Raw genomic sequence first — 144,179 nt, 5'->3', positions numbered from 1 at the left:
TTATTTATACCACTTACGCAAGACCTTGTACTGAAAGGACTTAAGGCAGCACTTGAGAACTAAACTTCAGAGAAGGGAAAGGTAGAATTTCACTGTCACAAGTCAGCAGCAAAAGCAGTCCCCTGCAGCCACAGGGAGCCATCATGGCTGCCTCTCTGGACAGATCTTGATCCGAAGCCGGAGCCTGCAGTTCTGGCTGTGGCTGGCTTAGCAAATGATCTTCATCCCTGCCTTCTACTGCCATCTCCAGGGGACTGGTTGATTTTCACCCAGCTGCTGGCTTCCAGCTGCTAGGAGAAAGTCACAACTCTGAATTAAAACAAGCTTCATCAATGATAACTCATTCTAACCCCTTCTCTTCCAGGTCTCTCAGAGAGGTATTGCAGACCCCACAATTTCCTGTCAGGTAGAGACCAGAAGACCATTTTCTACTGTCTCCTCATGTACAGCAAATAATTTCTGAATGTATAACCTCATAAGAAAACTCCTAAGTTATGAACTGCCATTGCAAAACTAGGGAATTTGTGAGAGATTCATGTAGAAAATTGGAAATTTCATCTCTTAAAAGATTGACAAACCTTCCCTTAAGAAAACATTTACAGTTATAGTTGTGTTTCCCTCCCACATAAAGGAAAATAAATGTTTTATTTAGAGCAATCTTATATGAGAATAAAAAGACACCTGAAACAATCTAAAATGAATTTGCCTATTTGATGAATTTTCTTCAGTTTTATACCATTGTGTTTCTAAAAGAATCATCATTAAGTTTTGGTTATTTTTTTAACACAGCAAGTTATTCTTGCTTAATAATAGAAAAACACAGTTTGGTAAAATCTAAATTCAATTGGTTAGAAAAACCTTTCCTATAACCTATAAAGTACTCTCTCAAAATATGTCAAATAATGATCAGGAGAAAAGAATGGGATAGTCACTAGAGCAGGATTTCCTAGCCTCAGCACTATTGCTAGTTTAAGTTGGATAACTCTATCTTGGAGAGGTAGGGAGAGAGGGCTTTTTCATGCATTATGGGATGTTTAGTAGAATCCTTGGCCTCTCGGAGGTTGCGGTGAGTCGAGATCGCACCATTGCACTCCAGCCTGGGTAACAAGAACGAAACTCCATCTCAAAAAAAAAAAAAAAAGAATCCTTGGCCTCTACCCATTAAATGCCAGCAGCACTCGCCCACCTCCAGTCACCAACAACATAAATGTCCCCAGGATCAAGGAGTTGAGAGCCACTGCACTAGAGTGAGACACAAAGCCATTCACAGATAAGATGGAGTCCATAAATTAGAATGTGAGACAGAGTACACAAACCTTTCCCCTAATCTAAACCCCAAGGATTTGACTTTCTCATTTGAAAGTGTCAAATTTGTCAAAACTGTATTTGGGAGCAAATCCTTTTTATTACATAATAACAGTTCAAAATCTAGCCAAGAGACACCTAACAAAGGAAGTCTATGTTTTAATAATTAATATATTCTTTCACCAAAAACAAACTGACCCTTGGATTTTGGCTTCTAACAAATACTACCCAAGATGACAAAAGAGCTATGTTGACCTCAGTGAACAAGCTTAGCCATTCTTGAAAAGAAATAATTAGAAATTTTAAATGCAATAACTCATTATAAAGTATCTGTGGTAGGCAGAATCCTGCCTCTCCCCACCGGCTAAAATGTCTGCATCCTAATCTCCAGAACCTGAAAGGCAAAAGGGACTTTACAGATGTACAGGTAGTGCTCGACTTACAACCACGGTCGGGACCGCGGAAGGGTCGTAACATGATTTGGTCGTAAGTTGAGTAGGCTATATGTACAGTTGAAATGGTGCATGCAGAGATAGTAGTGCTGCCAGAAGCTGGTCCGCACTGTCATACGCCCAGCTGGGCAACGTTTGCGCTGCCAGACGCGGAGCAGTCGTGGCTAGCGACTGTGGTCGTGAAGTCGAATGGTCATAAGTTGCATAGGTCGTAAGTCGATCAATACCTGTAATTAAATTAGGGAGATGGTGAGATTAGCCTGGATTATCTAGGTGGGCTCAGTGTAAGCACAAGGGCCCTTATAAGGGAAAGAGGGAGGCGGGACAGTCAGTAAGAGAAGATACAATGACAGACACAGAGGCTAGAGTGATGCGATTGCTGGCTTTGAAGACGGAGGAAGGGGTCATGAGCCAAGGAATGCAGGTGGCCTTGAGAAACTGGAAAAGACAAGGAACAGAGTCTCTCCTGGAGCCTCCAGGAAGAGAATTCAGCCCTGATGAAAACTTAAATTTAGCCCAATGAGACTCTGACCACCAGAACTGTAAGATACTAAATTTGTATATTTAAGCCATTAAATACATGGTACTTTGTTATAGCAGCAATAGAAAACTAGTACAGTGGCTGTCTATGAGCACAGCACCATCATGGGGAAAATCCAACAGAATTATTCTGTTTTGTGAAGCCAGGAAAGAGAAGCCATTGTTTAATTTTTATAACCATAGTTGGTATTTTAAACCATAGAGATTTCATACAATACAATGATGCACCATTTCACCCTAATAATAGCTAAAAAGTATATAGCTCTTAGCCGTCAGACACTAAATAGAGTTTTAAATACATTAATTCATTTAATCATCATAACAACAATATGATTAAAATACTTTCATTATCCTCATTTTGCTAATGAGGAAACAATTTTGAGCTCACACATGCCTAAGAATTGACAGCACTATGCTTCAAACCCAGGCAATCTGGCTCCACAATTCAAATAAATGCCACCCAGAGAGATCTATGAAATTCAGGTATTGAATGTTAAAAAGCAAAACCCTGGACTTCTACACCCAAAGAAGATATTTGGCCATACGTACTGTGGCATCTGTGTTTCCAAGTATGAGGACATCTGCTGTTTTTCCCACCCAACATGCTTGCCACCTCATTTTGATGGTAGCATCTTAAGTTTCCCTTGGGCAACCCTTTTCCACATTGCGTATAGTCTCCATGGGACTGTCAGTCAAGATGTCCCACCCTTCACCTGGCCAATGTAATACTAGCCACCTCCACATCTAGAAACGGAATCTTGGATTCTCCCTACTTCCTGCTACCTGATCCCCGGAGGGTCCCTGGTTCCTGTATTTTGTAAGGCCTACTTGTTCAGCTTTTTCTCTGATTTCCTGGGCAATCCCATATCCTTCCAATAAAGCCCTTTTTCATATAAATGTATAAAGTCTATTACTTTCTTCACAAATAAAAAACCTAAAGTTGGCATTCAAGAAACTTGTTTACTAGAACCCAAACTGGACATTGCCTTTCCCATCACATGAAAAGAGGCTGGAACACTGATTTTATAGGGCTAGAAGAGGCAGAACACAGGAAAATGATGAGATAATAGAGCTTGTAGTGAAGGAGGGTGAAGACTGCAGGGCAATGCAAATAAGATGAAGCTGCAGTTCAATAATCAGTCAGGAGCAATTTGGAAAGTAGATGATTTTTCCTTAATAATTACTGTTGCATAGACTATGTACTCAGAGTAAACTATGAGCAATAATTCAACAATCTCAGCATCCACTAGTATGAACACAAACAATAAGGGATGCGTTGAACCTAGATAACGCAAGCAGTGAAGTGAGGCTTCTCTGGAATACTGAATGCTTTTATTGTCCTCATGCGCTGCTGTAGGTAGCTATCTCCATCCATTGGATACTGTTATTGACTATTGTAGCCAAGATGCTGGTGACAGAGTTGACAAAGATTACTTCTAACAGAATATGCCCTTAATAGGGCTCGTTTCTCTTATAAGTATGTATAAAAGTAGGACATGAATAAAACTTATTTTTGATTCCCTAAGCTTCTGCAAGGCTATGCATTGTCCCAATCAAAAAATGTTAGATTGAGACGCATTATCCCTCTGCAGTATCTATTACATGTATAGCTAAAAAGTCACAGCCTCCAATCTCTCCATGTTAAGATTAAAAACTCTGAGATGATCAGCAGCTTCACTGACCTGATTTTAACAGGTCTTAAAGTCACTTTCAGTTGTCAAAACTTTTTTAATTACAAAAAGCTACATTTTTCCAATAAATGAAATGTCAAATGCTTTGAGATTGCCTGAGGCAGACTTTTTAAAGTGCTGTGGGTATTTTTTTTTAACTTTCCATTTGTGACTGATTCAGGCACATTAAAGTCCTTATGTCTATTGTCATCACCTCCTCATCTTTTTCAACAATTTTGTCCTAGATTCAACCTATAGAAGACAGTTTTAATGTCACTGTTTAAGAATGTCACTAAGAAGTCACTCTACTTTTCTGAGATAGCTAACTCCAAGCTGGGTAGATCTTATGAAAAATTTTCCAGTTTAGTCTTTTGACTAAATACGATACATTTCTAAAGACATTAAGAGAACAAGAGAAAATTAAGAATGTATTCAGATTTCAGTGTATTTTGTTTTATTACAAAACTATGTTACAGTTGACCTGGGCTCATAAGTCACCAAGACAGACTTGTAATCACAGCACACCCACTAATTAACCCTACCTCTGGGACAGATTGCAAAAAATGTCCCCAGCCCTTCACCTTTCTCTGTTACAGCTTCTTTCATCAAAAGATGGAGTTTATTTCCCCACTCTTAGAATAATAGCCATTCTTGTGATTTGCTTTGGCCACTAGAATGCTTCTGTGATGTTGTGTGAGTTCTAAGTCTAGGCTCTGCAGCTTCCGCACTCATTGCTCTTGGGACCCAGCACCGCTATGTGAATAGACCTGGGCTTGCCTGCTGGAGGTTAAAAAGCCATGTGCCAAGATGATTTAGCTGTCCCAACCATCCCAGCCAAGGCCCCAAATAGAAGCAAGCCCGGTCAGGATCAGCTGAGCCTAGTTCAACTATAAGGACTGCCATTAGAATTATTAGCTAAATCAATAGCTATTTTAAGACACTAAGTTTTGGGGTGTTTGTTACACAGCAAAAGGTAACTGATATAGTAGCACTTAAGTGGAACAGCTAAGTTCTCTGGGCTCTGTAAAATGAGGGGATTGAGGTAGCACTATAATTCTCTCATTGTAAAAACAATCTCAATAATATATGTATAATATGGTTCGGCTCTGTGTCTCCACCCAAATCTCATCTTGAATTGTAATCCCTACAGGTTGAAGAAGGGGCCTATAATCCCCACGTGTCCAGGAAGGGAGGTGATTCAATAATGGGGACAGTTTTCCCCATTCTGTTGTCATGATACTGAGTTCTCGCGAGATCTGATGGTTTTACAAGTGTTCGAAGGTTCCTCCTTTGCTCTTCTCTCTCTCTTTCCACCTTGTGAAGAAGGTGCTTGTTTCCCCTTTGCCTTGCTTGTAAGTTTCCTGAGGCTTCCCCAGCCACGCAAAACTGTGAGTCAATTAAACCTCTTCCTTTTATAAATTACCCAGTCTTGGGCAGTTCTTTATAGTAGTGTGAAAATGAACTAATACAATGTACTACGCTGTTTACTCCTTACCACTCAAGTTGCAGAAAGCTAAAATGGAATCCACATGATTATCTGCAAGGATTCAAGGTGTATAGTGTAATATATAAAAATGCTTGTAGGCTGGGCACGGTGGCTCACGTCTGTAATCCCAGCACTTTGGGAGGCCGAGGCGGGTGGATCACGAGGTCAAGAGATCAAGACCATCCTGGTCAACATGGTGAAACCCCGTCTCTACTAAAAAAATACAAAAAATTAGCTGGGCATGGTGGTGCGTGCCTGTAATCCCAGCTACTCAGGAGGCTGAGGCAGGAGAATTGCCTGAACCCAGGAGGCGGAGGTTGCGGTGAGCCGAGATCATGCCATTGCACTCCAGCCTGGGTAACAAGAGCGAAACTCCGTCTCAAAAAAAAAAAAAAATGCTTGTAAACATTAAAGCATTACACAAAGTTAAGCAGTAATCGTAATTATACACAAATTGGGAGTACAAAGTTAGTCTAAGTAAAATAAATGAAGACCAGGGCAAGACAATGGAGGGGTGCTCCATCTCCTAGGCAGGCTGAGAAATGGTGAGGAAAGAATTAATAGTTACTGAGAACAGGCAACATTCCCAGTTATTTATGTACTACACATTAGCTCATTTCACCTTTAAAATGATCCAGAAGAGTAGTTGTTATTATCAATCCCTCTTACAGGTAAGGCAACTAAGGTTTGGAGATGGTAAATAATTTGCCTAAGTTCAAACAAAATGAGATATAATAAACAGAGTATGCGCACAGGTCTTTAGATTTTAAAGCCTAGGATGTTTCTTCCCTATCACTACCTTAGTTGTTGACAAGCCACCCAGCAGAGTCAAACTGAAATTAGTTATCATTAAGCATTTTTTTTACTCTTTATTTCTCATATTTTTGTCTTATGACAGAAAGATATGCCTTTGTGAAACATGGGCATTAAGGTATTATCCATGCATACAAGATACTATTGTCTCAAAACTGCTACTGTTAAAAATTGGGACATATTTTCCAATATACTTTCTCTATACTGGGTTTTCTTAATTAAGTGAAAAAAACATTTTAATTACTGTTTTTTAAATCATGTCCATTATATATGAACAGGTGTTTATTATAAAAAGTCAAACAATCTATTTCAAGACCAGCCCAGTCAACAGAGAGAGATCTTGTCTCTACAAAAAGTAAAAACAAATTAGTAGGGTATGGTGACAGGCACCTGCAGTCCCAGCTACTGGGAAGGCTGCAGCAAGATGATAGCTTGAGCCAAAGAGTTAGAGGCTGTACTCCAGCCTAGGTGACAGAGCAAGACCGTATTTCAGACAAAAATAAATAAATAAATAATAAGCAAGCAAAAAATTTGTAAGACTTTTTTTAAAAGTATCAATTTGGTGTGTACCCTTCCAAACATATTACAAAAAATATTATATTGTATTATAATATATTATATCTTATTTACATACAGGCTTTTTTGTTTTACATAAATGGGATAAGTCTAGCTATATTTGTTGCAAATTTCTTTCACTTAGCAATATGTCTTGGAGATCTTTCTACATTAGGACATATAGATCTGCCACATTTTTTCAAATATGCAAAAGTTGCATGTACCATATTTAACCCTTTTCTTATCCATGTGCATTTAGATAGTTTCCAATACGTTGCTGCAACAACATAATTATGAACATCCTTTCTTTTACATTCATGCAACAAATGTAATTGCAAATATAGCATTGTAAACATGAAAGAGTTTCTATTTATGGATGAAAACACAGTTCTAATTTGCAAAAATGCTGCCACATTTACCGTCTAGGAGAGCAATTCGAAACAGGCTATAAATGCCCATTTCCACCACACTAGTGAATACTGGATATTATATATTTTAAAAATTTGTCCTAAATTGATTAGAGGAAAAATAGACTTTTATTGCATAATTTACATTTTCCTGATTTGCATTCGTTTGTATGTTTATTGGACATTTGATTTGCTTCTTCAATATATTCTTTATGTATTTCCTGTGTTAAATTTTAATTGTTTTTCTTTTGCTTTGGAAACCAGATATTTTATGTATATATAAAATGGACATATAAATATATATAATATGGATATTGATACTTCAATATATATATAAAATATTCTCTCACTTTGTCACTTATCTTTATGGTATGTAGAAAAATGTTAAATTTGCATGTATTCAGATGTCAATTTTTTATGGCTTCCATGTTTTTAAAAATGTTTTGCCCCACTCTGAGATTGTGTGTGAGAGAGTGTGTGTGTGTGTGTGTGTGTGTGTGTGTGTGTGTGTGTGTACTTCTAGTACTTCCTAAGGTTTTTTAACATTTAGGTATTTAATTCAACTGAAATTTATTTTTGTGTTTGATGTACAGAATGGGGCTGACTTTTAACCCAATGGATTGCCAGTTTTTACAACATCGTCTTCTATCACCCACCATGTTCTATGCCAATGTATTTTTTTAATTGATACATCATATTTTACATACTTCTTGGGGAGGGTACATGTAAGTACTTGTTACATGCATAGAATGTGTAATGACCAAGTCAGGATAGCTGAGGTATCCATCACCTTGAGTATTTATCATATCTATATGTTAGAAACATTTCAAGTCCTCTTTTCTAGCCACCTTGAAATATACAACACATCATTGCTAGCTATAAGCACCCTTCTCAACCACAGAATGCTAGAACTTTTATCTACTATCTAACTGTACGTTTGTACCTATTGATCAGCCTCTCCTCATCCTCCCCATCAACCACATACCCTGCTTTAATGCCAAAGTGTTTTTATTATTTTAGCTTTTGTATTAGTCCATTCTCACATTGCTATATGGAAATACCCAAGACTGAGTAATTTATAAAGAAAAGAGGTTTATTTGACTCACAGTTTCACATGGCTGGGGAGGCCTCAGGAAATTTACAATCATGGTGGAAAGCTGTTCACAGAGCAGCAGAAGATAGAATGAGTGCCAGCAAGGGAAATGCCAGATGCTATTAAAACCACAAGATCTCATGAGAACTCATTCACTATCACAGGAACAGCATGGTGGAAACTACTCCCATGATTCAATTACCTCCCCTGGGTCCCTCTCACCATATGTGAAGATTATGGGGATTACAATTCAAGATGAGATTTGAATGGGAACACAGTCAAACCATAACAGCTGTATAGCATGATTGTTGTCTGGTACAGCAAGTCTCCATCATTATCTCTATTTTTCAAAAATGCATTTGTTATTCTTATATGTTATCTTTTTTAATATATACTTTAAGCTCTGGGTACATGTGCAGATCTTGCAGGATTGTTAGATAGGTATATACATGCCATGGTGGTTTGCTGCCTCCATCCCCCTGTCACCTATATTAGGTATTTCTCCTAATGTTATCCTTCCCCAACCCCCTGGCCCCTGTTATTGCTCCCTTAGCCCCCCCACTCCCCAACAGACCCCAGTGTGTGATGTTCCCCTCCCTGTGGCCATGTGTTCTCATTGTTCAACACCCACTTATGAGTGAGAACATGTGGTGTTTGGTTTTCTGTTCTTGTTTCAGTTTGCTGAGAATGATGGTTTTCAGATTCATCCATGTCCCTGCAAAGGACATGAACTCATCCTTTTTTATGGCTGCATAGTATTCCATGGTGTATATGTGCCACATTTTCCTTATCTAGTCTACCATTGATGGGCATTTGGGTTGGTTCCAAGTGTTTGCTATTTTGAACAGTGCTGCAATAAACATACATGTGCATGTGTCTTTATAATAGAATGATTTATAATCCTTTGGGTATATAACCAGTAATAGGATTTCTGAGTCACATTGTATTTATATTTCTAGATCCTTGAGGAATTGCCACACTGTCTTCCACAATGGTTGCACTAATATATACTCCAACAGTGTAAAAGTATCCCTATTTCTCTACATTCCCCCAGCATCTGTTGTCTCCAGATTTTTTAATGATCGCCATTCTAATTGGCATGAGATGGTATCTCAACGTGGTTTTGATTTACATTTCTCCTTTGAAAACCAGCACTAGACAAGGGTGCCCTCTCTCACCATTCGTATTCAACATAGTATTAGAAATTCTAGCCAGATCAATCAGGTAAGGAAAAGAAATAAACGGTATTCAGTTAGGAAAAGAAGAAGTCAAATTGTCTCTATTTGCAGAAGATGTGATTGTGTATTTAGAAGACTCCATCTCTCAGCCCAAAATCTCCTTAATATAATAAGCAACTTCAGCAAAGTCTCAGGATACAAAATCAATGTGCAAAAATCACAAGCATTACTATACACTAATAACAGACAAACAGAGAGCCAAATCATGATTGAACCCCCATTCACAATTGCTACAAAGAGAATAAAATACCTAGGAATACAACTAACAAAAGATGTGAAGGACCTCTTTAAGAGAACTACAAACCACTGCTCAAGGAAATAAGAGAGGACACAAACACAAGGAAAAACATTCCACGCTCATGGTTAGGAAGAATCAGTATCATGAAAATGGCCATACTGCCTAAAGTAATTTATAGATTCAATGCTATCCCCATCAAGCTACCATTGATCTTCACAGAACTGGAAAAAACCACCTTAAACTTCATATGGAACCAAAAAAAGAGCCTGCATAGCCAAGACAATCCTAAGCAAAAAGAACAAAGCTGGAGGCATCATGCTACCTGACTTCGAACTATAAGTCTACAGTAATCAAAACAGCATGGTACCAGTACCAAAACAGAGGTATAGACCAATGGAACAGAACAGAGACCTCGGAAGTAATGCCATACACCTACAACCACCTGATCTTTGACAAACCTGACAAAAACAAGCAATGGGGAAAGAATTCCCTGTTTAATAAATGGTGTTGGGAATGAAAGCTGGCTAACCATGTGCAGAAAGCTGAAACTTCACCCATTCCTTACACCTTATACAAAAAATAATTCCAGATGGATTTACAGATTTAAACATAAAACTTAACACCATAAAAGCCCTAGAAGAAAACATAAGCAATACCATTCAGGACATAGGCATAGGCAAGAACTTCATGACTAAAACACCAAAAGCAATGGCAACAAAAGCCAAAATAGACAAATGGGATCTAATTAAACTTCAGAGCTTCTGCACAGAAAAAAAAAATCATTAGCTTGAACCAGCAACCCACAGAATGGGAAAAATTTTTTGCAAGCTACCCATCTGACAAAGGGCTAATATCCAGAATCTACAAAAAGCTAGAACAAATGTGCAAGAAAAAAATAAATAACCCCATCAAAAAGTGGGCAAATGCTATGAACAGGCACTTTTCATTAGAAGACATTTATGCAGCTAACAAACATGAAAAAATACTCATCATCACTGGTTATTAGAGAAATGAATATTATCCTTATGTAAATTTTACATTATTAAATTTGAAATCACTTTATCAAGATTCTAATTGGCATTGCATTAAATTTATAAATTAACTCTGGGGGAAAATGATAGCTTTATGTGACAGGCAGACTAACGTTCCCCTCCCTAAATAATCCATGTCCTAAAGCCTGAAACCTGTGAATATTTCATGTTGCAGGGCAAAGGGGAATTAAAGTTGCTTGTGAAATTAAGGTTGCTAATCAGTTGACTTTAACATAGAGAGATTATTCTGAATTATCTGGGTATGCCCAATGTAATCATAAGGGTCCTTAAAAATGGAAGCGAGAAGTGGAAGAATAGAGTCAGAGGGAGATGATGACTATGGAAAAAGGGTCAAGAGATGCAATGTTGCTGACCTTGAAGATGGAGGAAGAAGACTATAAACCAAGGAATGCAGTGGCTTATAAAAGCTGGAGAAAGCAAAGAAATCAATTCTCTCTTAGGGCTTCCAGGAAGGAATGCAGCCCTGCTGACACTTTGATTTCAGCCAGGTGAACGTCTAGCTGTCAGAGATGTAAGATAATAAATTTGTGATTTTATTTTATTTTATTTATTTTTCTCATTTTATTTTATTTAAGTGCTGGGGTACATGTGCCCCAGCACACATGGTTTATTACATAGGTAAATGTGTGCCATGGCAGTTTGCTGCACCTACCAACCCATCACTTAGGTATTAAGCCCAGCACTCATCAACTATTTGTCCTGGTGCTCTCCCTCCCCGACATCCTGACTAGGCCTACTGTGTGTTGTTTCTGTGTCCATGTGTTCTCATTGGTCAGCTCCCAGTCTTAAGTGAGAACAAGTGGTGTTTATTTTTCTGTTTCTCCATTAGTTTACTGAAGATAATGGCTTCCAGCTCCATCCATGTTCCTGCAAAAGACATGATCTCATTCCTTTTTATGGCTGTATAGTATTCCCTGGTTTGTATGTACCACATTTTCTTTATCCAGACTATCTTTGGTGGGCATTTGGGTTAATTCCATGTCTTTGCTACTGTGAATAGTGCTGCAGTGAACATACACATGCATGTCTCTTTACAATAGAATGATTTCTATTCCTTTGAGCATACACCCAGTAATGGGATTGCTGGGTCAAATGGTATTTCTGGTTCTAGGTCTTTGAGGAATCCCCACACTGTCTTCCACAGTGTTGAACTAATTTAAATTTTTTACAGCAGCAATAGAAAACTAATACACTCTACAATAACAAAATTTCTGTAACAATTGGAATATATAGTTACAAGCAGCAGAAATAGACTATGGCTAGCTTAAATATAAGAAGAATTTATTCCAATAATATTAGAGACTGCATAAATAACAAAATCTTTGGAGATTAGAACCTTGAAGTGAAGCAAGAACCAAGGAAGGCGAGACAGGAAGAAACATAATCAGAGTTTTTACATCAGTCAGTGTTCAATTGAAAAGTCAGAAACCACTTTAGATATTCAAATAAAGGGAATTTACTATAGGGAATGGATTAAACAGATGTTGGAAGTCCTGAAAGAGCAAAATGAAAAGTGCGGCCAAATAAAAAGTGAGCAGAAGAAATAACTATGGATAGAAGTTATTCAGGGGTGAGTATGATACTACTGCTACTGAGCTGGAGCCCATGAGCCTGCACTCACCATTGAGCTTTTGAAGACAGCGCTATTGCCACTACTACTGTTGAAACTGAACCATTTCTACTAAGCAGGAAATCAGGATCCTATACTTCACAAATCATGCTAGAACCCAGAGCTTTCTAGTTACCTTCAATTAATTTATCTGATGGTGCTGTTGCCAGAGACTTCCTCCAAAAGTGTGGGGAAAGATTTCTCCCTTGCCTTAAGGTCTTTCATCATTACTTTCCATTAGCAGAATCTAGCAGAAAGCCAGTTACTGGGAGTTCAGGGGATGTAGTTTGCAGGATTTTAGCACCAGTAATTCACAAGTGAGACCAAGATTTGAATACAGAGACGAGAGATACCAGACATCATTTGGCACAGAAAGAGTATGTTTAGCATGTTAGTTTTCTACTGCTATATAAGAAATTATCACAAATGTAGCAGCTTATAGCAACCTACATTTATTATCTCATAGTTTCCTTGACTCAGTAGACTGAGCATGGCATAACTGGGTCCTCTGCTCAGGGTAGAGACAGAACACAACTGGGTGTTCTGCTGAATATCTTGATTAAGATGCCAGTCAGAGCTGCTATCTCATTGGGTCTCCAGATCCTTGACCAAATTCACATGATTGTTGGCAGAATTAAGTGCCTTGTGATTGAGGTCCATACTTTACTTCTGACTGTTGGCCAGGGGCTATTATCACCTCCTAGAAGTTGCCCACCATTTCTTACCATATGGCCCTCTCAAGATACAGCAGCTCACTTCCTCAAGGCAGCAGGAGGATCTCTTTATATAACGTCACATAATCAAGGGAATGACTATTCCATCACATTCACCATATTCTATTGGCTAGGAACAAGTCACAGCTTCCACACACACTCGAAAGGAAGGGATTCTCTAAGGGTGTGTTCACCATAGTTAGCATATATATGCTGATATCAGCACCACACAACACTGGTTCTGGACTCCTATGACTGCCATAGGTATGTATAATTTCTAAATTTCCCTGTATCTTGACCTCACTCCTTCAATATTCAAGGAGTATAGCATTCATTGGCTGAACTCTTGTCATGTGCTCGCTCATTCTCTTCCTAGATGGCAAAGAAAGCGTAGAATTTCCCTCCTGTATTTTCTTTTTTATTTATTTTATTTTTATTATTATTTTTTTTTTTGAGACGGAGTTTCGCTCTTGTTACCCAGGCTGGAGTGCAATGGCGCGATCTCGGCTCACCGCAACCTCCGCCTCCTGGGCTCAGGCAATTCTCCTGCCTCAGCTTCCTAAGTAGCTGGGATTACAGGCACGCACCACCATGCCCAGCTAACTTTTTGTATTTTTAGTAGAGACGGGGTTTCACCTTGTTGACCAGGATGGTCTCAATCTCTCAACCTCGGGATCCACCCGCCTTGGCCTCCCAAAGTGCTGGGATTACAGGCTTGAGCCACCGCGCCCGGCCCTTTCTTTTTTATAAATTTATTTTTTATTTATGATTGACATACAATTATTGTACATATTTATAGAGCACAACATGATGCTTTGATACATGTATGCATTGTGTAATGATCAAATCCGGATAATTAGCATATTTATCACCTTAAACATTTATTATTTTTGTGATGAGAACATCAAAAACTTCTCTTCTAGCTATTTTTGACAGATACAATACATTATGGTTTACTCTTGTCATCGCACTTATTGAAGAGACCATCAGAACTTATTCTAACTATTGAACTGTAGCTTTGTACCCACTGACAAACCTCTCATCATTTTCCTCTTTCCCCTACACTCCTCATCCTCTGATAATAACTGTTCAGCTCTCTACCTCTATGAGAACAACTTTCTGGAATCCACATAAGAGTGAGATTACATGGTATTTGTCTTTCTGTGCCAGGCTTATTTCACTTAACATGATGTCCTCCAGGTTCATCAATGTTGCCATAAACGACAGGGTTTCATTCCTTTTTAAGACTAAATAGTTGTATATATGTACCACATTTTTTCTAATCCATTCATCTGTTAATGGACACTTAGGTTGATTCCATATCTTGGCTAGTGTGACTGGTGCTGCAATGGACACAGGTGTGCAGACATCTCTTGGACATACTGATTTCATTTCCTTTGGTGATACACCCAGGAGTGGGATTGCTGGATCATATGGTAGTTCCTTTTTTGTTGTTTTATTTTATTTTTATTTTTAATACTAATTATAGTTTTTCATGGGGCATAGCGTGATGTTTTGATACACGTATACATTGTGTAATGATCAGATCAGAGTATTTAGCATATCCGTCACCTCAAACACTTGCCACTTTTTCTGTGGTGAGGACATTCAAAATCCTCTTTTCTAGCTATTTTGAAATATACAATGTAATATTGTTAACTATAGTCACCCTCCTTCTTTTTTCATAGTGCTTGCACCAATGTTACACAAAAAAGATCCCTCTCAGATAGAATGTTTTCTTAGACGTTCACTTGTTATACCTCCCCATTTATACAGGTATTCCTCCAGAACGTAATGTAAGGTGTTGTGGTTTCTTTCCACACAAGACTTGCAGGTTTTTGTTAGATTTCTATTATTAGTCAAGAATCTCAATTGCAAGTGACATGAACCAAAACAAACGACCTAAAAGAAAAAAATAAAATATATTGGCTCAGATATTGAGAATAATAGAGATGCAGCTAATTTAGAAACCCCAGAAAAATCCTTTCCTCTCTCTCTCTCTCTCTCTCTCTCTCTCTCTCTCTCTCTCTCTCTCTCCCTCCTTTCCACCTCACTCTTATGATCTCATGGTTTATTTTTATTTATTCCTATTTTATTTTTTGAGACAGAGTCTCACTCTGTCCCCCAGGTTGGAGTGCAGTGACACTATCTCAGCTCACTGCAACCTCTGCCTCCCGGTGCAAGCGATTCTCCTGCCTCAGCCACACAAGTAGCTGCGATTACAGGTGCATGCCACCACGCCTGGCTAATTTTTATATTTTTAGGACAGACGAGGTTTTTGCCATGTTGGGCAGGCTGGTCTCAAACTCCTGGCCTCAAAGTGACAAACCTACCTCGGTCTCCCAAAGCACTGAGATTACAGGTGTGAGCCACTGCGCCCAGCCTCATAGTTTATCCTTTATCTGCAATCCCACCAATAGCAAAAGACCTTTGTTTATAAGATAGGGAAACGTGTGACTTATCTGCACAAAGACAGCGTGTATTAAATTCACAGCCCAAATATCTGAATGCATAAACATTTAACTTTCAACTCTGATGTTTAAGTATTTCATTGGAAATCAGAAAACTCATACATTAATCATGAGACAATTTTTACCATTTAATCACCATAGAAATCCTTAAAATAATGTGCTTTATATATGTTACTTAAAATAATTAAACTTTCAAAGAACCTTAAAAAGCGTAACTTTCTTCCTTTTTCTTTAACTATACTTAATTTAACTATTAATTAAGCCCACAAGGTAGTCAGCAGTATAAAACTTAATTTTGCTAATTCAAGGTAACTCAGCCATTTCTAGCTTGAAACTTAAACTCTTTTGAGTGACTTAATATTCCTCACCCCTTCTTCTCCCCAGGAATGAGCTAGTTTCCTTCTGGGTGGATTACTACAGATCAGACTTCAGTATGGAAAGGCTTAGATTCAAGTCTTGCCTTTTACCAGAATTTATTGAAATTTAACTTGCTTCTCTGGTCTTTGTCATTGAGTTCTGGCATTTATTTCCTTTGGTGATATATCCAGTAGCGGAATTGCTGGATCATATGGTAGTTCTTTTGTTGTTGTTTTACTTTATTTTTAATACTAATTGTAGATTTTCATGGGGTATATAGTGTGATGTTTTGATAGAAACAAAGTCTATTTTGTTGCTGAAGTTCTTAATCCCATCATGGCCTGTGGCCACCAGGACACAATTATTCTTCTCCATCCTGACCCCAGGCACCCTTTGGTCCACTGGTGCTATCTTAGACTCTAAGAGGTTTAGGAACAGTCAGCTACTTTCCCCACACCAGGCTAATGTGCATGAAGCCCTGTGAGGCTGATATCAGGTAGATCTGCTTGGGGACCTCTCTTGGTCTCAGTGTCATCTGTTCTGGTGCCTTGCTAAATGAGAGGTTTCTCTTAGAGCCTTTCAGTCTCCTGGCTACAGTTGAAATGTGCGGTGCAAGTCCCCATACTCTAAGGTACACACATTGATCTCAAATGTTCTCATTTTCCTCTCCAAATCTCAACTTTTCCTTTCTCTAATAGAATCATCACCTGGTATAGGGCAGGAATTATTTTACATCACTGTACATTCTTACTCACTGTGTTGTTTATGGCTAAACTCTATGTTCTATCGCTTAAGAATTTGTAAAGGGTGTGAACTATAAAAAAAGCTCTTTGAAAATTTTATACTTCTGTAAAAATATAAGGTGGCATTTTATTTTATTTTTTTTTTCAAATATCATTCTCTTTTAAAGAAATTGCTTAATTTATAGAACTGATTTTTTTATTGTACTTTAGGTTCTGGGGTACATGTGCAGATCTTGCAGGATTGTTGCATAGGTACATATATGGCAAGGTGTTTTCTGCCTCCATACCCCCATCACCTATATCTGGCATTTCTCCCCATGTTATTCCTCTCCAACCTCCCCACCCACTGCTGTTCCTCCCCTAGCCCCCAACTACTGACCACAGTGTGTGATGCTCCCCTCCCTGTGTCCATGTGTTCTCATTGTTCATCACCGGCCTGTGAGTGAGAACATATGGTATTTGATTTTCTGTTCTTGTGTCAGTTTGCTGAAAATGATGGTTTCCAGATTCATCCATGTCCCTACAAAGGACTCGAACTCATCATTTTTTGTGGCTGCATAGTATTCCGTGGTGTGTATGTGCCACATTTTCCTTGTCCAGTCTATTGACTAATGTCCTCATAATGGATAATGCCTGCTTAGTTCAAACTTAATATTTCTTTAAACTTGGCTGAGTGGGTGGGAGGAGGAAAAATAGGCAGTCCACAACTAATGATCTTAAAATTTGAATTCACAAAGCTGTTTGGACATGGTGCTATTTAACAAAATACCTTCTCTCTCTAGGGCATGGTTCCCTTTTGCAGAAATTTGCATTAGTTATAATAGCAATACTTTCCTCTAGGCATCAAAACTAGTTTTTGGCTTTATTTTTCTTATTCATTGTGTCATATGCAATTAATTTTAAGACAACTATCTCAAAACACATTGACCACACAATTAACATATTCAGGTTAGCCCAATCAATGATATAGAATTAAAATGACAAAGAAAATGTGTAACATTTAACTTGAAATCAGAAATAAGGTGCCCAAGAAGTATCAGAGAATTCTACAAATCAAAGGACATTTTCATAATCTTTTCTCATTCTTGATTATGCATTAGGCCATTCTTATGGCAGTTGAACCACAGTGCTTTATAGCTTGTGCTTTCGTCTTCTACTTTAAATAATTTTAGCCTGATATAATCTGATTTTTAAAAATTAGATGCAGCTACAAAAGGATTTAAAAAAAATGTTACCAGGTAGAGAGTATACGTAAGGAAAAAGGGCTTGTTGCATCTACCCATTTTACTTTGATGATGGCATCCTGTAATAATAATAATAGTAATATCATTTATCACTTATTGTAGGCAAGGCACTGTGCTAGACCTTGTACTTACATTATCTGATTTAATTATCACAACAACTCCATAGGTAGACAGTCTCATTAGCTCCATTTTATAAATGAGAAAACTAAAGCCCAGAGGATTTAAGTGACTTGCTCATGATTATCACACAGATGGAAAACTGGGATAATGAAAGCACATAACTCTTAAGGTTGGTGGACCATGAAATAAAATATTAGAATATTATAGAAGCTAAATAAATATTAGCCATCAGGATGAAAAAGAAAAAGAAGAGAGCTGATCTGCACTGAGAGAAAGTCCAGTCAATGCACAGAGAAAATGGAAGATAAAATTCAAGGAGAGAAAAAGAAATATTGGCCATCACACCTCTGGTTCTAAATATTCCTGAGACTCAATTACATCCTGGAACTATGTGAGTCAATAAATGCACCTTTCTGATTAAGCTTTTCTTTGAGTAGGTTTCTGAAGTTTGCAACCAAATCCAAACTCTGTCTTCCCTTTCCTGCTTTCCTACCTGAGTGTAGACTCAATTCCATCTACCATAAAAATAGCTCACTCAGGCTGGGTGTCATGGCTCACATCTGTAATCCCAGCACTTTGGGAGGCCGAGGCGGGCAGATCACTTAATGTCAGGAGTTCAAGACCAGCCTGGCCAAAATGGCGAAACCTCATCTCTACTAAAAATACAAAAACTAGCCAGGCGTAGTGATGTGTGCCTGTAATCCCAGCTACTGGGGAGGCTGAGGGAGGGGAATCATTTGGACCTGGAAGACAGAGGTTGCAGTGAGCTGAGATTACGCCACTATACTCCAGCCTGGGCAACAGAGCGAGTCCCCATATTAAAAAGACAAAGAGAAAAAAAAAAGAAATGGGTCATTCATTTAGGATTCAAATAAAAGAATCTCATTAAACGGGTAAGAAACAAATATGTCTTTAAATCCCTAAGTTTATTTTTTGTATTGACTTGGTAATTATAGGCAAGAAACATAGTCTTTGTAGAGAATCCATCATTGTAAGAAGCTATTTGCCTAAGCCCAAACTGGGCAAAACAGAAGTCCAAGCTTGAGTTTTCCTAAAAGCAGACCCTATGACAAGGATTTTGATATAAGTCATTTACGTGGAAGGTGGTCCCAGGAAGCAAATGTGAGGAACTGGGAAAAGTGAGAAAAGAAAGAGAAAAAAATCTACAAAATATGTGTTCATAATAAAGTTGTCATTGTAGGCAAATAGGGCTCAGTCGTGCTGAAAATTATCGAGATATGTATGGAATGCCCCTCAATGTTGCCCCAGTGGAGGCTGAGGAAGCTGAGGAATTTATCCAGCAACTCCTCTCTTTCCTTGCTTCAGAATTATCTCCAGGGCCATAAACTACTCTGCAGAAGTTGTGCCTACGTGAAGCTGAGCAAGCTTTTGCAGTACCAGAGAAAGCCCTTGGCACAAGAGTAGAGATACTCAGATACTTTGCAGTGGGAAGTTGCTGGCTTGCTGGGAGTGTCCGTAGCTTCAAGTGACCCAGGCAAGGCAAGACAATGTGGAACAGAATATGAATGGCATCTATGATTTTAGATACCCTCTCTTCCCTAACGGCTCTTGGAACTGTTTCAGTGTCTCCCAGGAAGGCTCTTTTATCACTTCCAAATTTAATTTCTCCACATTCACTTATCCTTCTCAATAACTCAGGAGGGCCATAGTTAACCCTCACCCCCATGATTTTCTCCAGGTAGACATCACACCTGAATTAGTAGAAAAGAGTTTTTCTTTACATTTATAGGTCTTCTGGAGGAAATTTGAATTTATGGCTTGAAAACTTAGATTTCTATTTCCAGCCATGGTGGAGTAACTGGGGCTTAACATATTCTCCCACCATAAATAACTACAAAACAGCTCAAAGTATATGAGACAATTTTTGGACATTGGACAACAGGCAGTACAGGACCATAAGGACATAAGAAAAACAAACAAATGAGAGGAGTTATACAATTACTCCAGTTTTCTGCTTAGAGGCAATTTCCAAACCTTGAATTCCAAGCAGAGCAAGGAGGTATTGATGAATTGAAGAGATGGACATGAGTGTTCAAGAAGACTTAGATGGCTGGAATTTAGAGGATAAAGTACCAGGGAGGAGGGAGATGTGCAGAGAAATAGATCCAAAAATAAACGTAGAGATTCCCTTGAGTCAGTTGCTGAATACTAAGCACGTGCATAGAGTGAACATGTTTGATGTTGGGCAAAAGATAAATTGGAGCTGTAATCTGAACAATTTCCAGAGACCACACAGGACTGTGCGTTGGTTGAGTTCTGACTGATCAGAGAAGAAAATGTATGCTGAACATCCAAGTCTTTAGTGAAAAGCTCAGAGTATCATTCTTTACAAGAGAAGCTAAACTAGCCCTAGAGTAAAGGCTAATCTAAATACATCCTTAAAAAGCTAGGAGAGAACCAAAAGAGAGCACGCATAGCCAAGTCCATTCTAAGCAAAAAGAACAAAGCTGGAGGCATCACACTACCTGACTTCAAACTATACTACAAGACTACAGTAAAAAAAACAGCATGGTACTATTACCAAAACAGAGATATATAACAATGGAACAGAACAGAGTCCTGAAAGGCAACACCACACAGCTACAACCATCTGATCTCTGACAAACCTCACAAAAACAAGCAATGCGGAAAGGATTCCCTGTTTAATAAATGGTGTTGGGAAAACTGACTAGCCATGTGCAGAAAGCAAAAACTGGACCCCTTCATGACACCTTACACTAAATTAACTCCAGATGTATTAAAGACTTAAACATAAGACCTTACACCATAAAAACCCTAGAAGAAAATCTAGGCAAAACCATTCAGGACATAGGCATAGGCAAGGACTTCATGACCAAAACACCAAAAGCATTGGCAACAAAAGCCAAAATAGGCAAATGGGACCTAATCAAACTCCACAGTTTCTGCACAGCAAAAGAAATAGTCATTAGAGTGAATCAGCAATCAACAGAATGGGAAAAAATTTTTGCAATCTATTCATCTGACAAAGGGCTGATATCCAGAATCTACAAAGAACTAAAACAGATTTACAAGAAAAAAAACAAATAAGCCCATTCAAAAGTGGGCAAAGGATAGGAACAGACACTTTACAAAGGAAAACATACATGAGGCCAACAAACATATGAAAAAATGCTCATCATCACTGGTCATCAGAGAAATGCAAATCAAAACTACATTGAGATACCATCTCACGACAGTTAGAATGGTGATCATTAAAAAATCTGGAGACAACAGATGCTGGAGAGGATGTGGAGAAATAGGAACACTTTTACACTGTTGGTGGGAGTGTAAATTAGTTCAACCACTGTGTAAGACAGTGTGGTGATTACTCAAGGACCTAGAAATAGAAATTCCATTTGACCCAGCAATCCCATTACTGGGTATATATCCAAAGGATTATAGATTGTTCTATTTTAAGAACACATGCACAAGAATGTTCATTGCAGCACTGTTTACAATAGCAAAGACCTCGAACCAACCCAAATGCCCATCGATGATAGACTGGACAGGGAAAATGTGGCACATATACACCATGAAATATTATGCAGTCATAAAAACAATGAGTTCGTGTCCTTTGTAGGGACATGGATGAACCTGGAAACCATCATTCTCAGCAAACTGACACAAGAACAGAAAATCAAACACCACATGTTCTCACTCATATGTGGGTGTTCAACAATGAGAACACAAGGACACAGGGAGGGGAGCATCACACACTGGGGTCTGTTGGGGGGGAAATAGGGGTGGGACAGTGGGGGGTGGGGAGTTGGGGAGAGATAGCATGGGGAGAAATGCCAGATATAGGTGATGGGGGAAAGGCAGAAAATCACGCTGCCATGTGTGTACCTATGCAACAATCTTGCATGTTCTTAACATGTACCCCAAAACCTAAAATGCAATTTAAAAAAAGGTATTTAACGTTAATATAATACTATTATTGAAAAAAATGTAAAATTTCTCAACAAACAACATACAATTATAATTTGCATATTGATGAGTGTTAGGGAATGTGATAAATCTTGGGAGAATACTATCTTTGCCCTTGAGATCAGTGCTATATGTTATATTATAGGTATTTTGTACTCTGTAGAAAATGTACAGTTTTACTTCACTTCAATTGTTGACTTAATTTGTAAGGTATAATTATCCTAATTGGATGGGGATATTAAGAGGCTGAAAAAAATAATGGAGAGCAAGAGTTTTCTTTTTTAAATGTCATTGGCAATTTCCTACCCTTTCCTGAAATTGCTCTGAATACCAGAAGAGAGGTGCTTCCCCTTTCATTTCTAACAGTAGATCATTAACAATTAAAATTGTGTTCCAGGTTTTGGTAAATATGGGCCTTGCCCTTCCAGTTTCTGGTTTGACAAGCACCATTGGGATGCAACAAAACAAAACAGAACCTTAACTAGGATAATGTGGTGTCATGTGAAAATACATACAGAAAAGGTCACCTTGGAGGAAGTTATTAAAGGTAACCATTATTACAAACATATTGTGTAAGAAATGCTTAGCTAAAGTAACAAGTTTAAAATATCGTAAGCAAAAAAACAAATATGCATATGTAAAACATGTCCTTGTTACATTACACGATTGACTTAAGTTAAGCCTCTGTGAGGACTAATGAACATAGTTTAGATGACATTATGAATCCATATTTTGAATCTGTTGAATGAGATTGAAGCACCATGCTCAGATTTCAGTTGACACCCAGAAAGTTTCCTTTCCTCATCTTTCATAATCCAAAGCAACTACTCATAATTGTATTAGTCCCTCTTAAGTTGCATTCCTGATCAGGCTTTCACATAGTTTCATTATTTTTATGGGCATTTCTCTAACTCAGCCCAAACTACAGACCTATTGGTTTGCTGATCACTGAATTTAATTCAGTGTGTGCTCCTACTTGAAAAACTGTGTGTAAGATTGTTCAGAAAATATTTTGCATGGACATGAACAGCCACTAATATACTCATTTATAATTTTTGCCAATAATCTATTAAGAAATATGAGTCAATTGCAGGTCTAATTTAATTGCCTTCTCCTTACCCCTTCACTGACAGATATGAATAACAATTCTGTGATCTCAATATGGACCACTGATTATTCATACTTACAGACCCATAGCCTCAGCACTATTGTGAGACTTGGGGTCTGTCCTAATAGCCACCTAACAGATCAATCAATAATTTAAAAAAAATTTAGATACAGGCTCCTTCTTTGTTGTCCAGCCTGGCCTTGAACTCCTGAGTTCAACGGCTCCTCCCATCTCAGCCTCCAAATTAGGTGGGGCTACAGGCATGAGCCACTGCCCCCAGCTAATCAATGATGGGATTTTTTTTGGGGGGGGGCTTAAAACAGCATAAATGTATTCTCTTAAAGGTCAAACAGTCAACGATTTAAAGTGATGTAATGTAAGACTGCATTCTACTTCTTTTCCCTTGCCTTGTATCTTGACTATTTGCAAAGCTCTTTTAGATAACTCAGAATCATACCCTCCTCTCACTTTAACTCCCATTGTAGGATGAAAAGATCAGTATGGTTTTTTTACTGACATGAACTGGCAGTAATATCAATCGGTTATCTAATTATCATCAGAAATACGTAAATACTTCTTTTTTAAAAAATGTATATATTATTGCATTTAGGTTCTGGGGTACATGTGACAAATATGCAGGATTGTTGCATAGGTACATATATGGCAATGTGGTTTGCACCTCCATCTTCATTGTGTTGATGCTCTTTACCATTTGGTACATTTTTGGAGTGGCTTGGACTGGTTGTTCCTTTCTATGTTTAGCGCTTCTTTCAGGAGCTCTTGTGAGGCAGGCCTGGTGGTGACAAAATCTCTCAGCAATTGCTTTTTTATAAAGGATTTTATTTCTCCTTCGCTTATGAAGCTTAGTTTTGCTGCATATGAAATTCTAGGTTGAAAGTTCTTTTCTTTAAGGATGTTGAATATTGGCCCCCACTCTCTTCTGGCTTGTAGGGTTTCTGCTGAGAGATCTGCTGTGAGTCTGATGGGTTTCTCTTTGTGGGTAACCCCACCTATCTCTCTGGCTGCCCTTAGCATTTTTTCCTTCATTTCAACCCTGGTGAATCTGATGATTATGTACCTTGGGGTTGCTCTTCTTGAGGACTATCTTTGTGGCATTCTCTGAATTTTCTGGACTTGAATGTTGGCCTGCCTTGCTAGGTTGGGGAAGTTCTCCTGGATAATTTCCTGATGAGTGTTTTCCAGCTTCAATTCATTCTCTGTCACATTCAGGTACACCTATCAAATGTAGACTAGGTCTTTTCACATAATCCCATATTTCTTGGAGGCTTTGTTCATTTCTTTTTACTCTTTTTTCTCTAATCTTGTCTTCTTGTTTTATTTCATTGAGTTGATCTTCAATCTCTGATATCCTTTCTTCTGCTTGGTTGATTAGGCTATTGAAACTTGTATATGCTTCGCAAAGTTCTTGTTTTGTGTTTTTCAGCTCCATCCAGTCATTTATATTCGTCTCTGAAGTATTTATTCTCGTTAGCATTTCATCAAACCATTTTTCAAGGTTCTTAGTTTCTTTGCATTGGGTTAGAACATGTTCTTTTAGCTCAGAGAAGTTTGTTATTACCCACTTTTTGAAGCCTGCTTCTGTCAATTCATCAAATTCATTCTCCATCCAGTTTTGTTCCTTTACTGGTGAAAAGTTGTGATCCCTTGAAGGAGGAGAGTCATTCTGGTTTTTGGTGATTTCATCCTTTCTGTGCTGGTTTCTTCCCATCTTTGTGGATTTATCTGCCTGTGGTCTTTGTAGTTGGTGACGTTCAGATGGGGTCTCTGAGTGGATGCCCTTTTTGTTGATGTTGAAGGTATTTTTTTTTTTTAGTTTTCCTTCCAACAGTCAGGCCCCTCTGCTGTAGGACTGCTAGAGGTCCACTCCAGACCCTGCTTGCCTAGGGATCACCTGTGGCAGCCTCTCCAGTTTTCTAGCTGGAAACTACACTCCAGAGCTGTTCCTATTCAGCCATCTTGGATCCCCACCTGTGTTTAACAATTTTATCTACTTGGTTGTTCAGTGCCTCTTGCCATGGTATATGTTCTTCAATGGATCTCAAACTCTAATACAAATATCTTCAATCTCTGTACCCATCCCCATAGGTCTATCCACATTTGTACCCCAAATTTCATTGCCTCAAAATATTTTAAAATATTTGAATTTTTTCCTTTTTACATTACTGGTCAGCTGGCTAGGCCATTCTCCACTGCCCATGACTCCATATATACTCTCATATTATGCCTCTTTTCCCCTACATAAAGAGCGGGACAGGTGTACTCTCCTGCTGGCCATGTGAAGAAGGCTCTTGCTTCTCCTTCCCCTTCCACCATGATTACAAGTTTCCCAGGGCCTCCTAGGCCATCTTTCCTGTACAACCTATAGAGTCATGAGCCAATTAAACCTCCTGTCTTTATAAATTACCCAGTCTCAGTTAGTTATTTGTAGCAATGTGAAAACAGACTAATACAAGGACTCACATATGGCCATAGGCATGACCTGAGGAAGAGGTGCTGGTACAACCTTGACGGCTGATATTGGGTCTGAGTTACCTGCTAATGCAGCTTACTCATGCTCTTTTGATACTGGTTATGCTTGATTCTGGATGTGCCATTTCCATCTTATGGTGGATTGCTTCTGGGCCCACCCAACGCTATGACTTTGTGGATCTGACAGAGCACAGTTCATGAGAGTCCATTCTTGACACACAGTTACTTGATGTCCCATGGTCAACCATTCCATCTCTACCAATGCCTAGTAGCCTACTCCAAAAGGACAGAGGCCTATTGCAATTTTCCTACTGGGATGTGGCATAAATTCCATACTATATCTTTTTCCACCACCAACACCTCCAATGCCACAGGGTCTACTGGATCAGTAGGGCTGATTGCACTATAGCCTCGATTTGCTACTTAGCCCTTTCAGGCTCTAGATTCACTTAAAGTTGTGTCACCCAGTGCATGCCTAAAATGCTATCCCTAGGGGTGAAAGGTATTGTCTCCAGAACCCAAAGAGATCACCAGATGTTATGATTCCTTCTTTGTGGGAGGGATATAAGATGCAACGATTAGTTTCCTTCACAGAGGATGTCCCAGTGTGCCCAAGCACTGGACCCTTTAAATTGTTTCTAAAGTATAAGATTCTAGCTAGCCACCTCTTCCTCACCTTTCTCAATCAACATAATGTCATCAATATAATGGATCAATGTAATATTCTATGGCACTGCCCAGATCTCTTTGGTCTATGTTATGAGAGAGGACAGGCAAGTTAAGAAAACCTTGTGGCAAAACTGTGACTGCATGTTTTGTCCATTCCAGAAAAATGAGAACTATTTCTTATCCTTTTTCTTGGATGTGATAGAAAATAATCCATGTGCCAAATCAATAATTGAATATCATTTACCTGAAGCTACATTAATCTGTTCTAACATGGATACCATGTTCAGTCTGGCAGCCATTGATGGGTTTATCTCTTGGAATAATCCATGATCATGCTGAGGATCCAATCAGTTTATGCAGAGGCCAGAGTAGCAAATAAAATAATTCATGAGATATTTTTAGATTCTTAAGGGCAGCACTAATTCTTGCAACCCCTGGGATGCAATATTGTTTTTGAGTTACTACCTTGGCTGCTTGGGGGTTGGGGTAAGTGATAGAGAGAGAGATATGTTTCATCCACTTGGCCTTCCCTACTATGATAGTTGTTGGTCCTATGTAGGTCAAGTACCCAATGTGGGGGTTAAATTACTTGCCAAATATATCCAACTCAATTATACAAAGACTAGGAAAATAACCACCAGGTGAGTCCATAAAATCAGTAAGCTAGACTTTGGCCCCCATATGCCGCCCCTCTAACAGGGGGCCATGATGATGCTTTGTATGTCTAGACCTCAATGTCAACTAAGATCCTCCATCCAATAGTTCTCAAATTGTCTGTACATTTCCATTTACCCAATTTAACAGTCATCTGAGTTAATAAGAGTCTGTCCCTTTGGGAAAGGATTGGGGGAATTGTCATATTCCACACTTGTCATAGTGTTTCAGTGTCCTTCCTCCTGGGGACCTGGAGGCCTGGTTCCCTGATCATCTCTTTAGTCAATGTGTTTTGGTCCTAAAATCTGGCTCAGACCCAGGAAATGGGCAATGGGTCAGGACTTTCTATTTAATCGACATTATAAGCCTTCTACGAGTACATTTTTGCATCATTTTGATTAAGCAGCATCCTGATTGTATGCCCATTGGTTTTGCCCTTAGGGAGCTGTTGTTTTTAACCCTCTTCACAATTCTCTGCTAGTTAAGGCCCTTCAGTAGTCAGTTCAATCTTTCTGGTCATAATGATAATTGCATCCCCATGGCTTCTGGTGATCAAAGTCACTGCCACCTGGTCTCTATTGCTTTTGCATCCGATCATCCCTATTGCGATCAACCAAGTTTTGTGACAGACTCCCTGTTTTAACCCAGGATGGCATGCAGAGAAAGCCACCACTAAATGTGTTAATGATGCGGATGGATGACCATCTCATCAGCACATTTCTGATGGCCTTGGTAATTAGTGTGTCCTCTGGGCTTTTCCATGGGCATAATCCACTGGTGGACCTTTTGGCCTTGCATAATAGGTACATTCCTGTCTGCCCATTTATGTCAGACTCCTCATTCCTTGCTCTACGTTTGTTGTAGCAATTTAGACACTTCAATTTTGCTCTGTTTAGGCTGCCACTTTCTCTGGAGCCACCCAGCAGTGACTTTACCCCACACCCGAGGTCCTTGCCAGCATGTCCCAAGAAAATGCCATCAAGTCAATAAACCCTCCCTATCCAGTCATAGTTTTCAGCCCCATTGATCAGTTACCCTCAAAATCCAGCCGATTGGTTGGTACTTCCCCAGCTCTTGTCAGTGCATGCTTGACAGGTCTTGCTGCTCCTTTGGGGTAAATTCCCTTTCCTTCCTTATCAGACCCAGCACTTTCCCAGTAGAGACATAACATAATCCCAGTTATTGGCATGTCAACCAGGAGATACAGTGGAGACAGATCCTGAGAGCAGCCTCTACAGCCTTATGGGGAAGAAGATAGTGCCAGTGTATCTTTCTACGCTGGAGGGTAAGAGGGAGCATGCTAGCTTGTAATAGGGAAAGGTGGGCCCCTATGAAGTTTCTTAGGGTTTAAAGACACTGGGGAGCCAAAATCATCAAAAGCATCCTTCCACATGTCCCCATCACATGTACAAGAGTTCAAGTTTGCCCCAAACAGTGCTCCAAATTTTGTATAATAAACTCCCTCAGCTGAACTCTTAATCATTTTCGAAGGTCAATGAATATAACTATTAATTATTGAGTTTTGTCCTCGGCTTTTTCTGCTGTCCCAGTGCTGGAGATAAGGGCCTTTTTGCAAACTACCAAAGAGGACTTCTGGCCTTCAGACCTGTTTCTCAATTGTTTATTAACTTCTCTCAGTATTTTATTTCTCTTTATAGGGTGTTATTGAATCTTAATAGCAACCAGGCAATTCCATTATTCTTATATGTATTACAACACACCTCCACCCCTACCTCTCTCCACCATGGAATTTTCAAATCCTTGCATCAGCCAGAGCATTCCCCCCCATCAGAATTTTTTTCTCAAATTACTATCAGTGGAAGTTTTAGCAATTAGACTGCAAGATTAGGCCAGAGACCATCATACTACCCAGCATGGGTTCCTCATTGCCAATGAGGTGGTGAGTGACTCAGTCACCATTCCCCCATCTTTTCTCCTGATTTGTCAGACGACTTCCATTATCAACTGCATCCGTTCAGGTCCTCTGGGAAGTAAATGGTAAGATGGAATGAGGAGTACAAAAAGTTTGTTGAGGGGTTTAACACTGAAAAAATTAACAAGTAGAAAGCAGGATAAACAGAAAGCCTTGAGATGGTGATGCAAATCTGACATCTATGAAAAAAAAATGAGAGGAAATAGAAACAGGCAGAGAAAGCCTCAGACAGCAATGCCGATCTGACAAAGACTCAGCCAAACCAGTGGGGAACTCTGAACAAAGATTGCCTGTTAATGAAGACCTATGTTCAGCAGAAATGGCCACATCATTATGGCCACATTACGCTTGCCTGGGAAGAGTAGGGCCTCACAATTACGTACTGAGGCAGATTCTGAAGACACTGTGGTTGGGGGCTGTCAGCTAACTGCACTCTGCAGCTGATGAACAAGTTTTTTTTTCTTTAAAGAGGATGCAAATGGCACACCTTGTTTGCCACAGCAGGCATAAACAACAGCTGTCCATCTGATTTTCATCAGTAATACGAATCCCTTCCACACTAAACAAGTCACAGAGACTTTTATTCTCATAGTTTATTTTTAAAGAAAACTCCTTCATTTACAACCTCCACTGAGAAAAAAGCAGATAATAAGCATAATCACTACAATTTATTAATCATCTGCTATTTTTAGAGACTAAACAAGGAGGGTGGCATAAGTTATCTTTAATTTTTACACTATTCATTGTCCAAGGATAACCTTAATCTTCAAGGATAGGCCATCCCACACCATTGGCAACACTGAGTAGTACAAAAGCTGCCACCGTCTATGACTTAGGTTCAGATTTCATTTTTGTCTCCTTTCTCTTACCACTTTGTTTTTTGAACTTCAAAGTTGTGTGTGACTTTGGCTGACACATGTTCTTGGCTGTATCTCTGGGTGTCTACTCCTTTTGACTCCTTTTTAGATTTGCTGCTCCTTTTCACTTGGTTTTCTTTCTAGGTTTCCCATCCCCAGATATGGTGACCTAGGCTCTAGTGCCTGACCCACACCCTAGGACCCACAGGTTTCTACTCCTAGTCATGCGTGTAAAAGTTACCCAAGTCCATCTTATGTCTACCCAGGGGTTATCTCTACTTAGTCTCCCATTAGTTGGAGAGTAAGAAAAAATAATCAGGCAAGGCAGATATTATTATCTTCATTTTACAGATGAAGAAATTGAGTACCAGGGAAATTAGGGAATTGTTCAAAAGCTAGTATATTGCATAGTTAGATATCCTAGCTATTGTTAAGATACATTATTTAGAACTTCTGAAATAAGGGGGCAAATTGCATTATATGTTGTTTCAATGTCACCCTGGGGTATTGACAGGATTACCCAAGCATTATTTAATTATCAAGGGAGATATACCTGGGGCAACTTTGCCACTTACTGTTAATTAAGGGTTCAGACTCTGCAGGTATATGTTAATTTTTATGTCTAGTAGAAAATATAACCCCAAAGGTACAGTTTCATTGTTGTTTGGATATTAACAAGTTTTGTCTCGAACTTACTAAATTTATTTCAAAGTGGCTTTCCCCATCATTATAAACATGTCAGTAGTCAAAATGCTCTTTGAATCTAAGAGCATTTTGGTTAACTTACCATCTTAGGGAGAGAGATCCAAGATGGCTGATCACTAGCAGCTCGGGACTGTAGCTCCCAGTGAAAGTGCAAAGAACGAGAGGATGCCACACCTTCACATGAATTCTTGTTACTCACGCACCAGGAGATTCCCAGCGGAGGAGCCCCACGGGTCGCCAGCGCGACTCTTGTGACCGGCCAGGTGGTTTTGCCGGCGCCCTCGGAGCGTCGGTTCTTGGTGCAGAGTCAGAAAAGCACCATCAATCTTAACGCTGCTGATTTAGTCAGCGCAGTGGGTTGCTCAGATTTTGGCGCTGAGAATCAATAAGCTGGACGTCCACTCAGAAACCCAATTACAAAGACGGTAATTATAAAGACCACAAATGGATAAATCTACAACGAAGGGAAGAAAACAGCCAAAAAAAGGCTGAGAATACCAAAGATCAGAACGCCTCTCCCTCAGCAGGGGATCACGGTTCCTCATCAGCAACGGAACAAGGCTTGATGGAGAACGAGTGTGTTCCAATTACAGAAGCAGGCTTCAAAATGTGGATAATAAGAAACTTCTGTGAATTAAAAGAACTTGTTCTAACCCAATCCAAAGAAACTAAGCACTTTGAAAAAAGGTTTGACGAAATGTTAACAAGAATACACAATTTAGAGAGGAATATAAGTGAATTGATGGAGCTGAAAAACACAATACGAGAACTACGTGAAGTATGCACAAGTTTTAACAGCCGAATTTATCAAGCAGAAGAAAGGATATCAGAGGTCGAAGACCAACTCAATGAAATAAAACAAGAAAACAAGATTAGAGAAAAAAGGATAAAAAGGAATGAGCAAAGTCTCCAAGAAATATGGGATTATGTGAAAAGACCTAATCTACGCTTGATAGGTGTACCTGAATGTGACGAAGAGAATGAATCCAAGCTGGAAAATACGCTTCAGGCTATTATTCAGGAAAATTTTCCCAACCTAGTAAGGCAGGATAATATTCAACTCCAGGTAATACAGAGAACACCACAAAGATATTCCTCAGGAAGAGCAACTCCAAGGCACATAATCGTCAGATTCACCAGGGTTGAAATGAAGGAGAAAATACTAAGGGCAGCCAGAGAGAAAGGTCAGGTTACCCACAAAGGGAAGCCTATCAGACTTACAGCAGATCTCTCAGCAGAAACCCTACAAGCCAGAAGAGAGTGGGGACCAATATTCAACATCCTTAAAGAAAAGAACTTTCAACCAAGAATTTCACATCCAGCCAAACTAAGCTTCATAAGTGAAGGAAAAATAAAGTTTTTTGTGAACAAGCAAGCACTCAGAGAATTCATCACCACCAGGCCTGCTTTACAAGAGCTTCTGAAAGAACCACTACACATAGAAAGGAACAAACAGTATCAGCCTTTCTAAAAAATACCAAAAAGTAAAGAGCATCAATATAATGAAGAATTTACATCAACTAATGGGCAAAATAGCCAGCTAATATTAAATGGCAGTATTAAACTCACATATATCATTATTAATTCTAAATTTAAATTAACTAAATCCCCCAATCCAAAGACAGACAGGCAATTTGAATAAAAAACTAAAACCCATCAGTATGCTGCATCCAGACCCATCTCACATTCAAGGATCCACAAAGACTCAAAACAAGGGATGGAGAAAGATTTACCAACCAAACAGAGAGCTAAAATAACTAAATAAAAAGCAGAAGTTACAAGTTTTGCCTCTGATAAAATAGTCGTTAAAGCAACAAAGATCAAAAGAAGCAAAGAAGGACATTATATAATGATAAAAGGATCAATGCAACAATAAGAAGAGCTAAAGATCCTAAATATATACGCACCCAATACAGGAATACCCAGACATACAAGAGTAATAAAGAGACTTATATTCCCACACAATAATAGTGGGAGACTTCAACATTAATATTAGACAGATCAATGAGACAGAAAATTAACAACGATATCCAAGACTTGAACTCAGATCTGGAACAAGTAAACGTAATTAACATTTATAGAACTCTCCACTTTAAATACACAAAATATACACTCTTATCAGTACCACATCATATCAATTTAGAAGTTTAAACGAAATGTTGGTTGGCTCTTTGTTTGTTATTCTCTTCCCTCGTTTTCTTTTATGTCTCCATTATTAAAGACAATTATAGGCATACCCATATTTAGACTGCATTCTAGCCCAGGCAATAAAGCAATACCCCCATCCTCTCACCCTCTTCCTCTTTCTCTTTCTTCCTCTTCTTTATTCTTTTTCTTATTATTCTTTTTTCTTAAAAAAAAAAACTTACCATCTTATTGATTCCCTCATTCACAAATTAAATAAAATCTCTGACATGTTTCCATTTTACATTTGTATGAGAGTCATCATTTTAACTTTTGAAAATCACTCTTTGGCATTGTAATGTTTGACTTCAAAGTCCTTCGTGTTTTCCTATACTAGGTTACCTTTCAAGATGGGCATGCCAATGTATATGGGAATAGGAAAAGAGCCCTGCTCCCTGAGATTAATTTTCTCTAGAATTGGTAGAGAAATCTTACACTGTATCTCTCCTTACATTAAGGCTATGTCTCCGTCTTGGACCATGTTTTGGAAAAGAGTTTTTCTCCTGCAGAGACTTCTGGTGAAAGAAACAGCTCAAGTAGAATGACCATGAAATCTGCCTAAAAAAATTATTCCAGAGGTTTTTGAAATATTGAAACAAAGCCTAAGTTCTTGAAACAGAGGCTAAAATTCTTGAATTTTAAAACAGTGGCTTGAATGTACTCTACATAATGTGAAAAATTGTTTTCATTGTAGGCAGGGTGACATACTGAGAGTTTATGCTGCTTTAACTCATGGTAATTATTGTTGCCTGGCAAGATGCTAAAGTCCCTTTTACTCCTACCTCATTGAAAGGCTAGATAAGGCTGAGGTGGGAGGATTGTTTGAGCTCAGGAATTTGAGAACAGCCTGGGCAACATGGCAAAACCCCATCTCTAAGAAAAAAATAACCACACACACACATAAACATGTAGTTCTACATTATATATATAGTTCTTTGGGTATATACATATAAGCATGATGGTACATGCCTATAGTCCCAGCTACTCAGGAGGCTGACATGAGAGAATCACTTGAGCCTGGGAGGTGGAGGTTGCACTAAGCTGAGATAGCACCACTGCACTCCAGCCTGGGCAATAGAGTAAGACTATATCCCAAAGAAAAAAAGAAAAGAAAAAAGAAAGAAAGATATGCTAGATAAGTGATATTTAAAAATACTCTAAAACATATTTGAGCTCAAAAGCAAATCTCCAGGGGTCAAAACGGTGAGAAGGAATTGAGGTCAGACAGCTTTTGGAGTATTGGACCTGGACATGCACTTCAGGGTGCATAGGTTTCTAACACAAGAATAGCACCGGAATCCAGGCTAAGGGAACAAGTCAAACCAGAAAACCGGACCTAGGTTCTCTAAATAAAGGTGGGCACTAGGAAGGGGTTTCCCTGTCCTTTGTCAAACAGAAGTAGAATGCCACACAAGTAGTGTACCCACCCTGAGCCACTGGCAAAAATAGAGCTACCTGCAAGAAATTGGAACCCTGAGTATGATTTCTGCCTGGGGGTGAGTACAAATTTGTAATACCTTGGACTGTGAGTATGGCAAAGAGAATGAACGGGCAGAGACACAGTCAAAAATTGCTTGTAGCAGACACTCTCAGTGTTCCATCCACGGCGCTTTGACCTTCATCATTTCAACATGTTCCCTTTAATTTCTGCTGGCCAGTACCTGCATCTCTGCATCTAAATGCCCTTCTCCCTCCAGCAGGACTACTCTACTTGATGCAGCAGATTAGGAGTGCTAGAGAATCAACTCTCTGAGGGAAGTCCTCAGCCAAAAACTCTTACTATAATTATTTTTACCCATTATAAATTATATCTCATTATTAATACCCCAGATCCTTCACCCCTTGGGTAGTAATATAATTCTGATGTGTGTATATTTTACACTTTTCCTCCATGGCGTTTTCCCAAGGGGTCAAGCTCCAGGTGCACACCATAATAGTTGGCTTACTAATGTATCTTATCTGCCTTGCCTTCTCTGCATAACTCCCCCTACCTCTACTCCCACATACAGATGATTTCTTTACCTCCAAAAGAACTATTTGTACTTGAATTCTTATCTCAGAATCCACTCCTGGAGCTGATCAAATTAAGGCACAATTCTTCCTAATGTTTGTAAAGATGCAAAGGTTTTTTTGGTTTTTGTCCCCGTTGTTTTTTTGTTTGTTTTTTAGTTTTGGGTTTTATTTGTTTGTTTGTTTTTGTTTTTGTTTTTGTTTTTGTTTTTGCTTTGTTTTTGCCTGGCTAAAGAAGAATAAGGGAAACGGGAGAGGATGGCTCCTCCTACACCTATTAGATTTCTTTTTGGTTCCCAGCAATGGATTTTCTATTAACAGTGTCTGCTAATACTCAGGGAAGAAAATCTCCTCATGTACTTTGTGATTTTTTTGCTGTGAACTCATCTTCAGTGGAAATTAACTTCCATGAGAGTCTCTGTGTGTCCCGGGTTGAGGAGGTGTTACAATTGGATGGCTTAACATTTGCCTTTGCTCTGGCCTTGCAAATTTCATAATTTCAAGATCAGTTTTAAGTAAGTTTCTCAGCAAAGGTTACTCACAGTCCAAGGTATTACAAACTTGTACCCACTCCCAGACAGACATCATACTCAGGGTTCCAATTACTTGGAGGTAGCTCTATTTTGCCAATGGCCCAGGGTGGGTACACTATGTATGTGCATTCTACTTCTACTGTTTGACAAAGGACAGGGAAACCCCTTCCTAGCACCCACTTTTATTTAGAGAAACTAGGTTGGGGTAGAGAGAGTGCATGCAGAGAATCAAGCCCCTTCTGAGGAACATATTTATAGGGTCCTTTTTCCCCTCTGAGTCTCCTCTCTGCTAGTCCTGGAAAAACTTTATATAGCTTTAGGCAGCTGTGATCCATCTGGTTTTTTTTTTTCCCAGATCTTTCTATGTCTACCTTGAAGCCGTCAGGGCCATGGGTTCACTACTCAGGCTCTTGCAGCCCCATAACCTTTACTTTCATAAATATAAGGTCTGCAAAGAGCTTCAAAAGCCTATTCTGTAGCACAAAAGTAAATGATTCTTTTATCTTTCTGTTCATTTTAATAAGGGAGGGATGTGGGGGTAAAAAGTAATTACCAATAATGAAAAACCCATTGGTTTATATTGCAAAATACTACTCTGCTATATCACATATATAGGAAATATGGTATTGCTTTGTTTTCTGTAAATTAGCTTAAATTCTGTTTTGAGTCTCCATTCCTACTGGGCAGATGATCTCAATCATTATTACACTAGCTCCTCTCTCATTGTAGTATCAGAATCCAAGTGTCTTGCAGAAAAAGGGGAAAGGGCCCTGTGTAGTAAGGAATTTGGCCTTGCTCAAAGAGTGGTCTGGCCTTTGTCCTGGCACTTGAAGGTAACCTCTAAAGCAGGCGTCCCCAAACTACGGCCGCGGGCCGCATATGGCCCCCTGAGGTCATTTATCCGGCCCCCCACCACACTTCAGGAAGGGGCACCTCTTTCATTGGTGGTCAGTGAGAGGAGCACAGTATGTGGCGGCCCTCCAGTGGTCTGAGGGACAGTGAACTGGCCCCCTGTGTAAAAAGTTTGGGGACACCTGCTCTAAAGCCTTGGAATTTCTGGAGTAATGTGACTGTCTTTGTTATCCATGGTCAGCCACTTGGATCACACCCAATAGTTCATGCTAAAGAGATGTCTTAAGGTGGGGCAAGCCACACTAGATAGTCTTTTGGTGGAGGCTGGACATATCAGAAAGGTGAATTTTGTGATAGAGGTGAGAGCTGGAGATTGAATTCAACCACAATTAAATCAAACCTACAAAACGAAGCTCCAATAAAACTCTGGATACAAAAGCTGGAGTGAGCTTCCTGGGTTGACAGTTTGCACAGAATATTGTTGGCAATCCTCTGCAGGTATTGTTACACATTTATCTCATGAGAGTAGTGCATCCTGAGAACAATGGGAGCTTCATGTTTGGAATCCTTAAGAATCCTTCCACACTCTGCCCTATGAATCTTTTTCTGATTTTAATGTATCCATAATAGCACTATTTATAATAGTCCCAAAGTGGAAACAATGTTCATCAAAAACAGAATAGATAAGTAAATTGTGGTTGATATGGTTTGAATGGCCCCTCCAAAACAATATTGAAATTTAATTGCTATTATATCATAGGTGGGACTTTTAAGAGGTGATTTAGCCATGAGGGTTCTGCCTTTGTAAACCAAAAACTATCTGAGACAAGTCTCGATGGAGAAGTTTATTTTGCCAAGGTACAGGGCATACCCATGATACAGCCTCAGGACATCCTGAGAACATGTGCCCAACATGGTGGAGTTACAGCTTGATTTTATATGTTTTAGGGGCATAGGAGTTACAGGCAGACATCAATCAATGAATGTATGGTGTACATTGGTTTGGTCTGGAAAGGTGAGATAACTTGAAGGGGAGGTGGGGTGGGTGAGGAGAGTTTCAGGTCATAAGTTGATTCCAAAACTTTCTGAATGGCAACTGCTTGAGTTCACCTAAAGGCCTGGAATCAATAAAAAGCAATGTCTGGGTTATGGTAAGGGGTTGTGAAGACCAAGGTTCTTATTACGTAGATGACGCCTCCAGGTGGCAGGCTTCAGAGAGAATAGATGGTAAATATTTCCTATTAGACTTAAAGAGGTGCCAGACTCTTATTTAATCTCTCCTAGGCCAGGAAAAAACTTGGAAAGGGAAGGGAAAATCTACAGAATCTAAATTGGAAATCTGCAGAATGTAGATTTCCCCCACAACAGACAGCTTTGCAGAACCATTTTCAAATACGTCAAAGAAATATATTTCAGGGTGAAATGCTTTGATATCTTTCAGATCCTGCTATCTGTCATGTGATGTATCTTATTGCTACAGTCTGTTTGGTCAGTCTTACGATCTCTGTTTTAATGTTGGTGCTGGTCATTTGTGCCTGAATTCCAAAGGGAGGAGGGTACAATGAGGCATGCCTGACCCTCACTTCCCATCATGGCCTGAATTAGATTTTCAGGTTTACTTTGGAATGCTCTTGGCCAAAGGGGTGGGGAGTGGTCAATTGTAGAGCTTAAATTTTTATTTTGGGTTTATACTTTTATGAATGGATTAATGCTGTTATCACGGAGTGGGTCAGTTATCATGAGAGTGAATTCGTTACAAAAGTAAGTTTGGGCCAGGTACGGTGGCTCACGCCTCTAATCTCAGCACTTTGGGAGGCTGAGGCAGGTGGATCATTAGGTCAGGAGTTCGAGACCAGCCTGACCAACATAGTGAAACCCCATCTCTACTAAAAATACAAAAAAAAAAAAAAAAAAAATTAGCTGGGCATGGTGGCATGTGCCTGTAATCCCAACTACTCAAGAGGCTGAAGTAGGAGAATCGCTTGAACCCAGGAGGCAGAGGTTGCAGTGAGACCAGACCATGCCATTGCATTCCAGCCTGCACTACAGCACTACAGAGCAAGACTCTGTCTCAAAGAAAAAAAAGTAAGTTTGGCCTGATTTCCTTTCTCTGTCTCACATGCTCACTTGCCCTTCTGCCATGATATGACACAACAAGAAGGCCCTTACTAGAAGCAGCCACTCGATCTTGGACTTCCAGCCTCCAGAACTGTGAGTCAAATACACTTCTTTTCTTTATAAATTATCCAGTCTGTGGTATTCTGTTATAGTAGCAGAAAAGGATTAAGAGAGTGATATGGTCATATAATGGGATATATATAACAATAAGAATTGTTCAAACTAAATGATATACAACAGCATGGGTGAATCTCACCAACATAATGTTGAATGAAAGAAATGAAATGAGATAATAAACTGTATGTTTCCATTGAAATAAAAGCAGGCAAAACTAATCTAAAATGTTTTAAGTAAGGACAGTGGTTATTTGAGGGGGTGGTGACTAAAAGAATACACAAGGGGACTTCAGGGATCCAGAAAATATTCTCTGTCTTGGTCTAGATATTACTTACATGTGTGTTTACTTGGTGAAAATTTGTAGAACTGCATGCTTATGATTTGTGCATTTTTAACATGTATGTTATATTTAAATAATAAATTTACATATACATGGTATACCTCTGCCCATTTACCTTCAATGAGCCCAGGGTGTAGAAAAAAATCCAGATGGAAAGGATCTCGTACATGACTTCTGCTTAGGGCGACCAACTTGTCCTCGCTTGCCTGGGACTTTCCTGGTTTCAGTACTGAAAGTCTCATGTGCTAGGAACTGCTCCCCCCTCAAGCCCCCCTACAAGTCCTGAGTAAACTAGGATAGTTAGTTACCCTGTTTCTGCCTAGAAATAAAATAGAAATCCTCCTCTGGGAAGGTGCACAAAAGGAACTACTAACTTTCTGGAATGAAGGAGGAAAAAACAAAAAGAACATACATTATGATCTCAATACATTATCCTGTCACAATATTTATAGTTTACTCATTATCACAATCAACAAAAGCTCTTTCTGTTTGGGAAATCAGACACACTATATCACTTTAAAAAGTCAGAATCTGTATTAACCTAAATGCTCAAGCCACACCGGCACACATGCACGCACACACACAATCATCTGAACCTAGATCCAGAGGGAGATACTCAGTTGGAAAGTTTACTTTCTAAAAGGTCAAATTATTCTCCCCGAAGTTCCTGTAGACAAGTGATTTTAGAGATAGAGGCCCCTTGAGATCTAAAGGAAATGCTATTATAATACAAATAAACCTTTTTGCAACCCAGCTGTGACATTTGATACCAGCAGGAACATGACTGAAAATACAAAGCGCCACTCTGGCTTTTCTCAGATGAAAAGGGAATTGTCAGAGACAAGTATAACTTGCAAAGACAAAAACCAAAACATGAGAATTTCCATTTACAGTTCAAAGGATGAAGACGCTAAGGGGAGTGGCAGTGATGGGCTCTAGAATAACTACCAAATACAAATAAAATATTGAGCTCAACCTTGGCCAAACATTTCCAAAATGGAAAGCCAGCGAGGAGAAGAAGATGACCAGTTTAAATTAACTTCCCAGTCAATAAGTCTCTTAAACAAAGTGTTGTGGCTTTAAAGTCTTCTATTACACAGTGATTAAATGTGCTCCTACTCTGATTAAAAACATTTTGTGTGGCCCATTTCTCCAATTCTAGTTCCATAGTGCTTAATGTTCCCTCCAAAATTGCTTTGGGGAAAGCAATCACATGTCAGGGAAATGAATTCTAAAGTGCTTCCCTACAGGGGCTGAGAGAAATTCACACCTTCAGTCCACAACTTGGAAAATGCAGGCTTTAGATTGCTTCTGGAAGTTCAAAAATAAATTCAAGAAATTTGATGCTGAGTGAGGTAATCTTTAAACAGTTCACATACACATTTAGTCCTTAGAACTATTATTGCCAATATTCTTCAGCAGAATGTATTTGTTATCCAAGCGAACAATTTTAATAGCATGTTTTGTAAGCATTAGCTTTTATAAAATATCCCCTCTTCAGAGATGGTACTTTAACCTCTTGCTTTTCCAACTTTTGGACACACTCTGTAAACAATGAATATGGATAACTTAGATATAGCCACAGACTAGACGGGTGCAACTGAATCGCTGCAATGCCATTAGCAACCCCCCTGTGCAACTTTCTGGATCTTTACTGTCTTGCCCTCTTCCCTCCAGTCCTCTCCCCAATATACATATTTGCTTCACTGGACAATCCTTCTGAACTCATGACCAATGATGTATGTTGAGAGCTTGCTCGGCCTTGGATCCTCTGAGGGAACAGATCCTTCAAAGCCTCTTTCATATATGGCTCTGTTATTCTTTCCTCCAAATGGATCTTCTAGCAAAAGCCATAGCTTAACACAATTCTGGTGAGCATTATTCACATATGTGATAGAGGGATGCCACTCAATTAGAGTTGTGTGATGTACAGACTCTGTCTCATCCTTCAGCCCTTATTTCTCTTTACCTGAAATAAGTACTGGTCACTTGTTCACATTCCCCCTAAAGCTGTGGTCTCCATGCTTTGTTTACTGTTTACCCTGTGAATAAAAAGTTTTTGATCACACTTTCCAACATGCATGTATACCTTTATTTATAAAATATATACATCTGCATATACATACACAGATATATACGTATACACATTAAAAACTTTTAAAAGTTTGAAATACAAACTAAATATGAAAACAACTTCTCCTAATTTTTCAGAGCATCAGATTTGATGAAAAGGCAAGACCCAAATATGCTGCTTACAAGAAATCCACTTTCAATTTAAAGGTGTAAATAGGTTAAAAATAAAAGCATGGGGAAATACATAACACACTAACACTAGTCAAAATATAGCTGGAGTGGCTATATTAACATGAAAGGAAGTTCCAGAGCAAAGAATATAAGGGATAAAGATGCTCATTCCATAATGATAAAGGGGTCAATTCATGAGAAGTACATAATAATACTAAATATTTATAAACTTAATAACAGAGCTTCAAAACAAATGAAACAAAAACTGATAGAATTGAAAGGTGGAATAGATAATTCCACATTTGCAACTGGAGATTGAAACACCTTCTCAATAATCAATTGAGAGTAAACAGAAAAAAACAAGTAAACAGGAGATCAGCAAGTATGTACGAAACTTGAATAATACTGTGAACTAAAGTGACCTAATTAACATTTATCAAACATTCTATGTACCAAGAGCAGAATACACATTCTTTTCAAATACACATGGAATATTTAGCAAGGTAGATCATATTCTGGGCTGCAAAGCAAGTCCCAATGAATTTAAAAGGATCCAAATTTTGCAATGTGTTCTATAACCACAATAAAAATAAATTTAAAACAATAATAGAAAGATCTCTGAAAAATCCTCAAGTAACACAACTCTAAATAACTTATGGATCAAAGAAGAAACCAAAGGAGAAATTAGAAAAAGACTTTAATTATATAAAAATGAAAATATGAACATTAAAATTTGTGTGCTGTACCTAAAGCAGTGCCTAGAAGAAAAGTTACAGCACTGAACACCTATTTGAGAAAAAAAAAAAAAAAAAAACCAAAGATCTCAAATCAATGATCTCAGCTTGGATGATAATGTAGGAAGTTAAATGGTTCTGTATATAAAGCCATTGGGCTACCTCTTCCTCTGAATTTCCTTTCTGGAGACATTTTGCTCAGAATCTTTTATTTTTTTATTTTTATTTATTTGTTTATTTTAAGATGGAGTCTCACTCTGTTGCCCAGGCTAGAGTGCAGTGGCGTGATCTTGGCTCACTGCAACCTCTACCACCCAGATTTGAATGATTCTCATGTTTTATTTGTTTATTTATTTTGAGACAGAGTCTCACTCTGTCGCCCAGTCTAGAGTGCAGTGGCGTGATCTCGGCTCACTGCAACCTCTGCCTCCCAGGTTCGAATGATTCTCATGCCTCAACCTGGCCTGGCTAATTTTTGCGTTTTTAGTAGAGACAGGGTTTTACCATGATGGTCAGGCTGGTCTCGAACTCCTGACCTCAAGTGATCCACCTGCCTTGGCCTCCCAAAGTGTTGGGATTACAGGTGTGAGCCACCATGCCTGCCCTGCTCAGAATCTTACTCATTACCTCTTTCTGTGACTAGTGATGACAAATGGGCCACATTCTTTCTTTTCCTCATGCCTCATTCAGTTAAGAAAAAGACCTCTACTCCTACTTGCACGCCTTAGACACTTGAGCAGAAATTAAGTTTGGGCTCAGGAGAAAGGACACATGGGAAAGGCCACTTAGGCCAATTTCCAGTCTTGGCAAAAACAGTGCTCAATGCCATTAGCGATTCAGTCTATGTTACCAGGGCCGGGATGTCCACTTGGAGTTTTGGAGGGCATCACTATATAATCACATCATGCTATCTCCTCCTTAGACTTGAAAAGACCTAATTCTCTTTGACTACTTTAGTTAAATATTCTAGAATTATTAAAAGGAAATTCATTAATTTCAATTTATTAATTCAATAAATATTTATTGAGTGTGAACCAAGTACTATTATGGGCACCAGGTATGCAGCAGTGAACAAAATAGGCAAAATTTTTTGTATTTCTACTGATGTAAGTAACTATAGCAATATGCATTTCTCAAAGTCTATTGGCTTTGTCCCAGAACTTCTTAGAATAGCCATTATTCCCATTCTTAAATAAAATTGATATTTAATTTATATTTTGACAGTACAAACTAATGAAGGTATCTTTACTGCTAGAAATGAAGGAATCTGGAGTGCATTTATCAGATGGAATGAACATCAAGAAAATGATATAATAAATAATATGAACATGCTGAGAAGAGAAAGAAAAATCTCTCTGTGATAATCATTAATTTTTTATTCTCTTTAAAGGTTTATTTTATAATGTAACAAGGAAGGAAACATCATGAGATATTTAGAATATATTACAAGCTCCAAATCTACATTAAATATTTCTAAAAGAAAATAAAAGAATTTCAGAAGTAACTTCAGCAATCCAACAACCATACTGAAAAATTATAATAGTGCATGGGTTTTCTTATCTTTATAGGTTTTAAAATCAGCAGGTAGCTGTTTTGTTAGACTTTCAAAATTAAGTTCTTCTTTATTTAGTTTTTGACATAACCCAGAAAGTCAGTTTTTTTCTAGTTATAAGATAATCTTTAGGCATCTATACCAATCACATCAAAACTAGCAAAAGTTTCACCACAATTTTTTTTTGTTTTGGTGAGGAGGAGGCTGTCTGGGTTTCCTTTTTACAGTGAGTCCTTTCATACTGCACTGTATGGCAATCTGAGGGTGCCAGTTTTCCATTTCACTGGCCCCATGCCTTCTGCAAGTTGCTGACTCACTTTATGGAATGGAATTAAGAACCTGTCCAAATCAATAGGCATTTGTGTGAGTATGCTAGTTCTTCCCCAACATCCATGTTCTCTTTCTTCCATGGAAATAGAAATTTTGGCTAGGCAGAGCATTAACAAAGGTCAGCAAGATCGTGGAAGATAACTCATGAGCACAGCAAGCAATGGCATTGCGATAAATGATAAGAAAGGTTCCAAATGTTGGGGGAGTGCATGCTGCATCTTAATACTTTTAACAACATCCTATAGAGGGATGGACCCTGATGAGAGTTAGACAGACAGCAACGAAAAATGGAAGGGAACATAGCCCTGTCAAGAGTATGTTCTTTGCCTGTGGCCTGCAATCTGAGAGTCCCATGCAATTGCAAAAGCCGTCCGCTTTCTGCAACTTCACCGTAAAGCAAATTAAAGAGGCTGCAGGAAAGGAAGACTTGGCAGGAAATAATATTGTGGCTCCTCACTCATCTTCCTCTTGACCAATAATTAAGAAACAGAGCAGAGGTAGAGATCATGTTAAGTATGTCAGCTTCTCTTACAAACCTATTAAGAAGAACCTAAGGAAACAGCTATTAAGTTCAATGAGAGGAAGATGAATCAGTACAGAGAACGGTGACAGCAAAATAATTTACCTGGAAGAGACCTTAGACTACGGTTATTTCTATATGCAATTGGCAAGCAGCAAATAGACCAGAATCCTATTAAGTAGTAGAGGGAATCCAAAAGCCAAAGAAACCAAAAGCCTGGTTTGCAAATGCCTACCACGATTAGAGCCCTCATATAGTGTTAGAACCCCTCTAACTGCTCAGTAGGAAACAGGCTGTGAAAGCTGAGCAATCCCCAAGAACCATCCACTGCAAATGTGGCCATAATAATCAATGGAAATGAACCTTCCAGAGATCAGAGACAAGGTCCATAAAGGACAATGAACAAGTAGTTCTCTTAAGAGAGCAGAGCTAAGGGCTGTCAGATGAGCTAACTAAGAAATTCAATTCAATGTTAGGACAAGGAGCTTTTGCATTTCCAAGCCAGTAGGACTTAATAATTACCTTGAAATAATGACTGCTGAGTGGTTCAACTTTTCCATTTCCAACATCAGTGTTTCTGTTTGTTACCTTGTTCCTAGTCCACTATTATGTTGTGGATGGGGCACATAACTTGTCTTACTTTTTATAAATTACAGGATCACAAGGAGACACATCTGAGCCTGATATAGAGGATGACACATCACAATTCAGAGATCCTGGACTTTGAGATGTATATAATAACAGGTTTGTATTTTGGAGTTTTCTTCATTGCTCAGTTTGTCCTATGTGTGGCTGGAAAGTCCAAGATCAAAGAGCTGGTATTTGGTGCCTGGTGAGGGCTTTTGTGCTACATCCTCACGTGGCAGAAGAGTCGAAGGGCAAAAAGAACAAATGTTCTCCACTCACATGACAGAAAAGATAGAAAAGCAAAAGTTAGCTAGTTCACTACAGCCCTTTCATAAAGTCGATAATCCCATTCATGAGGGCTCTGTCTTCACGATTTAATCACCTCCTAAAAACTCCACTTCTTAATACTGTCAATCGGGGTTTAAGTCCCAACATGAATTTTGAAGGGGACACAAATATTCAAACTATAGCAATGGCACAGGCAGAAGATTGGAGAGAATGGAGATCAAGAGGGAAGAGTTTGCAGTATTTTTCTCCCTCTTTTTCTGATTCTTGCAGCATCTCCTTCCATGGATTTAGCTTTTGCCAAACCAAACCTTCCCTGATGGTCCCAGCTACTACTGGACACTTCTGACCAGGCAGAACTAACCATCCTTCAGGTTCCCTTTAAATTGCCCTGGATTCTGGGATCTGGTAAAACCACCTCCTCCAAATAAATGTTTTCCATCCCTAGGTATGGCAGCATTTCTGCTTTTGCCAATCTCAGGGTAGTTTCATCACTGACTTCTCAGCTTCTCCATTATTTGTGGAATCAATTTTCTTTTTAAGTTTTCCTTTTTTGAAAGTATTAGAGTGGTTTCTGTGTGTATTGCTGTACCCTGTCTTAATATACAGACAATATAACCCTCTTAGAAACAAGAGAAATAATGATAATCAATAATGTTGACTTTTTTTTATCTGAAAATGCGTCTTTGGAAAATAATTTAAAAGAAACAAAATATTTGCATAAAGATGTCCATTTTAGCAAGACATACAATAGCAGAAAATTGGAAATCACCTAAATGTTCAATATTTTTTAAATGGCTTAAAAAATTGGTGTGCATACCACAATGGAACAATGTAGATATTATAATTATTAATTCAGTAAGCTTTTGCTAGATTATGCTGCAGTAACAGATGATTCCCAAATCTCAGTGATTTATCACAGATTTCTCACTCACATTACCTACCCTTTGCAGGTTAGCTATAGCTCTCTTTCATCCTAGGGCCCAGTTGGAAGGACCAGTCCCCATGTTGGTCTCTGGCAGTGGACAAAAAGTAAGGACAGAATAACAGCTTTTAAAGTTTATGTTCAGATGCAGAATATTTAATTTCTGGACAAATCACACTGGCCAAAGAAAGTCACATGACCAAGCCTGCTATCAATAGGACAGATGCTATTCCTTCAGGGAGGCCCCTCCCCCAGAAGAGGTTCTATAGAGATGGACCCAGAGGAGAAGAGAAGCAAATTTGTTGAAGAATAATAAAACCTACCACATGGTCGGGCGCGGTGGCTCAAGCCTGTAATCCCAGCACTCTGGGAGGCCGAGGCGGGTGGATCACGAGGTCAAGAGATCAAGACCATCCTGGTCAACATGGTGAAACCCCGTCTCTACTAAAAATACAAAAATGAGCTGGGCATGGTGGCGCATGCCTGTAATCCCAGCTACTCAGGAGGCCGAGGCAGGAGAATTGCCTGAACCCAGGAGGCAGAGGTTGCGGTGAGCCGAGGTTGCGCCATTGCACTCCAGCCTGGGTAACAAGAGCGAAACTCCATCTAAAAAAAAAAAAAAAACCACATTAATGAAGACAATAAAGAAACATGGAAAATGCTTGATATAAAGAAAATTAAAGTAAGAATCTATAAAAAGATTTTACATATACCATTGTGGTGAATTCTGGTAACTGCTTACCAAAATCCATTCTAACCTGCTTCCTAGGCATGTGAAGTTAGATGTAGTCATATGATTAAGTTCTAGTCAATGAGATATGAGTAGAAGTGTGATATGAAGTAGAAGTGAGATATGAGTAAAAGTGTGATATGAGTAGAAGTGATATGAGTGTGATACTCCCTGGCTGGGTGCCTCCTTTATACATGTTTTGTCATCTACTAGTTGATCTCTGTTTGTGGCAATCCAACCTCAATCTCATAGGTAACAAGGCTATAGAAGCTACAGAGGCACAAAGCAGGAGGACTCTGGGTCCCTAGATAACCATGCGGAGGAAAACATCTGTCAACCTACAATACCTGACCTAGACTGTTACGTTAGGGAGAAATAATTGTGTTCTTTAAGTCACTACATTTTGAGGATTTCTTTGATGTTCTATTAGCCTTCTCCAACTGATACAAGTATTATTGCATTTGTAAAAGTAAGTGGTCCTGTCACTTCCTTCAATTGAGATGTCATTTTCTCTATGAAGCCTTTCATGAGTCTCTCAGTCCAAATTAGGTATCTCTAGTAGGTGCTTCTTATACCTCCCCTTATTACACTTTATTGTAATTGTTTTTGTATCCATCCCTTTAAATGGAAAGCTATAATCACAGATCTTTGTCCACGGCTATGACCCCAGCTTCTAGCATAAGACATAGCATAACAAAGCCTCCTTATTTATTTGCTGACTAAATAAATGAGTAAAAAGGAAAATAATTATAGGCAATGTAATATTTTAAAATAATTATCCATTGACTTTTGACTATAAATTAATATGATTTATTTATAATTTTCTAACCAAATATGCCAAATTAAGTATTGTCAACTATTATTCCTCAGCCCATCTTTTGGACATTACACATATGAACCATAATATGAGTTTGAAACTAGTGGGATTTTTTTGGGGGGGGGATTTCATTTTGAGACAGGTTCTTGCTCTGTCACCCAGGCTAGAGTGCAGTGGCATGACCATGGCTCACTGCAGCCTCAACCTCCCAACCTCAAGCAATCCTTCCATCTCAGCCACCCAAATAGCTGGGACCACATGTAAGTGCCACGATGCCTGGCTAATTTTTTAAATTTTTTGTAGAGACAAGGTTTTGCTGTGTTGCCCAGGCTGGTTGTGAACTCCTGGGCCCAAGTGATCCAGTAAGTAGCAAAAGGAGACATTAAAAAATTCTTTACATAATTTCTCCTTGGCAAGATGAAAATAATAATAAACCATAATTTTGAATCTTTATTATTTATAACAACTGGACATATATTTACTCATTTTTTATTATAAATTTACATATGATCTCCTTCAGGATGACTGCAGACAACTAACTCTCTCTCACCCATAACTTTTCCCAAACCCCACTCTCCCAAACATTTCCTCCAGACCCATAGCTTCTAGAACACCAAAGTCATGAGCTATAGCTTCATTTGCTACATTCCATTATGCTTATTTGTTTATGTGACATTCTTTCTAATAGGCTGCAAACACCTTCAAGCCACGGACTTTGTCTTATTCATCTCAGTATCCTCAGAATGTGGCGCAATAAATGTATGTTGAACTGTGAATGAATCCCTAAGGCTATGAATAAATGACACTTACTGTTTCTGGTGTTTCTGGCAGAGAGCTCATTGCATTTGGGAAGGGAAGGGCTGAATTCCCACCTTGGCTGGACCAGTTACCTATTACCTCAGGCAATTCTCTTAACCTCAATTTTCATCTGTCACATGTCTCTTTGTACTATTACATGTTTAGTATGAAAAGGAAACTCTGTGGTTCAGAAAAACCTCAGGACCATCTGTAAAAAAAGCTGCTAAAACAAGCCATTTTTTATGTGTTTTGAGGGGTAGTCTATAGTCTCCCCAAAAGCAAAGAACACTCTCACCTACAATATTTTGTAAGCAGTATTGATTCATAAATCACTTACTTTTGGTGGTGAGGGGTTTAAATCCTGCCCCTGTCCACTCACTGTGTCACCTTAGGTTCTCCAGGTGTGTTTCCTTTTGTAGAATTACAATTAATTAACACATGCTTATTGAGCACTTATGTCTTGAGTACTTATTACACGTTGAGCCGTAAGCACTAGGAAAAAAATTGGATTCATTTTATTAAAACAGAATATAAATACTTTTGGTCACTTTGCCTTCTGTATTAGTTCATTTTCATGCTGCTGATAAAGAGATGCCCAAGACTGGGAAATTTATAAAAGAAAGAGGTTTATTGGACTTACAGTTCCACATGGCTGGGGAGGCCTCACGATCATGGTGGAAGGTGAAAGGCACGTCTCACATGGTGGCAGCAAGAGAGAGAATGAGAACCAAGTGAAATGGCTTCCCCTTATCAAACCATCAGATCTTGTGAGACCTATTCACTACCAGGAAAACAGCATGGGAGAAACTCCCCCCATGATTCACTTATCTCTCACTGGGTACCTGCCACCACACATGGGAATTATGGGAGTACAATTTGAGATGAGATTTGGGTGGGGACAGAGCCAAACCATACCACCTTCGCTATATTAAGTCATGATCTTAAGTATTCAAACCATTCATTTTTTACACTCATTCATTCATGATATATTCATTTAGAATCTTTTCTTTGCAAGTGACAGAAAACTTATTCCAAACAGGCTTATCCAAATGGAAAAGAGATCATGTAACTAAATAGTATGGAAGATAGGGCTAGTTTTAAGTACTGCATCATGCAGGAGTACAAATGATATCCTTCAAACCTAGTTGTTCTCTCTCTCTTTATCTCTCAGTTCACTACCTTTGGGTTGGTGCTGTTCTTTAGACAGAGTCTCCACTACAGTCATGATATAGAACTAATTAATAGTTTTATATTCCCTCTTTCAGTGTCTTGGTATAAGAGGGCTCAATTAAGTTGTTCCTTGTGCTTATAACAGAGATAATTAAGTAGGTTCCTTTATATCTTCTCGCAAACTCAGAAGGCATTCTGACACTAGTTATTTAAGGTACTGGCCAGTACAGGAACAAATACTAAATGAAGGTTAGATGGGAAGCAGAGTAGGGAGTAGAATATACAGAAAATATTAGATTATGAGAAACCCCTTTTCCATTGAGAATCACTAAATCACAAAGTAAAAATCAGTCAAGGGTTCTATGCAGAACATTAACATAATTTAAATAGGGTATTTTAGTACAAAAAGCAGATTTGTCTGAATGTGATCCTGAGAACTCATGTTGGGTTACAGGCAAAAAGCTAACTGGAACCAGGGATCTGCCATTTTACCAGAGAGAAGAGCTGTACCCAATTTCAGCTTCCCATAGGACTTCTTCCCCCATAGAAGAATTGTAATATCTAATTAACCCCAATGTCCCAGACAATTCCCATGAACAGTTGACACCCCAACTTCAGATTGCCTGGCATCAAGTAGCCTGAGTAGTCCATCACTGACAAGGCTCCTCTTATACTTGCACTATAAGAAGGGAAAGCAAAGGGGCAAGGCATCCTCTCAACAGAACCTAGTGTTACCCTTCAGGCCCAGCGAGGGCTCCCTCTTCCCGAGGTTCAGTTAGCTACTACCGGCCCAACCTACCAGCAGCAGAGATCAACACTGAGCCCACTGTAGGGCACTATTTCTCAAGGAGACCAGCCACTTTGGCAGATTACTTTGGCTCCCTTCTACATGGGGTGTGGGGTGTGCAGTTCATTCTTGCCAGAACTGACTCATACTCTGAATATGAGTTTGCCTTACCTATCCACAGCTTCCCCACGAGCACCACCATTCAGGAGTTTACAGATAGTCATCTAGTAACATGGTATCCCACAAAGTATTGCCTTAAACCAGTGGACCCATTTTACTGCAAAGGCGTTGCACATGACAATGAGAACTGCTGGTATCGTATACCTCATCACACAGAAGCAGACAGCCTCATGAAATGGTCCATTAAAAGCCCAGCTAACTTTTTAGCTTTCACCCCAACCTTGTGTAGTTGGGGTGACACTGAATGTCACTGGTCCCATGAATAGCCTCTATTCTTTTTACCTTGAGTGACCCCACGTGAGACCAGAAGAAAAACTGCCTGGCTGAGCCCACCCCAATTTGCTGACCCACCGCATAATGAGTAAATAACATGATTATTATTTTAAACTATTTATGTTTTGAAGTCGTTTGTTACAGGACAATGGATTATTGATACAACAGGTGAGGCCAAAAATATCTGAAATGGTATATAAGATGTGCCTGATATAGGCGAAAAGAATGCATACTAAGTACTATCACATTCCAAAGAGAGTTCCTAGGCACTTCTCTACAGGACTTACCAAGAGGTGGCAAAACCAGTTCTATGACCATCACTCAAATACTTCCTCCAGCCTAAATAAGAGAAGACTACAAGGGAGAGGTTTATTAGTTATCACCTTTGAGGGGGTGTTATAGATTTTCTCTCCCCTTGAAAAAGTGGAAGCCAAAGAGAAAAGTGAGAGTGAGGTGGCCTCTGAGAGCTGGTAAAGGATATCTTCAAGACGTATCACCCTCCAGATTCTTGGTTACTGAACTGAAGCTATCTGTAGGTCCAACCTGGAGAGAAAGTTTTAGGGAGAGCCTGCTGTGTATCCCTGGAGTTTGGAGGCCTATGTCAGTATAGACACTGACACTGCATCCTGTCAGAATTCTGAAGCCAGGAAACTTACTGGAGCAGCAATGACAAGGCAGCATGTCTGTTGTTCAGCATGGCAAGGACACGTGAACTTCTCATGGATCAGGTGAGTGTCTCAGAGGGCAAAATAGCCTGAGCCATTTGCTTGTGCCTGCCAAAGAGCTTGCCAGTTGGTGAAGTGATACTGGCAGTAAGTAACTATGGGTATTCCACAAGAGACAGGGGCTGAGGAGAAGTTTAAAAGGATTGAGTCCAGATTTAAGAAATGTGCAGTGAAGAGGGTCCTGAACAATCATGCTCACCCTGTGAGAGCCAGCATTCGGATGCCAGTCACATGAAAGACAGTAACAACCAAGAGAGGACTTACAGCATTGAAAACCAAGAGAGGACTTACTTATTGATAAGTAAGAGAGACAAAGGGCTGAGGAGAGAGAGACTAGATGGAGGAAAGAGCTTCATTTGTGTCCTGAGAGGTACTCCTGTATCTTCCCTGTGGGAGCCGAAGAACTCAAAGAAGAAATCAACAAAGAGCCAATTTTCAGCATTTGCCAGGTCCAGAGAGGACAAAGCTATCTTATGAAAGAATCAGTAAAGCAATGCCTTGCCACCTCCATTTCTATCCTCTTCACCCCTGGAGGTGATATAGCTACGGTTAGCAAGACAGGGTAGAAGTAGAAGCCCAGGGGGCAGAAAGGGAACAGTTATACCCCCTTCCTTGACTCCAAGCTCCTCATTGGTGGCAGGATCCAACTGGGAGAGAGGACGAGATATAACTTCAAATAAGGTCTGAGTTTTGATTATTTTATGGGGCTTCTGGTTGTCCCCTCAATGTCTTTTTCAAAGTCATTGAATGTTTAGCTAGATACAGTACTGCTTAGAGCACAGTTCGCAGTCTCCCTTTCAGGTAGATGCAGTAATGTGATTAAGTTCTAGCCAATGGGTTGTGAACATAAGTGATGGTAACAACTTCTGGGTCACGCCCTTAAAGGCTTTCGCCCCCTTGGTGACGGAAATGTGATGTGGTGCTGTCATTCTGGACCATGTAGACTAGGACAACGGTCTAGGAATGGTGGAGCAAGAAGACATAGGGAGACTAAACCATGGCTTACTCTGTGGAATAGAGCTTCCATATTAGTCCACTTTTGCCAGGTAATAAGCAAAAGTCTTAGTGCCATATTACATTAAGCATTTATTTCTCACTTATGGGTTTGTGAGTTGGCAGGGACTGCTCTGCTTGGTCTGAAACCCTGAATTTGAAGCAGGTTTTCTACAAATGTTTCAGCATGATGGTCCCCACTATGTGGGGTGTGTGATCGGAGTGAATGACTCCCTTTCTGACCACATCCAGCTTCCAAAATGAGTGGCTCTTGACACTGGAGCTGCTCTGCTTCAGGATGTGGATCAAGTTCAGCTCTAGTCCAGGTGTCACATTCTCATCCCCAGGCTGGAGGGAGATTGGAAGCTCCCAGAGGGACAGGGGAACTTTCTTCCCATAGCAGCAGTTGGATCATTTGCAGTTTCCCTACACTTGCAGAGTCAACGTCTTGAGCCCTACTCAGAGACACGAGCACCAGTGAATGCTGCTCCTTTCTCAGAGGTCTGAGTTTTACCTCCACAAGGCAACTCCTCTAAACATCCAAATTGTAATAATCCCAACCTCTTCCCTTCCTCCTTCTAGCCCTAGGCATAGTAGCTGCTTCCTGCAGTTGCTACCTCCGTGATACATTAAGAGTTCTCTCTGACCTTATCAGTTGCCTAATAATCAATTCTTGATATTAAATTCTCTTGGTTGAAATAATCGGCCGGGCGCGGTGGCTCAAGCCTGTAATCCCAGCACTTTGGGAGGCCGAGGCAGGTGGATCACAAGGTCAAAAGATCGAGACTATCCTGGTCAACATGGTGAAACCCCGTCTCTACTAAAAATACAAAAAAAAAAAAAAAAAAAAAAAATTAGCTGGGCATGGTGGCGTGTGCCTGTAATCCCAGCTACTCAGGAGGCTGAGGCAGGAGAATTGCGTGAACCCAGGAGGCGGAGGTTGCGGTGAGCCAAGATCACGCCATTGCACTCCAGCCTGGGTAACAAGAGTGAAACTCTGTTTCAAAAAGAAAGAAATAATCGGAGTGGCTGGTTTCCTGATATGCAGTGAGTGATTCAGTGGACTAAATCTTATGCCTATCAGACATCTCTCAAGAATTTCTTCTTTGGCTGCACGCTGGCTCACCACCTGTAATCTCAGCACTTTGGGGAGGCGGAGGCAGGCAGATCACCTGAGGTCGGGAGTTTGAGACCAGCCTGTCCAACATGATGAAACTCTGTCTCTGCCAAAACTACAAAAATTAGCTGGGTGTGGTAGCATACACCTGTAGTCCCACCTACTCGGGAGGTTGAGGCAGGAGAATCACTTGAACTCGGGAGGCAGAGGTTGCAGTGAGCCAAGATCTCGCCACTGCACGCCAGCCTAGGCAACAGAGTGAGATTCGGTCTCAAAAAAAAAAAAAAAAAGAAAAAAAGGAATTTCCTCTTTGATGTATTTTATGATATCCTCCCCCTGTATCTGTCACTCCTCTCTGTACTCATTTCTATCATAGAACTTACTGTTGTAAGGTGTCATCATTGTTTTTTCTCATCCATCTCCCTCGCAGGCCGGTAGCTCCCTGAGATCACAGCATACCTGTTTCCTCAGTAGCTGGCACATAGGAAACTGAACAGCACACGCTTGAATGAATGAGCAAGAAAAAATAAAATAGGAAAAAGAATTATTAGTATCAGATGGCCCATGTAGCACCAAAAATGAAAGAGAAAGTTAGATGGTGATATGGGAAACAGGAGGACTGTAGCTGCCAGCTGTGAGCCCATCTGCAAGCACACAGCAAGAAGCTCTTGATCAATAACGTGAACCCACAGCAGGATGAAGAAGGTGCAGCTGAGGCTCTGCAAAGAATACTCGGTGACAGGACCCATACGAACAAGCAAAGGATCGGAAAACTCCCCGGGACGCAAAAGTGTGTTGACCATTAGGGCTTCTGAGGGATGACCAAGCCTTACGGACGCCTCTCACTTGGCGACTGGTCCTGCCAAGCCCTTTACCGGGTTTCATTCCCGGTTACTCCACCCGGCGCCACTAGTGGAAACAGGTAAAACCTGGAGAACTAGGTTCTACTTTGGGGGCCGTTCCGGGCATGCGTGATTGCCCGCGCGCACAGGCGCAGTAACTTCCCCGGTAACTGGTACTGCCCATTTTACATATGGGGAGCGGTTTCTCAGGCTTCCCTAGTTTATCACCTTTCCTTTAGGCCCCCACCCTCTTGTTCCTGTGGGGAAGCCTCGCGAGATCGCCCTTGGCAATCCCCGGCGGCGCCATCTTTGTGCCTGGCGAGCGACGGCGCCCGACGGAAGCCCTGAAGCCAGAGCTTGCTTGCCAAGCTCTATCTCAGACCGGATCCAGGAAATACGAGGCGGGCCTCGGTGGGAGGGACGCACTGAGGGAGGAGGGAGGAGGGAGGAAAGGGGGGGCCGGCGGCGGCGGCGGCTCACACCGGATCCCGGCCCCGAGCGGCGCTCACCCAGGGGGGTCGGGCGGGAAGCGGCACCAGCCCAGACCCCCCGCAGGAGCAGGCGACTGGCGTGAGGGCGAGGCGGCGACGGCCAGAAAGCGGCGGCCGTCTGGTGAGTGTCCACGGGGAGGCCCGGCACCTGCCCGAGCTGGGACGTCGGGGGCGCTCCTGGGATCGTCCCAGTGACCCTGCGCCTGAGACGGTGGGCGTGTGAGCAACTGCGGGTGTCCCAGGGACTCAGCTCGGCCGGGGACTGCGGCTGACACCAGGAACTGCGGGGCTGCCGGAGGTTTGCGCAGGGCCTGGCGAGTCCGCGCCCGCCCCAGACGCCCCGGGAGGCCGAGGGGAGAGGGAGTGGCTGGGATGGGCTGGCGACTTGATCGGCCTTGGTCCCCCAAACGGAGTGGACGATGCCTTTTTTCGCTGGACCCTAGACATTGCGGAGAGTGTGCCCCAGTGGACCGACTTTAAGCCCCAGAAAGGTGTTTGAGGATGAGGACTAGCAGCACCAGCGTGGGGGCCGTTGAGGGTGTTGAGAGCTGTGAACGTTAGTAGCAGTATAGTAATAATTGTGGAAGAGGTTTACAGATGACTGTTGGTAGGTGTTGAGTAAGGAGAAAACATTCTGTACTTTCCTTTAAAGATCACATAAGCAGTCCTCTGAGGTCCAACAACAGATTAGAGTTATTCCCAGTTGGAGTTCTGTAGCTTACTACCGTGTGCCAGCTCATAAAGTGCGTAAAAGCAGGATTTGAAGGGTGAGGGACAAGGTGAAGCATAAAGTAAGCTGCATAAAAAAATCCAAAGATTGTTCTGTTAATGTGTTAAAATGTAAAGCATTCTGTTTCTACTGAAATGAAAAATTTAAATTCTTTAAGAAAACTTGCCACCTTTGGTCCAGACCGGGCTTGTCAGTTTGATGTGTTCTTCAGTGTCAATCAGGCAGTAATTTTGGCATACAGTATATTTACTTCTGGTTTCTAAAAGAACAAGAATGAATGAGGAAAGGGAACAGTTTGACAAACTGAGCTTCCTTTGCACACTTTTTCATTTTGGAAGGGTAAGAGAATTCCCTTTTTGCTTTGCTTTAACAATGATTTACAATAGTATACAAGAACACGTGTAAGAAGAAAGAAAGGGTTTTTTGAGATGAGAGTTTAATTTTGCACAATACTGAATTATAAAGGGCCTCATCACCCATGGTAAGTTTTGTGATGGTGTCTTTTTATGAACACCGGAAGAATGTAGGCACATACGTATACATGCTTCTTAGTCAGTGTGTATGATATGAATCTTTGCAACTTTAGGGACAGCCCCCGCCCCCATTTGCTTACAACTGGCTTAATCAAAGGAAAATTAGACTTCAGTGAAGGCAAATATTAAGTATGTGATTTTCATCTTTACATCTGAAAGAACAATCTACATTCAATCACCCTGAATTTTCTTCCATATGTTTATTTGATGGGGTTTTCTCAATTATAGATACCACATTGTGTACAGTTTGTTGGAGCAAACAGAGCTAACATCGATTATATTCAGGCACTGGAGATCCTCATAGCTACCCTGTGCTAATTTCCCTATTGCACAGATAACAACACTAACCTCCAATATTCTTTGGTTACTTCCCTGAGGAGATTATGTAGCTGGTAAATTGCAGAGCTGGAACTCAGACTCATGTAGGTCTGATTCTAGAGCGTGTATTCTTTCACCATACTCTGCATAAGATTTTGTGCTGACTGATAAAAAATTTTATGAAAATGGAAATTTGTGTTACAAAGAAACCTTTCAGTTCTGTTGGTAATCTTGAAAGCTTTCAGTGTCCTTGGCTCCAGATAATCTCAAGGTTTTTTTTTTTTTTTCTTTTTGGATGTGTCCATTTTCTAGCCAGAGGTAACATTTGAGCTAGAAGTCTACTGATGTATAAAGATTCCTAAGATTCCTAAGAGCCGGTAGTGACCTCTCTGAAACTCAGGTATTTTCAGTAATTTTGCCTCTTGTTTCATTATGCCGAAGATACTTCAGATAACAAATATTTTGTTTTTCCTGGTCCTGAGTAGTATTTCAAATTACATTGTTAAGATGGCAACTATCTATAGGGGTTTGGATTTGCTTTAGCAGAGTTTGGAGGTACACATACACACCCCTGCCTTCTCCAGCAAGTGGAGTACTTGACAGCTGACCCTGTTTTTCTTCTTAATAATTTGATACAAAGGTTTTGGACCCTGATTCATGATTTGCAGAAAAGACAGCAGCTCTTCTGGGATCCAACATAATCTCCTATGGGGCAAGGAATGAAAGACCTTAAAAGGTTCCCAGGCAGTGTCTGAGGTGTTGGTGAAACAGCAGGAACATCTTGCCAGTGGTCACTTTTATGTCCCATTGGTCTCTGCGGTTGCGTTTCTTAATGTGCTGCATAGCCTGCCACCCTGGCCCTTATCTGCTCAAGAGAAGGGCTCCACAAAAGAACAGCCACAGAAATCAGAAAAAAGGAGAAAAAGATACTAAATGTCTGGTACTCAGCCTCCACCAAGTCATTTGGTCAGGTTTAGCTGTCTAGTTAATTATCTCTGGCTGAAAGTTCTAGAAAAGTTATAAAATTTGGGATTTGCTGCTTCATCTTTTAGAAAGTACGTTGTTTTAAAAAAAGAAGTATAGCCGGGCGCGGTGGCTCAAGCCTGTAATCCCAGCACTTTGGGAGGCTGAGGCAGGTGGATCACGAGGTCAAGTGATCGAGACCATCCTGGTCAACATGGTGAAACCCTGTCTCTACTAAAAATACAAAAAATTAGCTGGGCATGGTGGCACGTGCCTGTAATCCCAGCTACTCAGGAGGCTGAGGCAGGAGAATTGCCTGAACCCAGGAGGGCGGAGGTTGTGGTGAGCCGAGATCGTGCCATTGCACTCCAGCCTGGGTAACAAGAGCGAAACTCCGTCTCAAAAAAAAAAAAAAAAGAAGTACATTGTTTGGGGGCCTTCAGTTAAGTAGTCCTATCTTCATGGAAACAGAAAAGAAGTCTTGCGTTCCTCAGTACACATCAGCATGTGTGTGTATTATGTGGATTTAGAGACTGTTTTAAATAATTGCTTGGCATCTTGACAGGCAATCTTTTGTCTGAATAAGTTTTTTAATATAATTATACGCCCAAGAAAGAGTTAAATAAAGCATACTTTCTTACTTGTGAAAGTAATTACTCATGGTATTTGGGCTATTTATTAGGGTGAAAAAAATCAACAAATGATAATGTAGCTAAATGCTTACCAAATAAATAAAGCCTTTTTGAAATGATTTATATTGCCACCATATAAACACCACAACATTGCCTCATGTGTACTTAGAAGTTTGTTTTCATACCCTCTGTATAATAAACCTCAAATTATTACCGTGGCCACAAATATTTATTTCTCTAAAAGTGAAATGGACCTGATGAAATATTTGGAACTATCAAACTGAATTAATCCTAAATAAGAACGTTAATTCGTGGACAGTTCTGTTTGTCCAACTCTTAACATCCTGCTTGCCTCCCTGCTTCAAATTTCTCTATTTCCCATTCTCTCTTTCTGATGCTGTTCCTGCCATTTACCTGGCACCCTTAGTTTTCTGTTGACCTGAAGTCTTTGATAGAGTAGATGCTAACAAGGAAGGCATCAAAACTTTTCCAAGTCCCTTCTCCACATTCCCGTGCTGTAGGAGGTCCAGAAGGATGTGGATAAGACCTCTTAACCCACCCTATTCTTTCTTGAAAAGGACAATGAAAATAGCCAGAGTGAGGGAGGCACTGTCAAGACCCTCCAATGGTTTCTCCTCTTCTTCCCTCTCCTTAAGCACCAAGGAGGAAAGTTGGTAAAAGGCCACATGCTGCAGGAACAGGCACTGTACATTCATCCTCTTCAGCAGCCCCTGACCTTCACACTGTTTCCTCACTCCTTTCAGCTGCCATCCCCTCCTCCATCCTTCTTTCCCAGTTGGTCTTGCCTTCCTCCTCCCTGGATCTCCTCCCACCCCAGCTCTGCCTTTTTGCCCTCCTTCATGATATTCCTCCTGCTGTGCCTTCATAGTGGAAGAGGTCTGTGGTCCTAGGGAAGACTGTGGTCCCACAGACTTCCATTTATGGGAGGGAAGATCTTTTTCTACCTCCAGGGCTAAATGGGTCAGGAGTGGTTGCTGTTATCCTAAGTTGGAATGCTAAATTGATTTTCCTGTAGAAACATTGCCCACACAGGTTCTGTGTTTCGTTATACTTCTGTAACCTTTTGGACATTTAGGCTTTTGTGAACCGGCTTGGAAACCTAGCATATTGATCATTATCACATGGAAAGGCAAGTTCTGAGTTTTAAAGAGATGATTTTAAAAATCAGCTTGTACTCCAGAAATTGTTGAGGGTTGCTTGCTTTTTGTTAACTATTCACTGAAATGGTAGGTATTAATAGTACACCTTTAGCTGTCCGGAATTAGATTTATGTGGATCAGATGGCTCTTTTGGGAGATAAACTGATAGTCTTTTTAGATTGTCAATGAAGAATTTCTAAATTTAGGCACATGTTTTGAAATAAAATTTAAGTTAGCCCATCTCAGCTTAACATTATCATTAAAGCAGGCAGATCTTGCAGTTTTGTTGAAGAACATAGTTTTGGTTTTTCATAAAAGGAATATCTTGTTCCCACCACAAATTATTGCTGATTTGAAACTTTTCAAAGCTGTTGGACCTCTTGCAGTTATTTTACCCTCGTTTATTTAGTGTAAACATGGACAGCATGTTTGTTTTACCGCAAGATTTTAAAACAAAGGGTTAGTGTATTGAGGTTACATACTGTTACCACCGTTTGTGATATTCAGACAATTAAGTGAGGGATTTCAAAGTGATAAAAACAAAGCTAGGTACATATTAAATTTGTTTTCCATAAACGTGTTCAGTCTTATCTTGGTTGAAGGAAATACTCCTAATAAAAGGCAAGACGGGTCTTTTTTTTTTTTGGTTTTCAGACCACTCTTTCATTTGAAAAATGAATTTCAGTAAGCACACTCTGTTCATTTTAAGAGTTTACCAAGTTATTTAATTACACACAGAGTGCAGAGGTTAAAAATATCTCTGGGGTAAAATGCTCAGATGTTCAGATCTGACACTAACTAGCTCTGTGTTCTTGAGCAAGTTACTTAATCTCTGACCTGTTCCCTCATTTTCGAAGTGGGGATATTGTGGTATCTACCTCATGTAAGGATTAAATGAGCCACAGGATGTATGGTATTTAAAACATGCCTAGCAATGGAGAATGCTCAGAAAGAGTTAGTTCTTATTATTACGTTATCATCATCATTACTACTATTACTGTTATTACTTCAGCTACCTTCTGAGATGAGATGCCTTCCATTCTGGGGTGTGGGCATGAAAGATATATTTGTTTACCTGGTAGTAATTTTTTAATGTAGAATTTATTTGAGAGGGCTAGGGAGAGAGCAGTATGTTAACTGCTGGATACATCCACAATTGGCCATAGTGCAGGAAATTCATAGAATATTAAGCTTATTTTTTTTTTTTTTTCGGTAACACAATTCCTTTTGTTGGGTATAAAGAACTATGCCTTTTTGATGTTTGAGCAAAACTGGATTATTTGAGTAACTGCAATGTCTTTATTAAAATTCAGTTATCTTGTTATCTGCAGGCTAGAGTCTGTACAGGAGAAGCCTCAATTTCTAAATGATCCATTGGTAAGACTATTTTTAAGCAGCACCATTTTCCCACGGAAAAAAAGTCACATAATAGTGTTCAGATTCGCAAGCCAGCCCAACATATCTGAATTCGAATACTGATAGTATTATGAAAACTAACTTTTATGTGTAACAGTGTCTCAGCAGGAACATGCACTGAGTGCATTAAGTACTGAAAGATTATGAACACAATCTTGCGGATAAGGCAGTAGGGTTATCTTTCTTTGAAGTCCTAGCAAGGACTGTCAAGCCTTGGGAAGAGAACTGTCTTCTCTGGTAGAGGCCGAGGGTAAGTAGTGGTGACTGGTCTGTAGAAGGCAGGAGCTTTTTTCTGGCTTGGGTCCTCTAAAGGCTGTATAGTATAGTGGTTAAGAGCATGGACTGTTCACTGAGAGTGCTTACCTTCAAATATCTGTTCCATTACTTACAGAACTTCCCATCTGTAAAATGCAGATAAAAGTAGTGCCTCCTTTATGGGGTTCTTGAGAGGATCGAATGTGTTAATACGTGTATAGCACTTAAAATAGCACCTGGCCCATAAGTGAGTGCCTAAGAAATGTGATGTATTTTTTATTATTAAGCTTTACTGGTCTAGGATCTCTAGAATACCTTTTTCTGCTTCGCTGTCCACTGCCCATATCTTTTGCACTAAATAGGATTCTTCTCTTCCTTTTCCATTGAGGAATGGTTTTAGACTTTTCATTCCTGCCTGAAGTATTTTTAAAGGGGTTTTGGGGGAGTTTATTTCATTTTTTAATGTTAGAGAAATAGCATTTAAAGAGTCCCTTCTGTGAACCCACCCCATTTCCCCATTTAGGCCTTATTTTGATGGAGATCATCATTTGAAGATAGATATTGACTGTGGGCATTTAATTGAGTCAAAATTGAGTTACAAATTTCCCAATTTTTGGTAGTTTTTGCTAAGTCATTTCTTTTTAAATAAGCTTTTTATTTTGGAATAATTTTAAACTTAAAATGAATTTGCAAAGATTGTACAGAATTCTCACATACTCTTCACCCAAGTATCTATAACCCTGGTACATTTGTCTGAACTAGGACATTAACATTGGTACATTATTGTTAGCTAAACTGTAGATTTTACTTGATTTTACCAGAATCTCACTAATGTCCTTTTCCTGTTCCAGGATTCCATCTTGCACTTAGTTGTTAAGTCATTTTTAATTATTTGTATTTATATCATGGAGACCTCCAGTTCTTTAGTGAATAGATATCTGTGGCTATAAAACCATTTTCTGTTTTAAGTTTTCTGTACATACTCAAAGGCTAGGTGTTTCCTCTAGGGATGACAAGTCCAGGGATTTATCTTGGCCCTGAACTTTATAGGTTGAAATAAAAAGGAGAGAGTCCTATTATAGTGGAAAGAACACTGTGGTGACGGAGTATAGGCTAAAGCATTTTTATAATTTAAAACTGTATTTACACGGGACTAAATGGGTTATTTTATGCACTATTCATTTTTGATGGATTTAATTTCAAAATGACGAGTCATTCTTCCTATTAAAAGTGTTAAGCATGCTTCTTATTCTTGGATATAGAAGCTAATTGAAATGAATTGGAGAATTTAATTTTTTAGTACTCATCATAGTTGTGATTTATTTAATAAATTAATATTTAGTATAATTTAATTTCAGTAATTTAGAACATTTGTTTATATGCAGTTTTAGAAAATCCTTGGTTTCGATTTGTGTTAGCAGTAGAGTTTTTTGTTTGTTTGTTTGTTTGTTTGTTTGTTTCAGGGATACCATATGTAATAGGTGCCATTGTTATTCTAACTTTTCACACATGCCTTCAGTTTGATGTCAAAGTCATCATTTAGTGTAAACAGCAACTTATCTCTTAGGCTGCACATCATGAACTTTACTTTTAGAAAGTCTTATCTTTTATGCCACAGAAATAGCGTTTGACTATTAGTCATGGATGGCAAAGAAATTAATTTCGAGATGTTTGGATAAAAATGTTTCAGTTGACTGTAGTGTGTATTGAGGGACACTGCCAGTAAACAAATTTACTTGGTAGGTGGAAATCCCCTAGAAGTTACAGAAAATTGGGAGGAGGTGAACTTAATTAAATAACTTCGATTGTTTAGATGTATTCAGAGCTTCTTATGACCTTGAGCAAATCACCCAACTTCAAAGGACCTTGGTTTCTTAATTTGTAAAATTAGGGAGTTGGACTAGATGTGTAAATCTAGTTGTTAATTTCTAAGATTTAAAAGCCCTCTTGTTTGACAAAAACCTACAAGATCAAGTTGCTTATCTGAAATCTTTATGAATCAACACTCGTCACCAAATCTAGAAATAAGTCAGTTTATCAGTTGGGTTCATTCAAATAGTTTCAAACCAATATTACTGTAAGTCAGAGAGTCACTAGTTGGTTTGACATTTCTTGTATATTTTTGGTAATTAGTATATTGCTTTTTAAAATTCTGTTATTTGATTGTTGTGCTTTATCCTGAAGCAGTGAATTTGAAACTTTCTTGTTCTCAAATTCCCTAAACAATTTGGAAAAATTTACTCCTTCACACTTAAAAAACAACCAAAAACCTTTTACTGAAGTTTAATATGCAGAAAGTACACATTATCAGTAGTGAACAACTCAGTGAATTTTCATCAACTGAGTGCACTTTTGTACTAGCACCCAGATCAAAAAATTGAACATCACCAGCAACTTAGAAGTCCCCCTTTGTGCTCCCTTCTGATCACTTAACACCCTACCTCCCTCCACCTGACTGCTGGACATTTTCCTAATTTTTAACACCACAGATTAGTTTTGCCTACTTTTATACTTTATCTAAATGGACTCTTTTGTCTCTGACTTCTTTTATGCAATGTAAATTTGAGATGTATTTATATTGTATTTAGTTGTAGACTGTTCATTCTCATACTGTATACTATTCCACTGTATGAATAGATCATTATATATCATCATCTTGTTGATGGATATGTAGGTGGATCTCAGTTTGTGAAGAATGTCTTTGTGACCTTGGAGTAGGCAAAGATTTCTTCAACAGGACTTTTCAAGAATAATTACTACTTAAACAGTTTAGATTAGATAAGGAATAGGAGAACTGGTTTACTGAAATATGAGCAGTTAAAATGTTTTAAATGTTAATATATAGTTAAAACTTTTCATATTCTCTAAATCTCAGGGAGAATGTCAGTATTTTTAACTAAATGTTCCAGGTAACAAGTTTGTACTTTCATAACTATTTGGGGAAGAATTCCTTCAAAAATGTGTCATGTACTTCGTTGTCTTTTTGACTTGCTTATTTGTAGGAGTTTTTTTTTTAACTATATGCTGAAAATGAACCCTTGCTAGTTGTAAATATCTTCTCCCATTGTGTGGCATGCTTTTCCTATTTCATGGTATTCTCCTGAGAGAATACCTTCAAATAAAGCTTCTAGAAGATTTATCGTTTTGTCTTTCACATCTAGATCTAGCATATACCTGAAATTGATTTTTGTGTATTGTGTGAGATAGGGGATAATACTATTTTTTCCTATATGATAGCTAATTGTCCCAGCACACCATTTCCCTGCTATTGTCAGGAATCAAATGTCCATATATCTGTGGTTCTCTTTCTGTGCTCTCTGTTCTGTTCCTTTGGTCTGTTTGTCTCTACTTGTACTGAGACCACATTGTCTTGTTTATTATAGTTTTATCATAAAACTTTATATGTAGTAGAACAAGTTCTTCCACATTGTCCTTCAAAAGCATCTTCGCTATTCTTGGCCCTTTGCACATTTCTTTGATTTTAATATCATTTTGTCATTTTCCATACATATCCACAAAACCTGTTGCTATTCTGATTGGAATCACGTGGACTCTAGAGAGCAATTTGGGAAGAATTGACATATTTATTGTTTTGTAATTCATGAACATGATACACTACTCCATTTATTTAGGTCTTTAACTTCTTTCAGTAATGGTTGTGATTTTCTCCGGAAGATTGTTCACAGCTTTTGAGAGTTTTATTTATAGATATTTTACATTTTTTATATTGTAAATGTTTAGAGCCATTATTCTCTTTGTTTATATCTTTATATTTACCTCATATCTAACAATTTTGCTAAACTTTTAGTCATATATCTTTAGAGTATGTATTTAATCTTTTACTATGTATTCAATCTTATCTGCAAATAAAGTCTCGTTTCTTTTTTTCAAAATACTATACTTTTGTTTCTTATCTTACTGTACTGGCTAGTATTTCGATTATAATGTTGAATAGAAGTAGTAATAATGGCACTATTGTCTTGTTTCCCTTCTTGAAAGGAAAACTTTGAACATTTCTCCACTAAATACGATGTTTACTTTTTTTCTAGATATCATCAGATTAAGGAAGTTTCATTCTGTTTGTTAGGAGCCTACATCATTAATAGATAATGAATTTTATCAAATGCTTTTCCTACTGTTAACCATAGGATATTCCTCAAATCAAATTATATTGATTGATTTCCTATTGCTAAATAGACTGCATTCCAGAAATAAATCCAGCCTGATCAATATCACATTTTCCTCTAATTTTGTTTTGAAATTTTGGATATTTGTTCGTGAGTGGGATTGGCCTGAAATTTTGTTTTTCTTGTACTGTCCTTGTCAGGTTTTAGTAGCCTTGTAAAATGAGTTAAGGAAGATACCTGTTTTTTGATTCTCTGGAAGGGTTTAGGTTAAGTTTGGTTTTATTTTTTAAATGAATGATAGAATTTAGCAGTGAAGCCGTTTAGGCATAGAGTTTTCTTTGTGGGAAAGCTCTTAATTACAGATGCAATTTTAAAAATACTAAAAGTATTCTTCACGTGTTTCTATTTTGTGATATCTGCTTTTATATTCATTATATTTTTCTACTTCCTTTAGGAATTCTTTTGCTCTTCTGACTTCTTACGATGGGTAGGTAGGTGATTATACCCTTGTTTCCTTCCTGACATACACATTTAAAACTATACATTTCATTTTCAAGTATTGCTTTACCTTCATCCCATCATTTTTGAGATGTAACATTCTCATTATTTTGCAATATTTTAAAATTCCCACTGTAATTTCTTTTTTGATCTATGGGGTTTTAAATAGTATATTTCATAATTTCTAGTAATCTGAGAATTTTCTAACTATGCATTTTTTTGTATTTTGTTTCTGGCTTTAATACATTTTCCTTAGAGAACTTTTTTTGAGTGATCTCAGTCTTTTAAAATGCCCTGAGACTTAATTTATGGCTCAGCATGTGGCCAATTTTTGCAAATATGTAAGCACTCAAAGAGCATCTATTCTGTAGTTACTGGATATATCATTCTACATATGCCCATTGATAAGTTTGCTAATCATGTTGTATCTCTGTCCCTGCTATCTTTTTTGGTCTGCTTATTCTTTTAACTACTGAGAGAAATATGTTTTTTTTTTTTTTTTAATTTGAGATGGAATCTCGCCCTGTCACCCAGGCTGGAGTGTACAGTGGCGTGATCTCAGCTCATTGCAACCTCTGCCTCCCAGATTCATGCAATTCTCCTGTCTCAGCCTCCCGAGTAGCTGGGACTACAGGCACGTGCCACCACACCTGGCTAATTTTTGCAATTTTTGTATTTTTAGTAGAGACAGGGTTACACCATGTTGGCCAGACTGGTCTCGAACTCCTGACCTCAAATGATCCACCTGCCTTGGCCTCCCGTGGATTACAGGTGTGAGCCACCATACCCAGCCAAATGACATATTAAAATTTGCCACTGAGATACTAATACATGTCTAATTCTTCAAGAAGTATTGTCAACTTTATATATAATTTGAGTCCATGTTTTCAAGTGCATAAAAATTTTGTTCATTATATCATTCTGATGAATTAAGCATTTTATCACTATGAAGGGAATCTTTAACTCTAGTGATCCTTTTTCTTTGATTCTGTTTTGTCTGAAACTAATACAACAATAATATCTTTAATATAGCAATACCATCTTTATTTTAGCTAATGTTTGCATGATATATATTTGTTTATTCTTTTACTTTTAACCTTTCTGTATTCTTATGTTTTAGATGGGTCTCTTGAAAGCAACATATATTTGTAGATTTTTTTTTGTTTATCCAATCTGATAATCGTTCTTTTTTGGAACATTTGATTAATTTATGCTTAATATAATTGGTATTTTGGGATTAAGTACAGCATCACATTTTTATTCTACTAGCTCTGTATTTCTTTTTCCCCTTGTCCTTTTATTTGACTGATTATTTTTATGTCCAGTTTTTCCTTCATTACTTTAGCTATCACTTATTCATTTTTATTCTTTTTGTGATTACCCTAGCATTTATAGCATGTATTCTTCACTTATCAAAGTCTAGTGTTAATTGATACTTCTACCTTCCTCCTAGTTGAAGCAAAAATATTAAAGCACCTTAGTTCCATTTACCTACCTTGTGCCATGCATATTGTTCTCTTGTAATTTAATTTTCTGTATATATTTTAAACCTTAAAAGAGGTTATTATTTTATACAGTCAGTATTCCTTTAGATTTCACATGCTTATTTGAACTTCCTGGTTCTTCATTCCTTTCTCTATATGTGACCATCTAGTTTTCTTTTGCTTTATTCTTAGGGTTTGCTGGAGATGAACTCTCTTTTTATTTGTCTGAGCCTGTATCTTAATTTTTTTCTTGAAGGATATTTTCTCCTCAGTGGAACACTAGGTTGGCAGTTGTTTTCTTCTTGCTCCTTGGAGTTACACAGTCTTTCAGCTTCCATTTTTGTTGTTGAAAATTAAGCTATCAATGTAACTGTTGCTTCTTTGAAAGTAATCTCCCCACCCCTGCCCCACCCCTTCCCCTACTACCGCACCATCAGAATGCTTTAAAATTTTCCTTTGTCTGCTAGGAATTCATTGAGATTGTTACACATGTGGTTTGACATGTTTCATCATTTTGGAACATTTATTCAAATATTGCCTCTGCCCCATTCTCTCTCTTTTCCTTCCAGGATTCTGATTAACTCTTGGATATTAGACCTTCTTACTGTATCTTCCATGTTTCTTATTCTCTCTTCAATCTGAGCTTTTAATTTCCCCCTCTCCCTATCTTTGGTTCACTCTCTCAACTGTGTCGATTGGCTGTTAGACTTGTTTACTGAATTCTTAATTTCAATTTTTGCATTTCTCAGTATTCTTTGCTTCTTTTAAAAATCTGCTCTGTAGCCCGAGTATCATGGCAAAACCCCATCTCTACAAAAAATACAAAAATTAGCTGGGCGTGCTCGTGCATGCCTGTAGTCTTAGTTACCCAGGAGGCTGAGGTGGGAAGATAACCCGAGCCCCAGAGGTCAAGGGTGTAGTGAGCCTTGAACACGCCACTGCACTCCAGCCTGGGTGACAGAGCGAGACCCGGTCTCAAAAACACCAAAATTCTGCTGTCACTTTTTATGATTTCTAGGTCGTTGCTGAGATTTTTAAGTTTGGCATTCATCTCCTTGAACATAGCAAGCCTTGAACGTAATTTGAAATCCATGTCTGATAATTCCAATGCTTGGAGTCCTTCTGAGTGTATTCTGGTCAACTTATCTTTTCTCTTCATGTGCCTGATTGTCTTTAATTGCATGCTTGGCATTGTATTTGAAAAATCATCTGAGACCAAGGATGATAGTTTTTCAGAAAGGGGCGGGGTGGGGGGGGGGAGAAAGAGAGAGAGAGAGAGAAAGAGTGTGTGTGTGTGTGTGTGTGTGTGTGTGTGTGTGTGTGTGTGTACATATGCTTGAGGGAATCCAGAAAATCCAGAGTTGCTTAATCAAACTTCAGCTTTGGAGACCTTCCTGGGGCAACCAGATGACTCAAGGCCACATAGCCTTCATTGTATGAACTGATTCATTGTGGTTCAGCCTTATTTCTAAGGTGTAGCCTTTCAGGGTCCCAACCCCAAAGTGGGTGAAGAGGATTTTCCCTTTGGTTATTCTGTTTTAGCTCTTTAACACTTAATTAAGAAAGCCATTTCTAATATTTTGACCAACCCTATTACTTGTCTTCAGATAGGGAGGTGTTTTGTTTGCTCTCTATGGGCAGGATTTACTTAGAAATAGCAAAGACTGTCATTTTCTGTAAGACTTCAGACTCGGCTCTAGTTCTGTTTAAGCTTTGTTTTATATAGCTGTACTCACATGTATAATTATATACATGTTTAATTGAAAGATTACATTGTATGCATGTAAATATAAGTAAAGTGTTTCCTAAATACTCAGCAATATTTTAAGTCTCTTCAACCTTGGTCCGTTGCTAGACCTTGACAATGGACAGGTTTATTGTATTTAAATTTCAGCTACGTCTGGAGTGACTCGAAATATGAAATCCCTCTTAATTGCTATTGAAATTAGGATGCATAATATCTACTAAAGTTTTTTCCTCTCATGGAAAAGAATACTTGACTAGTTACACTTTTGCAATCACAACTTCTGTCTTAGTATATCTATATGTAGGTATAATATATAGCTGCCCTTGTGAAATAGAAAAAAAAAGGCACTTCTGCTGAGATTCCTAGATTTCTGCCAAATGAGAACCCTCAAACAACCTAATAAATGAACATTGTGCTTTTACAAACTTTTTCCTTCTATGTAAATTAATAACCCACAGCAGCCTTGCAAGGTGAGTATGTGATAGTTAGGTGTGATATTAAGCAAAGTATTAGGAAACAGGGCCTAAGAGATTAAGTAATTTGTCTGTAGTCCCACACCTGGTGAATGGCATATGTTCTTTGTCTATTACTATTACAACATTGTGTTTCAGCTATAATGGCCAGGTAACTCTTGCTTACAGATGCTCACTGACTTCCCAGTTTTATCATGTTATACTTTCTCCTTTCTGTAAGTCATATAATATCCCGACCCCATGACTCGTATCCTGAAGATTGAGATAATTGGGAGATTACTCCATATCCCATCCTTACCGCCTTCCACCCCATTTCTAGAACATGGTACCACCAACTCTGGAATTTACTAACCTCTCTGCCCTGTTAGAAAGTTTGCTGTGCATTGGTCCTTTCTCATCCCTTCACATACTGTCCCTTTCCCTCAGACATGCCTCAGTTTTTTCAGTTCTAAAAGAAATGCATCTTTGCTTTCCAGTTTGTTTGCCATCTTTCTTGGCACTCAGGGCTTCCTTTGTTGCTTCTCCGGTCACTCTTGATGAAATCTTAGCAGTGTTGCTTACCTGTTTACTTTATCCTTCTGAAACTTAAGAAGGACAGAAAACTTATCTGCCTTGTACTTCTTTCCTAGCAACAGAGTCAATGCTCCTATACTTCTAGTAGTGATTCTGCTTCTGAATGCCCCTCATATCTCATTTTCAAATCATTGTTTTCAGCATCCAGCAACATCCTTGCTACTCACTTGTAATGATAGCCTTGAACAATTATCTTATATTACGCCTGTGAATGTCAAATGCCCTTGTTTATTTATAGGTACTTGACATTTGAACATTTTATATGAACATTTCTAAATGTACACAAATGAAAAGTTCAGTGAACCTATGATGCTACAGTTGTGTATGTTTTGCCATACTAGTTTCATCTCCTTACCCCTCTTTTTTCCAAGAATTTAAAGCATAGCCAAGACATAATTTCATTCCTCAATAATTTAACATCTCTAAAACAACACATTTTCTTACGTAGCTACAATGTTATTATACAGCACTTTTAAGAAGAATTATTGGCTGGGCACAGTGGCTCACGTCTGTAATCCCAGCATTTTGGGAGTCTGAGGCAGGCAGATCATGAGGTCAGGAGTTCAAGACTAGCCTAGCCAATATGGTGAAACCCTGTCTCTACTGAAAATACAAAAAAAAAAAAAAAAAAAATTAACTAGGCGTGATGACGCCTGCCTGTAGTCTCAGCTACTCTGGAGGCTGAAGCAGAAGAATTGCTTGAACCTGGGAGGCAGAGGTTGCAGTGAGCCAAGATCATGCCACTACAATCCAGGTTGGCAATAGAGTGAGACTCTGTCTCAACAACAACAAAAAAGAATTTTTAATAGCATATACAGTATAGTTGACCCATGAACAAAGCCAGAGTGCTGACTGCCTGCAGAGTCAAAAATCCACGTGACTGGTTTGTTTTTGTTTTTTTTTTTTTTTTTTTTTGGAGACAGGGTTTCACTCTGTCCCCCAGGCTGGAGTGCAGTGGCATGATCATGGCTTACTGCAGCCTCAATCCCCTGGGCTCAAGTGATCCTTCCACCTCAGCCTCCTGAGTAGCTGGGACCATGAGCATACACTACCACACCTGACTACTTTTTTATATTGTTTTGTAGAAATAGGGTCTCCCCATGTTGCCCAGGCTAGTCTTGAACTCCTAGGATCAAGGGATCCTCCTGCCTTGCCCTCCCAGAGTGCTGGGATTACAGGTGGGAGCTACTGTGTCCAGCCCATGTGCAACTTTTGACTCCCCAAAGACTTAACTACTAATAGCCTACTGTTGACCAGAAGCCTTATCAGTAACATAAACAATTAATACATATTTTATATGTTACATATATTAAATACTGTATTGTTATAATAAAGTAAGCTAGAAAAAAGAAAATGTTAAAATCAAAGAAAAGTGTATTTACTACTCATTAAGTAAAGTGTATCATCATAAAGGTCTTCATCATTGTCATCTTCACATTGAGGAAGCTGAGGAGGAGGAGAAAGAGGAGGGATTGGTCTTGCTGTCTCAGGCGTGGCAGAGGCAGAAAAAGGGGGAAGAGGTGGAAGGAGAGGCGGGCACACTTGATGTAATTTTTTTTAATTGAAAAAAATCCACGTTAGTAGACCCAACATAATTCAAACCTGTGCTGTTGAAGGGTCACTTGTACTTAGTCCATCCTCAGGTTTCCCTAATTGTCTAAAAAAAATTCTTTTTTTTTTGGATAATTGGTTTGTTTGTAACAGGATCTGCTCATTGTATTTGTTTATCCCCTTAAATCTCTTAATTCTCTTATAATTTATAACAGTCCTGTCTGCTTTTTTTTCATGCTCAGAATAGCCCATTCTGGTGAGGTATTGTTTAACTTTTTTCTTTATCCTCTGTATTTCATGTGGACTGGAAATTAGATCTATATGCTTAATTAGGTTCAGAAAATATATTTTTTGGAGGGGTGGGTAAGAGTGCTTGTGGTCACTTCATACTACAACACATCTGGAGGCACATATTGTCTGGTCATTTCACCTTAAGTTTTGTGAAGATTCATCAGAGGGTTCAAGTGGTGACAGCTTGATCCCTTTGTGAAGCCCAACCTTTCACCTAGCGCTTTTACCATCCATTGATTACCAATGCATGAACTAGTTATGTAATTAAAGGTTGCAAAATTGTGATTGTTCTAATTTGGTCACTTCTGCTGTTATTAGCTGAAATATTTCTATATAAATGAACTGTTTTCTCATTCACAAGAGCTATTTGGTTAACCTAAAATATGTAGTAATTTATTGAGTTGTTAAAATCCCCAATTGGGTAACCAAAGACTAGTTTCTTCTTTAACTAAAACTCTTATTATTTTACTAAGGCTTATGATAAAGTGATTTTCTTCCTTCTTCCAGAAATTATAAATAACTTTCCCTTCTTTATTTCAGTTATTTTTTTTTATAATAAGAAAAAGAATAAAGAGGAAGAAAGAGAAAGAGGAAGAGGGAGAGAGAATGGGGGTATTGCTTTATTGTCCGGGCTAGAATGCAGTCTAAATATGGGTATGCCTATAATTGTCCTTAATAATGGAGACATAAAAGAAAATTAAAGCTATTCCTGAATGTTAGATTAGTGATTTTTGCGGGTTGGGTCATGGGGGAAGATCTTCCAATCCTGAGTGAGCAGCTTTAATCCTATTGAGGAAAAGGTAGGATAGCAGGGAGAAAAAAAAAACAACAGAAGAAAAGATTATATACTCTCTTCATTGTTGTGGACTTGCAGTGCTGGTGTGGTGCTTGCTTGGGGTGGGGGAATTTTTAAAATTTCTCTACCAAAGACTAAATCAGACTCACCACGGAGTCCTTTAAATTTTAAAGACCTATGGCCCTAAAAGGGCCTCAGCACAGTTTTGCAATCAAATTCATTAAATTTTAATGACTAGTACATCTTGGGAAGCTGCAGGAACTGCTGATGGTTTTCCAGGGATGCAGCTAAAGCTCCTCTTGCTAGCTTTCTCTGAAGCTGAAATCTCAGGAAAGCATTGTTCATCTCCTCTGCTATTGTAAAGCTCTGTCTTAGGCACTAGAGGTGATGAGAGAAGAGGAGCAGGGTGGCTCAGGCAGTCAGGAAAACTTTCTCTTATATATCAATTAAACATAAATTTCATTCACTAAAATTTCATGTAGTAAAATGGCTTCCTGCTTTTTCATGACCTTTTATTCATATACTATATCACTTGCTCACACTGTTGTATTTAAACCTTTCACAGTTTGAATCTTAGTTCATTAGCCTTTTATTTTTTAGGACACTGTCTTCAGCCTTCAAGTTTTTGACCGTGAATTGCAGTGTGTCAAACTGGACGAGTTATCTTAGTTGAATTTTCACCAATTGAAAAATTGGAGGTAAGGATTATATTCCTTTTTTGAAAATGAATATATAATACTGTTAACATGTTTACACCCTCCCTCCATTTATATTTCTTTGTCCTTTGTGCATTTAAGAGCAAGGATGACAAAATAAAAGATGTCCAGGTGATTTCATGCATTTGGCTTTAGGCCCTAAATCAGGACCCTAAGAAGCAGCAGCTGCTACTGCTATTGCTACTACTAGTACTCTTAGTACTACTACTACTACTCCTGCTACTGCTACTACTGCTACTACTACTACTACTACTACTACTGCTACTACTGCTACTACTGCTGCTGCAACTAGTGGGAGTTAACAATTGTCCAAGTTCTTTGGACAATTCATTTGCTATTAGAAACCTCACCTGAAAGTAGAAGGGTAATTTAGCAGTTTATTTTGAATAAAAGAGGCTAATCCCACTCAGGTGCCAGATCCCTAGCACTGGAGCTGGTGGAGATTGAAAGATCTACCCCAAGGAATAACTAGATATGTCGGATGTACAAATCTTCCCAACTTCCTAGTTTTTGCAATTTTTCTTATTCTCAAATCCATGTTGCATAATTAAATTGAGCAGATGGTAAATACAATGTTATGAACAAAAAAGGGTATAATTTTTTTAGTGGTCTTGTAACCATAATTCTTACTTTGCGCCATTGGTAGATCTCTATCAGGAAAGACTACATAACAGTTTCAGCTGTGATTTCTAGATAGTTTATCTTTCCACATTATGAAAATGTTCCCACCTTTTGTAACATCCATTTCCTAGTATAATAACACACGAATATGTGCTGTGAATTAAATACTTAGGCAAGGTGTTTTGACACCTGTTTAGTAATCTTAGCTTTTAAGAAGTTTTAAAATCCCTCCAGCCTTTGGTTGCCATCTTGTGTGAAGTGTTTGTATTTGGGTTGACAGAGTTTTTCAGATTTGGGACTATTGGCATCTTAGGCTGGACGGTTTTCTGTTGTTGGGGCTGTCCTGTGCACTGTAGGGTGTTTAGCAGCATCTCTGGACTCTGTCAGGTATCAGTAGCATGTCTCCTCAGTATGACAACAAAAATATCTTCAGACATTGCCAAATGTCCCTTGCAGGGCAAAATCACCCCCAGTTGGGAACTACTGGGTTAGATGATGTGGAGTTTCTTCCAGCTTTATAATTCTGTTTTTATTTTAAACAAAAAACCTACTCTTTTTTTTGTAATCCAGCTTAAATGTCATCTTTTCTGGAAGCTTTCCTCAGCTCTCCTTCTCTTTGTTCTACCTTCATTGTTTCTTTTTTTCTGACTATTTATTATAGAAGTCAACCCCACTGTTATAACTGCCAGTGTATTTCTCTCACTACAAGGACATGGGTCCTCTATATCACCAAGCTTAGATTTTATTAAATGAATGGACAATGGATTAGAAATTGTTTAGTAAATGATTAAAATGGCATTTCTGTTAATCTTTCAAACTCTTCCACCAGGAAATTCCCACAGTTGTGATCTTGGATTTCAGGGTTAATGAGACGATTCATTTTTTAAAGAATCTCTTAAAGATATTAGAAGGCAGGAGCCTCCTTTATGCATTGTGAGGATGCTACATGAGCACATCTAGGCTGCACTTCAGAGAAAGTCACACAGAAATTCATAACGTGAAGAGTTAAGCCATTTCAACTTTCATATCCAGAGGTTTCTCCTATACCTCTACTCTGCTTCTTAATCAGAAAGCTTCCATCTATTCAAAAAAAGGTAACAAGGAAAGTAGTACTATCTTTCATTGTATAACCTAAAATATATCACCATATTTGAAGTCAGTATTTCTCACAGTAAGAAATAAATTTTAATCGGGATCTAGTACATGTACACATACCTGAAACAAGTTTTTAAATTAGTATTTGCCATTAGTGTGTGTGAAACACTTTGATATTTTCTGTTATTTCTTTTTCTTTTCCCCTTAAATTATAGTCATCACCTAGTACATTTGTTATACAATTCATTAATAGGTCACAACCCACCGTTTAAAAAACACTGTTCTAAGTAATCTCCTTAAGTAATAAAATGATCTGCCTCTGCCATATGTCACCAACAGGTTATTCTGTCTTTCTTTTAAAATAGCATCATTTAGGAATTGACACAACCAAGACCTTAAAACACCTTAACCAGAGCAAATTAGATTTCTAGTTATTTTAAAGGCCTATGTTTTGTCAGTTATATTGAATATTTAGTGTGTACAAGGCACTGTAGCCAAAAGAGCATGTTTGGTTCTTGTTCTCAAGATTTACAGTGGAAAATCCTAGAGGAGCATAAACAGTTAATCATTATATTAAGTGTTGAAAATGATAATCAACACACAGTGACTTTTATAGGCATTTATGAAAGGAAGAAAATTTTATAGGCACTTAGGAAGGGGTTACATAAATGTGGGATGGCAAAAAAACAAACAAACAAGAAGTCCGGGTGCAGTGGCTCATGCCTGTAATTCCAGTACTTTGGGAGGTCAAGGTGGGTGGATCACCTGAGGTCAAGAGTTTAAGCCTGGCCAACGTGGTGAAACCCTGTCTTTACAAAAATTAGCCGGGCATGATGGAGGATGCCTGTAATCCCAGCTACTCAGGAGGCTGAGGCAGGAGAATCGCTTGAACCTGGGAGGCAGAGGTTGCAGTGAGCCGAGATCGCGCCATTGCACTCCAGCCTCAGTGACCAAGTGAGACTCCATCTCAAAAAAAAAAAAGTGGGGTGGATTTTGCATTGTGTATCAGAAAGTAGATAAAAATATTACACATGGTAGAAACAGCTTTCATGCTGCTCATACTCGAAGTTCATTTGTTTTGATAATCAAAGTAACTGAGAAATTAAAAAATAAGAAGTTTGGGAAACTGCTAAGTATATATGATATCAACAGGGTATGTTATTTTAGTTCTACTGTAGTTGTAAAATGAAGTTTACTCAGGAAATCAATTAGAAACTTGTGTGTATGATAGCTCTGATAAAAGCCAATATATGCCATAAAATGATAATGTTAACATTCAATTACTAGATTTATTGAGAATGCAGATAATTTCTAAATGATGGAATGAGAGAGTGCTCATCTGTTAAAATAAGTGAATAAGGTTACTTTTCTCTCTCTCTCTCTCTCTCTCTCTCTCTCTATATATATATATATATATATATATAGCAATACATATATACACAACAATCTGTTTATATATATTTTTACGTATATGTGTGTGTGTGTGTGTGTATATATATATATATATATATATATAGAGAGAGAGAGAGAGAGAGAGAGAGAGAGGGTTTATAATAGGCAGAGACACGGAACAGACACAGGGTTTCAGGGTTTATAATAGGCAGCATTTTTCAAAAAGTTATATACACTTTATGCTGTATAATTAAAAATCATACAGTCCAGGCGTGGTGGCTCACACCTGTAATCCCAACACTTTGGGAGGCCCAGGTGAGCAGATTGCTTGAGCCCAGGAATTTGAGACCAGCTTGGGCAGTATGACAAAACCCTGTCTCTACGAAAGATACAAAAATTAGCCAGTTTTGTAGTGTACACCTGTAGTCCCAGCTACTTGGGAGGCTGAGATGGGAGGATCACTTGACCTGGTGGGGGTCAAGGCTGCAGTGGGCCGTGAGTTTGCCACTGTACTGTAGCCTGTCTCAAGAAAAAAAATTATATTCATGCTTCATAGGCCTGGGTTTAATCATCTCTTTTCTAAATAGAATGGAGGCTCAGGATGCTAAGTCAGAACCAGGTGTTGACTTAAGAAAATAAGCAGTGGACTTGTTTTTCTTTGTGAACTTCTGCTCTCTTCTGTGGGATAATGTAGAATTTAGTTACTGTAGAAGATATTTTTGACCTAAAAGAAAAGAAGATTCAGCTTGTAAGGATCCTTGGGAAAGAGCCAACCTACCCTGAAAGTGTGGTCTAGCATCCTGTCTGCTGTTGCTTTGAGGCACCAGAAGTCTACTAGTTTTTGTTATTTTCCATATTGAGTTGAGAAGTTAGCAAAAGGATAACCATCTTTTCATTTTCTCAGATTTCTAGACTACTGAAAAGAAGTTGCTTTCAGAGCTGGAGATGTGAATACAATTTCTGTGCCAGGGTTGATAAACCATCTTGAGGTATATTTTTTTTTTTCTAATTTTAAGTAACTATTTTTTAGAACAGTTTTAGTTTTACAGAAAAATTGAGAAGATGGTACAGGGAGTCCCTATATACCCTGCACTCAGTTTCCCCTGTTAGTAACAGCTTACATTAGCACAGTACATTTGTTACAGTTAGTGAACCAATATTGAAAAATTATTATCTGAAGTCCATACTTTATTCAGATTTTCTTAACTTTTACTGAACATGTTTTTTTCTCTTTCAGGATTCCATCCAGGCAACCCTATCACAGTTGGTTGTTATGTCTCCTTAGGCTCCTCTTGGCTGTGACAATTTCTCAGACTTTTGTTTTTGAGGAATACTGATCAGGTATTTTGTAGACTGTCACTCAATTGGGATCTGTCAGATACTTTTCTCATGGGTAGAATGGGGTTATGGATTTTGAGGAGAAAGACCACAAAGATAAAGTGCCATTCTCACATTCTCATTACATCATATCAACACTCCATACTATCAATATGACTTGTCACTGTTGATGTTGACCTTGATCACCTGGCTGAGAAGGAGTTTGTCAGGTTTCTTCACTGTAATCTTTTTTTTTTTTTAAACACCCCCTTCCTGTATTGTGCTCTCTGGAGAGAAGTCACTGTGTGCAGTCCACACTTAAGAGGTGGGAGGTTATGCTCCACCTTCTTGAGGTGAATTATCTATGTAAATTGTTTGGGATTTTTCTGCATGAGAGGCTCCCCCCACCCCTCATTTATTTATCATTCATTCATTTATCCAGTCTTTTTTAATATCAGTATGGGTTCATGGATATTTATTTTATACTTTGTGTCATAATACAGTACTGCTTTATATATTTTGGTGTTCAAATTTTTCCAGGTTTGACCATTGGGAACTCCTTCAGTTGGCTCCTGTGTCATTTCGATTATGTCCTCATCATCTTGAGATTTTGCTTTTTTAGTACTTCCTTGCTTTCTGGTACTACAAGATGCTCCAAGCTCATCCTATTTATTCACTGCTGCAGTTCTAGAATCATCCATTTCTCCACAGGGCCTTGGTTCCCTTTATTAAACAGAGAATACAATTAGAAATTAAGATCTCGGTGCTGGGTGTGCTCATTGTTACTGGGATATTGTAGCCTGTACGTCCTCTCAGCTGAAATTTCTGTGTATGTAGTCTTTGTATATTTATAAATATTTATAAGTATTTTTATGTATAAATATTTTCATGTACAAGTTTTATGTGGCAGCTGACAAGCATATTCCTGGGTGGGGGGGGTGTTAAGTTTAAATTAAATATGAATATACTGTTTCTGGAGGCCATATTTAAATTGAAAATGTTTTTGAGGATTATTTTAATAGAAATATTATTTCGGTTCCATAGTATATCTCTTGAGAATATAACAGAATATGAGATAGATGCAATGAATATGTGACTGCTTCAAAATGGCTTCTATTGTAATAAAAGTCCTATAGGATGACTGTTTTATAAGTTATTTAGAAGGCTTATTTAGAGGAAATAATAACTATCGTATTCCTCTCTCAACCTTGTTATCTCGACCACTGTTACATACATGCATGAAAAATTCTGAAAATAGAACTCTTTATCTCTGCCAGTAAAAGATCATTTGTTATGCCTGAATATCGGCCACTTTTTGTTACTGTTTAACTTGAAGAATTCACACTCTAGTACCGAAACTCTTCTGTTTTAAAAGCAAGGTTTGCTTTAAACTGTTGTTAAGAGTTATGACACCATCAGAGTCTTACCAGGTAGCCAGCTGTACAGAAGAATAATGGTTAAGAGCGTAGCCTTAAATCTGTATCCTAACTTTGCTCCTGGTTGACTGTGTAACCACAGGCAAATTATTTGCACTGTCTGAACTTCAAGTTTCCTTATTTGTAAAATGTGGACGATAATATTACCTCTCTCATGGGAATATTTTGGGGAATAAATGAGGTAAAGCACTTAGCACAGTACTTGGTGCACAGATGTAGCTCAATAAATATAATCTAAAATCAAAACCTCAAAAGCAGCAAAAAAGGGATGAAAGTTTGAAAGCTTTATACTAGTATACATACTTGGTTTTGTTCAACAATTATTACTGGGTCAGACCAACCAGAAAAATTAATGATTCTTTTATTTTGTAATCCTAAAAGTCCTCTCAAGACAATGCTAACTTTTCTTCAAACCTGGGAAATGCTCACTCACCGTACTACCTTAATATGCTAGCAGTGGCTGTCAGCCCAAGAAAGTATTGGCTCTCTACAGGGCACCTGGGGGTGCTACTGAGATTTTGTGGGAGGGGCCAGGATGCTGTCACTCAGTTGGGATGTGTCAGATAGTTTTCTCAAGGGTAGAATGGGGTTATGGATTTGGAGGAGGATTTTTAGTTTTATCATCATCTCAGTTTTTCATTGCCTGGGATAGTCTTGTATGACAAGGAATTACTGTGCCCCAAATTACTGTATCGATAGTATGCCATTGAGACGCACTAGAGTAGACTGATACTTACCATTGTATCTTTAAACCTCTCTGCAGAACACATTTCAGGTGTCACAAACCCAGCAGGTATCTGGAGGAGTGAAGCAAGGCCAGGCTACAGTGTTTGGAACCAGCTAGGGAGTATAGGAACTAGGCAAACTGTCCTTTCTAAAAGGGGAGTGGTACTTTAGCTTCAGCCAGTTGTTGCCTGCAGTTGCTAGATCATGTGATTTTTCAGAGAAAAGCTAGACATGTAAATTTTTATGTGAAGTCTCCCAGTTTTAAATGTAGCTTCACTTAAAAAAAAAAAAAAAATGCTGTGTCCAAACCAGGCAGATCTGTGGGCTGAATTCATCCCACAGACCATTGGTTTGCAACCTCTGATACAGTTGTTTTAGGAAGTGACCTAAAATTCTGACAGAGGTAAAACACTGTGGGCCATAATGGCACCACCCTCTCTGTTTATTTGCTGAGCTCAGAAAAAAACTGTGGAAACAAAGCACTAGATGTCGACATCATTTTCTAGAGTGTGGGGAATTGTGGCATTAGAGCAGAGCTCTGGTGGAGCTTCCTCTCTGATTGGGAGGAGCAATTCTGTTGGGAGAAATCCTAGCAACTGCTTTTTCAGGAACAGAAACCACTGTGCTTTGTGTTAGCAGCAGTCTTGAATTAGCAAGGTAGCTGCACCACTGAAGGAAGCCTCTGATTCCACTGCTAAGCATAGAATCCGGGCCCCATAGTCTGTCTTGCCTTTAAGAAAATAATCTTCACAAAGCTGACATGCAATAAAGGCATAAAACTCTGCAGAATCTCTTGGTTCATGTGGCCCCTGAACTGTGTGATGATCATAGGGTTTATGCCTTTAGTATTTCTTCTTTCTTCATCTAGGGTTACTGCCTACACAGCTCCATAATCCACAGCTGTGACCATCTGGACTTTAGTGGGGGTGTTTCAAGGGTGTCCCAGGAGTTGGGTCATGCCTGAGCCTAGCCTGTGCAGCTTAGGTACTGTTTGAGTTCTCTGTCTGGTTTTAAAGTGACAAATCAGCATTCAGCACTTACTGTTTAAAAAATAGCAGCCCATTATAATGTTAAGAAACAAAGTCAGTGTGTATTTTGCTTAGTAGTTGTTGCCTACATTGATATGTATGGACAAGAATATATGCTTTGATCTGCATGGTAGCCATATCTATAATATGACACTATATGACAGTGTTTTCATTTTATTTGTTTTTTATGGGATTAAATACAAAAATACAGTACAATACTGTAAAACTTTAAGTATTTTTAAAGGAAACTGACTATATTAGGCCATTCTTTTGTCACTGTAAAGAAATAGCCAAGGCAGTGTAATTTATAAAGAAAAGAGGTTTAATTGGCTCAGGATTCTACAGGGTGTATAAGCATAGCACCAGTATCTGCTCAGCTTCTGGTGAGAGCCTCAGGAAGCTTACAGTCATGGCAGATGGTGAAGCAGAAGCAGGCATGTTCCATGGCGAGAATGGGAGCAAGGCAGGTAGGGGAGAGGTTCTAGATTTTTAAACAATCAGATCTTGAGTGAACGGAACAAGGACTCACCTGTCACCAAGGGGATGGTGCTAAATCATTCACAAGGGATCTGCTTCTATCATCCAGTCACCTCCCATCAAGCCCTACCTCCAACACTGGGAATCACATTTCAACATGAGATTTGGAGGGGACAGTCATCCAAACTGGATCGCTGACTTAATATATTGGGTGGAATATTTTCTGTTTGTAAAAAGAAAGCCTCCCAGTGAGCAAAATGGAAATTGCTTTTTTAAAATAAGTTTTTTTAACATGATATAGTTATCAAAAAATTAAGTTTGAGAGTATATTACTGTGAAATACTAAATGATTATCCATATCAGTTAGTGCTTATGTGAGTGAATGTTTGTCCAGGGCAGAGTGCTGACTACTATTAAGATTTACACATAATCTCTTGAGGAGGATATGTTTTTACCAGTTGAGATTCCTATTTGTTGTGAAAAGTCAGTCTACTATTAATCATCTTTTCAGATGGTAGCCATTTTTGTAAGCTGTTGGCTTCCATTTGAAAGATGCTTTAACATGTTTTTTCAAAGGCAAGTATTTATAACCATCTTTTAAAAAGCCATTTTCTTCTTGTGTGTTTAAGCAGCTAACTTACTTGTACAAGAGTTTTTTTCCTTCCCTCTCAGTACTCCACCTCACCACACACCTTTATCTCCCTATTTGAATGATAAACTTAATGAGGGTTTGCTCCTTACCCAATCAAAGAAAGGTGCTCATCATGAGGAATGTCTCTGATATCTACTAGTGACATTAGTGGAAAGAACACGGACTTTGGAGAAGGCAGGCGTGGATTTGAGTGACGATTCTGCCATATGTTCATTCTTTGAGTTCATTTTCTTGTTTCTCAAATGGAGATAATCATAACTACCTTTGAGGGGATATTATTAGCCCTTAATGAATGGTAGCTAATAATAGTGATAAACTTAATGGTAACCTTGAATTCAGTAGCATCTGAGGTTTCTGAAGGCTCTAACAAAGCTAGCTGAGAGCTGGCCGCTTTCAAGATCTCTGAAGTATATGGAGCCTATGCTTTTGACACCTGAAACCTGTCTGTCCTTGTTTTGATCCTTCTTGCCTTTTCTTCTCTCTCACAAAAAAGACAGTGGTATTGTCCTTGTATTTTAAAGGCTTGTAATTAAGATTGGGAAGTGAATAAAACCATTTTTTGAAGCCCCTGGGAAAGCTGGAGTTAAGCGTTTGGGTGCTTCAGAAGCTCTTTTTTGAATATTTGATTAAATAACCATGAAGTGTTCTGAAAGTGGTTTAGCACCTCAAATATTGGGATCACTTCCTTTTAGGAAAACTGTTATTTCTGTAAATATAAGCAGATTTGCTTAGTTAAGGTCATCCCTACCATTAATATCAATGAATTCCTTTTTTCTGCCATTTCTCCTAATAAATATTTATTGAACACCTAGCCTGTGCTAGGCCCTGTGCCTACTTGATTGTATACCCTCAAAGAAGATGAATTAAGGAATTTAAGAGTTGTAGGTTTTTGCCTATAATTTAAATGAAAATCCTAAAGCCTTAGAGCTGTACTGTCCAGTAAAGTAGCCACAAACTACAGGTGGCTACTGAGCACTGGAAATAGGACCAGTGTGAATTAATATGTGCTGTAAGTATAAAATAAACACTGGATTTCAAATATATCATTTGAAAAGAAATGTATAAAATAATAATGATTTTATGTAGACTAAAATTATTTAAGATAGTATTTTTGACATGAGTTAAATATTACAATTAATTTCACCTGTTTTTTTTTGTTTGTTTGTTTGTTTTGTTTTTGTTTTTTTTTTTTTTGAGACGGAGTTTCGCTCTTGTTACCCAGGCTGGAGTGCAATGGCGCTATCTCGGCTCACCGCAACCTCCGCCTCCTGGGTTCAGGCAATTCTCCTGCCTCAGCCTCCTGAGTAGCTGGGATTACAGGCACGTGCCACCATGCCCAGCTAATTTTTTTTTTTGTATTTTTAGTAGAGACGAGGTTTCACCATGTTGACCAGGATGGTCTCGATCTCTCGACCTTGTGATCCACCCGCCTCGGCCTCCCAAAGTGCTGGGATTACAGGCTTGAGCCACCGCGCCCGGCCACCTGTTTCTTTTTAAGTTGGCCACTAGAACATTTAAAATGGTACATATGACTCACATCATATTTTTACTGGACAGTGCTGCCTTAGAGCTTCAGTGACTTGGTAAAGATTATACATCTAGCTAGGGTTCCTTTGGCCAGTGCAAATTATAAATTGCTTTACTGTGAAAATGGAAAATGTTCATTTTGATCAAAAAGATAGATAATTCAAACCCCATTTCAGAAAATTAACACAAAGGACTTTGAAATAATTTACATTTTAAATTAAATCCTAGATTGTTAATCTAGTAAAATCTCTTAGTATTTCAGATTTGGGATTTTCAAAAGGGACAAACTGGAAAAATGTACCCATTGATTTAGTAGCCTAAACCAATTTTTTTCCCTAAGCATTCACAAATTGCCCTATATAGGTGATTCCACTATCCTGATAATTGCTGGGTAGGGGATGGCAAGAGATGGGGGACAAGATTCATCTAAAAGATTTGTCTGTATATTTTTCTTTGAATATGAATAGTGTTTTACCCAAATCTATCTTATTAGGTAGATTGGTTTAGTATAGTGAAATTGATTCATCATGTAACAGATACTTGAGTAGACATGGAACTGGGCTCTGGAAATGCAGTGGTGAATTAAGGCACAGACCTTGAATAGAGCTACAGGCTTTTGTCTGTTTAGCCCGTTTTTGTTTTCATTTTATTTTCACTTTTTATTTGGAAATAATTTTAAACTGACGGGAATTATGAGAATAAAAATAGGAGAAAGAATACTGTATACCCTTTACCCAGATTCACCTGTTGTTAACATTTTCATGTTTGCTTTATAGTTCTTTCTGTGCACACACGTATGTGTGCATGTACACACATTTTTACGTATACACTTGTACATATATATTTTTTTCTAAACTATTTGAGAGTAGGTTGCATGCCCTTTACCACTGAATGCTTCATTGTCTAATACCTAAAAATAGGAATATTCTTGTATGTAACCACAGTACAGTTATTAATTCAGAAAACAGGAAATTCAATACATTTCACATTGATAGAATACTTCTAATCTACCATGAATGTTTCACTTTGGTCAATGGATCCACTAATTTATTTTATAACAGTTTTCCCTTTTTGTATAGGATCCAGTCTAGGATCAGGTACAAGATTTAGTTTTCATAGCTCTATCTCTTTTAACCTGGGACATTTTTCAAACCTTTGTCTTAAAGCGACATTGACATTTTTAAAGATGACATTTCTTTTTCCCCTCTTTTTAAATAGAAAAACCCAAAATGAGAAATGTTCTATTTCCTCATGATTAGTTCCAGGTTATGCATTCCTGACTGTAATGCTATAAAATGATATGTTCTTCTCAGGGTGTCACATCTGGAGGCCTATGCAGTCTATCTGGCCCTCATTGGTGATGTTCATTTTGATCAGCCAGTCAAGATGTTGTTCAGTTTGTCCACTACATAGTTAAATTTTTCCTCTTTGGAATAAGCTTTGGGTACACACTTATAAAACTGTATATTTCCTACTCTTCATCCATATTTTCCCCAGGATTTAGCATCCATTGGTGATATTTGCTTGAAGCAGTCTATACTATGATGGCTGCAGCACTCCCGCATGTTTACCAAATGGATTTTACTGTATGCAAGGATTTCACTTCTCCCCATTTTTGTATGTATGTATTTAGCTTTCATTGATACGGACACACAGCTCCCTCTTTTCTGCAGGCTTATAACTCATTGCTGTCTTATTATTTTGGTGTTCAAATGTTGCAAATGTAGCCAGTGAGTGCACCTCTTCAAGTTAATTTCCAGGTCCTTATGATATGTTCCCATCACTTCTTGAGTACTTCTTGTCTGTAATAATGAGCTATTCCAGGTTTTTTGTTGTTGTTGTTGTTAATAGGCGAGACCTTTAGGTGCATAGATGGTTTCAGTATAGTGTGTTTAGTGTTCCTGTGAGGCTAAGCACAGCCTGCTCTGGCAGCATAGTGGAGGGTCCTCTAGCCAGCATATGTGGAGGGGAGAGGCAAGGCAGCAGGACTAAGATCGGGAGTGTCAGTGGAAGCCTCCTTAGAGGAGATGCCACCAATACTGACATAGGAATAAAGTAAAATATGTAACTAGACTTAACCATACTTTAATTTTTTTTTAATAGAAAATGACTGTGGTGCTAGAAGATCATTGCTTTTGGAAGGCTGGTTAACATCCATTTCCTGAGAGAAACTTGGTCAACATTAGCTCTGGCATGGCGCAAAGCAGCCCACAGCTTGATATTCAGGTTCTCCATGATCTTCGACAGCGTTTCCCTGAAATTCCAGAGGGTGTGGTGTCTCAGTGCATGTTACAGGTAAGTTATCTACCAGTGATTGTGATATTAAGTTCTAGTTTTTCCTATTAGAGCTGGTGATGTATGATGTAATTAGAACTCAGTTATGTTTTCTCATGTGTATGTGTGGTCAGGGGGAACATTTAGAGCAGGATTTCCCCTCAACGTTGACACTCTTCACAGTCTAGCCTGGATAATTCTCTGTTGTGGGAGTCTACCTTGTGCATTGTAGAATGTTTAGTAGCATCCGTGGCCTCTGCCCAGTAAATACCAATAGCATCCCTGCAGTTGTGACAACTGATGATTTCTTTAGACATTGCCAAATGTCTTATGGAAGGCAAAATCTCCCACCATTGAGAACCACAGATTGGAGAAGAGAGTAAAGGCATGTAGCAAAAAGAAAAACAGATTCTCTTTATGTTTCACTTTTTGAACTTTTGGGGTTGTACCATCAGTCCCTAAGTCCTTAGAGTTGAATTTTGAATCTCAGATTTTACCATTTTAACTTCTTAGACTATACACTTTTGAGCCTATTTTTAAGTCTGTAGATAATCCACTCCCTCTCTGTTTTTCTAATGCTAAATCATTTCTGATACCTAATTTTCAATGTAAGCCCACTTTATTTAGTTCAATCACATTCCCTTTGTCTTCTTGTGTGTCTTACATTGAATTAAATCTCATCGCTAAGATAGAATGAGTCTTTCCTACTCAGGAGACAACAGAGAAGCAGGCCTACCACTCCCCATGTCGTCCCGTCCCCGTGTTCCACCACTCCTCCCATCTTCCTGTCTCACTGTCCCCTGGTTGTGTTTTATGTCATCCTTCACAGGATCTTACCGTGTTTTGGGTTATGGCACTTACCTATTTGCTTAAGTTTGGGCAGCAGTACTTCTACTGTGCCCACTGGTCTTCCTCACACACACAGTCAGTACTCATGTTCAAACTCTACCTTATGGCAGTGTGAGCAGCTCAGGATATAACCTAAAACTATATACAGGTGAGGTTAATTACAAATAAAGAGTCATAGAACAATGGTGGTAACAGAGGTGCTTCCTTTGTTTGCAAGCCCTTTACCAGTCTAGATCTTCAGGCTTAATGTTCTTTGTGTTTACAGCTTGCCTTTGCTTTTTCTAACACACATTCCCAGCCTGAATCTCAGCTCTTTACTTTAGTCCCATTTTGGTTTCTGGTAGAGAAAGATACTTCCCACCAAAGTGAAATCAAGTAAGGGTGAGACTTTTAGTTTAAATCACTTCCTGATAATCACCTTCCTTACGTATCCTAGGGCCTCACCTAGCCCTAACCTTGCTTTATTTTATTTAGCCCTTTATTGCCTGCATTTTTCATAACCATTTAACTAAACTGAAGGAATAGAACTTTAAATTCAGCTCAGTGAACATTTGTTGATAATTACACTGTCCTAAGTCTTTCACTTTTTTCTTCCTTTGGGATTAATATATTGGTATGGAGACTTACCACCTACTGGCTCTGGAAAGCTGCTTTATTCACATTAAAATGTACGAGGCTCTGTAGTCTGTATTTAATGCACAAACTTTAGAGCCTCTCTGTGGGGTATCATCCTCAATTTAGGATGGGGAATATGATGCTTTTTGCCTCATTCCTTTCAAAAGTGTTCATTATATGTCTTAAAAATTCTTACCTCTGTATCCAACTAAACAATTTTGATTTCTTTATTCTTACTGTTTGATACCTTTTTTATCCTCATTTTTCTTTTAAGACATTTAACAGTTCAGATGTGACATTAGAATCTATTCTAATAGTTTTCTTTTTACAATACTTCTGTAAAAATAATACTTTAATGTCTTGTTTTTGTGGTTTTTAATTTTCCTTCATAGGAAAATTTACTCAACTTGTCACTAGAGACATGCTGACAGATCCAACTTTATATCATTTTGAATTTGGATCCTTTTTGTGACAATACTAAGTAGGCCATCTAACTCAGTGTGGAGAACATGAAATTTCAGGGTTATTAATAAAAATATCAAATGGTAAAGTGTCCATGACTACCTTAGATTTCAAACAGAAATCTCTAGTTTGTTTTACCCTAATCCATAGGTCTAAAAAAAAATTAAAGAATACTTTATTTCCCCTTCCATATTTTTCCTTCAGCTATCTGTCAGTGACACATTTCTAGTTAGCAATCAGTTTGAATCCTTTGGCTCAAAATTTGCTTTTAATATCGTCTCTTCCTTGGTCAAAACGATTTTCAAGCAAGGTAAAAATAATTCAAATCTTTGAGTTGTAATGATTTTCTTCTTCAATTAATACATCTTTCTGTGACTCAAAGTATTTTTTTAAGTGTTTGAATTTTAAATTTTCTATACTGATAATAATTACTATTTGTTACTATCGTGCGTAGAATGTTAATGCTTTACATGTATGATCTTTGTTTTTAAAGTATTTGAATTTTAGTGTCAAAAATTTTATATAGTGTTTTAATAAAGCCAATTCATTAAATTTCTAAGAATTCATTTTACAAAGATTTGCTTGACTTTTTTAGTGTTTAAACTTCCTAAAGCTCCAGTTTAATAATGTCCTTTTAGCCAACATCCTTTCCCTTGAAATTACCGTGTGGAAAGAGCACTGGGACTCAGGAGAATAAGAATGTGGAATTGGCTTTCCAGTTAACTAGTTAAGTGCCTATTGTCAAGCCATGTAACTTTTTTGGCATCTCTTTCCTCATCTGTAAAGTCTGAGTTGAATTGGACCAGATGAACTCATTTAGGAGTTCTCCCAACTCTAAAAATTACAACATTATAGGTCCTGTTTTTGATTTAAATTCATTTGGTCTTCAGCAGAAGTAAATTATTTCCTTTCATTTTTTATATAAAATGTACTTTTCCTAAAATAAATATATAGTAATATATATGCATGTGCATATCTGTGTGTATATTTATGAACTACAGAGAAAGTCACAATAATTGAGAAACTTTTTGTGGATTATTTCAAAAGTAGATAATATGTTTTACACTAGTAAAATAGTTTGGAACTCTGTATTTGCATAGAAAACTGCTTTATCATATATTACAATTTTAAAAAGAGGGAGCCTTTTATTAGTCTGATTCCTGTCCTTTGGAACTTCTAAAGTGTCAGTTCACTATTACCTTCTTTCTGAGTATAACTTAAAAAATTCAAATTTTTCAGTGATTTTGAAAGTATACCAAGACACCTTTCAGTGGATAAAAACTTTTGAGACTATGAGAGTGTGAATGAATTTCATTAAGGCATAGACACTAGGATTTCTAAATTTAAGTACCGTAACTCTGGCAAAGTCATGGAGCCATAGTTCAAAATTACGGGCTTTTTAAATACAGATTTCTTTGTTTTGCTTAACTCTTTCTTAATGGTTCAGACAGTTGAAGTTATTCAAGGATAAATTTAGGTTAAAAAAAAAAGTGAGGGCTGCTTTAGAATTTTTATTGTTACTTCAGGAATTTCATTGTAATTCTTTATTGTAATTCCTGAAGAGTTACTTCAGGAATTTTATTGTAATTCTTTTTCTCTTTTTGTGGTTTTAGTGCTTTTAAAAACTAAAGCATGGTTATTTTTATGTTTTTTATCAATTTAAATATTAATAATGGATATTACTTATACTTATATTGCAGCATTTGTGGTGAATCCAAGATAAGCCCAACATTTTAATTTGTTGAGATGCAACAAGTATAAAATGAGTCCTGGATATGGAGTCAGAAAACTTGGGTTGAGTCACAGTGTTCATTAGTAGGTACTTTACATTTCTGTAGCAGTAGCAGTAGTGGTAGTACTAGTAATGTGAGCTAAATGTTTGTAAAGTCATATGAATTGTTTGGAATCTCCTTTTCAGGATAGATGACCATGAAGCTCTTTGTGGTTAAAATACTGCTCTCTATTTATTCTGTGACAGTAGTAGTTGCATAACTCTCTGGCAAAACCTGACTTCCACTATTAGAATTTGTTAATGTTGCCAATGTTACTTTTACCATTTTTCTCCCCTAGAATAACAACAATCTTGAAGCCTGTTGCCGAGCCCTTTCCCAGGAGAGTAGCAAATACTTATATATGGAATACCATAGTCCAGATGACAATAGGATGAATAGAAATCGCCTTTTACATATTAACCTGGGTATCCATTCTCCTAGTAGCTATCACCCAGGAGATGGAGCCCAACTTAATGGTGGCCGAACACTGGTACACAGCTCAAGTGATGGACATATTGATCCACAGCATGCAGCAGGTAAACAGCTGATATGTTTAGTTCAAGAACCACACTCAGCTCCAGCTGTTGTTGCTGCTACTCCCAACTACAATCCATTTTTTATGAATGAACAGAACAGAAGTGCAGCTACTCCTCCTTCACAGCCACCTCAACAGCCATCTTCCATGCAAACAGGAATGAATCCGTCTGCTATGCAAGGGCCTTCACCACCACCGCCACCTCCTTCATACATGCACATACCTCGGTATAGTACAAATCCAATTACTGTTACAGTATCCCAGAACCTCCCTTCTGGACAGACTGTACCAAGAGCTTTACAAATTCTTCCACAAATTCCAAGCAATCTCTATGGGTCTCCTGGTTCTATTTATATTAGACAGACATCTCAGAGTTCATCAGGAAGACAAGCTCCTCAGAGTACGCCGTGGCAGTCCTCACCACAGGGCCCAGTGCCTCACTATAGCCAGCGTCCTTTACCTGTTTATCCACACCAACAGAACTATCAACCTTCTCAGTATTCTCCCAAACAGCAGCAGATCCCTCAGTCTGCTTACCATTCACCACCTCCTTCTCAATGTCCTTCACCCTTCAGCTCTCCACAGCATCAAGTGCAACCTTCCCAGTTGGGCCACATCTTTATGCCACCTAGTCCTTCAACTACTCCACCCCATCCATATCAACAAGGACCTCCTAGCTATCAGAAACAGGGAAGCCATTCAGTAGCCTATCTTCCATACACAGCATCTAGCTTACCCAAAGGTTCCATGAAGAAGATAGAAATTACAGTTGAACCTTCTCAGAGACCTGGGACAGCAATTAATAGGAGTCCTTCACCCATCAGTAATCAGCCATCTCCACGGAATCAACACTCACTGTACACAGCCACCACACCACCTTCAAGTTCTCCTTCAAGAGGGATATCTAGTCAACCAAAACCTCCATTTAGTGTTAATCCTGTGTATATTACATATACACAGCCAACTGGACCTTCATGTACTCCATCACCATCTCCTCGAGTGATACCAAACCCAACTACAGTTTTTAAAATTACTGTAGGCCGAGCAACGACTGAAAATCTTTTAAATTTAGTGGACCAAGAAGAGCGCTCTGCAGCACCAGAACCTATTCAGCCCATTTCAGTGATACCAGGCTCTGGGGGAGAAAAGGGAAGCCATAAATATCAGAGGAGTTCTAGTTCTGGATCAGATGACTATGCCTATACACAAGGTAAATTTTAACCCTTTTATGAAATTTAATTTCTGGGGTGAGGCAGCAGTCTCCTAATCAAATATATATATTAGCTGTTTAGTTTTAATTAAATATTTAGTATTAAATGTTGGGAAGTAGCATTGCTATTAAGAATAAAGTTAGTGGCCAGGCACAGTGGCTCACACCTCTAATCCCAGCACTTTGGGAGGCTGAGGTAGGCAGATCACCTGAGGTGAGGAGTTCGAGACCAGCCTGGCCAACATGGAGAAACTCCACCTATACTGAAAATACAAAAATTAGCTGGGTGTGGTGGCACATGCCTGTAATCACCAGCTACCTGGGAGGCTGAGGCAAGAGAATTGCTCGAAGCCAGGAGGCAGAGGTTGCAGTGAGCCAAGATCATGTCACTGCACTCCAGCCTGGGCAACAGAGTGAGACTCTATCTCAAAAAAAAAAAAAAGAAGAAAGTTAGTGCTTCAGAGTCATCTATAGACTTTGTTTTAAAATATGAAAGTATAGGCCTAATAATTAAGGCCTTATAGTGGCCTAATAAAGCTTAGTTTAGAAAGAATATTCATAGAGTGAAAAATACAAGTGAAATGGAAATTGTCAAAAGTATAAACTACAGAGTAGGAAAGAGATTCATGGAAAATGAACTAAAAGTTCATCAAATGAAAGAATTTGAATCTTTTCTATACAGGATGACCCAGAGGGCATAATGATATTTACATATAAATAATTTATAAGAAGTGGAAATAGTCATGAAGAATGTTGTTAGATTAGTTAATAGCAGACCTAAATTAGATGTAAAGAATAGTTTTTAAAAAGTCTATTCAGATTGTTTCAAGATACCTGAGAATTTAATTTTCTTTCAATATATAAGAAGGGAAGTAATTACTAGGTATGCCTGATAGCCTGTTCAAAACACACACAAGTATAAAGAGAATCTTAGGACAGTAGAACAAGAGGGATGTTCAGGTGATGTCACTTCAGTAGCATTCAAAGAGCTAAATTAAAGCAGATATGGAGGCAGCATAGCATTAGAAAGACATGAGAGTAAATATCAACCCCCAAGTTGAATGAGTCTTTTATACGTTAGCAATGCATATCGAAATTTTTCAGTCACTTGTTCAATGTTGTTCTCTGCAATGACTTTATCTATAATGCTGTAGCCTTGCTGTTACATCAACGAGCAAGGATGGAGAGGTTAGCAAAGCAATTGAAACTTGAGAAAGAGGAGCTAGAACGATTGAAGTCCGAAGTTAACAGTATGGAGCATGACCTGATGCAGAGACGGCTCAGAAGAGTCAGCTGCACCACTGCGATCCCTACGGTAAGTCAACTGTTAGGATGTGTTAATAGGAGGGTCACGATACTGGCTGTCAGGTCATTTATTTTTCTTTAGGTTTTATTCCTGGCAGAGTTCTGGGGACGTTGTTGTTGTTGTTGCTGTTTTTTTTTTAAAAACAACGGATGAAAAACTTTTGTCTTTAGTAGTTCTCATCAAAATAATTTGATTCTTTATTTATTCATGTATGCAAATTCCATAGGTTCGTCAGTATTTTCAAACACTGATGATTATAATCAAGGTATAGCATCTCATTCATTTGTTATTTGCTTTCTGTCAAAATAGAAATGAACAGTGCATCCTGACCAAAAACGTGATGAATTCTTTGTGTATTTTTAATTTTTTAAAACATTAAAAATTTTTTTTGTAAGTACATTAATTTTGTAAGTAATTAATTCAAATGAGTTAGAATGAGATGAATATGAATTTTGGGGAAGTGTTGATTGTAGAATATTTTAAGGCGGAGCAGTTTTGTTAAGTGTAAATTATAGAAACTGAACTAACAGTATTGATTGATAGCAGTCTTAAAGGGACCTGCTCTAATGAAAAGATTCGGATATTTTTAACATGTTGGTTAATGTATATGAGTTCTAACAATCCCAAACAACTCTGAGAATTTTGAAACATCTCAAAGTTTTGAAACGTTTAAAATCTTGTGACTTCACAGGCTACGATCCAACCTATCATTTCACCTTTCAACATTTAGCATTTTTATGCCTATACTTTATGAAATGTGGTACTATACTAGATGCTTAGTACATACCTGCCAGTGAGAAAAATAGATACATCAACAGATAATTATGATACAGTGTGGTAAGTGCTGTATATGTTCACGGGTAATGAGAGAACTCATACATCAACTCGTTTCTGTGCAGATTAATGCACTTCTCTGCTCTTACATTATCCTCCTGCTAGAATGCCCTTCTAAAAAGCTCTGCACGTGTAAATCTTGTCTGTTCTTCAAGCCTCAACTTAACCTCTACTTTTCCATGAAGCTTTTCCTCATTTTCCTACCCTCTCCAAACCTAGGGTAATCTCTGAGTTTACAGGTTTAGAGAAGTGGGCATATGGCAGGCCTCTTACAGTTAGCATCTGTGCAGCCACTCCCTCATAGTGAAGTTTCTACTTGAGGTTCTTGGCTTCAAAGGGGATCTGTGAATTCTCTGAAATTATATGCAGAGTTTCATAAGTGTGTTTAATATGAGAAGTCAGTCTATAGCTTTCATTTGATTTTCATAAGATTGTTACATTGAAGGAAAAAAAGGGTGAGGAACTACTTCCCTAAACAATAGACAGAGAGAAAAGGGGAAGGCATTTTAGAAGAGAAAAGAACAATAAGGTAATGAAGACTTGAAGTTGAGATGGAGATTGACTTTCAAGAGACAGTAACTACAATTCCCTGGCATAAGCATGAGTTTTCTGATGAGTTAACAGAGGTTAACTGGGGCTTTGATCTTGCATGCTAAGTTGAGGTGCTTGAACATTATTCTGCTGGTAACAGGTTAACAAGTGGGAGTTTCTGAGAAAGGGATTCTTGAGAAATAAGTATATTCAATAATTTAATAATTTTTTTTTGTAATATTGTCTATAGTCTTCAGAATAGTCAATATTAGAAGTAAGAAGAAGATTTTAACTACCTAAAGCCCTTGAAAATAGCAAAGCTATCCTTAATGGAAAGGTGATATTAATATAAATCAAATTTCTGCTTCATTTTCTCCATTTGAAATCTTAATTGAATCTTCTGATTGTGGAAGATATTGAAGGACATAACCCATATGGGAATCCACTTATGGTGGTTGGGTACTTTGGAATTTTTTAAGTACCCATAGAGCATAAACAAATTTTCTTAGCATAGTAATTTTCTTTAAAATAATCATTAAGTTTTATTTAGCAACTGCTTGCTGTATGATAATCCCTGCTAAATACTATTGGTTTTTTGCTTTTTGTTGGAAGTAGAGAACTGTCTAATGTAGCATAGGTTAGTACTTCAAAAAAGATTACTTCTGCATAGTTTATATCAGAGCTCTTACTGATGTATCTTTTTTCTTTTTCCTTTTTTTTTTTTTTTTTTTTTTTTTGAGACGGAATCTCACCCTTTCACCCAGGCTGGAGTGCAATGGCGCAATCTCGGCTCACTGCAACCTCTGCCTCCCAGGTTCAAGTGAATCTCCTGCCTCAGCCTCCCAAGTAGCTGGGATTACAGGCATGCACCACCATGTTCAGCTGATTTTTTGTGTCTTTTCATAGAAATGGGATTTCACCACGTTGGCCAGGCTGGTCTCGAACTCCTGACCTCATGATATGCCCACCTCAGCCTCCCAAAGTGCTGGGATTACAAACATGGGCCACTGTGCCCAGCCCCTGATGTATCTTCTTGAGAAAGGAAAGAGAAGTTGGTGAACCTGCTGCCTTGGGTTGTAATTTCGTTTTAACTTTTATTATAGAGAATTTCAAAGATATATAAAATAGTGTAATGAACTCCCATGTGTAGCCATCCCCCAGATTGAGAAATTGGTAGTTCATGTGTATGCTAACATCTGAGAGAGAAGACATTTAAGTGTGTTTCCATTACCGAGCCTAGAGTAAAATGGAAGACAATCGTAGTACATAGCAGAGGGACAGTTGTATGTGGTGCTTGAGACAGTAGGCTTTCAAGTCAGGTGCCAGTTTGAATCCTGCATCTATTTCTGTCACTCGTGTATCCTTGGATCAGTAACTTTCTCTATGCTTGTTTTCTTATCTATCAAACGTGTGGTATAGTACCCATCTTACGGGATTTTTGTTAGGATTATATGAGGTAATATATGTGAAGCAGTTTATACAATGCCCAACAAATAGTAAGTGTTCTTATAAAATAAGTGTTGGCTGAAAAATACTGGAAAAATTTGCTTGGAGTTTAAATATATAAATCTGAAGCATTTTGTACTTCAACTTCCTTTGAACTTGAGGAAAATATGTGATTCTGCTTATGTAGGAAATTAATCAAGAAATAAATCATTTAGTCAGAATTCCCTTTTTGCTCATCAAGGCTCATTTGAAGAACCATGACATAGTGGAAAGAGAGCCCACGTAGACTTGGGAGTCAGAATTGCTCGAGTGCTCCCTGGCTATATCTAACTTCTCTGTGTCTGATTTTCCGTATCTATAAAAGATAATTATAGCAAATATATTATAATAATTGTTGTCAAGATAAAGTGACAGTGCATGTAATAATTAGCCTGGCGTGAAGTAGGTGATCAGTAGATGGCTAGCCTTATTGATCTTGTGTATAGGAATACCCAGCCGAGAATTAATGTTTTTGCTACTAAAGCACACATTGCTACCTTCAAGTTTTCAAACAAAATGCTTGTCAGGCAGTGTGTACAAAACTGATTAGAAAGCTGCTTGCTTAATGATACTGCAGTACACATTTGTGACCAGCTATGCAGGGGAGGGGGCTTGCAGAAACTTAGAACAGCAGTGAAATAATCTTTTTCTAAGGAGAGCAGAAGTACAAGATACAAAATGTATAATGTTGTCATTTCCCTCAATCTGTTATTTGCAAAGCATTGTATTAAATGCTGACAAAGGTTTCATCTCTTAGATCTGTATGTAAAATGAGATATAGGTATATCTGTGAGTCTATACATATTTGTGTGTGAGAGAAAATATAAGGCAGTAAATCAGATGTGTTGACGAGCTAAATGGTAACAATATAAGTACTTTCAGAGTTTTGAGATTAAAATGTTAGCTTTTTGCCTATAGAGTTTAAAGATGAAATAGTTTCATGGAGATGGGGGAAATTTAAGTTTTACCTTGAAGGATACAATTTTAATATTCACAAAGCTGCCAATTGCCCCTCCCTCAAGTTATTTCCCCCCATTCTTCCTGTTCTAATTAGATTTTTGGACTACCCCACAGCTTTGAGTCCCAGATGCATAACTGAGGCCAAGCCACCAAAGAACATCAGTCGTCTTTGACGTTGGTCTCTGCCAGCTTTGGGAAAAAAAGCTTACAATTTAATATTTTGAAATGTTAGCTACAAACATCCTGTTATCTTACAAACAACTCTGAATTATACATAGCCAATTTTGAAATTCCTCCTCCACGAAAACTACTTGTGACAAATGGCAGTAATTTCTGAGAAATGGCTTTTCCCCCCCTCAGTTTAATCAGAAGCTATATGAAAAAGGACATAGGAATTATACTGATAAACCCTTAGTAAGATTGGATGGTTCTGCTGTCTTTGGAAATGAGCCTGTTGATGAGAGTACTTTTGTTGTTTTTTGTTTTTGAGACAGCGTCTTGCTCTGCCGCTCAGGGTGGAGTACAGTGTTGCTATCTGGGCTCATTGCAACCTCCACTTCCCAGGTTCAAGTAATTCTTGCACCTCAGCCTCCCGAGTAGCTGGAACTACAGGTGTGCACCACCACACCCAGCTAATTTTTGTATTTTTGGTAGAGATGGGGTTTTGCCATGTTGGCCAGGCTGGTGTCAAACTCCTAACCTCAAGTGATCCACCTGCCTCAGCCTCCCAAAGTGAGCCACTGTGCCCGGCCTGATGAGAGTATATTTTTGTTATAAGCAAATGTGTGGTAGCTGCTTCACTGTTTAGGACCACTGTGGCTAAAACGTCTCTCTTGCCCCCAACTCGCTAAAACCTGTGGGAAAGGTCATCCTTTTCAAGTGCTTGACTTTCCCGATAGGTTCTTCCATGTGTTCCTAGGAAGACAGTGTCACGTTTGGAGCTATTAACTAAATGCATTATCTTTAATTTAAATGTTCAAGTATATGTTTTAAACTATTTGAATACTACTTGGTAGGCAAAGCACAAAGCATTTTACACATTAATGTCACATAGTTTTAGCCTGTAGGAATTAGAAAAGAAAGGAAGTCCATAATAAATATTTCTAAATGACTTTTTTTGTTCTTCTAGCATTCTGTGAAATTGTAGCTCTTATATTCTGCCTTTTATCACTTATTTTAAACTTTGATACCTGCTTATTTAATGGGCATTCTCGGTTATTCTGATAATACCTCCTAACATCATAGATCTTACATGTTTATGAATTAAGATATCCTTTCTGCTGCTCATTTTTCTTCACTGGTATATTAACATATTTAGCGTTTAGCAAAGTACATGTTTTTAGCAGAATAGGATTTTGTTCTGTCTTCCTGCAGTAGCAGATATTAAATTTTTTACTTTATGTGTTATAGTTAAAATCCTCCTAGTAATTAATACCTGAGCTGTGTTGAAAGCTTCAGTATTTCAGCCTCTAAGATTCTAAACTTTGACTTTTTTACTGTACATGTATATGTATAAATAGTAAAGAAATTAAGAATACCATGGGAAGTAAAGGCTTCCAAAAAGCTTTACTGAATGGAAGATTAGGATTTTCTTTACATTTCATTGTCTCATATGTGCCCCTGAAAGGCCTAAGCAGTGGGCTGGCCTGAAGAGGTAGAGGCAGAAGAAAACAAAGTTGGGGGAAAAATGGAATTCATTTGTTCCTGAAATTTTCATGCACTAGCGTAACTGCCTCCTTCAATCTAGAAAAGAGATGACAAAAATATATGAATTTATATAGGAGTCTTTCATATAAATTCTTGCTCTACCTATTACTAGCTTTATAACTGGGAAAATTATATAACCTCTCTGTGCCTCAGTTTCCTCATCTATAAATTGGGCACAATATTAGTACCTACCTTAAAGGATTGTTAAGAAGAAGGAATGAGAGGCTTCTGGTAAATACCATACTGTTGTAATTTTATCAGGCTTGATAAAACTAAGATCATTTACATTATTCGTTTAAAAGGTTGATTCTTACAGTTTTCATTACCATGAAAACATAGAAACAAAATATTCTCAATGCTCTATTAAATAAAAATGGTAGTATCTTGTATGGTAGAACACAGTCCACTGTTGCAGCTCGCCACTTTATATGCAGATTTTGTTTATATGTGGCCATTTTGATGTCCCCATTTTACGCAACTATTCCTTTAAAAACATACACAGAGGACTTCTTAAACATGCCCTCTTATGGACTAAGGCCGTATTCTTGGTAATACCCAATCATTACAATTAACATGAAACGCAGTTCTTAAATGTTGGCCTTGATAATGACTTTCCCACAATTGCTATTTTGGGTCCTTTCTTACTAGCCTGAGGAAATGACAAGATTGAGAAGCATGAACAGACAACTCCAGATAAATGTTGACTGTACACTGAAAGAAGTTGACCTCCTTCAATCTAGAGGTATAGACTTGATTATTTGGTAAACCATAAGTAATAGTGTGGTATTTTAAGCTGCTTAAATAGCAATAACTTTGGTTTTGTAGATTTAAGAGAGAGTTTTTATCCGTGATAAGATTACAGTCCTGGAAAGAGATCCCGCTGCCCCATGATCATGGATCAGATTTGGGGATGAAAAAATAGTTTTACTTTGGCAATTTCATCAAGTTCTTATTTAGACTGTTCTATGTTGTTACTTTGCATTTATCCTCTTTTTGTCATTTACTGTGAATATTTTATAAATTGATGGGTTTTAATTCTAAAACTTGGTAGAGTACATATTATATGATAGACATCTAAAATATCTGTAAAAAAATAGGGATTCCAAATCAGAGTGTCAGATTTCTCAGTTTTAAAATAAACTCTGTATGTTATTTTTCATGTTATGTTATGTGAAAACATTCAACTATAATCATAGTTTTAGTTTTTTGGATTTTTTTACAGAAGTATACTACAGCAGAAGCTCTCTTAAACTGACTTTCATTTACCCAACTCACCAGATTAGAGATGGTCTTCATTTTCTGTGGAAAATATACTGACTGATGTCCACAGCTGCTGCATACTTTTGACTAGTAGGCTACATTCTGGTAGGCCCATGAACATTGCTCCCATTGGTTGAATTGTCTGCTTACCAAGAGTTCATTCTGTCCCCAAACCTGTTATGCCAGTTATTGTATTTCTGCAACTTAATGTTTCATAAACTGACATGAAGGAGAAAGCTGCTCTTTCTATGAAAGCCAAAGGCAAATCACTCAAAAAAGAGGGACTGTGAATTAGATATGGGTGAAAACAACTGAAAAAAGGTTAAAGGTGAAAATCATGTAAGTCTAAAAGGATTCTATATTCAAATTGCATTATAAGTCTTGTTAGTATCTTTATTGCTCCATTCTAAAGCAATCAAAATTATAGATGAGGGTTCAGCAAACTAGGGCCTGTTACCTGTTTCTGTGAATAAAAGTTTTAGTGGAACGATAGCCATGCCCATTTGTTTACATATTGTCTGTGGCTGCCTTTGAGCTTCAACAGCACAGTTGAGTGCTTGCAACAGAGACTGTATCACAGGTCCTCAAAGTGTAAAATATTATTTGGCCCTTGACAGAAAAGGTTTGTCAACCTCTGCTGTAGGTCACCATGGGTATGGTTTATGTAAGAAATACAATATGGAACTCCAGCCAACAGACACATAAAAATTAGGACTTTGTCTAACTTTAAAATATAGCTATATACAAGTGTTCTGTTACATTAAAGTTGATGTGTAATTTTTCTTAACAATTCTGTATATTAATCAGCTTCCCTGCCCCCCACGCATCCCCACACTTACTTTTCTTGATTATGGCAGCTAAGAGAGTGTCTACAGTGTTTCAAGAGTATGTAATAAAATATCTCACTGCCATTTGTAGGCAAGATTAAACAAACAGTAGGCTAGGCGCAGTGGCTCATGCCTGTAATCCCAGGAGTTTGGGAGGCCAAGACAAGAGAATCAGTCGAGCCCAATAGTTTGAGACTAGCCTGGGCAACATAGGGAGACCCTGTGTCTACAAATAATATTTTAAAAATTAGCCAGGTGTGGTGGTGTGTACCTGTGGTCCGAGCTACTTGGGAGGCTGAGGTAAGAGGATCACCTGAGCCTGGAACGTCAAGGCTGCAGTGAGCCTTGATTGTACCACTGTACTCCAGCCTAGGCCGAGTCCAGAAAGAGACTCAGTCTAAAAAGCAAAAAAGAGAGAGATTAAAGATTAGAGGCAGGTGAACCCCAAAGACACGGAATTATCCGAACAACATACAGAAGCAAACTTGAATGTGAAAATTAAGCAGTCTACTCAGGTATCCTTAAAGTTATTTTCAGATGCCTAGTCACTCTATAGCCCACTTACTTGAAGCAATCAATCAAAGAATTACTATGCATAATGTAGGGGTTACATAAACTATTGCTACTATATTTTAGAAGATTGCATCAAGTTTTTTACTTGTGTGGTCTTTGAAGCAAAACAAAAACCAGTAAAACATTTGGTTAGGATACTTATAGTAAGCCTTTTGTGATCTAGAAATCAGAACATCAGCTGTAACAAGTAATTGAAGAAGTACATAAGCAGCTTTTTAAAGCATAAAAAGATCCAATTAATACATCAAATAGCATAGTGGCTTTTATGAGCTATCACAGCAGTTATTTTGGGAAAATTATCTTCAAACAGCATATTCAAGTGGATAAAACATTTGTGAAAGGGTCTGCAAGGGAAACCATTCTTAAAGTTTTATAAGCAAAGAGCTGTGTTTTTGGTCTGCATTAGACAATGAACTCCTTTGGATACTTAGGCATTTCTAAATCTCTTTTCATAAGGAATCTAAATGTATCCACTTTATACTAAATTCTACTCTTCCACACTCCAGAAAACTTATACTGAGTTTCCAATCTAAACTTTTAAGCTAGGGAAGGAATCTAAACCTTTTTTCGTGGTGGTGGGGGGAGGCAAGGGAATAAGCATTTGGATTAGATGCAAATCAGTACATGATTTGATGAAAATCAGCTTTTTTTGTGATTTTTGGTAAGGAAAACTTGTTGGGGGAAAAAAAAGGTAGATCTGGAAATCAAGAGATTTAATGTATTTAAACTATCAGTATCAGTACCATACAGCATCTTCTATAAATAAGTATGGCTACAGTTAACTGTAGTTGTTCAGAACAAGCAGAGCATAGTGATAGGTTCACAGAAGTGAAGGCAGGACCCAAAACTGGCACTAGATCAAAACCAACCTTGGTGGAGTCACAGCAGGAGATGTGGCTGAAAGACAGACATTAGACCAAGGAATGAACATTTTAAGACAGGTGAAAATTTTGTGGTAAGACAAAATTCTGAGGTACTGTTTTAAGATTCTCCTTTTCTTGAAAAGGAGAATACATAAATTGCTGATGTTATTTCACATTTATTGAGGTTGCTTAGTTGTCTCAAAATATAACTTGATTAATCCTTGTAAATGTTTATATTTGGCTTCTTCCATTGTTCAGTTTATAATCGATAAATTTGTAAGGTAAATTATGAAAAATATGAAAGTAAGCATTCACTATTTAAGTCTTCTTTCTCATGGTTTATTCATTAAAAATCAAAACAAGCAGAAAGAGAAAACAGTTTAACCATCTTTTCATTTCTCTTCTTCATTTATCTCCCCAAATGCCCCACGTGCTTCATCCTGCTCAAGGAAACTAGCCGTACAATTAGAAAAATATTTATTTAGGTGTAGTACATTGTAGATACACATCTGTGTAGTGGTTTTCTTGGGCCTTTTCTCATAGTAATGAAAACACAATTTCATTGGGAGGATAGGATTATGTAATGAGTTTTGAAATCCTGGAAAACATTTTTTCCCTTCTTATGTATTTTATTTACATATTTTCTTTAAAAAAAAAATCAAATAACAGGAAAAAGAGTTCTTAAATTCCTGATGAATGTACTTTCTTTATAGGAAACTTTGATCCAAAAGCCATGAATAATTTTTATGACAACATAGAACCTGGCCCAGTTGTACCACCCAAGCCATCTAAAAAAGGTGAGTATGAAAATGTCACAAATATGATGTGAATAAATATCAAAATAATTTGGGAGTTCACATTTGTATCTGAAGAAATTTTTACTAGAGGTTAACTTGTACAGCATGAATAAAGTTACTATATTTTAATATTTTTATTTTTTTGAGACAGGGTCTCATTCTGCTGCCCCAGCTAGAGTGCAGTGGTATGATCGTGGCTCATTGCAGCCTTGACCTTCTGTGCTCAAGTGATCCATCTGCCTCTCAGCCTCCCAAGTAGCTGGGACTATAGGCACAAACCACCATGCCCAGCTAATTTTTTTTGTAGAGATGGGATCTCACCATGTTGCTTACACTGGTCTCAACAAATTTACTATATTGATGTTAATGTGGCAATAATGAAATGTCTCCAAACTTTAATTTTTTAAAAGTACTGAAATTAGTATGTCTTAGAGTTATTGTCAGAGGTAATTAAATGTAATATATAATTTTTACAAACAGAAGTTGAAACACTATATTACATAGTTAACATTGTAAATTTACTTAGCATTGTAAAATCTACAACCCTAAAAGGTAATTCTCATAAAATAATGAGGATTTTAAAGGTCAAATGTTAGAATTGCAAGTTAGATTTGCAGTAGACTTAAGATTATTTTTCAGACAACAAAAGAATCCTTGGGTACTCAAAAGAGGAACATAGCAATTAGTAGCAACTAGGAGTTTTCCCATCAAGAAAATAAATCCTACATAACTAAGGTTTGAAAGAATCATTTTTGGATGATTGTTACATAGAATTGATTTAATATTAAAGATATCAAATGTGGTATTTTTTATGTATCAAATGTTTAATTGGCATTTCCGTATCTTAAAAAACTAATTTTAATTGAATTTACATGTTGAGTCATTTAGGCCAGACATGGTGGCTCATGCCTGTAAGCCCAGCACTTTGGGAGGTCGAGATGGGCAGATCACATGAGGCCAGGAGTTCAAGACTAACCTGGCCAACATGTCAAAACCCCATCTCTACTAAAAATACAAAAATTAGCCAGGTGTGATGGCGCATGCCTGTAATCCCAGCTACTCAGGTGGCTGAGGCACGAGAATCACTTGAACCCCAGCAGGTGGAGGTTGCAGTGAGCCAAGATCATGCCACTGTACTCCATTCTAGGCAACAGAGTGAGACCCTGTCATTTATTCATTAATTCATAAATAGTCATTGAATGTAGATTAACTTTCTGCCTCATTCCTAATATTTTAATCACTTTTGCCTTAAGCAGCTCAAGGTAGATTGATCACGAAAATACATAGAATAGTGGAGGATGCCTTATTTTTAAAGAAAATTTCCATTTAACATCTCAGACTTATTTTTAATTAAGGAAAGTATAAATTCTATCTAAATAATACTACCTGACCTAATTACTTAAATTTTGGTTGAATCGTTTTCTACATATATTAAGCTCAGTACAGAGTGGGTTTTTTGTTTTGTTTTGTTTTCTTTTTGAGATGGAGACTCACTCGGCATGTCGCCCAGGCTGGAATTGCAGTGGCACAATCTCAGCTCACTGCAACCTCTGCCTCCCGGGTTCAAGCCTTTCTCCTGTCTCACCCTCTCAAGTAGCTGGGATTACAGGCGCCCACCACCGTGCCCGGCTAATTGTTGTGTTTTTAGTAGAGACAGGGTTTCACCATGCGAGGCTGGTCTTGAACTCCTGACCTCAAGTGACTTGGCCTCCCAAAGTGCTGGGATTGCAGGTGTGAGCCACTGCACCTGGCCAAAAGATAGCCTATTGATTTCTAAAAATCGTACAAAGAAGAATCTTAGTGGATGACTACCAAGTGCCAGATTTGGTACTTTGGCAGCATTATGTGCAGTTTCATGCTGAAAGTCACTAAGGTGCATATTTATCATTGATCAGTTTGGTCTTTTGGGGTCATAAAATCTGTCTTTAAACTTGATTTTGCCTGAATGTCTTCGAAAGAAGTATCGCCAGACAAACTTTAGTTAATTGATTCAAGGAGCTGTCTTGAAGGAACTGCCCTATCTAAGGGAGGGCATTAGAAAGTTTTTATCCTAGAAACAGGACCAAGCTGATTAGAAATGGTGGAAAACATGTCCACCGTGAGACATCCATCAGCATAAACTCTCTATAGGTATGGCGTATTAGTCCGTTTTCATGCTGCTGATAAAGACATACCCAAGACTGGGCAATTTACAAAAGACAGAGGTTTATTGGACTTACAGTTCTCATGGCTGGGGAGGCCTCACAATTATCATGGAAGGCAAGGAGGAGCAAGTCACATCTTACATGGTTGGTGGCAGCCAAAGAGAGCTTGTCCAGGAGAACTCTCCCTTATGATAACCATCAGATCTTGTGAGACTTACTTACTATCGCAAGAACAGCACAGGAAAGACCTGCCCCCATGATTCAATTACTTCTCACCACACATGGGAATTCACGATGAGATTTGGGTGGAGACACAGCCAAACTGTATCATGTGCTCTGAGGGACCCACCACAAATAACAAAGACACTGCTATTACTCAGGAAATTTCAAGGTTTTGATCCAGGGACAAAGCCAGACCTCTCTTTGGGCAAGGCAAATTCTTTTCTGTGCAATAGTTAAAGCAGTGCTTAGAAGGAAATTCATAGCTTTAAATGCTCAAATGTAAGACAGGAATATCTAAAATAAATGATCTAAAATTCTACCTTAAGAAACTAGAAAAGAACAAAGTAAAAACAAATTAGAAGAAAGGTAAGATAAGTCAGTGAGATAGAAAACAGAAAAAGTTAACACAGCAAGAGTTTGATCTTTGAAAAGATAAAATCAATAAACTTCAACATAGACTGATCTATAAAAAAGAGAACACAAATTAACACAATCAAAAATGAAAGATGGGTTATCCATTACAATGATAATAAAGGAAAGTGATGGACATCTTTCTGCCAGTAAGCTTGCCACCTTAGATAAAGTGGACAAATTTCCTGAACAGTATAATCTACCCAAACTGAAAACAACATGAAACAGTAAAAATATATATATATATATATATATATATATATATATATATATATATATAAAGGAAACTGAATCTACTATCAAAATTTTCCCCACAAAGAAAACTCCAGATCCAGATGGATTCACTGGTGGGTAAATTCTACCACATATTTAAGAAAGAAAGAAAAATTACCAATCTTAACAAACTGAGAAAATATAGGAGGGAATGCTTCCCATATTTCTGTTTTCTTTTTTCATTTTCTTTTCATGTTACTGAGAGGAAGTTGTAGAGATTTTCAGTATACCTCCTACCCCCACAAATTCAAAGCCCCCCTGCATTATCAGCATCCTACACCAGAGTGGTACGTTTGTTACCACTGATGAACTTATATTGAGACCTCATAATCACTCAAAGTCTATAGTTTACATTAGGGTTCACTGTTGTTGTACCCCATCTTTTTTTATGGAGCTAGCAGAACTGATTCCAAAACCTAGTAAAGTTATGTATCTGCCCCTCATGAACATAAAAATACATAATTCTGGTTTCTATCTCATTTACTTACATTCACAACATATTTTTAAAAAGGTAATACATCATGACCAAGTTGAGTTTGGCTTAGGAATGTAAGCATTAAAAAAACAACCAGTGTAATTCACCATATTAAAAGGGAGAAAAAGCATATGATCGCTTTACCAGATACAGGAAAAACATTTGACAAAATTCAACAACCATTCCTAATAGACAAAAACTTTTAACAAATTAAGAATAGAAGGGAACTCTTTCAGTCTCATAAAGGGCATCTTTCAAAAACCTTTAGCTACCATTATTACTTAAATAATGCAATCCTGAAAGCACTAACATTGGGAACAAGGCAAGGATGTCTCTTCTCACCACTGCAACATTGTACCTGGAGTTCTTAGCCCATTCAGTAAGAGGAAAAAAAAGCATAAATATTGGAAAAGAAGAAATAAAACATTATATATACTACAGATGACAATTATTTTTAAAATCCTAAGGGGACTGAAAAACTATTAGAACTAACAAATTTAACAAGGCCTCAGGATACAAGGTCAATATATAAACATATTTTTACAAGATCAGTAAACCATTAGAAAATAAAATTTAAAAGATCATTTCATTTGAAAAACCATTTAAGACTTAGGAATAAATTTATCCAGAGATGTATACATTGAAAACTATGAAACATTGCCAAAAGATATTTAAGACCTAAGTAAATGTGATATACCATGTTCATAACTGAATCAATATTTTTGAGATACTTGTTCTTACAAGATTGATATGTAGATATGGTATAATACCAATTATAATCCCATTAGGTGTTGGTACTTTTTAAATTAACAAACTGATTATCAAATTCATATGGAAATAACAGAAAGTCCTAGAACATCCAAATTTTTCTTGAAAAAGAACAACCAGAAGTCTTAGACTGGCTTGGTGCAGTGGCTCACACCTGTAAATCTAGCATTTTGGGAGATTAAGTCAGGAGGATCACTTGTGCTTAGGAGTTTGAGAACAGCCTGGGCAACATAGTGAGACCTCATCTACAAAAAAAATTAAAAATTACCCAGGTGTGGTAGTGCTCACCTATAGTCCTAGCCATTTTGGTGGCTGAGGCAGTAGTATTGTTTGAGCACAGGACGTTGAGGCTGCAGTAAGCCGTAATTGTAGCACTATAACTCTATCCTGGGTGACAGAGCAAGACCCTGTCTCAAGAAAAAAAAGAAGTCTTAGACTAACCAACTTCAGGACTTAGTATAAAGCTACAATGACCACAGTGTGATATTGGTATAGGAATAAAAAAAATAGATCATTGGAACAGAGTAGAGAGCCCAGATGTACACCCCCCAGTCACACTGTCAGTTGATATTTGACAAAAGCACCGAAGCAATCAATAGAGAAAGGAATGTTTTTTCAACAAGCAAAGCTGGAAGAACTGGATATCCATGTGGAAAAAACACACAGTTTGATCTGTATCTCACCTCATACAAAAATATTTGAGATAGGTCATATACCTAAGTATCTCATAAAAATATATGAGATAGGTCATATACCTAAGTAAGTTAAACTATAAAGCTTCCAAACAAAACAGTATCTTTGCAACTTAGGTTTTTAGACAGGTCACAGGAAGCAATAAAAAGAAAAACAATTGATAAATTAGTCTTCATTAAAGTTCAGCACTTCTGCTCATCAAGTGACACTATTAAGAAAATGAAAAGGCAAACCACAGACTGGGAGAAAATATTTGTAAAATAGGTATCTGATGAAGGACGGTATCCAGAGTATATAAAGAATTTCTACAACACAGTAATAAAAATACAAAGAACTCAATAAAAAAGGGTAAAACACTTGATCAGACACTTGACAAAGGAATATATATAAGACCATGAAAAAAGAAATTTTCCTGGGGTAATGAGATGGATCTGCTGCCAGGATCCTGTATAGTCAGATTGTGGTTTTCTGGCAATGATGTTATTAGTGTTAATATGTCATTCTGAGGCCGGCTTAGTGGCTCATGCCTGTAATCCCAGCACTTTGTGAGGCCCATGTGAGAGGATCACTTGAGATCAGGAGTTCAAGACCAGCTTGGCCAACATGGTGAAACCCCATGTCTACTAAAGATACAAAAATTAGCTGGGCCGCGTGGTTTGTACCTGTAATCCCAGCTACTTGGGAGGCTGTGGCACAAGAGTCACTTGAACCTGGGAGGCAGAGGTTGCAGTGAGCTGAAATCACACACTGCACTCCAACCTGGGTGACAAAGTGAGATGCTGTTTCAAAAAAAAAAAAAAAAAGTCATTTTGCCTTCTGTCTTTGGGACTAAGACCATATATTTGAGGTGGGAGGTTCCTATTTGGTATCCTCCTCGGCCGGGAATTGAGCAAGGCTTGCATTAATATTCCATGATGTGGTCTCATTAGTATCAAGCTTCATCTAGCTCTCTACAAGTACCTTTACACTAAAAAGACTTTGTTTTTGTTTTGAGACAGGGTCTCACTCTGGGGCCAGGCTGGAGTGCAGTGGCCTGATCATAGCTCATTGCAGCCTCGACCCCTGCCCAGGCTCAAGCCATCCTCCTGCCTCAGCCACCTGAGTAGCTAGCACTACAGATGCACACCACCACACCTGGCTAATTTTTGTATTTTTTGTACAGACAGGATTTTGCCATGTTACCCAGGCTGGTCTTGAACTCCTGGGCTGAAGCAATCTTGCTACCTCAGCCTCCCAAAGTGCTGCAATTCCAGGCATAAGCCATGGTTCCTGGCCTACAAGACTCTTTTCTATGGCTCATTTAACTCAAATACAGTTTGCTAAAACTGATAGTTCCTTAGAGTTAGTTGTAATGGGATTTTGGTTACAATTTCTTGAATAGATATCGAATGCTCAATGCGTAGCTTGATGATTTAGATAGATGCTTGATGTTACAAAGGGAAAACACAACTCCTACCCCAAGCAGTTTATACTCTACATCTATACACTTTTAATAACAAGTAGGCTAGGAAACCATCTAAAACAGTAATCTTCACTATAAATGAATTTCTGTTTTAGAAATTTAGTAGTTGTAATTCTATAATAATATATATTGTTGGTGAAAGTATAAATGGTTCTGTTATATGCCAAATCGTCTTTAACTTGTTTTTTATCTTTTTCTGTTAAAACTTAGAAACAGTAGAACTTGATTAAATTCTATAATTTTTTGGTAAGCCTTTTCATCACAGATTTATAGAAGCTATTCAGTTTTCTCCATAAAATCACATTTGTTTTCCATTAAGCAGTTGCAGATTCTCATTTTGTATTTGAAACTAAATCAGCCCTTTCTAAAAGTACATATGGTTTAGCACAGATTGGTTTGCAGTACCTCTCAAATAAAAAAAAAAAAAAAAATCACCAGTAAAACACAAGTTACTGGTAGAATAGGTTTACTGGTTTGAATAAAATGCCTTGGAGTTATTACAGATAGATACCAGAAATCCATGTGGAATATAGTTTTTCTGAATAGCAAGTGTGATAATTAGAGAAAGAATGTGAAGGAGATAGAAGGAAAGAGAAAGAGACAGAGGAACAAGCCTTTTTGGAAAGGACTTCGTAGTTAAGCAATACAGTGTGTACATGTACTCTTCAGTGGGCTTAGAAAGTCTCCCAACCCTTACTAGTAACTCAAACAATGGTGATTGGACTTTGTAGTTAAACAATACAATATGTATGTGTGCTCTTCAGTGGGCTTAGAAAGTCTCCCCCACCCTCACCACAGTAACTTGTACAGTGGCAAGCACACTGACCTTGATGTCCCACTATCTGAGCACTGGTCCTGATCATCGTGGCCACCTGACCGTGTTCAAACTCAAGCTGAGCACCATAGAGGGAAAATCCAGCCAAATACTCCAAAAGTTTTAAGAGTTAGTGAGATAAGGTATGTGACTCTATAGAAGTACTTTGCAAATCTGAGAAACAGAACTTTACCTTATTCTTTGGAGCCTAAGAAGGCATTCACTCTGCTTTTGTTTACTCTGATGGTGGAGTGTTTAAGTACCTGAGCACCCTGCTTTGAATTCTGGAGCAGTGGTTTCCAAAGATGAGTTGTACTGTGGGCTCAGAATTGATTAGAAAATGCAAGATCTTCCTTTCGTTCCTAAGGGCAAATAATGTAAATGCTGCCGTTTTTCATTTTTAACACTAAGAGTTGCTTACTGAAAACCTATACATTTATAGAAACAATCTTCTAGCAAGATAGTAGGATGCCTGTAGTTCTTGTCTGTGTTTCAAAGGGTCTACTGGGCTTCTGCACACATAGGTAATTGAAATTCATGAAATGATTTGGGAGCACATGGTTGTCAGTACATAATATTATATCGAGTTCTGATTTTTCAAGTACTGCTATTTTTTTCAAATATCCACCAGACATTGTGGCTCCTGCCTATAATACCAACACTTTGGGAGGCTGAGGTAGGAGGATCACTTGAGGCCAGGAGTTTGAGACCACACTGGGCAACATAGTGAGACCCTATCTCTACAAAAAATAGCTGGGCATGGTGTTGGCATGCACCTGTAGTCTTGGCTGCTTGGGAGGCTGAGGCAGGAAGGATCACTTGAGCCCAGGAGATCAAGGCTGCAGTGAGCCATGATTGTGCCACAGTACTCCAGTCTAGACAGCAGAGCAAGACACTATCTCAAAAAAAAAAAAAAAAAAAAAAAAACCTGTCATTTTCATCACATTTCATCATTATAATAGCCTTACTATATGGATAGTGCCTATAATGTTTAAATTATTGCCTAATCGGATAATTGCTAAAGTATAATTTCCCAAGTTTTGCTTTCACATTGACATTTATTTGCTATTATTGAGTTGTACCCCTAATCTACTAAAAAGTAGAAAACAGTGAAATAGGGCATTTGTTCTAAGTAATGGGAGAAGGTGTAATTTGAGAAGATGGAAAAAGTTGTAAGAACCATTGCTCTGTATAGGTTGTAAAAAGCAGTATTAAATATGGTACCTGCCCTTGCTAAAGGTAACATGAAGTAATAGGAAGGGTAAATGCACTCAGCTGTGTGGTTGCATGAAAGAGCTTGTGAGCCTGTTCACTCTTGCAGTTGAAAGACTGGATCACTTCTTTCTGGCTTTGCTTCTTCTTACACAGACTCCTCAGACCCCTGCACAATTGAGAGAAAAGCCCGAAGAATTAGCGTGACCTCCAAAGTACAGGCAGACATCCATGACACCCAGGCAGCAGCTGCAGATGGTTTGTACTTGTGTGTCCAGAGTTTGTGCAGACCAAAGACACATGTTAATCCATATAGAATTATAATAAAACCATACCTTTATTTTTTGCTTTAAAAAATTACCTATACTGGGCCGGGCACGGTGGCTCATGCCTGTAATCCCAGCACTTTGAGAGGCCAAGGTGGATGGATCATGAGGTCAGAAGATCGAGACCATCCTGGCTAACATGGTGAATCCCCATCATTACTAAAAATACAAAAAATTAGCCGTGTATGGTAGCAAGCGCCTGTAGTCCCAGCTACTCAGGAGGCTGAGGCAGGATAATCACTTGAACCTGAGAGGTGGAGGTTGCAGTGAACCGAGATCGTACCACTGCACTCCAGCCTGGGCAACAAGAGTGAGACTCAGTCTCAAAAACAAAAAAAAATTTACCTATACTGAGTTTCTAAGGCTGTGCTGTGCAATAGAAATACAATGCAAGCCACATATATAATTTAAAATTTTAGTAGCAAAGATGAAATTAATTTTAATATATTTTATATAATACAGTATATACAAAATATTATTTCAATGAAATCAATATAAAACTTTCAGTGAGATGTTTTACATCCTTTTATTATTATACTAAGTCTTTGGAATCTGGTGTATATTTTACACTTACAGCAACATTGAGTTTTAGAGCATGTCTATTAAAAACCAACAACAGTAAGATATGATTTTTTTTTTAAGTGTTAGGTTTTGGGGCATGTTGTTCTTTTAAAAGGAAAAGACAAAAGAGGTCCTTTTCTGAAAATGGCATAGTAAACATTTTTCCTCTAACAGAAGGCTTTAACAGCATGCTTTTTATTCCTCCATATGAGACAAAAAAGAAAACTGTATTATATCTACATGTTTTGGAGTCATGAGCCAGAAGACACAGGTGGGTGATAATGGCAGTTAAAAAGCAAGAGTTGAAGCAAGAGAATCAAACCCATCTCCCATTTATATCATAGGAAGCGGCTGTTAAAAGGCTAAGATCACCTTCCTGATTGAGGCTGAGCATTATCATACCTTGGAGTAAGGTTCAGGGTCTAAAATTCAGTTTTCTTTACCTCTTGGGGCATATTATGCCATTTGTCATATAAGGCAAATTGATAAACTAGAAGTCAGCTTGTTAATTTCCAGTGGAAGATATGCCTAGCCCAAAATAATAACTGACAAAGCTTCTCTAGATCTGTTTCTTTGTTACCTATTTAAAAAGGTATTGCTTACCTCATTTCCAGTTCCTAGTGACCATTTCCAGTTATCCTGGATTCCAGGGTGAATTCCATCTGGAGATCTTTAGTCTCCTATTCATTGACCTCAGTCTCAGTAGGGACTGTTTCCTAAAAGGCAGAATTTACAGGTTGACTCTAGATGCAGAGAGCTTTTTTGAGCACAAAGCCAGAGGGAATGAGGACCTAAGAGAAATGTTAAGTTTGGCTTTCTTTATAAAATCCTGGGGACCAACATAAGGTTGCCAGGTATGGGCATTTCAAAAACCTGATATATGAAGGATTTTTAATGCCAAAAATGTAGGATACAATATGAGAATAAAAGTCTTTCATATTGAATGAATTTAGCTGTATGAAAAATGAACTGTAGAATCTTTCTCTTTTCACTGTTTTGGGGAAAACTTTGTTATGAACTGCCACTGCTATTTATGAACCAATAATATAATATACATGTATATTGTAGAGCTTAAGTTGTCATGGAAGAAGGCACACATTTAGTCAGATGTTTAATATAGTGTGGATAGCAAGGAAAAGTCAAGGTGGGCTGAAGTCAGGGAGAACTTACAGAGGTGACAGAATTTAACATGCTATAGAACATTTCTCTTTTTTTTCACTTGGCTGGAATAAAGCATAACTATCTACTATTTATGGGTAATGAACTAGGAAAGCAGTCTATTCTGGACATATATGTGTCTTACAGCCAAAAAAAGGTAATTAGAACAAAGTAAAAAAATAAACTTTCTGTTCAACTATGCATTTCTAGTAGATAGGTTTACTAATTGGTTTACATATTAAAATAGGCAATCACCTGCCTTGCTTTTTGTGGTATTTCTCTTTTTTGTTGGGATTATACTTGGAAAAAGGTTAATCTATTTACTTTCCCCCTCCCTCTCCTCCTTAATCCTAACCTCCCTCAGAGCATCTAACTGGCTCCATACAAAGTCCTCGTACACAACCTCGAGATGAAGACTATGAAGGGGCCCCATGGAATTGTGATAGCTGCACCTTTCTTAACCACCCAGCACTAAATCGCTGTGAGCAGTGTGAGATGCCACGGTACACCTGAATTCAGAAAAGTCTGCACCAGGTTGAAAGTGAAACTGAGTACCACCAGAAGAAAAGGAAACCTCGGGACTCTATTCATCCACCCAGCCTTTCATTTTCAGTTGCACAGCGGGGAGGAGGAATGGCACTGTGGTCATTGTGCTCGTGAAAGGAAAAAGGGAGGTTTTTTTTTTCTCCTTTCTTAACTCACTACAGAGTGAGAGATAGAAAGGGATACTTGAAACTGGGAACGGATTCACTGCCGAAAGAATGTACACACAGAAGTCAAGAGCTCTTCTGTGGAATCCCAATTGTTAAAGTTACTGCTGAGTGGCCCTCATTTTTTAAACTAGAACTTTGAATCATGGTATGAAATATTACAGTTTATGCAAACTGTGAATTCCCAGAGCAGACTTACCTGGTCACCACTCTCTGGAAAACCAAGGCTCCCCCTGCTTCTTCCCATTGCTTCCTGCCAAGGGACAGTGGGAAAAAGCACCTAGAATATTTTTTGGGGGGGGGGGGGGGCAAATTAATAAGGGTATTTGTAATTGCTGCTTTTTTCAGGGGTAATTTCCAACACACATACATGCACACAAACAAAATGTTTTAAAATGTGATTTGTAGCAGTCAGGAACTAGGCATATCATGCCTTTTGTTGAAAAGTACAATCAGAGGTGGTAAGATCCCTTTGGCTTGTACAGTGATTTATCAAGCTCTGTCAACACTGGTAACTAAGACCTACTTATGCCACATAAGAGATGCATTTTTTTAAGTTACTGCATGCTTTTATTAAGGCCATTGGTTTTCAAAATAACAAGTCCTTGCAAAGTATGATTTTATACATGATATTCTCGTAAAACTGTGCTTTGCCAGTAGCACAGTGAATGTATGCCAAACGCAAGTCCATTCCAAAATCCATTTGGAAATCTTGAGCTCAGCTGTGCTGCTTTAACTTTTGCAGTTCCGTAGGGACTTCTAGTTTTTTTCCCCCTCCTTCCAATTTGGTGATAAATTCATGATGTTTACAGCACAGATAAAACTTTGTGCCATAGTCCTAATTTAGCTGAGAAGAAATCAATATTAGCTGTTGAATAAAGACTTACTTGCACTTATGTTAATAAACCAATGTGAGGGGAATTACAGTTGGCCAATAACAAAGTTGCACACTGCATTATTTGTGAAGCAAGAGAAAGATGGTCAAAAATTATTCAGAGAAAGGTGAATATGGAGGACTTTGAAACAAAGAACTTTTAAACTTTAACTTAACTGTATCTAGAGGTCAGTTGAGTTTGTACAGGCAGTTCAGGTCATTTTAAAGCACTCCTTATTTGTGAAACAGAACTTCAGGGTGTGGATAACTGAAGAGATATAAAATCATGTGACTCACCAGGGTGCATCACTGGAAACATAATAATGGCACATTTAATTGAGATCTCTGCCATTGTTGGAGTTCCTTAGCTCAGAATTGGACTTTTGGAATCTCCCCTCATTTTGGTGAGTATAAACAGCAATAAAGTTAGTGGGTTCTCCCGTCCTAAAGGATTTTACCTGAGGATGTCATCTTAGGAATATCCATCCACTCTCCCATCAGGTTTCTCCCCCCACCCCCATACACACACACACCCTTCTAACTTAGCAGTAATCTCTGGCAGACCTGGAAAAACAAGCTGCTCTTAATAGCGTAATGAAACCAAAGGCATAGTAATTCATCATAGTTTTCCATCAGAATCATAATTTCACACTCTGCCTACAGCTTTGAAAACATTTTTTCCTATGTGAAAAATTCCCCAAAATATATCCACTTGTCTCCCAAAGGAAGCGTAGTAATTACACTGATAAAACATCTCTCATAAAACAACTGTGGCAAAACTGTGAAAATAACGGTGAGAAAGCAGATGGGCTTAAAAGCATGGTCCCCAAAACAACGTTCTTTAAAGGTTTTGTAACACTGGTCTGTGTCTCAATAACAGTCTAGCCGTCCTACTGTTCTGTAATATGCCTTTGCCTTTGTATGGTTTATATCTCTTTAGTGATGGTCGACCCCACTTGGTTTTAAGTTACAATTTAGGGGAAAAATATATATATACTGCTTGGTGTCCTAGCTAAAAGGTTTACCAGTATTCATAGTGATATGCTGAAGTGGAAGCAATTGGCAGTTGTCAGTTCAGAATGAAAGTAGCATGTCTGAAAACAGTCTGATGCTTTATAAAACCATGTAGACGACTTTAAAACTATTGCATGAAAACACATCAAGGTTAATAAGCTGTTACACAGTAGATGCATGGTTTCAATCCTTTGGTGATATATCTAGTCAATCATTGTTTTCACCTGCCAGGAAAAGAGAGCAGACAGTCTATTTGATAGGTGTAAAGGGTGGGGTATGCGGTATCAGATTGATTTTAAGGAAGTTTTATACATGTTTTTAATTGTGCACAAATTTCATATGCCAACATAGGCAAAATGACTTGACACTGATAAATTTGATATATTTAACTGTGTCTCCCATATGTAGACTGGTTTTTGCCTATGAACAGTTTGAATAAGAATTCACCCAACTTTCAAGGTGCCTTTTCAAAAGGATCTTGTAGTCAGTTGGTATGTACAGACAATTGGCATGTAAGTAGTAGGGTATAAATTGGATGATGACTGGCTGCTGAGGTGCTCGTGCTCTTTGGATCAGCTGGTGCACTTCTTGTTTCTTGTAAGAGGTTTTCTTCTTTAAAATGACTAGTTTGATGTATCTGGTAACATATAGACCTGACTATACACTTTACATTATTTTGCTATTTTGTAAACTGGGATTTTAGAAAGCACGTTTGCCATTTCGTTAAAGTACATTGCCCCTTAAATTTTGGAGTCGTTTTTAAAAGTTTAAAATGGTAATACAGGAGCCAGAAACTTTCTAAGCATTGTAAAATGTTTTGAATTGATACTTTGTTTGGAAGAGAGTAGAGGCAGGGAGTTTTAAAGAAACAAAGAAATGCATTGTAAAAATGTAGTTTTAGAGCAGATTAATAATGATGGTGGGGAAAGTGTTGCTAATTTGTTTATTTCCCTGGAAGAAATGGGAAGTGTGATAAGCAGTTTAATTTTTAAGGAGCTGGTCTCAATTTTAGTACTTTTTAATTATGCAGATAAATCAATGTTTCCTTAAATTTTGTCATTGCTTTGTCACAGTTATCTAGGGTTCATATCCAGCCTTCTGTGGCAATTCAATTTTATATAGTCTTTTAAGAGGTAATTGTAATGTATTTCTGACAGTATAAGCAAAAAGAATATAAGGCATAGAAGAATTGTCCTTTAAAAATATCAATGATGTATCCTGGAATGTGAAGATGTCCCTTTATAGTTAAAAATTGAATTATTTTAATATTGTACCATTGTTAGACCTTGAATGAGTCCATGTTACCGTATGTGTCTGTATATCTATCTGTAGAGAAAGAAAAATGACAACTGAAATGTTACTTTTAAAAATCAGAATAAATTGGGCACTGTCTGTGTTGCACCACTACTGTATCTTTTTGAAAGAATTAACAGTATTTGCCTATTGTAAAAGTTAATTCTGATGACGTTTTCACATTCACCAGACTTTTTTTTCCTATATTATTTGCATCCCCAAATATTTAATAGAAGTAGATTTTGCATGGCTTGGGCATTCAGAGATTAGTAGAATGATGACTCAATTTTAATTCTAAAGCCATGAAAAATTACTTTGAGACTGAACAGTTCTGAATTATTTATGATACCCAATGTCCATGTTTCTTTCCCTACTGTAAAAGAATTGATAAGTTTCTTCATTAAAGCAGCAAAAAGTTATTAAATCTTGTAAATACCATGTCTCTTTTAGATTTCTGTGTATGCTGTGAATGAAATCATTTTGAGATGAAATTGTACAAAGGCATTTTAAAAGGCTATGCATGCATCGTACCTCCAAACAGTACATATTCGCAAAGTCAAAGATTCCTGCAAAATAAATTAATAAACTAAAAGCAAGCACTACATTCTGCATCTTTTCTGTGTAGTTAGAAGTTTACAGTATCAAATTAGTTTTAGTGTCAGCACTCTTATTTCTGGACTGAAATATGCTGTGTCACAAACATAATCATCACATTTGTCTTCCTTTTTTAGAACAAGTAATGTTAGATTTGGGGTATTAAGTGCACATTACTCCAATTGGAACATTTGGTAAACTATGCATAGGCAGGTTTTATATAAAAGTTGGAATATGTTAAGAACTTTTTGTTTCACTTTAAAATGTTATTTACAAAAGAATAAGTAGTTTTCTTTAAAAAAAAAAAAATCTTTGTCATTTCAAAGGCAAAGAATGCTCTGATACTCATTTGGCTAGGGTCTATAGTAAACCTTTACAACTTTTACACAGAAATTACCTTGAATGAATTATAGTAGGTGATGTTTTCAGTAATTAAGCACATTTAAATTCAAAATCATTTCCAGGCTGGGCATGGTGGCTGATGCTTGTAATCCCAACACTTCCGGAGGTTGAAGTGGGAGGAAGGCTTGGGCCTGGAGTTCAAGACCAGTCTGGGCAACATAGTGAAACTCTTGTCTATTCAAAAAATACACACATTAGTTGGTCATGGTGGCATAGGCCTATAGTCCCAGCTACTCATGAGGCTAAGGTGAGAGGATCGCTTGAGCCCAGGAGGTCAAGGCTGCAGTGAGCCGTGGTTGTGCCACTGCACTTCAGCCTGGGCAACAGAGCGAAACCATCTTGAAAAAAAAAGTCGTTTCCACTACATTTTTTTTAATACATGAAAAATTGCAAATATATGCAAGTAGAGATATAATGATCACTCATTTATTACCCAGATCCCGAAATTACCTATATGTAAACATTCTTATTTCATCTATATTCTCATCCCACCTCCCCCTAGATTATTTTGAAACAAATCCTAGGCATATCAATTCATTGGTAAATAAACTTTCAATATAAGCAAAGTACACTCATTACAACTTACAAAATTAATAAACATTGAATATCCAGTGGTAATTTTCTCTTAATAGTTTCATTGATTTTTTTTTTTTTAACAAGCTTGTCCAAATTAGGGTCTAAATAGAGTACATGAAGTTGCTTATGTCTCTGAACTCTTATATGCATTCTCACAGTCTCTGTCAGAAACTCAGTCATGTGTTAACTGGATTTTTTTTTTTTTTTTCCTGAGACGATCTCACTGTCACTAGGCTGGAATGTAGTGTCATGATCATGGCTCACTGCAGCCTCAAACTCCTGGGCTCAAGTGATCCTCCTGCCTCAGCCTCCTGAGTAGCTAAGACCACAGGCACACACCACCATGTCCAGCTAATTTATTTTTTGTAGAGATGGGGCCTTGCTGTGTTGCCCAGTCTTGGAACATTTTTATAAGGGAATTCCTTCATTTACTATTGAATTATCCTCCTATACACAGAATGTCAAAGATAATTTTTAAGATAACTTTTTAAATGGTATGTGCAGTATTTTATTCCCTTCCTCTTGTTTCCCACATCCTGAGTTGTCCCTTTTAAATGACTGATTTTGAAATAGAAAATTACTTCAAATCTGTTTGGTTTCCACAACAATAGTTTACTGTGGTGCTCATTTTCAGAAACATACCTGATTTTTTTTGTTTGTTTTTGAGACAGGGTTTTACTCTGTTACCTAGGCTGGAGTGCAGTGGCATGATCTTAGCTCACTGCAGCCTCAAACTCCAAAGCTCAAATAATCCTCCCACCTCAGACTCCCAAGTAGCTGGGATTACCAACTTGCGTCACCATACCTGGCTAACTTTTGTATTTTTAGTAGAGATGGGGTTTTGCCATATTGCCCAGGCTGGTATCGAACTCATGAGCTCAAGCCATCTGCTCGCCTCAACCTCCCAAAATGCTAGGATTATAGATGTGAGCCCCTGTACCTGGCCCATAATTAGTCTTTAATCCCACTATCAGTATAATGATTTCAGGTATCAGTTTTCCACACAGAAGACTGGAGTACTATTGTATAGGAGATGCACAGTGTGTCTCCACCTGCATTCCTCCAAAGACTTGCTGCCTTGACTTTGTCCTCTTAGCCTTTTTTTCTAGAATGTTGACCAGGTAATGTTTTATGATAGATATTTCAAACATATTAATAAATGTTGGGGTCACCACCTGTGGGCATCTGTCCTGCAGACCCTGACTCAGAGATGGATGAATAACGTACACTCACACACACAATGCAGTGAATGAGCAGGCTGGGGTGTCCAGGCCGCTCACTCCAAAGAGTTAATGGCAATCGGCCTCTACTCCCGGGTTTTATTTAGCATATCAAAGGACAAGGGTCTTTAGATAAACAGCATTAGAGGATAATTAACTTCTGCAGAAGCCCTAAGTAGAAGGCAGTTAAGTACACTGGGATGATCAAAGGTTTTGCTAATGGCGGTGGGGGTAAACAGACTTACCTGAAAAACTTCTTTTACAATTTCTACTACTGTCCTAATGCCCTAGGGTAAGAGCTGGTTGCCTTCGACCCATTCAATCATTACAAGTTATGTAAACCTTTGGCCTTCCAAACAGGTTTGGGGCTATTCCCTAAAGCTATCTCTAATATTTTTCCTTTAATATTTTTGCCACCACCCTGAGTGAACCCCCACAAATAAGTAAGATTTTCTTTTGCAAGTTCCTGATTCTCAGAGCAGTCAAACTGTCTCACTTGTCCTGCTTCTTGAATGTTGGTGGGTGTGCTTTTGACTACCCTTGCGTCACATGACAGTGATAATATATTGTGCAAGAAACGTGGTGCCGCCTAGCTTTCTGGAGTTTTGCATTGTAATGGGAACAAAATGCAATTTTGTTACTACATTCTATATTACTTTGTTTTCTTTTGACTTATTTTTGCATTTATTCTTGGGGACTGAGGCAGTTTTCAGGCAATTCCATTCCCTTGATCAAGAACTGCTAACATTTACAGCGATTTCTAAATCCTATCCCCCAATTCTGTTTCCTTTTAAATCATTTAGTCTGATTTGGGTGTGCAAGATTAAAAAAGAAAAAATCTTTATTTGGAAGTTATTTGGAGTTCGGGGAGGAGAAAACTGGGTGAGCATATTGAAATAGCTTGCATTTTCTCTACACTTTGACAGTGAATCAAATGGTCACATGTGGCAAGGAGGACTCTGATTTTAAGATTACGATTTGAGATTCTTTTCCCAAATTCTACTGGTGTAACTAACAAAAGCATTTTTAAGGCCTGGAGAACAGGATCTCAGGGTCAGAAATTACAGGAAGCAGATGGGGAGGTATGGAGGGTGGTAGCAACCAGTGTCGGCCAGCCCACCATTCCAGCCGTCAGTGAAAGTCAACCTGCAAAGCTAGTCTATGGGACTCCTCAAAAGAGTCCATGAAGACCCTCAAACTCTGAGCAGCAGGCAAATGGGGAGGGATCTGTGTGCTGGACAGGAAGCATGTAGATTGCAGCGTTTGCCTTCTGGCTCACGGGCACCACAGTTCACTACAGAAGGCATTTAATGGGAGTGGTTTGGCTACCTACTTAAGGGACATAAGGCATCAAGTAACTTCAAGCTGCCACAATAAACAGAGGAAAAACTTGCTTGGCCCAGCTGAGGATTCAAGGAAGCAGTTTTCAACCCCGCAATAAATACTTAAAACAGCAACCACTGATGCCTGCTACCGAGTGGCTGAAATGCTTAGCAAAGCATTGAACTTCCTGATCTTTCTAATACTTTTAGTAATTTCCAACCAAGAAAAATAAGACTATGGTAGAAAAGTAGAAAAATTTTCGCTTTACTTTTTATAAGATATTAAAAGATATGAACAATGTGACCCACATGATATTTTTTAAAATTCTTTAAAACTCAAATGTACATGAAGATGTAGCATTCTGAAAAAAATAATCTCATTCTACAGAAGAAAAAGAGAAAACCTTAATTTCTAAATTAAATTCCAAACAAAATTTACAACAATGTTGTATCTCTCAAAAAGGAACAACAGATCAAACAAGGTTTCTTTCAAAGGAAAACTAATTTTTACTAAAACTCTAAAATACAAATACAGGTAGTCGACTTCAGAAAACTGAGTCAATAGAGATTCTAGAATTCAGAGGAAAGGGATACTGAGATGAAGAGCTGGCATATAGAAGAAATAAAGTGAGTCTAGACTCAGGAGATGCAATCAGGAATACCAGAAAAAACAAACACAGCAGATAGGAGAGAAGCAACAAAGATAAAAGAAACATGGGGCAGGAGAATTGAAAAAAATGTTACCTATGAAGGTCAAATAAAGGAACACAGTTGTCTGATTTTCACATGCAAAATAGACAAATAGTGAATATTATGATCCGTTTGGAAAAATCTACATATAATAAAACTTCATACCTCCCAAGAACCAACTGTTCTTTCAAACGTCCAAACATTTACCAAAAAAACATTTTTTTCAAGAAAACCTCAATTTCTAAAACAGAATTACACAGGCCGCATTTTTCTGATTGCAAGGTGTCAAATCTAAAAATAATTAAAATCAAGCCACGTGAAAATTAAAAGAAAAAACTCTTCTAAGTAATTCAAGAATGGAACAAAAATAATTAATGTCAGATTTAGTTCAAGTGACTCCTCAACAAAAGCCTGTAGCAAAGACATCTCAAACTAAAAAGATTTTCAGCCCCCAGAGAATAGGAGAGAATAAAAGGGTGCCATATCCCAGTGGTATGTTACACTATGCAAATGTTGAATTATTTCTAGATGTAAATAAATTGTCCACATTCATAATAGAAGTTGTTGCACAAAGAAATAATTCAGAACTCTAGTTGATGTCACTTGTGGGAAATCCATTTCCAACACAAGATGTCTCTATACAAACTCCAACAATGAAATGGAAATGTGAAAATTTATAGCCCACCTATAGTATGAGAGAACACTCTGTCTAATATGGCCAGTGTCAAGAATCCTTATGAGCTGGAAAGCCCATGGGGGAAGAGGTGGATCAGAAGTATTCCAAGGCCAAGCTGATGTGTAACATGTGTGAAAGAGTGCTTTTAGAAGCCAGTAGCTTGAGAATGCATGTAAATATACATAAAGGAATCAAACTCTATATATCTGCCACATCTGTGGAAAGAAAGGTATGTACCCATTGTAACCAGCAGAAAACTTATGTAAGAACTCGTATGGGTGAGGAGCCTTACCAATGTGAATTATGTGATAGAGGCTTAGCTCAAACATGCCAGGTAATCACCCATAGTCACATGTATCATGGTAAGGAAAAAATCCTGTAAATGTGATGTACGGAATTTACAATTTGCAACTTCTAGCAATCTCAGTACTCATGTGAGCAATCTCAATACTCACGTGAGCACACTGATGTGCTCTGTATCCCCACCGAAATCGCACGTCAAATTGTAAACCCCATGTGTTGAAGGAGGGGATTGGTGGGAGGGGATTGGATCACTGGGGCAGATATCCCCCTTGCTGTTCTCATAATACTGAGTTCTTACGAGATCTGATGTGAGTATTTATATATATGTATATATATATATATATAAAATCGCATTTTAGGTTTGGGGATACATGTGAAGAACATGCAAGATTGTTGCATAGGTACATACATGGCAGTGGAGGGACAGTGTGGGGTGGGGAGTTGGGGAGGGATAACATGGGGAGAAATGCCTGATGTGAGTTTTCAAAGTGTGTAGCACTACCCCATTTGCGCTCGCTCTCTCTCCTGCCGCCAAGTAAAGAAGGTGCTTGCTTTCCCTTTGCCTTCCACCATGATTTTAAGTTTCCTGAGGCCTCCCAGTCATGCCTCCTATTAAGCCTGTGGAACTGTGAGTCAATTAAACCCCTTTTCTTCATAAATTACCCAGTCTCGTGTATAGCAGTGTGAAAACAGACTAATACAGACACCTACTGGAGAGAAGCCATGTATCTAAGAAAGAGGAGTAGACAGAGATTTGCTTAACCCAGCAGCACATTGACACATCAGATTTGCATGCGTATTGAAGGAAGCCTTACGTGTATCACACCCAGAAGATGGTATTTTCTGCCTCAAATTCTCTTATCACACATACTTGAAACACACAGGTGAAAAACTATAGAAAGTATTTGTAGGAAAACTTGTATTTCTTCAGGAGAAGTCAAACACTTTGAATCCCATCAATAAGAGAGACCATGTATGATGCAAAAATTCTTACAAAGACATTAAAAAATGTAAAGCACAAAACAGAAGTTCATTATGAAACAGACAAAACTAGATTTCAGCATAGAGGATCACATCATGCTTGGAATGAATAAAATTCCATACAGAAAAGTCCTGAATCAGACACTATGGATTTGAAAGTTTCTGAAATGGCTTTAACACAGATTCTTCCCACTGGGTCTAAGGATCTGTTATCAATAATCAGGCTTTTACAACAGATCCTTCTTGGAGCTAGTTGGGAGCTAGAGATGATTTTTTTTATTTTTTGGCAACAACTTATACTGACTTTGTGAGGAGTATGAAATGACTAAAATATCTGTTAAGACATAAATATATCTCGTAAAAATTTCATTCACTGAAGTAAAAGCACCTCATACTACATCCTATTTCCCCCAATTTATTATTAAATTAACAAAAATCATCTTATGTACATGATGCTTGGAAATATGCATACATCACGGAATGGCTAAATTGAGCTAATTAACATAAGCATTACCTCACACAGTTACCATTTTTATGGTGAGAACACTACATCCACTCTCCCAGCACTTTTCAAAAATACAATATATTGCTTTGTTTTGTTTTGAGATGGGGGTCTCACTATGCTGACCAGGCTGGTCTCGAACTCCTGGCCTCAAGCGATCCTCCCATCTCTGCCTTCCAAAGTGCTGGGATTACAGCCATGAGCCACTGCTCTTGGCTGAGAATATAATATAATGTTAACTATGGTCACCAGGTTGTGCAATACATCTCTTGAACTTATTTCTCCTAACTGAAATTTTGCATCCTTTGAACCCAGGAGGTGGAGGTTGCAGTGAGAGCCAAGATGGCACCACTGCACTACAGCCCCAGAGACAGAGTAAGATTCTGTCTCAAGAAACAAGAACAAAAAAAAACCACACACAATGAAAATCTTAATAGCCTAATTTTACACCTTGAGAAACTAGAAAAAAATAGTGAATTAAACTAAAAACTGGCAAAAGGAAGGAAATAATAATGGTTAGAGCAGAGTTAACTGAAATAGAGTATGAGAAAACAAGAGAGAGACAATAAAACCAAAAGTTGGTTCTTTGAAAAGGAAAAGAAAATGGACAAGCCTTAAGCTAGACTGACAAAAGAGATATAAATATCTAAAATCAGAAATGAAATTGGAGACATTATTACTAATAGTACAGAAATAAAATGGATTAGGAGAGAATACTATGGACAATTGCACACCACAAAATTAGATAACCTACATGAAATGGATACATTCCTAGAAACACACAGGTTATCCAAGTGACTCAGAAATGTAATTTCTTAGACCTATAATAAACAGATTGAATCAGTAATTTAAAAATCTTCCAAAAAGGAAACATCCAGGACCACATGGCTTTAGTGGTCAGTTCTATCAAATATTTAAAGAAAAATTAACTACAATTCTTGTCAAATTCTTCCAAAAAATAGAAGTGAAGGGAACACTTTCTGTTTTATTCTATGAGGTTAGCATTACCTTGATACCAAGCCAGACAAAGACATCACAAGGAAACCAAACCAGTATCCTTACAAACATAGATGCAAAAATTGAGTCCAACAGTATATTTAAAGGATTGTACACCATGACCAAGTGGGATTTATCGCAGAATGTAAGGGTGGTCCGACGTAAGGAAAATCAGCAATGAACTCAGGGGAAAGGCTGTGAGGCGTGTAAGGGATAAAAGACCACATATTGGGTACAGTGTCATGATGGGTGCACATTAACAGAACAAAAGGAAAAAATCATTTCAATTGATGCAGAAATGACATTTGAGAAAATCTAATACCCTTTTGTGATTAAAATAAAAAATACTTATGCATAGAAGGGAACTTCCTCAACATGGTAAAGGGCATTTATAAAAATTTCACAGCTAACATCACACCCAAATCTCACGCTCAGTTGTAATCCCCAATGTTGTGGGTTGGCTGTGGTGGTTGGAGATACATACTTTGTTAGTAGAACAAAGGAAATAATAAAAATCAGGACAGAAATAAATAAAACAGAAACTGGGAAACAATATAAAAGATAAATGAAACCATTTTTGAAAGATAAAATTGACAAATCTTTAGCTAGACGAAGAAAAAAATAATAAAATTATAAGTGAAAGTGGAGACATTACAACTAATATCACAAAAAGCAAAGAATCGTTAAAACCTACTATGAACAATTACACACCAATGAATTAGATAACCTAGAAGAAATACATTCCTAGACACACACAACTTAGCAAGACTGAATCATGAAGAAATTAAAAAATCTGAACAAACCAATAAAGAATAGGAAGACTGAATCAGTAATAAAAAGTCTCCCACCAAAAAAGGCCCGGACTTCTTGACTTCACTACTATATTCTATCAAACATGTGAACGATAAACATCAGTTCTTCTCAAGCTCTTCCCAAAAATTAAACACGTGGTAACATTTTCAAACTTATTTTACAAGACCAGTATTACCCTTATAACCAAAGCCAGACAAGGCCACTTTAAGAAAATTATAGGCTAATATCCCTGATAAAAATAGGCATAAATATATTTAACACTAGAAGGCCTAATTCAACAGCACATTAAAAGGATCATTCACCATGATCAAGTTTGATGTATCTCTGAGATGAAAGGATGGTTCAACATATGCAAATCTAAAAATGCGATACACACATTAACAGAATGAAGAACAAAAATCATATGTCAATAAATGCAGAAAAATATTTGACAAAATTCAATATCCTTTCCTAATAAAAACTCAACAAATTACATATAGGAGAACATACCTTAATACAATAAAGGCCAAGTATGACAAGCCCACAGATAACATCATACTTGATGGTGATAAGCTAAGCCCTTTCCCACTAACATCAGGAACAAGACAAGGATCTCTCCACTTCTATTCAACATAGTACTGGAAGTCCTACTCAGAGCAACTGGGTATAAGAAGTAATAGTCGCCCAAACTCAAAAAGGAAGTAAAATTGTCTCTGTCCATAGATGTCATAATCTTATGTATAGAAAACCTAAAGACTCCACCAAAAATCTGGTCAAAGTAATAAATGAATTTGGTAAACTTAAAGGATACAAAATCAACAAACAAAAATCAGTTGCATTTCAACCATACATCTGATAAGGAGTTAATATCCAAAATATATAAGGAACACAAACAACTTGACAATATAAAAAATAACCTGATTAAAAAATGGGCAAACAACCTGTAAGGATATTTCACCAAAGATAACATACAAATGGCCGACGGGTATATGAAAAAAATGTTCAACCTCACTAATGAGCAGGGAAATGCAAATCAAAACCACAATATCACATCACACCTCTTCTGATGGTTATAATTAACAAAAGATAACGCGTGTTGGCGAGGGAAAAAGCGGAACTCTTGCACACTATTGTTGGGAATTGGTACAGCCATCATGGAAAACAATATGGAGTTTCCTCAAAAAATAAAACTACCATATAATCTAGCAATCCCAGTTCTGGGTATGTATCCAAATGAACTGAAATCACAATCTCAAAGAGATATCTATATTTCCATGTGCATTATAGCATTATTCCCAATATTTAAGATATGGGAACGACCCAAATGCCCATCAATGCAAGAATGGATAAACAAATTACAGCATGTACATGCAAAAGAATATTATTCCACTTTAAAAACAAAGGAAGGCCAGATGCAGTGGCTCGTGCCTGTAATCCCAGCACTCTGGAGGCTGAGGTGGGAGGATCGCTTGAGGTCAGGAGTTTGAGACCAGTCTGGCCAACATGGTGAAACACTATTTCTACTAAAAATACAAAAATTAGTAAGGCATGGGGGTGGGCATCTGTAATTCCAGCTACTTGGGAGGTGGAGGCAGGAGAATCGCTAGAATCTGGGAGGCAGAGGTTGCAGTGAGCCAAGATCACACCATTGCACTCTTGCGTGACAAGAGTGAAACACCATCTCAAAAAAAAAAAAAAAAAAAAAAAAAATCCTGCTGTTTGCAACAATATAGATGGACTTGGAGGGTATTACATTAAGAGAAATAAGCCAGACACAGAAAGACAAATATTATATTATTTCATATGTGGAATCTAAAAGAGTCAAGCTCAGAGAAGCAGAGAGTAGAATAGAAGTTGCCAGGAACTAGGAGAACAAGGAAGTGGGGACATGATGGTTAAAGGGTACAAGTTTCAGTTATGCAAACTAAGTTTTGCACATCTACAGAACATAGTGCCAACAGTACTGTATTGTATACTTAACATTTGTTAACAGGGCAGACTTTTTTTTTTTTTTTTTTTTTTGAGATGGAGTCTCACTCCATCACACAGGCTAGAGCACAGTGGAACAGTCTCAGCTCATTATAACCTCTGCCTTCCACGTTCAAGAGATTCTTGTAATTCAGCCTCCCAAGTAGCTGGGATTACAGGTGCCCACCACCATGCCCAGCTAATTTTTGTATTTTTAGTAGAGGTGGAGGCCAGGCTAGTCTGGAACATCTGACTTCAAGTGAGCCATAGGGAAGATCTTATGTTGTGTTCTTACCACAAAACAAACAGCCAGAAATGGTGGCTCACACCTGTAATCCTAGCACTTTGGGAGGGTGAGGCAGGAGAATAGCTTGAGGCCAGGAATTCAATTCAAGAACAGCCTGGGCAACATAATGAGACCCTGTCTCTACAAAAATATTTTAAATTATCTCGGTGTGGTGGTGTGTGCCTGTAGTCCCAGGGACAGGGAAGGGAGAGGCAGGAGAATTGCTTGAGCCCAGGGAGTTCCAGGTTGCAGAGAGCTATGGTTTGCGCCACTGTACTCCAGCCTAGGCAGCAGAGAGAGACCCCGTCTCATAAAACATACATACACACACACACACACACGCATACACATGAAGAAACTTTTAGATATACTAATGACCCTGACGGTGATGCTTTCATAGGTGTATATTTATCCTCAAACTCATCAAGATTAAACATGTAGAGCTCTCTAGATGTAAATCATACGTTAATAAAGTGGTTAAAAAAATAAAGATACTGGAAATCTTAGCTCTTTTAAACCCATCCACATGGATAAGCTGCTTTGTCAAAATATTTATATATATTTCAATTAAGCAGATATCAACTAGTGAATCTAATCATTATTTATATAAAATATTAATGCGTGGGAGTCTCATTAGATTTTAAACTGCCATGTAATCTCTTAGACTAGTGCAATTGATTCTACAGAATTGAATATATTACGTGACTTAAGGACTGTCACAGTAATTATAGGCAACCGAATATAGAAGACTTTCTTTTTTGTGTGGCAAGAAGCATATACATTATTTTATTGTACTTTAGGTTCTGGGGTACATGTGCAGATCATGCAGCGTTGTTGCATAGGTACACACATGACAAGGTGGTTTCCTGCCTCCAGCCCCCGTCACCAATATCTGGCATTTCTCCCCATGTTATCCCTCCCCAACCTCCCCACCCTCTGCTGTCCTTTCCCTAACAGACCCCCAACCCCCAACAGACCCCAGTGTGTGATGCTCCCCTCCCTGTGTCCACGTGTTCTCATTGTTCAACATCCCCCTATGAGTGAGAACATGTGGTGCTTGATTTTCTGTTCTTGTGTCAGTTTGCTGAAAATGATGGTTTCCAGATTCATCCATGTCCCTACAAAGGACCCAAACTCATCGTTTTTTATGGCTGCATAGTATTCCATGGTGCATATGTGCTAAATTTTCTGTGTCCAGTCTATCATCGATGGGCATTTGGGTTGGTTCCAGGTCTTTGCTATTGTAAACAGTGCCGCAATGAATATACTAAAATTCTGAGGATACATGAAGTTGTGGGGGATCCAGGTTGATCAGCTAACCATTATGCACTATGTTCAATGTAAGGCAGATGAACCTTAAGGCATATTCTAACTCAAGAATAGTTCTCTTGCATATACGAATTACCACCTTTTACATGACTATGGGTTATTTATCTTAAAAGAGCATACCACTATTTTTCTTCTATGCAATCTTCCACAATGGAGGCTAGACAAAATTACATCTGAGATGAAATTATTTGGCCAGTTTGTTTTCTTTGCTACAAACTTTGAATGAACTTCAACCATTTTTAATATCAAGTATCATGGTGTTATGCTATAAAGTCATGAAAGATGTTACCATTGGGAGAAGCTGGGTGAAGGGTTCATGGGACACTATGTACTATGTTTGCTACATGCCATAAATCTACAATTATTTTAAAAGAAAAAAGTGTTTTTAAATATCAAAAGTTTTTAAGGACATCAAGTTATCTTAGGCAACCCAAACCATTAACCCTGTACTCAAAAGCATGGAGACTAGGCCTTCTAGTTTTCACAATCCTGCTGCTACAAACCTTCATTTACATATATATTTTTAAAAAGTGCTCTGTAATGCTGACTCTCAACAATCTAACTTAGACCTAAGTGAAACTCGTGTTAATACAATGGAATCACAATCTAATTTCCACTTTGATTTGTAAACCCAATTATAGAGATTTCCTTAACATCATACCAAAAGTAACTCTTTTGTTACTCCCTTCTGAATCACAGGAGTTTTTAAAAACGATGGCATTAAAACCTGGGTGTGGTGGCTTCTGCCTAGAATCCCAGCTATGCGGAACGCTGAGGTGGTTGCTTGAGCCCAGGAGGTTGAAGCTGCAGTGAGCTGAGATTGCACCACTTCACTCCAGCCTGAGCAACAGCGTGAGACTCCATATCTTAAAAAATGAAAAACAAAAACACTAAAACGATGGAGTTCAAGTTTGCATGTATTTCTGCTGTTAGGAATATGAATCTTTGCCCATTCATAGAGAAACATAGAGCACAAGAGACATTGGCACCGTCTGCTAAGATTTCCACTTTTCCCAGAATTACGAGTGCCCTGCTAAAAATTCTTATAGACAATGCCTCACTTCCCCAATTGGAAATTAATTCTTCCACATATCCTCTCCCAGGGAGCTCAAATGAATGAAACAGTGTATACTGTAGATGTAAAACTCTGTGTACAGACATACATATAGCAAATGCTATTAAAAAATAAAGCTTTGTGATGCTACAAAGCAATTACAGCATGTACACGTAACAGAATATTATTCCACTTTAATCCCGCCCTTTGTAACAATATAGATGAACCTGGAGGGTATTAGGCTAAGAGAAATAAGCCAGACACTGAAAGACAAATGCTATATGATTTCCTGTACATTCAGAATCTAAGAGTCAAGCTCATAGAAGCACAGAGTAGAATAGTAGTTGCCAGGGGATAGGGGAATGAGGAAATGGGGAAGTGATGGTTAAAGTGTACAAAGTTTCAGTTGAACTTTGTACCCTTTAGCCATAAACAAGTTTAGCCATAAACCTGAACTCATCATTCTGTTTTTAGTTTTCTCTTATAAGAGATGGGGTCTCACTCTGTTGTTCAGGCTAGAGTGCAGTTGGGCAATCACAGCTCAATGTAGCTTCAACTTCCTGGGCTCAATCGATCCTCTACTTCAGCCTCCTGAGTAGCTGGGATTACAGGCAGAAGTCACCGCACCCCAGTTCTAATGCCATCGTTTTGAAAAACTCCTATGATTCAGAAAGGAGTAGTACAATATTAATTAAAACGTGTCAGATTTTTAGGATCTGAGTTATTTTATCAAAAACAGATTTCGAATTTTAAACTATGGGAGAAGTCCATGGTTTTAAAACCACACTAAAATGACTATGATCGTTTACAAAAGGAGGATCAGGCAGATTTCACAGCAGAGGAGTTTCACAACTCTCTGAAGTCAGGCACTTTGGCCTCCTGAGTAGTTGGGGCTGTAGATGCATGCTACCACATCCGGCTAATTTTTTAATCTTTTGTAGAGACGAAAGTCTCATTATGTTGCCCAGGCTGGTTTTGAACTCCTAGGCTCAAGCCATCTGCCTGCCTTGGCCTCCCAAGGGCAGGATTATAGGCGTGAGCCACTGGGCCCAGCCTGTAGTGTTTTTTTTTTATGCTCCTGAGCTCTATACAACTTTTACAAACGGGTATTTTGACAAAAGCACCTACCGACTTCATTTCTGAAATGATGATGTGTGAGGGAGCCCCACATACCATCTCCAGCAATGGAATGGTACTTGCCTATCTGCCATAGCAACTTGAGATTTTTATACCCGTTTTGCGTGGGTGACCTTTGTCCTTAGTTTGATCTTTAAGGATGTTTGCCTGATGATTGGGCCCCCTAAGATTGCTAGAGTTACACAATTTCAGTTGATGGACCGACTGTTGTTTTATGTCCTGTATTATCTTTAAGCCAATGTGAGCTGCAGATGTTTATTCCCCAATCTAAGGTAGAGTCATACTTTACATAACTAGATCTTGTTCAGACCTTACCTTAATCCACCTGACTCAGAATTTAATAGCTGTTGGGACCCAAGAATTAATGTTTTAAAAACTCCCTAGGTAATTCTGATCTCCAGCCAGGGATTACAACCACTTGACTAGAGTAGCTTTTTGTTTTTAGTTTAAAATGTCTGAGCACTAGGATTTTAACCTCCTGATAACGCCATCTACTTTATTATTTTGTTTATTTATTTATTTATTTATAATAGGGAGTTTCACTCTGTTGCCCAGGCTGGAGTGCACTGGTGCAATCTCGGCTCACTGCAACCTCCACCTCCCAGGCTCAAGAGATCCTCCCATCTCAGCCTCCTGAGAAGCTCGGACCACAGGCAAGCACCACCAGACCTGACCAATTTTTCTTATTTTTTGGTAGATACAGGGTTTCACCATGTTGCCCAGGCTGATCTCAAACTCCTGGGCTCAAGAAATCCTTCTGCCTTGGCTTCCCAAAGTGCTGGGATTACAGGAGTGAGCCACCCTACCCAGCCATACACCACCAACTTTGGTGAAATACCTGAGATCCTATGGATGTGAAGCAACAGTCATGAAAATTTGACCTCACTAAAGTGGAGCTTTTTCTGAGATTTGAAGTGTATCTGCCTTGAAAGGGAGTCGTAGATTTGGCTGTGTCACATGCTCATCAAAATGTATTTGGCTTAAAGTACTCTTACATCATTAACCCTTTAATTTTGATAGCTTTGTGTTGTTTGTGCTTTTGACACAAAAAGAGATCAAATGAAAAACAAATTCACATACACAGGCTTACTTTTCCATTTTAACTTTAGAACTCTGGCTTTTTTCATAACCAATTATTTGGACTAGTATAAACTCATCAGCTTTGGTCAATGAATAGGTTTTCCACTTGGAACATTCTAGGTTTCTCTCTCATAAGAATTAAGTGGCTGTGCTTGAACTCGGGAGGACGAGGTTGCAGTGAGCCGAGATCGCACCATTACACTCCAGCCTGGGTGAGACCCATCTCAAAAAAAAAAAAAAAAAAAAAAAGAATTAACTGGTTAACTGGCTGAGTTTTTTTGTTTGTTTGTTTGTTCTTTTGCTGATGTGGGGCTGGGATTCAAATATTCTGGTAAGTAGATTTAGGTCACATCTTTCTACCTAACGCTAGCCCTTGTTTTACACACTGCCGAGGAGCAATTTAAGACAAAATAAAAACTTATCTCATGTCTGCAAATGAGGTTGTTTATACACATATACAGTGTGCACACTGCTTGGGAAATAATGGGTGCCTCAGAACTTGATAGAGGCTGGGTCCAGTGGCTCACACCTGTAATCACAGCGGTTTGGGAGGATGAGGCAGGTGGATCACTTGAGCTCACAAGTTTGAGACCAGCCTGGGCAACATAGTGAAACCCTACCTCTACAAAAATTAGCCGGGCATGGGGGTGTTTGCCTGTGGTCTCAGCTACTTGGGAGGCTGAGGTGAAAGGATGGCTTGAGCCCAGAAGACAGAGGTTGCAGTGAACCAAGATTGTGCCACTGCCTTCCAGCCTGGGTGACAGAACCAGACCTTGTCTCAGAAGAAAAAAGAAGGCAAGGCAAGTTAAAGAAAGGCACAAGGGAAGGAATGTCAAGGCATGGCAAGGCAATAGGCAAGGCAAGGCTCAAGGCATGGCAAGGCAAAGAACAAGGCAAGGCAAGACACAAGGCAAAGCAAGGCACAGCAAAGCAAGGCACAAGACAAGGCATGGAAAGTAAAGACAAAAGGCAAGGCAAGATAAGGCCAAGCATAAGGCAAAAAAAGACAAGGCACAATGCAAGACAACACAATGCAAAACACAAGGCAAGGCAAGGCAATGCCCAAGCAAAGCAAAGCAATGCAAGGCACGAGGCAAAGAAAGAAAAGGCAAGGCACAAGCCAAGGCAAGACACAAGGCAAGGTAAAGCAAGGGAAGGCAAGAAACAAGGCAAGGCAAGGGAAGGCACAAGGAAGGGAAGGGAAGCCACAAGGTAAGGAAAATCAAGGCACAAGGCAAGGAAAGTGAAGGAACAAGACAAGGCACAATGCAACGCAATGCAAGGCACGAGGCAAGGCAATGCAACACACAAGTCAAGGGAAGACAAGGCAAGGCACAAGGCAAGGCAATGCAACACACAAGGGAAGGCAAAGCAATATAAGGCAAGGCACAAGGCATGGCAAGGCCAGGAAAAGGCAAGGCAAGGCACAACACAAGGCAAAGCAAGGCAAGGCACGAGGCAAGGCAGATGAAAGCACAAGCAAGGAACAAGGCAAGGCACGGCAAGCCAAGAGAAGGCAAGGCTATGTGAGGCACAAGGCAAGGCACAAGGCAAGGCAAGGCTAGGCAAGATGTGGTAAAAATATGGTACTGTAATCTTATGGTTCCACCATTACATAGACATTCCATCAGTGATCAAAATGTCATTATACAACACACGACTAATTAAAACAATGCTACAATTAAATACGCTGTGCTATCTTGGATTGGATCCTAGAACAGAAAAAGAACTTTAGTGGAAAAACTAATGTAATCCAAATAAAGTCTCTAATCTTATAAATATACCAATAGTCATGGATTAGTGTTGGAAAATTATCTTTGTATATAAATATGTTAATATTAAGGGAAGTTTACTGAAAGAAATACGGGAACTCTGTGTACTATCTTTATAACTTTTGTGTAAATCCTAATTACTCCAAAATAAAAAGTTAAAAAAAAAAAAAACAGTAAACCCCACTAGCCTTTGCTAGAGAAGTTCATTGATGTTTACCATTTACGTGACTTTATTAGGCAGAATTGGACTCACTACTAGTTTATATCTGAAAACATTATTTCATGACATTTATATTAATATGTTTTAAACAACTGTGCTCACAGGAGTTAAGAAGAGCTAAGGGTGGGAGGTAAATTGGCACGGTTATAAACAAGCAACATGAAGAATACTTGAGGTGATGGAAATGTTCGCTATCTTTTCTGTAGCAATGTGATACAATTGTCATATTGATATGGACAGGAGACAGGAAAACACTGGATAGAAGAGGGTGTTTCCCCAGCAAAGGTCCCACCCCCAAGCCTGGATATCCGAGGCCCTAAGTGAGAACAGGCATTCCTGGTTTTGTGCCCAAAATGTTGCCTTTTTCCCTTTTGCCTGCCATGCCTTCTATGCTGTACCCATGCAAACCCCAAACCTCAGGCTCCAGAAGCAGACCAGGAGATGAGACAAGCAGATGAATGGTAGAATGACATGGCAGAGAAAGAGGAAGAGGAGGAACATTTGAACACTGAGAGGAGTTTGGCTGGGGGTGGTCAGAGAGGATTTTGGCAACTGGATGGTCCAACTGCAGGGGAAGATCACGTCGCTTCATCCCGCCGTTTCAGCTCCCCATCCATTCCGCTGACAGCCTCTACCACTCAATAAAAGCTCACATTCATCCTTCAATACTGTGTGTGACCCAATTCTTTTGGGATGCTGGGCAAGAGCTCGGGGTACAGAAAGCTGTCACACTGGCCCTCTGCCCTTACGAAATGGCAGAGAGTCCAGCAAGCTTGTTAACACTTAAAGCTGTCTGCAGATGGCAAGTCTAAGAGAGCACTGCAACACTGGGCTTGCAGGCACCTACCCCTAGACACAACCATGGGGCTGGAGCCCAAAGCACTCACCCCAGCTTCTGCACCTGCCCGACTGCATGATCCCCTCTCCTGCAAGGGGTTTGAGCAGCAGTGACAGCTACCAAACAGGCGAGCTACACCCCTGTTGCTTCTCCTGCAAGGGGGAAATCAAGGAACTCTCCTGTTTTATCACCGTACTGTAATTTTGCAAGATAGTTTCACTGGGGCAAAACAAGGTAAAGGCTATACAGGATCTCTCTATCATTCCTTACAACTGCATGTGAACTATAATTGTCTCAAAAAATTTAGTTAAAAAATTTAAAGAGGGCCAGGCACGGTGGCTCAGCCTGTAATCCTGGCACTTTGGGAGGCGGAGGCGGGTGGATCACGAGGTCAAGAGATCGAGACCATCCTGGTCAACATGGTGAAACCCCGTCTCTACTAAAAATACAAAAAATTAGCTGGGCATGGTGGCGCGTGACTGTAATCCCAGCTACTCAGGAGGCTGAGGCAGGAGAATTGCCTGAACCCAGGAGGTGGAGGTTGCGGTGAGCCGAGATTGCGCCATTGCCTTCCAGCCTGGGTAACAAGAGTGAAACTCTATCTCAAAAAAAAAAAAAAAAAATTAAAGATAAGAAATTTAGAGGAATGCTGGGAAGATGGCCACCTAAGAACAGCTCAGGACTTCAGCTCCCAGGGAAAGTGCAGAGGGTGAGTGGACACCGCATTTCCAGACAAACTCTTACTGCCCACAGACCAGGAGATACCCAGGCAGAGGGGTCGCCAGCATCGCAGTCCCAGCCGGTGCGGCTGTTTTGGCCCCTGCGGGGCTGATTCCGCCCGCGCGGCTGCTGTGACCACTCCCTGTTGCTGCGGTTCTCCGTACAAAAGCCACTGGTCTGGGAGCCCTCTTAGCTGGCGAGCAGAGCCCTGAGACGGCAGAGTTGCCCATTCAGCTGAAATAGCGAGTCAGGCCAGGAGATTCCTAGGCAAAAAATCCTCCAGGAGCCGGCGCCGCAGTTCAAGCCGACTCCGTGAGTCGCAGCACGGGAGATCCCGGAGCCTTTTCAACAAGCGACCCGAACGCGGGGTCGTTCAACTTAAAAGAAAAGACTCTGAGTCAGGGAGCCAGGTGATCAGGCTCGGTTGGTCCCACCCCTCCACCCCCAACAACAACGAAAACAAAAACAGTAATTGGAAACCCTCTGGGTTGAGCCCTTCAAACCAAGCACAGCTGAACCGGGAGGGTCCGGCTCGGTGGGGGAGGGGCTTCCGCCATTACTGAGACTCTCCACCGCTACGGAGGCAGGCTGCCGTTGCCGAGGCAACCCGCCGTTGCCGAGGCAACCTGCCACAACAGAGAGAGTCCGCCATAACAGAGGCGGGGCCACCGTTGCCTAGACAGTTCTAACTACGCCCATATAAAAAGGACTACAGGGAAGAGCTCAGGGTAGCTGGGCGGAGCCCACAGCAGCTCAGCAAAGCCCCTGCGGGCAGGCAGTGGCTAGGCCTGCTGCTAGCTGGGCGGGTCCGACCTGAAAGAAAAATCAAAAAAGGCAGTAGTGCAACGGAAACTCATAAAGCTCCAACTCCCTGGGACAGAGACAGACAACAGGTGGATAAACCCACAAAAATGGGAAGAACCCAGCGCAAAAAGGATGAAAACTCCCGAAACCAGAACACCTCTCCTCCTAAAAGGGATCACAACTCCTCACCAGCAAGGGAACCAGACCGGATGGAGAAGGAGGGTGATGAAATGACAGAATCAGACTTCAGAAGGTGGGTAGTAAGAAACTACAATGAGCTAAAAGAACATGTTCTAACCCATCGCAAAGAAAATAGGAACCTTGAAAAAAGATTGGACGAACTGCTGACGAGAATGGACAGCATAGAGAAGAGTATAAGTGAATTGATGGAGCTGAAAAACGCAACACGAGAACTTCGTGAAGCATGCACAAGCTTCAACAGCCGAATTGACCAAGCAGAAGAAAGGATATCAGAGGTCGAAGATCAACTCAATGAAATAAAAAGAGAAGGCAAGAACAGAGAAAAAAGCACAAAAAGGAATGAACAAAATCTTCAAGAAATGTGGGACTATGTGAAAAGACCTAATCTACGTCTGATAGGTGTACCTGAATGTGATGAAGAGAATGAATCCAAGCTGGAAAATACTCTTCAGGATATTATCCAGGAAAACTTCCCTAACCTAGCAAGGCAGACCAATATTCAAATCCAGGAAATACAGAGAACACCACAGAGATATTCCTCAAGAAGAGCAACCCCAAGGCACATAATCGTCCGATTCACCAGGGTTGAAATGAAAGAGAAAATGCTAAGGGCAGCCAGAGAGAAAGGTCAGGTTACCCACAAAGGGAAGCCCATTAGACTCACAGCAGATCTCAGCAGAAACCCTATAAGCCAGAAGAGATTGGGGGCCAATATTCAACATCCTCAAAGAAAAGAACTTTCAACCCAGAATCTCCTATCCAGCCAAACTAAGCTTCATAAGTGAAGGAAAAATAAAATCCTTTGTGAACAAGCAAGCACTCAGAGATTTCATCACCACCAAACCTGCTCTACAAGAACTCCTGAAAGAGGCTCTACACATGTAAAGGAACAACCAGTACCAGCCACTCCAAAAACACACCAAATGGTAAAAAAAGCATCAACACAATCAAGAATCTGCATCAACTAACCAACAAAACATCCAGGTAGCATCAAAATGACAGCATCAAATTCACACATAACAATACTATCCCTAAATGTAAATGGACTAAATGCCCCAATCAAAAGACACAGACTGGCAAATTGGATAAAAAGCCAAAACCCATCAGTGTGCTGTATCCAGGAAACCCATCTTACATGCAAGGATACCCAAAGGCTCAAAATAAAGGGATGGAGGAAGATCTACCAAGCAAATGGAGAGCAAAAAAAGGCAGGAGTTGCAATTCTCATTTCTGATAAAATAGACTTTAAAGCAACAAAGATCAAAAGAGACAAAGAAGGACATTACATAATGGTAAAAGGATCACTGCAACAAGAAGAGCTAACGATCCTAAATATATACGCACCCAATACAGGAGCACCCAGATACATAAGGCAAGTTCTTAATGACTTACAAAGAGACTTAGACTCCCACACAATAATAGTGGGAGACTTTAACACCCCACTGTCAATATTAGACAGATCAACCAGACAGAAAATCAACAAGGATATCCAGGACCTGAATACAGACCTGGAACAAGCAAACCTAATAGACATTTACAGAACTCTCCACCCCAAATCCACAGAATATACATTCTTCTCAGCACCACATCACACCTACTCTAAAATTGACCACATAATTGGCAATAAATCACTCCTCAGCAAATGCAAAAGAACAGAAATCATAACAAACAGTCTCTCAGACCACAGTGCAATCGAGTTAGAACTCAGAATGCAGAAACTAACTCAGAACCGCACAGCTTCATGGAAACTGAACAACTTGCTCTTGAATGTTGACTGGATAAACAATGAAATGAAGGCAGAAATAAAGATGTTCTTCGAAACCAATGAGAACGAAGACACAACATACCAGAATCTCTGGGACACATTTAAAGCAGTCTCTAGAGGAAAATATATAGCAATGAGTCCCCACATGAGAAGAAAGGAGAGATCTAAAATTGACACCCTATCATCAAAATTGAAAGAGCTAGAGGAGCAAGATCAAAAAAACTCAAAACCTAGCAGAAGACAGGAAATAACTAAGATCAGAGCAGAACTGAAGGAAATAGAGACACAAAAAACTCTTCAAAAAATCAATAAATCCAGGAGCTGGTTTTTTGAAAAGATCAACAAAATAGACAGACCACTAGCCAGATTAATAAAAAAGAAAAGAGAGAATAACCAAATTGATGCAATAAAAAACGATAAAGGTGATATCACCACAGATTCCACAGAAATCCAAACCATCATCAGAGATTATTACAAACAACTCTATGCATATAAACTAGTAAACCTGGAAGAAATGGATAAATTCCTGGACACCTGCAACCTCCCAAGCCTAAACCTGGAAGAAGCTGAAACCCTGAATAGACCAATAACATAGTCTGAAGTCGAGGCAGCAATAAAGAGCCTACCACCCAAAAAAAGCCCAGGTCCAGATGGGTTCACAGCTGAATTCTACCAGACATACAAGGAGGAGCTGATACCATTCCTTGTGAAACTATTCCAAATAATCCAAAAAGAGGGAATCCTTCCCAAATCATTTTACGAGACAAACATCATCCTGATACCAAAACCCGGCAGAGACTCAACAAGAAAAGAAAATTTCAGGCCAATATCCATGATGAACATAGATGCAAAAATCTTCAATAAAATACTGGCAAACCGATTGCAACAGCATATCAAAAAGCTCATCCACCATGATCAAGTAGGATTCATCCTGGGGATGCAAGGCTGGTTCAACATACGCAAGTCCATAAACGTAATTCACGACAAAAACAGAACCAAAGACAAAAACCACATGATTATCTCGATTGATGCAGAGAAGGCTTTTGACAAAATTCAACAACCCTTTATGCTAAAAACCCTCAATAAACTAGGTATTGATGGAACGTATCTCAAAACAATAAAAGCTATTTACGACAAACCAACAGCCAATATCATACTGAATGGGCAAAAACTGGAAGCATTCCCTTTGAAATCTGGCACTAGACAAGGATGCCCTCTCTCACCACTCCTATTCAATATAGTACTGGAAGTTCTAGCCAGAGCAATCAGGCAAGAAAAAGAAATAAAGGGTATCCAAATTGGAAAGGAGGAAATCAAATTGTCTCTATTTGCAGATGACATGATTGTATATCTGGAAGACCCCATCATCTCAGCCCAAAATCTCCTGAAACTGATAAACAACTTCAGCAAAGTCTCAGGATACAAAATCAACATGCAAAAATCACAAGCATTCCTGTACACCAGTAATAGACTTCAAGAGAGCCAAATCAAGAACGAACTGCCATTCACAATTGCTACAAAGAGAATAAAGTACCTAGGAATACAACTAACAAGGAATGTAAAGGACCTCTTCAAGGAGAACTACAAGCCATTGCTCAACGAAATAAGACAGGATACAAACAGATGGAGAAACATTCCATGTTCATGGTTAGGAAGAATCAACATCGTGAAAATGGCCATACTGCCCAAAGTAATTTACAGATTCAATGCTATTCCCATCAAGCTACCAATGACCTTCTTCACAGAACTGGAAAAAAACACCTTAAACTTCATATGGAACCAAAAGAGAGCCCGCATAGCCAAGTCAATTCTAAGCAAAAAGAACAAAGCAGGAGGCATCACACTACCGGACTTCAAACTATACTACAAGGCTACAGTAATCAAAACAGCATGGTACTGGTACCAAAACAGAGATATAGACCAATGGAACAGAACAGAGGCCTCAGAGGAAATACAACATACCCACAACCATCTGATCTTCGACAAACCTGACAAAAACAAGCAATGGGGAAAGGACTCCCTATTTAATAAATGGTGTTGGGAAAACTGGCTAGCCATGTGCAGAAAGCAGAAACAGGACCCCTTCCTGACACCTTACACCAAAATTAACTCCAGATGGATTAAAGACTTAAACATCAGACCTAATACCATAAAAACCTTAGAAGAAAATCTAGGCAAAACCATTCAGGACATAGGTGTAGGCAAGGACTTCATGACCAAAACGCCAAAAGCAATGGCAACAAAAGCCAAAATAGACAAATGGGACCTAATCAAACTCCACAGCTTCTGCATGGCAAAAGAAACAGTCAGTAGAGTGAATCGGCAACCAACAGAATGGGAAAAAATTTTTGCAGTCTACCCATCTGACAAGGGGCTGATATCCAGAATTTACAAAGAACTAAAGCAGATCTACAAGAAAAAAACAAACAAGCCCATTCAAAAATGGGCAAAGGATATGAACAGATACTTTACAAAAGAAGACATACGGGAGGCCAACAAACATATGAAAAAATGCTCATCATCACTGGTCATCAGAGAAATGCAAATCAAAACCACATTGAGATACCATCTCACACCAGTTAGGATGGCGATCATTAAAAAATCGGGAAACAACAGATGCTGGAGAGGATGTGGAGAAATAGGAACACTTTTACACTGTTGGTGGGAATGTAAATTAATTCAACCATTGTGGAAGACAGTGTGGCGATTCCTCAAGGACCTAAAAATAGAAATCCCATTTGACCCAGCAATCCCATTACTGGGTATATATCCAAAGGATTATAAATCATTCTACTACAAGGACACGTGCACACGAATGTTCATTGCAGCACTGTTTACAATAGCAAAGACCTGGAACCAACCCAAATGCCCAACGATGATAGACTGGATAGGGAAAATGTGGTACATATACACCATGGAATATTATGCAGCCATCAAAAACGATGAGTTCACGTCCTTTGTAGGGACATGGATGAACCTGGAAACCATTATTCTCAGCAAACTGACACAAGAGCAGAAAATCAAACACCGTATATTCTCGCTCATAGGCGGGTGTTGAACAATGAGAACACATGGACACAGGGAGGGGAGCACTACACACTGGGGTCCGTTGGGGGGAAATGGGGGAGGGGCGGGGGGGTGGGGAGGTGGGAAGAGATAGCATGGGGAGAAATGACAGATACAGGTGAGGGGACGGAAGGAAGCAAAGCACACTGCCATGTGTGTACCTATGCAGCAATCTTGCATGTTCATCACATGTACCCCAAAACCTAAAATGCAATAAAAATAAATAAATAAATAAATAAAAAAGAAAATTCAGAACAGTGAAAAATAAAAAAAAATAAAAAAAAAAGGAAAGAAAGAAGTGGGGCAGGAACTGTATTGTCGCATAGATCCTGTATCATAAGAGCAATGAGGAGCCATTGTAGAACATTAAGCAGAAGAGTGGCATGATGAAAAATGTGTTGTCAAAAGTCACCTTGGCAAGGGAGTGAGGTTAACGGAGGCATGAATGCAAGTGGGGAGACTAGTTCCCAGCTGTCCAGGTTTTTATCCTAATAGTTAGACAGGATTTCACTTTATGTGCCATCGGTATGAATGCTTTTCTTAAGGCTTTAATATGTTGCATAATAATGCTTTGAAAAGCATCCTGATATCTTTTCCCTTCTTAGGAATTTGCTTTTTGGCCCTCTTGCAGCCCTTAAGGCTGGCCTGGGCGGCCAGCCTCCTTCAGGGAAAGGAGGGGGAATACCTCCTAAAACAAAGATCGCATTGCTAAGCGTGGAATTAGACTTTAAAACTCTCCTGCGGACAACAGTCTAGAACAGGGGTTGGCAGACTGTGGCATGCAGTCAGACCCTGTGGCGTTTTAGTAAATAAAGTTTTATTGGAAACAGCAAAAAAAAAAAAAAAAAAAAAAAAAGAAATTTAAAAAGCGGAAAATAGTTGTTAGGCTCAAATGAAATATTGATAATGCAAGAAATATAAGATTTGTTATTGCTGAATCATTAATATTGATTTTATTGGCCAAATTGAACTTGTAAAGAGAAGAAATTATCAAGTGCCTTTCAGAATAATCAGGAAGACTTTCACTTGGTAGTTTATACTAGGTCATAGAACCAAAAGACTCATCATCCAAATGCTACATAAAAACATAGAAGGAAAATTGGCCCACCTCCCTGTCCCTTCCTCTGTCTAGGTCCCCCCACTGAAATCCTCATGATCAGTTTTGGAAGGAACACTAGATTTCAAAGGCACTGAAATAAAGTAATATGAATCATCTCTGAATCAGATCTGCAATCTTTGATGAATAGACTGATGCATGTCTGTTCTTGAGATTACTACTGTTTTATATGACAGATTGTGATTCACTCTTACAATGGCACTACTTCTCTCTCATTCTCAGGATCTCATGCTTTCCATTAGCTTCCCTAACTCTTTCTCCACCAGCTCCTTTTTCCTCAAGTATGCTGAAAGCTTTCCTGTCCTTAAATTCCCCAGCCTGTTCACAAATAGCTTATTTCTTCCAAAGGAGAAAAATAGTAGCTTCATATTGGAGAAACCCAGCAAACATCAATTTTAACAAGTGATCAAAGTTAACATAATAAGTAATGTGACCAAATGATCATCTCTGGCTCCTGATAGGATGCCTTCAGTCAGAAACATCATCACTTGCAATATTCCTATCAAAAATGCACAACAGAATTTAATCAATATTAGAAAAACCCCAAATTAATGGACTTTCCATAAACAATGGCCAAAACTGTTAGTGTTATGAAAGACAAAGAAACTCTTCTATAATAGAGAGAACTCTTCTATAATAAAGAGACATGACAAATAAACATAACGTGTGAAATTCCTAATTTGCTCCTACGCCAGAAAGATTTCCTATAAAAACATTATGAAAACAAAATTTGAATATGGACAGACTATGAGTTAGATAATAGTATATCAAATAATTTTCGTGATCTTGAAAATTGTACTGTCTTGGCTGGGCATGGTGGCTTGCACCTGTAGTCCCAGCACTTTGGGAGGCTGAGGTGGGCAGACCGCTTGAGCCCAGACAACATGGCAAAACTACATCTCTATAAAAAATGCAAAAAATGAGTCAAGCATGGTGGCATGCACCTATAGTCCCAGTATTTGGGATACTGAGGTGGGAGAATCACTTGAGCCCAGGAGGTCAAGACTGCTGTGAGCTGTGATCACTCCACTGTACTCTAGCCCCATGACACAGGGAGACCCCATCTCAAAAAAAGAAAATAAAAGAAAATTGTACTGTCTTAAATAACACAATATCTGATTTTTAGCAAATATATTCTTTAAGCATTTAAGGGTAAATGTATATGATGTCTTTAATGAACTTACAGATTTTTAGAAAAAC

The 144,179-nt window shown here is 38.5% G+C and overlaps 1 protein-coding gene across 8 annotated transcripts; it reads left to right on the top strand.

Annotated features, from left to right (window-relative positions):
- Positions 1-54,267: 54,267 nt before the first annotated feature.
- On the top strand, positions 54,268-117,170 carry TAB3 (TGF-beta activated kinase 1 (MAP3K7) binding protein 3). 8 transcript variants are annotated; one of them, XM_074391896.1, is made up of 11 exons: positions 54,268-54,353; positions 72,912-73,009; positions 77,040-77,124; positions 77,373-77,476; positions 85,402-85,593; positions 89,569-91,015; positions 92,170-92,330; positions 98,487-98,580; positions 102,075-102,158; positions 110,789-110,890; positions 113,042-117,170. In XM_074391896.1, exons 5-11 carry the CDS (start codon positions 85,492-85,494, stop codon positions 113,188-113,190), a joined length of 2,139 nt encoding a protein of 712 aa, XP_074247997.1. In that variant the 5' UTR covers positions 54,268-54,353; positions 72,912-73,009; positions 77,040-77,124; positions 77,373-77,476; positions 85,402-85,491; the 3' UTR covers positions 113,191-117,170. The 8 variants fall into 8 exon arrangements, 6 of the variants coding, with proteins under 6 accessions (XP_074247997.1, XP_010333143.1, XP_003924115.1 ...); XM_003924066.4 differs by lacking the exon at positions 54,268-54,353 and adding an exon at positions 54,640-54,885; XM_074391895.1 differs by lacking the exon at positions 54,268-54,353 and adding an exon at positions 64,607-65,385.
- Positions 117,171-144,179: the final 27,009 nt, after the last annotated feature.

This window comes from Saimiri boliviensis, chromosome X, assembly GCF_048565385.1.
Source record: "Saimiri boliviensis isolate mSaiBol1 chromosome X, mSaiBol1.pri, whole genome shotgun sequence".
Lineage (NCBI taxonomy): Eukaryota > Metazoa > Chordata > Mammalia > Primates > Cebidae > Saimiri > Saimiri boliviensis.
This window is presented reverse-complemented; position numbering and strand designations above follow the sequence as displayed.

Excerpts from the sequence above, each read along its gene's own strand:
- TAB3 (XM_074391896.1), top strand. The coding sequence starts at position 85,492 with ATGGCGCAAAGCAGCCCACAGCTTGATATTCAGGTTCTCCATGATCTT. Across the intron at positions 102,159-110,788 it reads ACCCAAGCCATCTAAAAAAG|ACTCCTCAGACCCCTGCACA; the intron begins GTGAGTATGAAA and ends CTTCTTACACAG. Across the intron at positions 110,891-113,041 it reads CCAGGCAGCAGCTGCAGATG|AGCATCTAACTGGCTCCATA; the intron begins GTTTGTACTTGT and ends AACCTCCCTCAG.